Consider the following 144,179-nt stretch of genomic DNA (forward strand, 5'->3'; position numbering starts at 1 on the left):
CAGCAAAGAGTTGATGAACACATATTTTGTATGTTATGTGTATTATACACCATATTCTTAAAATAAAGTAAGCTAGAGAAAAGAAAATGCTATAACAAAACTCATTAGGAAGAGAAAATATGCTTAAAGTACTGTATTGTAAAAAAAATCCACATGTAAGTGGACCCATGTAGTTCTGCAAAATACAAATCCTTGCTATGCAGAGTCAACTGTATACACAACAGAACAATATTCAGCCATGAAAAATAGATCTTGCCATTTGTGACAACTGGAATGGAACTCAAAGACATTATACTAAGTGAAATGAGTCAGACAAAGAAAGATAAAACCAGTTCTTGATACAAAGAACAGATTGGCAGTTGCCAGGGAGGCGAAAATGGGTGAAGGGGGTCAAAATGTAAGAGGAAAAAGATATTAAAAACAAACTTAAAAAAAAAAAAAACTTTCTGAATGCAAGCCCATAATAAAGTTAAAAGGCAAAATAAGAACTGGGTAAACAAAGTTTCTAAATGTTAATTTGTTAAATGTAAGAAGCATTCTTTTTTAAAAAAAATATTCCTTTGAGGGAGAGACAGAGAGGGAGCAAGCAGTGGGGAGGGGCAGAGAAAGTCTTAAGCAGACTCCATGCTGAGTGTGGAGACTGAAGTAGGGCTCGATCTTACGACCCCAAGATCGTGACCTGTGTGGAAACCAAGAGTTGGAAGCTCAACTGGCTGAGACACCCAAGTGCCCCTCTAAGAAGCATTCTTATAAATAAATAATGAAAATTGGAAATAACCTAAATACCAAAATGGGGGATGCTGAAATAAATTATGGGCATCCATAAAACAAAATAAAAATACTTTTAAAAGGAAGTGCTTATGGGATGTCTGGGTGGCTCAGTGGTTGAGCATCTGCCTTTGGCTCAGGTTATGATTCTGGGGTTCTGGGATCAAGTCCTGCATTGGGCTCCCCACAGGGAGTCTGCTTGTCCCTCTGCCTATGTCTCTGTCTCTCTCTCAGTGTCTCTCAAAAATAAACAAACAAACAAATAAATAAAATCTTTTTAAAAAACGGAAGTGCTTAAATAAAAATTTAACCACCGGGCAACTCTAAGGTCTTCAATAGCATAAAGAAAAACATTCGGTGTGCATATAGAATACTTAGAACAGTGTCCAGCCCCGAGGGGTACCGAGGAGGCACTCCATAGATTTTAGGTGATGGCTATCCTCATGTCCTTGTCCTCCCTTCTCCAGTATAATCTAGTCCCTATGATAGCAGTGGGATATGCAGTAAAAATCCAACACTTGTCGGAAACCTGTGCCTTGGAATTGGAGGAAGGGAAGCTGGGCAAACAGCACCCACTCAAAAGGGCAAAGCTAAAGACAGACTCTTAGATAGGTCAACTCTCCCTACCTAAAAACTTTCATCATCTCCCTTCTCCACACCCTCCACTCCACTGCCTTCACTTTGCATGGCCTGGAACTCACCCGTCAGAGATTTCTCTGGGCTAACAAGCATCCTTTCAGAATGCAAACCTTTCCGGAAGGGTTTTCCTTCACAGTCTAAGTCCTTTCTTCCACCAGGATGGTAATTTCATGTGTACTGAGAGCCTGGAGCTTCTAGCATACAAGGAAGTGAAGAAATAGTTTAAGCACAAGGGTAAGCAGACGTGAGTAATTTGCTGCAGTGAGGAGCTGAGAGTGGCTCAGACAAGGATCCCATTACCCAGAGTCTGTGGAGAGGAGGGCAGAAGGGCAAGAAATGCAGAAGGCCAAAGACAAATGTCTTTGATTTCAAAATGTTGCTTAAAACATAGTTCTCTTAAAGGAAAAGATTTCACATGGAAGGAAATGTTGTAATCAAACCATCTTGATTCCTGCCCTTGCTCCTTCTACCCTGTGCCCTCTACCCACTGTCCCCTCCGCCCCATCCTCAGCCCTGGCTGATCCTTAGTTTGAATCCTGCTGTGGGATTTTGATCATCTTTTAGTTACTCAACTTAGCTTCAGAATTTGCCCTGGTCCCCAAGTCAGTTCTTAGATGCTAACTCAACTACCAGTCCTCATGCCTGGATTTCATCTCAGCCATTTATATATTCCTCTTGTCTGAGCCTTTCTAAGCCACTGGCAACCATGGGAGTCTGCTGGGCCAGGTCATCGACCCAATGCTGATGGCCATCTGCTTCTGCCTCTCACCAACCTGTTCAGCTGAGCCTCTGTCCTGGGCATCACTCTGGATGCCTCTCTCTCTGCACACTGACTGGGTGGTTCCTGTCCCAGGACATGGGATGAGGGACATCCTCTTCTTTTCTTCCTTTCTCCTAAGCTAGATGACATCTGCCACCCAGAACCAATGACTCGGGCTGGTTCTCGAAAATACTTTTATTTTAGCTACATTAGAGCTTAGATGAATTTTGCTATTATTATTACCATGACCGGTGAAGTTAACCACTAAGCATAGTATTTCTTTAGGGAAATAATGCAAGTTCCAACCAACCAACTTAAAATGAGCTTTGAGAAGCCATTCATGTTAAATGAACTTTTGAAAAATTCTCTATGCACCTATTTACAAGATTAGGGAGCAAGTAGATATCATCTGATGGGACTTGGTGTTATTTCTGTCCTCACGTAGTGTACAATTAGCATTCGAGCCACATACCAGCTTCACCAACACCAGAAGCTGAAATATAAATACCACTCAAGCGAGGTTATTTAGATCCTCAATCAGATCGACCCAATCTCAGCCAATTATTTTTCTGGCAAAGTTAATTAGAATGTGTCTAAAATGAGTGAGATGTGAAAGGCAACTTTCCATTACTTATTCCTCTAGCCATTGCCTCAAAGCTGGAGTCTTGTCCTTAATTTCACATTACAAGTACCTTCTAGAAAGGATCAGGTCTACATGTAGCCTTTTAAAATTAAAACCAAATTACGTGCCTGATAATTTCAGCTGAAATATTAAATTGGGTAGAAAGTTAATCACAAGTACGTAGGAAGAATTACAAGAGAAAAACAGAAGTTCCAGGGAAGAAGCGACACTGGGAAATGAGCAAGGATTGATCTTACTTCCCTCACTTCAGAGCCTTAAGCTTTTGAATGGCTGCAGCAGAAGTCTGAGAACCTTCTGTGCTGTTAGTTTCCATCCCACATCCGGCTTTTTGTTTGACATCAGGGCACATCACCTAACATCACCCAACCAGAGTGTGTCACCCTCCACGGTCCTCAGACTTGTCACCTGTGAAATGGGAATATGCCTCTTTCGTAGACTGGAGTTTATGGTTCCTATTGTTCTGGCCTTGGAACACTGTTGACAAATAAAGACATGAGAAATTGCTTTCAGGGAAAAAAGCTCATTAGTTATTACTCAAAAAAAGAAAAACAGTGAAAGAGAAAGAAGCCAAAAGCAAGATCAGTGATTCATCCAATCTTGAACTAGAAAGGACAGAGAGCATATGGTAGCCAAGGGCTGCCTCACATGTTTGCTCCAAGAGTCCAACGAGAAGAAGCGAGAGATGACCAAGTACCCACCTTACCCAGCCCGAGTGTGGGTCTCAAGCTCAGCCCCTTTCTTGGCACTTTCTCATTGGAAGAAGAGGTTCTGAATGCTGATTCTGTCTCAAAGCCCAAGACACACTTTAAACATCTGTGTATAGTGTGTAAAGAAGGTAGGTGTTGTTGTGCCCAAGATTGCGAATCCGAGAAACCACCAAGGAGCCGACACCGAAGCAAACACACGAGGGTTTATTTACAAGCTCGAGCTTGGGTCCAAGTGCACCAGACACAGCGGAGCAGGGACTTGGACCCCGAGGTGGGTTTCAGCTTAGTTTTTATAGGCTGGTCTAGGGGATCTTCAGAAGGGGTGGAGGAATTTCTCAAGTTCTGTTTACATTTTGATATGGGGCTTTCAAGGGCGTTGAGCTCTGCTCTTATTCTAATAGGGGCTTCCTGCCCTTGGCTTGGGCTCTGTTCTCATTCTAATAGGGGCTTTCTAGGATGTTAAGCTGCAAACTGTTTTCTTCCTGTAACTGAAGTAAGGTAAAGTTCAGCTCTTATTCACAGGGGCCTGGGATGGCTGCACTTGTGATAACGCTGAACTCAAAAGTGGAATGGCCTGAATTTTCTCGGCCTCCACAGGTGTGTGTGTTTGTGAGTGTGTGTGTGTAGGAGGAGAGGGAGGGGAAGGAGACTCTGGTATGTGTCTCCAGGAAATGTAAAGAAAACAGCAAAGTAGCAAGCATATATGTTTGCTTCCAGAAAATAACTGGGGTACATGTAGGATACACACCTGTGCGCGGGACCCATGGCAGCTCTGCAGGGCTTCGAGAATGTGAGCACCTGGCACCAAGCTGCGCTGGTCTGGAGGGACTTCCCAGAGGAGGAAAACTTTCAACAGATGTAAAAGAGGGTCTTTTAGGGCAGAAGGTCAGGCTGTCTACAAAGCTCCATGGATTCTGGTTATAGGAAGTTCATTTGTTTTCCTTTTTCAAAATTACAAAAACACCTATTACATTAAAAATACTTGAGACAATACATAAATTATTACTGTAAATCTGAATGCATTTTTATAAGGTGGGCCACCTATGAAACCATTATCAAGATAAAGAAATAGAATATTGCAAACCTCCTCCTCTCCACTCGCCAGTCTTTCCTGATTACTTACCATCACCCCAAAGGAGACGGTCTTCTGGCTTCTATCACCAGAGGTTTATTTTGGCTGTTTTTCCACTTATGTATAAACTGAATATTATGGTATTTCCTGTTTTGCGTATGGCTTTTGTCACTCAACCTTATAATCGGTGGGCTCTAATCCACGATGTTGTGGGCAAGAATAATTTAGTTCATTCTCAATATAAAAATGCATCACAATCTCTTTATCCATTTTACTATTGATGGAAATTTGGGGTTGTTTCCAGTTTAGGGCTCTTATGAATACTGTCACAGTGAACATTCTTTTAGATATTTCTTGGTGCACATAGCTGTACATTTCTCTTGATTGTGTGCCTAGGAGTGGAATTTCTGGGTCTCGGGGTTTTAGGAAGATTTCTAAAGAAATCTAGCAAGATACAGTGGACAGAACAAAGCTGAGCTGGACAGAGCAGGTTTTACCCCCTCTCTTGCTGGCCTGAGATCTTGCACAGGATCTGGAGCACTTATCAGAGCAGGCCCTGCAAAGTCACTGTGATTTCTCACCATCCCAAGGAACCCTCTCCTGACCCTGCTTCCTCTTTCAGCTCCTGCTCCATTTTGCTCCCTTGAACTGCATAAAAGAGGTGTCAGCTCACCATCTCCCACACTCTTGACCTCACCCCAATACCACTCCAAGATCACGATGACCCACATTGCCAAATCTCGAGGTTAGTGCCAAGACCACATTCAGAGCAGTCACCCCTCTGCTTAATGTGCCCCCTTCCCAAGGTTTCAGTGGTATCACAGGCTTGCCTGCCCTTCGATTTCTCTGGCTACGCTTTCTCAGATTGTTTTGCTGATTCAATCCTTTCCCCAAACCTGAGGTGTCCCAGAGCCCCTGACTCAGACCTTGGCCTTTTTTCCTTTCTGTCAAGCCTCATGCACTAGATGACCTCTTCCGGGATCATGCTTCCAATAGTATCTCTACGCTGCTGACTGCCAAATATTTGTCTTCCACCCAGAGCTCCTCCCTGACCTCCAGACGCATCAATCAAACTGTTAGCTCCACCCCACCCCTTGGATAGCTTTTGGTCGTCTCAGACTTCATACAACCCAACCTAAAATCCTGACATCTTCTCCCCAAATTAGCAACTCAGTAGGTTTTCCTTTCTCGGTTGATGACAACTGAACTCTTCCAGTTGCTCAGGAAAAAAATCTATGGACTCACTCTCGATACCTCTGTCTTTCTGTCACTCTCCATACCTGGTCCAACTGCAAATGCACCTTGAAAATATATCCAGAATTTGACTGCCTTTCTTTAGCACAATTACCATCATCCTGAAGCAAGCTTCTCACTTGGGTCATTGCAAGAGCCAGCTGTGGTCTCCCTGCTTCTGTCCTTGCCTGCCTAGCCTCCCGCAACACCCAGTCTCATCTGAACACAGGAGGAATGCAATCCTGCGAAATGTGATGTTGTCCAATGAGTCCCATCTCACTCCAAGTAAAGGTAATGTTCTTAAAGTGACTGGAAGGGCTTGCGCCCTCCATACTCCCCCGTAGCCTTTTTGACTTCATCTCACTCCACTCCAGGCACACTGGCTCCTTAAAGAGCATACCAGGTGCTCTCCTGTCTGCAATCCTTTGCACCTCTGGCTAGCTACCTGGATTGCTCTCACACTAGAGAGCCCATGGCTCTTTCCCTCATTGCTTTCACACACACACACACCAACATTTCACACTGTCTTTCCTTGCTTCATTTTTCTCCTAACACTTACTGCTACTGACATTCCATAAATTTTTCTCATTTATTATTTATTATCTGGCTCTCTCCTCTAGGATGTAAGCTCAGTGAAAGAAGGAAGTTTTGTTTGTTTATTCAACACTATCTGTAGGTGGTTACCACCTGGAGGAAGTGGGCTGTGGATGCTAAGTAGACATCTGCAGGCATAGAAGGGGGAAGACACACCCCGCAAGAGCCTCAGGTGAAGGTGGAATGCCTAGAACAGTGCCTCACACAACAAAGTCCCTGCCTAACAAAAATTTATTTAGTGAATGAGTGACGAAATCCATGAATTAATGACTATGAAGAGATAATGTTTTATGGAAGATCCCAGTTCACAGTGAGTGCTCAGAACAGTGTTAGTTTCTTGGTCACTTGGGAGCAACCCTGAGCTTTCCATGCCTGTTGTAACTGTTATTTGTACATTGGGCAGCTCCCAGGGAGCCCTGCTAGGCACCTGCACAGTGTGTGGCAAGTGTCCTGCAGTTTCTGCCTGGCTTCCTGAGTGCCTCTCTCTGATTCTCTGGATCTCTCTAGGAGCAACCCTCCAGAAGTGGCCATTCAAGGAGCAATTGCTCCCACACATCTTAGCTTGCATGTACTTCTCAGCCCCACAGTCGGAATGGATTCTGAAGGTTAGAACAGAGACTGAGACACATGGGGTCTCTGGATGCTTGAGGTAGGGGAAACCATGCCACCGAGAAGAACACACATGGTGGGTCCTAGGAGTCATTTTGCACAGGTCACTTCTCACCAGGGCTTGCCCTGCTCTTGCCCAACCCCAACCCCCAAAGGCAGAGCTTTTGTGCAGCCAATGTCCTCCAAAGCTGAGACATGGCATTTCTCCAACTACCAGAATGTTCCTGCCAGCACCGCACAGGGTTGCTGTGTTCCACTTTCCCTTGAGATTCCTACCTGTAGCGTCTTTCCCTCTATGCCTGTCATGATAGCCCACTACCTCCATGTGGTTACCACCTCCAGATAGTCATGCTCTGGCCATTTTCACTTGCCCTTATGGCACATTACCTACTTACCCTGCTTCTGTCACTAGACTGAACTCCACCAGCTGACCATGCTGATTCATGTTCTCTGACCTTGCATGGTGTGCTTAAAGAATGACAGAAAGGAATAAATAAGATGGATTCCTTTGCGGGCAGTGAGAGCATTAGTTACATATCTGCCAAGGTGGTGAGGAACAAGGCAGAAGGAGTGCAAAACAACTTCACTGGCTCCTTGGAATACACCATTCTACCCTTTGGTAAAATGACAAATGGATTTGCTTGGGCAACACTTTGCCTCCTGTGTTTTCCCACAAAGTCCTTTTCACTGAAACCATGTGGCATCTGGACATCTATCCTAAGAGAAGACATTCTAACCACGGCATTCTGTATTCACGATGCCTGCATGGGGAACAGTTGTTGCAGTAATGAGGGAAATACATGGTGGGGACAGTTCACTGGCAGTGCTGGTAAATATTTATAGAAGTGAACAACTAGCAGAACACACTTGATAGCTGAATTAATACGGAGAGCTGGAATCTCCACATAGCATTAGGTGAGAAGGTGTACTGCTGTCAAGCCACAGTTCAGCCTCCAGCTCCCCAAGGATGTATTTTCCTAAGTGATGCCAACGCAAGAACACCACCTCATCTCTTTTCTTGTTGCCCACTGGGGGTGACCCCACCTGATGCTAGAAAGCCTTCCCACTTTGTCACCATTTCTTGCTGTCAAGAAGTTACCTGTGGCTTTCTTGAATCTGTGGTCCAAGCAAGAAACAAGCCTTAGGGACAACTTGCCTTTCAAAGAAATCACCTGCCTCCCAGGAAATCTTTGTCTTGTGACCCTGCCTATTGGAACATTGGAAATTGGCTTTGGGGAGGCATGGAAGGGCCTGGAAAGGTCTAGATGGCAGATGTGAGTAGCCTTCAGGCAAAGCCTTCTTGGACTGACTGTCAGTGCATGCATTTCACTCTCAGTGGTGCAGAATCAGAAGCCTAGAGCTGCAAGGACTGCACCATCTCTCTAGTCCACTTGGTTGAGCTCCGCCCTCTTCTCCTAGGAGGAAACAGAGGCCCAGGGCTATCCAGGGTATGGCTGAAGGACACAGGCAGTGAAAGAACTGAGATTGGAAACCCACTGTTAGCTCAGTTGGTCAATCTCTGTCCTTGACACAATCTTCATGTGTGACCCAACAGGGGGAGATTGTGTGGGTGCATGCACAGGTGCGCACATGCGTGTGGTATATGTAAATGTGTGTGTGTGTGTGTTGTGCCCAGTGCCTACCCAAACCGAGTCTCTGCTCTCAACTGAGGAAGGGGAGCAGGGCTGGGAGCTTCAGAAACCTACAGACACCCTGCCATTCCTGCAGACATTCTGATTTAATTGGCTTGGCATGGAGCCTGGGCTTTAATGTTTAAAGTATCTCCTAAGGTGATTCTAATGTGCAGTCAGGCCTGAGGACTCCTGGCCCCAAATGACCACTGAGCTTCCATCAATCTGAGCCTTCCAGGGCTATGTGATTCTACAGGGACAAGCTACTATCTGCTGGGCCCAGAGCTTGGCTGGAGGACGGCAGGTCTCCCAGGGTGATTTCAGCATCTCCTTCACCCTCTCCTCCTATCCAGTTCCATTTCCACTAGAGATCTTGTGCTGTCCCCTGGCTCCTCAGAGGCACCTGTACTCCGTGGTGTTTTACTGGGGCCCAACCTTTGTGCAGGCCTCTCCTTTGTCCCTCCCCGGAATGGATGCACTCCATCCTCCAGGGACATTTGGGCTGATCTCTGAGTGATGTAAAGGGCTGAAACTAGCTTGATATGTAATCCTCCTCATCTAACACTCTGTTGCAGATTGAATCGTGCCCCCCTCAAATTCCTATGTTGAAGCCCTAACCCCTCAGGATGTGACCTTATTTGGTGTCTTAGTTCAGGCTACTATAACAAACTAGCACAGACTGGGTAGTTTATGAACAACAGAAATTTATTCTTCACAATTTCAGAAGCTGGAAGTCCATGATCAGTGGGGTCACATAACAGTGAGGTCCCTCCCCCTGGTTCCTAGCCAGCACCTTCTTTCTGTGTTTTCTTGTGGCAGGAGGGTGAGGGAGCTGTGGAGTCTTTAATCAGAGCACCAATCCCATCCTGAGGCCCCTTTCCCTCATGACCTAAGCACCTCCCAAAGGCCCCAACTCTTAATACCACTTTTAGAGGTTAGGATTTCAACATATGAGTTGCAGGGGTGGGGGTGGGGGTGGCACAAATATTCAGACCATAGCATTTGGAGACAAGGTCTTCATAGAGGTCATCAAAATGGGGTCATTAATGTGAGCCCTATACCAACATGTCTGACATCCTTATAAAAAGGGGAATTTGGAAACAGACATATACGTGGGGAGAAGGCCATGTGAAGATGAAGTTGGCCAGGTACAAGCCAGGGAGAGAAGTCTGGGACAGATCCTTCCCCTGAAGCCCTAGAAGGAACCAACCCCGCTAACACCTTGATCTTGGACTTTTAGGCTCCAGAGATGAGACAATAAATCTGTGTTGTCAAAGCCCTGTAGCCTGTGGTATTTTGTTACTACGGCCCTAGAGTAGTCTACTGCCCTTCTATATGGCTAGGTCCATAGAGCCCAGCACAGAAAAATTGCATGTTGTATGTGTTTGGTAATGCTTATTGGAATAATTTGAATTTCCCTTCATATAGAGGCTTCTGCTCCATGACTCAATGGATGGATTTACTCTGTGGTCCTCAGGGACCAGTCACAGTGGCATGATGAAGGAGTAGCCCTCCTCAGCTCCTCACATCACAGGTGGGGGCAGGGACTACTCTACTAGATATTGGCTCTTCCCAGGGGTCCTTTTTGTCCTTGCTGTCAGCATATGACATCACCCCGAGTTATCTCACCACTTGCCCCTGCCTCATTGCTTCGCTACCATCTATTTCCCTTACCTTGTGAAGCTATTGCTGTTTCACAAACTCAGCTGCAGCGACAAGGGGAAAGAAGTGAAGTTGACCAGTTTCACCAACACAGATGTTGGGGTGACTGTGACGGTGGCCAGTGGCATGGTGGCAGAGAATTGCACCAAGAGGGGAGCAATAAGCAGGACAGAATTTATTTACTCTCCAAGGGAGGAGAGGGGCCAGGCATCAAGAGAAATGCTGGCCCGGAGTTTCTGTCAGGCTGGGCCTTTGGAGGGGTTTTGAAATATGTGAGAGGGTTGTAGCTTTGCCCCTGGGAGTCAGGGTGTCAGGAGGGGGGTGACTTTTAGCCAGGTAGAGCCAGAGGTGGCAGGTTTCTCAAGGGGCTCTGTCCAGAGCTTGTCCAGGATGTGGGTTGTGGTCAGGCTAGAGAAGAGTTTGTTTTGTAGTTGGGGTCAACTTTCTGAGAATGTAGAGCACCGTGACCTAGAAAAACAGAGGGCCAAGTGCAGACACCTGGGAGTTTTGTAAGTGTGGCTGGGGGTGGGAGTGGGGGTGTCTTTGTATAGATTCCTTTCATCTATGAAGGGGAAGGGCATGAGCCACGGCCCCTCAGAGACCACCAGGGGGCTGGAGATCACCAGCAGTGGGTCTGCATACACCAGGGAGGTGCTAGGATAGTTCACAGGCCATGGAGGGCAAGGAAGCCGACTTTATCCAAGACTACAATTTCCTGGGAGCCTTGGAAGGTTGGTAAGCATTAGCCGGATGACAAAATCTAAGTGGTCATCAAATTTAACCTCCTGGACTGAGAAGAAGTGTCCCTCTCCCAAGGCCTGTGTGCTCTCTGGGGGCCCGTGTTTGGTGGCGGAGCCCAAAGTCACCTCTAGTACTCAGACTGGCAGTTCACACGGTGTTAGGAGCCCAGGTGAGGTGGGGGATTCCATGTGGGCGCAGGGAGCTCCATCCTCTTCTCTGTCTGCACCTTGCTATTCTAGATCTGGCCAGAAGTCTCCACAAATATATGGCTGGGGCATCACAAACCCATTCTCTCTGTGGGCCAAACAAGGCAGAAAGGCCTTCAGGAGCATCTTGGTCAGCACCACATCCCTGGTGGCGGTTAGTCACCAGCATCCCACAGCTGAGCGGCAATGCCTTAAAGACGCCTCCAATCCACTCGGGCTTTCCTTGGGGTAAAATGATTGCAACTTCCCGAGCAGCAGGTAATGGAACATAATTCCGGCTTAGACTGAACAGGCAGTCCAGAACGTCTCCGTCCCACGTGTTTCTGTTCCTCCACTGGGCTCTCAGTCTGGGACCCCACGAAGCCGCGATGCCTGATGATAAGAAGACACTTGGAGAGTAGAGCGACGCTAGCGCCTTCGTATCCCTCCCGCAGAAATCCCCGTGCCGAGATGCCTTCCCGTTCTTTGTGCCCAGGAATGAAAGAGGACAGATGTTATTATTCCCTGAGAGTCTAACTGGCATATTCAAGGTCATGTTGCAACAGTGGGAAAAAAAATCCACCCTAGTTGCTTCCTTTCATCCTTGAGACAAACCCTCGATGGCCCAGACTTTGACATCAGTGACTGTAAGCCATTCTTCTGTTTTCCCAAATGCCTGGAAAAGGAATTAAACGGGGCATGATCAATAAGGAAGAATGAGGCCGGGCAAGTCAGCCTGATTTCCTACCCCTTCTGTACCTTCCCCCTGAGGTGAATGTCTCCACGGTGGTTTCCCAGCTCATTTCCCTGGTCTGCTAGCCTCGGAGGACCCCAGCCAGGCAAGGGACTTCACTGGGAGACTGCAGAGATTCCAATAGTTCCTTCAGGCCCCGATAAAGGCCCATCGGCCCTTGAGGACACATCCCAGACCACCTGGTGCCTGCTTCCAAGTGCTTGAAATTGCAAGTGGATGAAGGGGAAAGTGTGGCAGGGGAAGAGATCTCGGATGATCTATGCCCAGCAGAGAAGCAGTGGATCACTAACAGGGAGCTGAGAACCAGGTTGCATTCACTTTTAACATCTTGTGGCCAGTTTTTGCTATTTTTAAAATGTAATTTCAGTCATGTCCCTCCTTTGCTCAGAAACCCCTGGTGGACCCAGCCCGTTGCCTACCAGTTATGAGTATAGAGTGTTTTCTGTTTGAAAACAAGAGGCAAGGAATTTTGTGCTGCCTGGGAGGCCACCCCAAGCCTGCAGAAGGTCAAGGACTGTGTATGTTCCTCTTCTCTTGAGGCTCCCTTAGAGGGATGCTTACTCATGCAAATGTCTGTCTCCACCACTGCACTTGCCAGCTCAGGGGGGGAAGAGATTGCCCTGTTTGTATTTCTGTCCCCAGCACCCACTGCCCTGCACCGCCCCAAGTGGGCACTCCCCAAGGCCTGCAGAGATGAATGCGGTGGCTCCTTCCTCTGGTCTTCAAAGCCTGTCATGAGTTAGCCCGAGCTCACTCCCAACCCTGTCCCTTCTTTCAATTCCCTGCACAAACCCTCTGACCCTCCAAGCTGAGCTATTTTATATTCCTTGAACAGGGCGCACTAATTCCCATCTCTGCCCTAATTTACTCGCCTTTCTGCTCCCGGAATTCCTTCCAGGTCTGAAAGCCAAGCTTGTGTGCCCCTCCCCGCCCAGCCCCACACGAAACTGCTGTCCACCCCCTGCCTCGCAGAGCACTTGGAGTAAAAGACGCCAACTCTGCAGAGCCCTCCCGGATTTTCCCAGCACACAAGCCGGTTCATTCTCTTTCTGTGCCAGACGCTGTTTTCCCAGTTGAAGGCCAGGGCCCTTTTGTCCCCACTGCCAGTGGCCTGCATCACATAATTGGTGGGTCCCAAAATTTAGGTCGCCTAAGAGTCACTGAGGAGCACAGGGGGAAAACATCGATTCCACTGCTGTAAGTCCAGGCAGAGGCCTGGGAATCTGAATTCCCTCTGGTATTTTATTTTCATGCAGACAGTCCAGGCTCTTGCTTTGAAAACCAGCACTGCAAGGATTCAATAAGTGTTTCCTGATGGGCAGACTTACAGGACCACACACTGCCCTCCTTTCCCAGCACATGCCCATCAGTCCTGTTTCCATTTCCCAGTCTTATTTTTTTTTAATATTTTTATTTATTTATTCATTCTTGAGAGAGACAGAGAGAGAGTCAGAGACACAGGCAGAGGGAGAAGCAGGTTCCATGCAGGGAGCCTGACCTGGAACTCGATCTTGAGTCTCCAGGATCACGCCCCAGGCTGAAGGCAGGTGCTAAACCACTGAGCCACACGGGCTGCCCAATTTCCCAGTCCTATTGATGCGGCTTTGTTTCAAGGCAGATGTGATGACAGCAGATGCAGGTGAGAGAGCATGAGGCAGGGGTTGGCAGGCTCTCTGGGCCACAGAGGGGCCCAAGCTGGAAGCTGCCCCTCAGTGCCAGTCCTTACCAGGCTCTGTTCTCCTCTTTGGCTCTCTTATTCCCTGGTCCGCCTTTCCCCAGGCTCCTGCACTCAGCCGATGAGGATGCTCACACTTCTCTCGGCTCCACCTCAAATCACCATGGCCACTGCTGGACTGCTTGATCTTCATTTACCTCCCCCTTCCCTCACCCCTAAAGCTGCTTTCTCAGAGCTTGTCTGCAGCAGGCACCCCGATGGGGCAGCTGTGTGCTGCACGAGTGTGCAGGAGTACCAAAGCCAAGGTACTCACTCAACAGTTGGCAGGAGGGGTCTGGTCCCAATAACATCACTATTTTAAAATGATTTCCAGCATGTGGAACTCAGGCTCCTTCCAGTTTTTAGGAGGATGCTCCAAGGCCCTGGGAACTATGAGATGCGGGTCACCAGATCCAGTGGTTCCACCCTCTGTCCATGTCCTGCCAGAGTCATTGCCAGTGTCTGCCCCCCAGAAACTCTCTGCTTCAATATCACCTCCTCCTGAACCTAGGAGTTATGAGCACTGGAATAACACCTTGACAATTCCTGGCCCCCCTCTCTGGGCCCAACTATGACCACCGCCACCCCACCTTACTGTATATGCTTTCCCTTCGTCCTTCCATCCCATGCTGTGGCTTTCCCTAGGCGCATGTGGATAAAACAACCCTGTACTCAGTGAGTCCAATGGTCTCACGGCATTTCTCAAAGGTGAGAGTTACTATGAAAATCTCAGAAAGGATTTTTGGAAACATGAAACCTCTGAATTGAAAAGTACTTAGAGATTGTCTGGTAAGAGCTACTTGTGTTAAAGATAACAGCAAAAGAAAAAACAATAATAATGTTAGTATGTTAGGGTATGCTGTGTTCCAAGCACTGTTCTAAGCCCCTTAGATATATTAACTCAAGCCCAGGTAGCCTTGCTTCACATTATGAGAGGCCTGAGATCACACTCTAATTAGCCAGTTGACCTAATCAAAACTTGTGGCCTTGGCTTATAGGTCCCAACTCTGTCCATTCCCACCCACCTCATTAGATCTACTTGCCTCTGCAAGCCATTCATATGCTGCATTCATCTCTGCTCTTCAGCTCAGTCATATCAGCTTTCTGTAAGTTTCTCATGTGTCTATGTCCCCTCTGGCCACAGGACCTTTGTGCATGCTATTTTTGGCCTAAGGCACTCTTCTCAACCCCTTTTCCTCCAGGAACATCATTTCTCCTTCTGGAGTCTGCTGAGTGTCTTGTCCACAGGAAAGCCTTCCCTACCCTCCAGGCTAGGGCAAACCACCCTCACACAGCCCATAGCAGAGTTACAGTTTCCCATCAGTTGTGATAACTCAATTAATACCAGTTTCTCCCACTCGACCGAGCTGTAGGAAGAGGGAGTACGGTCAGCTTACCCCTGACCTGAAGGGGCTGGCACAATGCTTGGCTCTATGGATATATGTTGAGTAAATAGCTCAATGGCTGGATGAACAGATCTCATGAATTCCAAACTATATTTTCCTGGGATTCTGTGCTTCCCTCCACCCCCTCCATTATAGCTGAGGAAAATAGCCCTAGCAATGGCAAAAGGGCCTGGTATTCCACCTACTGGGTACAGAAAAAACATTTACTGCCTTTCTTTCTGGCTTAAATTTCTCTTTATTCTCTCTGTGAATCTAGAAAAGTATTCACATTTCATTAAATTGATTCAGATTGAATCTAAATGAGGGTTAAATATAATTTTCTGAATGCTCTCAAGCTGTAATTCCTGTGTCTAAATAAAAAATAACAAACAGTTGAATTTGAGGCGATGGGTGAGATTTCATTTAGTAGTTTCAAATCCTCCACATTTGTTACACATAATCAGATCTGCCACAGAAAGTATTTGTGTGCTTCCTGTACTTGGGCTCGCGTTGACCTGGTTTCTCTGCAGAAACACTGTAGACGTTTATGACCTGCTCCCCTTGGGTGGAAAAGGAAGAAAGGGAGGCGCCAGGGATCTGAACACCTAGCAATATCTCCCTAAAATCCCGGGTGGGGAGTGAAGCAGGGCACGGGGCCCTTGGGAATCTGCACAGAGAGGCTCCCATCACTCAAGTCCTTGCTGTGACAGTCACCCGAGCCCATTTGTTTGTGTTTGGTGAAAATCACTCAGTGTAACACGGTTGGGTGCACTCAGATGCCAGCTCTTGGGATGATATTAAATCTCCCTCCTGGATACAAAGTCTCCTGTTAAAAAGCGATCAAAATAATCCTCGGGAACAGGTGGATGATAAATTAATGAACACAATCTTTTCCTTCAAATTGCGCTGGGGATGAAATTAATTACTGGGCAAATGAGTAACAAAGAGGGTTCCCCGCCTCCTGAAGCCTCTGAGCCCTCTGCTGTTTTGTTCTCCCGAAATCTAATTTCCATGAAACACTTCAGGGAAGTGCACATCACCAGCATAAGAATTTCTTAGCAGGCATGCTAATAGGAACGCCGTAACTCCACGGTAGAGACCTCACTCGGCTCTAAAGGCCTGGCACTGACAAGGATGATATTTCAGAGGGGCCCACGGTTGGTTCCCAGACACTGTTAACAACCCCCATCCAGGCTGGATGCCGACTGAGCTGGGGGACTGGGCCCCCCAAAGGTAGGTATAAGTTTTATTTATAGGCATCTACACGGCTAGATATGTACAAATACATAAAATCTTTATTTTCAATAATATAAATTCTAGACCTGCCTGGAATATAAATAAACTTCCCTGGGCCAGCCAGTGTCCTCTGCAGAGTTTGCAAGGTCTAGAACCCTCCGCGGCGTCACTCCTGCAGCTATTTATAGGGTCTGCACACTTCCTTGAAGCTGACTAATGGTGACAGGCCGGGTGACACTCAAGAGCATTGCCCCGCCTCCTAAGCTCCCCCTCTCCGGAGTCTGGGCCTTGTTTCCTTCTCCCCCTCTCCTGGCCCGATCGCAGGAACAGGACAGCTGCTTCTCCTTGGCCGGGGGCAGGTGTAGCCAGGGCCGCTCAGCGCCTTAGAGCGGGGAGGGAAGTAACGTTTGCTGAGCCCTGGCCGGGAGCTGCCCTGTGCTGGGCGGCCTACAATGAGTTCTCTGAACAACCTGTGAGGTCAGCAACTGCCATCTCTGTCTCAGTGTGGAGGCAGAGAAAAATCAAGGCCATTGCACCTCAAGTTTAGCATTAGCACAAGGATAGCAATCTTAGGTCCCTGGGAATAAGAGCTGAACTTTACAGGAAAAACTGCAGATTGTCCTAGGCAGGGAATCCCATATCAGAAAGACAACAAAGCTCAGAATTGCCCTCAGCAGAGAATCCCATATCAGATCTGAAGAAACTCCCCCACCCTTTCCCCCATATTGGAATGGAAAAAAAAAAAAAAAAATTCCTCCACCCCTTCTGAAAATCCCCTAGACCAGCCCATAAAAAACCCAGCTGTAACCCACTTCGGGGTCCAAGTCCCTGCTCTGCTGTATGGAGTATACTTGGACCCAAGCTCGAGCTTGTAAATAAACGCTCATGTACTTGCTTCGGTGTCGGGTCCTTGGTGGTTTCTCGGATTCACAATCTTGGGCACAACATCAGCCATGGGGAAAATGAGGCTCTGAGGTTTTACTTCTCTCCAAGACAAGACTGCTGATACCTGGCTGACAAAAGCCAGATATGCCTGTCCCAGTGGCTCTGCTTTTCTCCCAGCATTTGTTATTGCTGTCCTTACCGCCACTTGATTTTCTTTATCCCTCTTCATTTTCTTTTTTAAAAAAATTTATTTATTTGTGAGACACACAGAATGAGGCAGAGACACAGGCAGAAGGAGAAGCAGGCTTCCTGTGGGGAGCCCCATGGGGGACTCGATCCCGGGACCCTGGGATCATGCCCTGAGCTGAAGGCAGTGGCTCAACCACTCAGCCACCCAGGTTCTCCTATCCCTCTTCATTTTCAATGGTCAGCCAGAGACTGATCTGAGTTTGGGAAGGAAGCAAGGTGTGCTCCAGGGGGCAGGGGCTGGAAAGAAGCGGGCAGGCTCCACCCTCCCAGGCTGCGTGGCCTAGAGGGACACATGGAACCCCTCTTGTTGGAGGAGGTCATTGAGAGGACATGACCGCCCCTTGACGGGACCTAGGCAGTCAGAGCCTCCTCACCCCCTCCCTGATCCTTGGAGTGCCCACTCCGCCTACCGGGCCCAGGGTGGGGGCTGTCCCAAGGTCACAGCCAGGAGACAGCAAGGCATTGTTGAGACCATCCAGACAGTATACGTGACTCAACCCCATTAAGACCACTATACAAATCTTTAGGATTCTGGGAGGCAGGTCTGGAGACCTACCTGTCTTGTGGTATCCAAGACAGGCCTCGGAATTAAGTTCCCTCATGGGCTCATCCTGCCATCTACCCCTCTGGAGTGGCTGTCTCTTTCTCCTTTCCTTGCTCTCCACATCCAGGGACCAGTTTGCAAACCAACACCTCTCCACCACCCTTTCTGTTTCCTCGTTGGTAAAGGGAGACACCAGTGCCCGGGGCTGAACCCTGCTGGCCCTGTGGAAGCCCTCCTTGGCAGCCTCCCCAAGGTGGTGGGAGTCCTGGGTGCTCATCGGCCACTGCCACTTACGAGTCTTCCCATGTCGGACACATCATTTCATCTCTCCAAGCCTGGTCTCATCTGTGAGGTGGGAATCCACGCCTTCCCCACAACTTCATATCTAAAGTAGTGAACACTGGAGGCAATTAATTTAGAATTTGAAAATATAAGTTTCCATACAAATGTAAGCCAGACACCATGTTTAAGGGATCCCACAATTATGAGACTCAAATTTATACCCGTTATGATGGCTATTATAGAAAAGATAAAGGAAATAACAAGCACTGGTGAGGACGGGGTGGGGGGGTACTTGGATCCCTGTGTGCTGTTGGTGGAAATGATGCTCACCGAAATAAACCATAACAAAAGGATGGATGCTGGGCAGCCCGGGTGGCCCAGCGATTTAGCACTGACTTCAGCCCAGGGTGTGATCCTGGAGACCCCAGATCGAGTCCCACGTCGGGCTCCCTGCATGGAGCCTGCTTCCCCCTCTGCCTGTGTCTCTGCCTCTCTGTGTGTGTGTGTGTGTGTGTGTGTGTGTGTGTGTGTCTCATGAATAAATAAAATCTTAAAAAAAAAAAAAAAAAGGATGGATGCTGCACCATACCACTTGCAGGAGGTTCTAGCTCAGAGGTGGAAGGGGCAACTCCCAGTGGCTGCTGGGAGCTGGGGCAGGGGCAGGAGGAGCCCCTGATGCGGAGAGAGCTTCTGTTTTTGGCAATGAAGGGAGTTCTGGAGGTGGATGGTGGGGTGGTTGCACAACACCGTGAAGGTGCTCAATGCCCCTGAACTTCAAAATGGGCTAGATGGTAGCTTTTATGTTATATGCGTTTATCACAATTAAGCATAAAAATTGAAAAGCAAATGATGCAAAGCCCCTGCCCTCCAGGGGCTCGGGTCTCTCCTTGTCTCCTCCTCGAGGTCCCAGTCACCTCTTGGCTCCCCCTTCTCCACCTCTGCCTGCTGCTCTCAGCCAGGCCAGCTCAGCCCCGAGAAGCTCAGCCCTTCAGCAGCACAGTCCTGTCTTATGTGGACCACAGGAAGGCTTTCCGAGGACAGCCCACGGTGGTGGGAGGGAAATGGTGTCAGGGCCTGCCTTCCAGTTCCTGCTCGGCCCCTTCTTTGCTGGTTCCAGCAGCTGAGTCCCCCACCTGTCCAGGTTTTGGGGCTCTCGCGTTGCAACCGGAGGTGATGACAGGTTTAATGCCTGAAAAGTCTCAGAACGGTGCTGGCACACGTGAGCACTCCGTGTTAGCGATTACCACTGTATGTTTGAAAAGCAAGAAAGAAGGAAGGAAGCAGTCCCTTGTTCCAGCTTCCGGGGAGAGGAGGTGAGCCCTGCTGGAAAAGTTCTGCCCACCTTTCCAAAGTCAGCCCCGCAAACCTGCCCCGCTGCTGTGTGACCAGCCCAGTCATCATCTGCGGAGGGTCATCTGCCTCTCCCTGCTGTCCCCCTCCTCGGAAGCACTTCTGCGGGGGAGACCACCTCACCTGGGAAGGACAGGGAGGGAAGCAATCCTCTGCTCTCCGCATCCCATTCATCTTCAGGAGGCTCCAGGATTTGTGACAACCTGCCCCCCTCCCACCTCTCCCCCACCTCACCCACCCCAGAGGAGGCTGAATTGGACTCCAACACGACAGTAGCACAAAGCAGCAAGCATTGACGAGCCCCTATGGATGGTGTTGGCACAGCAAGAGCCTCAGACCTCATCACACAAATATGAAAATTGAAATTCATGCAGAGCTTTACCTCATTGCGGGGTTCCGCGGTTAAATCCAGAAGAAAGCGTTCTACACTGTAAGTTAATAGGAAGGTCAGGGTAAAATGCCAGTGGTTTGAGTGATGGATGTGACCGGCAGAAACCGCGAAGCTGCACACAGTTGAGAGGTAGGGCCTCGAGCATTATTTAAGAGTTGATGGTGCACCCTCGTTCTGGAAGATCCATCCACCTGAGTGAGCAAGTGGCTATTAACCAAAAGCAGACATTTTAGACAGAGAAGCTGAGTACTGGGTCTGGTGACGCAGGTGTGAAGGGGCCCATGGGGGGCAGGGGTGTCTACCCACAGCCTTTGCTGCTGTAAATGGAAAGGAATTAACTCTGTGTTTGGATAGAGATGAATCTGCTCTCATAAATCAGGGCTGGACCAAGGCCTCGGGCCTGGAGTGATCCTACCGCATATCCATCCCAGACAGCCTCCAATAGCCCACGCGTGGACTTAGCAAGGGCCAAACAACCTGGCTTTGGGTGATGGAGGCTGTGACCAGCCTGCTGAGGATAGAGAGTGGAACCCTGTCCCTGGGAATAGAAAGATGGTTTTTCCAAAGCCAGTATACATCCCAGAAAAGAAAGACTCCACATTCCTAGACCACCAGGCTGTGCCCATCAGCCCTATATGCCACTCAGAATCTTCTGGGTTCCACCACTTCCTCCCACTACCTGTCCTCAGGTCCCCATGGCCTATCCAAGCAGGCTGACCAGATCTGCTTCAGGATGAAGAATGAAATGGCCCAGGGAACCCCCCAACACACGTAGACACACAGGGCATTATAATCCCCAGCGGGCAGTCCTGAGGCATTTCCTGACCTTCCCTAGGTGAACCCACGGGTCACAGCATTAGCCACTCAGAGCTGTGGCCAGGTGGATGCACATCCTTCCATGGCATTCCCTTTTTAGCCTTCACTCCTGGTAGTGGCAGCATGGCTTCTCAGGAAAGCCTCTCAGAATTATTGGGACTAGTGACGTGAACCCAGTAAGGCCTCTTGCCCAGTGCTTTTCAATTGACCTTCATCAAGTTTGACTCCCACCATCTCTAATATTGCTTCTGTTACTTTGGGGTGAAATCAATGTATAAGGCGGTCAGTGGAGGTGGGCCATTTTATTGCACTGTCCTGGGCTTTGGACTTCCGGTTAAGACTCCATTGAGAGAGCTAAGTTAAATGAACTCAAAATGTCACCCTTTCAGGATTACCTTCCCACCTCCTGGGAACCAAGCTGGACAAGAACAGACATTCCAAGGGTTTCACCTGCCTCCTGGTGACATGCCCTAAGAATTTTCCAGTGTGTGTGGAGGGAGGGGTGATTCTCAGGTTGGGGAACAGGAGCGTAGCCCAGCTTGTCCCAGACAGCCTGATTAGCCTGGGTCTTCCAGGTCTCTGTCCCTGCTTGATTTCTGGTGCCAACCCATGCTTCTGAGAGAGGCCAGGCATGCTAAAGCTGAGTCACCTTCTCCCTCCAGGTTTCCTGTCCAGAAAGGGCCCTTTTGAGCACTGGAGCTGGAATCATGGAGTGTGCTGGTGGCTCCACTGTGAGACCATTGGCTGCTGAGCCCCCTGTGGGCTTAGCCCAGACAAACCAGGGCAGGGGGTGGCCCCCTCCATCCCTCAGCTGGGATCTTCTCCTGCACACTCACCTCAGCAGGGGACTCGTGGGGAGAAGGCCTGGATCAGTGCTAAGGGAAATTTTAAAAGAAGTTAAAAATATGGCTCTCAAGCAAAATAGAATGAACAGACACCCACAATTTTATTCAGCTCATCAATTAAGGAGGGAGCCAGAAAGTCGGAAATGCTGATTCAAATGGCATTTGAAGTACTGGGATTTATATAGTCCATTGGGAAAGACACACTAAAATAGATTTTTAATGTTTGAGACATATCCAGTTAATGTCCTACAGAGTAATGAATCCTGATTCTTTCCTCTCACTGGACAGGAATCATTTGCATCTCCACTGGACACCTGCAGTGTGACATGGAACTTCACACAATCTGAGCCCTTAATCAACAGTAAATGTCAAAGTCAGACAACAGCCGCATCCTCCTAGAAATATAAAAAAAAAATCTTAGGGTCACCCTATGAAACAAAACTTTCAGATGACATTGGAAAATCACCCAATCATTTTCTTGGCCTTATTTTGAGATTTTGGAGAGGTTTTTTAAATTGCAAACGTATAACTACCCCTGCAAAAACAAGTCAAATCATGCACTCTGCTGTGCCAGCTCTGCAAGATCAGGGACCTTGGTCATGAAGCACTCCTAGGATTTGGAGGAGAGTAGTCACTATGCCAGCAGGACCTCTGCCCTGAGGCTTTATCTTCAGCGAGGTGCATTCGGTCCTCTAGCTTTTTATGTATTTATGTGTCTTGTATTTTTATGTATTTATGTGTCTTGTATCTCTAAGCACATTGCAAACTTTTTGATGGTAGAGTACACAATTTATAAATCCATAGACCTTTAGAAAAATAGGTCCCCTGGGAATTTTTTTTTTTAAGATTTTATTTATTTATTCATGAGAGACACAGAGAGAGAGAGAGAGAGAGAGAGAGAGAGAGATGCGCAGAAATAGGCAGAGAGAGAAGCAGGCTCCATGCAGGGAGCCCGATGCAGGACTGGATCCAGGTCTCCAGTATCATACCTTGGGCTGAAGGCGGTGCTAAACCACTGAGCCACCCGGGCTGCCCGATCCTCTGGGATTTTTAATCCAATGCTCTAATGTTTAGATAGCCTGTACCCCAGCTTTATTAAAGGACTTGCCTCAACCCACTGGCTAGAAGGTGCAGAACCAAGAGAAACAAAAGAGCTCTAGACCTCTGCCCCAGATTCTCCCCAGGCTTCTTCCTCCGTCCCAGGCATGACTTTGAATGCAATATGTATGGGTAGGGTGGAAGGAAGGAAGGAAGGAAGGAAGGAAGGAAGGAAGGAAGGAAGGAAGGAAGGAAGGAAGGGAGAAGGGGAGAAGGGGGAAGGGAGGGGAGAAGGGAGCAGGGAAGGAAGGAAGGAAGGGAGGAAGGAAGGAAGGGGGAAGGCTGATGTCAGTGGATGGGTGAGTGGGTAGGTGGATGGGTAAACAGGGGGGTGAGTAGGTGGATGGAGCAATGGGTAGATGGGTGGTTAGTTGAATAAATGAATGGATTGATAGTAAATATATTTAAATTTAAAGAAGAAAAAAACTTGTGACCAAAACTACAATTATTCTCATTTCTGGGAAAAGAAGACAAAATTAATTAATCCTAACTTTACAAAATTTCTTCTCCACTGTCTTGCTCTTGAATTTTTTGTGTTAAGGATGGGCAGCCTCCAGGGGGATGGAGAGGTGGCAATGCCTTCATTGTTTGCATGGTTCTCGATCCTGGCTGCACGTTGAAATTTCCTGGTACTGGCCTCCACCTGAGGCCAATTGAATCAATTGGCCCCTAGGAATGGGGTCCTGGCATCACATTTGTATTACAGCATCTCACGATAATAATCACTGGCAGTTGCAGTGAGAGGTTAAGTAAGTCCAAGGGTCAAAGGCTGGCTGGGCCTGCCTTTGTTTGACTGGGAAGAGCTGCTGCGCCAGGGGGTTACCGTGACTTAAGAGCTGTGCTCCCCACTTGGGCTCTGAACTAACCAGCCCAATAAAAGTACTTTTCTCCAGGCCACCATGGAAGAGCTGAAGCCGGCAGGCCTTGCTCAGGCTGAGTGAGGAAGCCTCCCTCTTAGGCAAGGATGAGTGGCAGGCTGTTCAATGACTCTTGCTGCAGTCAGCCTCCAAGAGATAGGAGATGGCATTGCTGCCTAAGAAAAATCTGATTTCAAGAGAAAACTGCAGCCCAGCCTATTAGCCCCCTGCTGGAGCCTAGGGCAGAGCCTCAGTGTTGGAGGGGATTGGAGCCCACACTCTACCTAGAGTTTTTCTGTTTAATTTTCTTTTAATTTGTAGTTTTGTCCTTCCAAGATTTCCCAGTGGAGGATCTTTTATCAAGATTTACTACAAAGAGGGGACATATGACCCTGTCCGAATCCTTTGTGCTACCGCTTTGAAGATACCATCCATTACGTGATTTAGCCACTTACAAGGAGCCTTAACAACATGTCCCTAGAAGAGTTAATGGCGGGAAAATGTTTCTTTCTTTGAACACATAAGGTAATCCTTTATTTGGGCAGTTGGAACTTTTTTACTTCCACACCACTTCTTGCTATCCCAGGCCTCTTGGAGAAGAAGCTTCAGTTCTCCTAAACCTCAGTGGCATGAGTTTTCATCTTTCTTTTATTTTTTCTGCATAAGTATTTAGTAGGTATCTATGGGAGACCAGGCACTTGACATATATTGTTTCCTTTAAACTGGGCCAGAGAGCATCCCATGACGTGAACTCCTGCGAGAACGCACACCTGCCATGGTTGGCATTTGACCAGTTTTTACAAGCCTTTAGACCACTCTTGTAGAGCAGCTGCTGGTTCAGAAAAGGAAGCTTGGGAACCACTGCCCCCTCCTCATGGAGCTCCAGGGCCTGGGGCTGTTCCTTTCCCCACCTCCTCATGCTCTTCTCTGTGTTCTAGCTTCTCCAGGCCTCAGTTTGCCCTGCAGGCATCCGGTCTTGCCAGCCTACTCTGAACCACACAGCAGGACCTGGGCTCTGAGTCTCGTGGGGCCAACTCCCACAGAAGGGGAACTGGCTGGCCCTGCCTGGGTCCACCCTGGTCCAATGGGTTCTGGCCACAGGCTGGGCATGGCCTACAAACAGGGATGCCAGGGCAAAGGGTGGGTGAGGGCTGCAGGAGGACAAGGGCTGCCAAACAGATTGAATCATGTGACGTGCCAGGCTCAGTACATGGCACAAAGTCAAGGTTCAGTATCACGTGGTTCTTGTTGGACCAATGTAGTTGGTCCGGGTGTAGCTCAATGACAGAAACAGTGAGTGTCTCATTGGCATTAATTAGGAAACTTGACAACATTTTTCAATCTAAAAATCAATCAACTTTATTAGGTATAATTTATACACAATAAGCTACATTCATTTGAAGTATATGATTTGATGAGCTTTGACACCACTTTGCTCACTTTGATGAGCAAAGATACAGACTGAACTGCATTATTCCAAACGTTCCCTCCTGCCCTGGTACTGTCCACTCTCTCTTTACCCCCTATCTCAGGCAGCCACTAATCTTCTTCTGTCACTAGAGCTTCATTTGAGCTTTCTAGAACTTTATATACATGAATTCATACCATGTGTACTCTTGTGTCTGGCTGCTTTCCCTCAGGCTAATCATTTTGAGATCCATCCATGTTGTGGTATGTGTCAGAATACATTCTTTTTCCTTACTGAGTAATATTATTCCGGAGTACTGACAATGCTCATTTGCTCATTGATTTGTCTCAGTGAACACTCAGCAGGTAAGGTCAGCCCTAGGACGGAGTAGTGAATGGCAGATGCAGTCTGCCTTCATCGGGCTGACCCACCATCGGGCTCATGGAGTGTTAGACATCAAGCACCCAGCTCGCTATTTGATGACCACCATCTTAAGGCTACAAGGAGGCCTTCAGGTATGGGTGTTCTGAGGACCAAAGAAGTAGGCTTGTGGGAGGAACATTTGAGCCAAGGTATGAAGGGGTATCCCCGAGACAAAGATGTCAGAGCAGCACCTGGGTGGATGGACTAGTCTGGCTCAAGTTCTGAGGTGGGGGAGGACTGGAATTATCCAAGTGACAGAAGGGTTTTAAGCAGAGGAGTGGTATCATTACATACTCAGACCTAAGCGGCAGTAGCAGGCATGGGAGACCCACCAGTGAAGGGCCATTGCCATAACACGGGGCAGAGCCAGCAATGGTATAAATTAGCGTCAGGACATAAGGGTAAAGATGGACAGATTTGTGGAGCATTTAGGACACAGAATGTACTTTTGTTTAGGATCCCATAGGTGGGGGATCCCTGGGTGGCTCAGCGGTTTGGCGCCTGCCTTTGGCCCAGGGCGCGATCCTGGAGTCCCAGGATCGAGTCCCACGTCGGGCTCCCGGCATGGACCCTGCTTCTTCTTCTGCCTGTGTCTCTGCCTCTCTCTCTCTCTCTCTCTGTGTCTATCATAAATAAATAAATCTTTAAAAAAAAAAAAAGGATCCCATAGGTGTTGGGGAGACCCCGATGCCTGGAGGAGGCCTGGCTGGCAGTGTTCCCTGGGTTCCCCAACCTTGATGCTGGGCTTCCTCCCTATTCTGGTCAGCTCAGGTGGCCATAGCAAATACCTCAGACAGTGGGGGTTAACCAACAGACATTTATTTCTCATGATTCTAGGGGCTGGGAAGTCCAAGAGCAACGTGCCAGCCAATCTGGTGTCTGGTAAGGGCCTACTTCCTGGTTTGTAGATGGCTACCTTCTCCTTGTAGCCTCACATAGCAAAGGGCAGAGAGAAAAGGAAAGCAAGCTCTCTCTTGTCTTCTTATAAAGACATTGATCCCATCATGAGGGCTCTACCCTCATGACATAATCACCTCCCAAAGGCCTGCCTTGTAATACCATGGACTTCAGGATTTGGGCTTCAATATATGAATTTGGGGGGTAGAGGTGGGGAACGACACATAAACATTTGGTCCATAAAACTCCTTCACCTCTTCTCTTGGATTTCCCAGTTGCTCTGGAAGCCCAACCTCTCTGTGACTGTGGGCCTACATCTACCCCAGGCACCATCATGCCTAGGCACCCAGCCCTTTAGCACCTCCTACAGGAGGCCAGCTCCTGCATCCCAGGTTCCCAGGCTGGAAAGTGAGGCTTTCTGGAAACCCCAGAGTTCTGGATTCACTCTGCAGGGACTCATGATCTGCCTTCCCCTGCAAGTATCAAAAACAGCTCAATGGCTCCAGTGGCTTCCTCTCCACCTAGACCCAAGGCTGCAGCTCTCATGGAAGCTTCACTCCAGACCACAGGGAGTCTCTCCACAACCCTAATGTATGTTCTATCCCCCTGGGTTCTCTCACTCCTGTTCTATTGCCACTAAACCAAGACATTTCCCTCTTGACCTTATCTACCAACGCATCTTCCAGTGTTGCTGCTGTGCCCTGCCCTTGGGATATGTTTGGTTCCATGCCTAGTGCCCCATGGGCAAGTCTTGTTCATTGCTGGCCCTTCCCTGAGCACCAGACCATCGAAGCCTGAGACAGTCTGGAGGAAAGAAGGACAGTGGCCTCTCATTGCCCCCGACAGCAGGGCGCCCTGGCACCAAGCTTATCTGGACCACTGTTGTTGGGTTGGCCTCACCCTCTGACACCCAGCCCTGATCTGGCCCACTGCCCTGGCCAGGTCCAGGTGTTCCTCCATGTCCTTGACCTTTGTCTCATACTGTTTCTTTATCCTGAGGACCACAGACTCCTCTTATAACCAGACTCCTCTTATAACTCCTCTTATAACTTATAACCAAGAGGAATGGCTAGATCAGGGTATTTAACTTGGATGACCCAATCAGAAATCCTTACCTGTGAAGCCCATGTGAGTCCAGGATCATATACACATGGAGCACTCTCAACGATTGGCATACAAGGATTGGATGGGAGTCAAATGTTACTGAAAGACCATATTTCCATGCAGTCTCTTTTTGTCAGCAATTCTACATAATACCCAGCTTCATGATATCCTTTATATGGAATTTCACTTCACAGCTCAAAATTATGTACTTAATTACCTGAAGCTTCATTTGCCATGATTAATGGCTCAGTCCTGCTAAGGTGACACCTATTTAAATAGTCATCTATTTACAGGAAGTTGATGGTGGCTACATGAGGAAGCCAAATCATACCATTTGTTTATAAATCTGATCAAATATGTAAAACATTGGTTTTAACTAAATATCTTAGACAGACCAAAGCCACAGGCCAAGGAAGCCACTTTTCACTGAATACCCCAGAGCCAGATGATCATTAAGGTTCCTCGCAGCCATCCGGCATCATGGTCCCTCTTCAGCCATGAAAGCAGACGCGCATCCTCTCTGTGGAGCACATCCAACCAGGTGCTCTGCTTTTTTGCTCTCTTGCCAGCATGACATTAATGCATTTCTACTTCATTATATTTAATGCTTCTAGTTAAACTGACTTCTTTAAAGAGGAAAGACTAATTTGCATGCGAATGCAAACAGAACAAACATAAGTACATGCTGGAAGAAGGAAGGAAGGAGTTTACTATTTATCAAGACAGCAATAGAGACAGCTCTTTTTCCACATAAAAGTACTGGTATTGGTTCTTCATGTTTATGCAGCACTTAACAATTTGCTAGAGCTGCCACAAACGTGATCTTTTTATATCAAGAGGACTTCTATGATGTGACTTGCATTCCTGTGCTAAGTGGAAGAGTCTTAGCCAGGGAATCAGAGGACCCGCTCATGCCTCCCCAGGCTCCAAACCAAGCCCCCGTTCAAGTCCTTGCAAGCTTTTTCCACGCTGTGCATCCAGAAACAAATCCTTGTTTCTCATTCCCACCTCCCATGGGGAAAGAGGCTAGTGAAGCATGAGTAATTTACTTGCTATGTTTTGTGAGAAGGGGATTAGGACCTGGATTGTGGCCTCATTACTTTGGATCCCAAAGAGGCTAGTGCTCAAGCATAATGTGAAGCCTGGGGTTGTGTTACTTGACACGTATGCCAGGCTTGCCAGAACCTGAGACTTTTTAAAAATAGGAAGAAAATATTATTTTTTCTGGTCACCATTTAGAAAAAAACAATTTGCCACTGACTTCACTAAACATGCCATCACTGAGCTAAAAACAAACATAAAATGTTTGGATTTTTTTTAAAGATTTTATTTATTTATGAAAGACACAGAGAGAGGCAGAGACACAGGCAGAGGGAGAAGCAGGCTCCCGCAAGGAATCCGATGTGGGACTCGATCCCTGGGCCCCGGGATCACGACCTGAGCTGAAGGCAGACGCTCAACCACTGAGCTGCCCAGGTGCCCCAGAAATGTTTGGATTCTGATGAAGGATTCCTCCCAAATGAGGATGCAACCAGATACTGCACATAGAGTGGTAAGGTCTGGGATGCTCAAGCTAGAGGGGACCACAGAGACCACCTTGCCCGATGTTCCCATTTGATAGATGGGCACATTGAAGCCCAGACACTGGAATGGCTACCTGAGGTCAGGTGCTCTGGCAAGTATGGCAGAGCCTGGGCTAGACTCCAGGCCTCCTGACTCCCAGGCCTGTGTCCTTCCACCACCTCTGCTTCTCAGATGGGACACGTGCCCCAGGAGTCAGGAGGTGGTGACCTCAGGGTTGTGCAGAGCCCAGGCCACACATGCCACACCATCTGGAGCATCAGTTCTACAGACACGTTTTAGGGAAAACAAATATCAAAGCAAAACACATTGGCATCTGCTGAATAGAATGAAAATTTCGCATGAACTTTAAAATTAGCACAAAGTTCTACACATAAACTTTGGCCACATGGTAGGCTAGTGTTGGTGGGAGCCCCAGGCCCAACCACGTTGGGATGGAGATACTTGGCCAGGGTGACGGGGCAGTGAAGGTGGAGACAGGCTGCACTCAAACATTCTCCATCAACACACAACCCCTGGCACCCTTGGGATGGAAGAACATGCTTTGTTTAGCAGATGCTTCCTGCTAGTTCGAGAAGACTTGAGAAAGTGGGTAAAGAAAGTCTGATCCCTCCCTGAAGTACCTCTGAGGTAGAGTTTCTGTTTCTCTCCACTGGCGTCACAGCACCCAACTGAGAAAGGGGTGCTCTCGAGGAAGGGGCTGCCCTGAAGGAGCAGAGCAGCAGCCACGGGGCTGAGCCCGATACGGGCCTGTCCACAGCTGGCCTGGTTATGAGGCTGCTCCTGGCCCCAGGGCCTGGTGGCAGAAACTGTTTCCTCCCTCCTCACAGAGAGCTCCTGAGGGGGCAGGCGGCTCCTCTCACAGAGGGGAGAAAGAACTTACTTGCTCTGTTGGAAGAAATGTTTGAGGAAAGTTAGCATGTCCCAGGCAAGGGAGCAAGGCTGTGTTTTCCAGTTAAGTGCCTTAAAAAACTCTGCACATCACATCCATCATCAGTGTGAAGGTCCAACTTTTCTTTCATATCGCACTGCTGATGGGTTTACTTATTTAAACAAACACCATAAGGCTCTGGCTAACACAGTGAGAGAACCTGTGTGTAAGGGAAGAAAATCTCTGTATGAGGAGGAGGCAAATGACAGGGCGGAAAAAGGAAGAGGTGATAGCAGGGAGCTCCATGCTTGTTGTTACACCTGGGACCTAGGAAATATGGGACACAGGATGCCGAGAGTCTCCCTGTGGGGACCTCCCAGGGCAGAGACAGGCCCTGACCCTTAGAATGACTGCTCTGTATTTTTACAACCTCTAGGACATCTTTTCCTGGAAAAGTTTTCCTCTACTCTTGAGGAGAGGCCCATGCTACTGAGCTTTAATGTTACTAACCAGAGTTTTTAAGGAGTAGATTGTGTGCTCCCTCTTCCTGGAGCCACTTTCACCACCCTCAACACCTGGCCCTCACTTCCTCAGGTGTTTACACAGCTGACATTCTCAGCAAGGCCTCCTGTAACCATCCTCTTGCAAATCAATCCCCTTTCCTGGCATTCTTCTATCTTCTGTATGTGCTTTATTTATCTATTGAGCAGTAATCACTGCTTATTTCTCTATATTTACTTATCTATAGTTTGAATTTTTTGCCTTTCTGCAATAGCATGCATGCTTTGAAAGCAGCAATTGTGGTCTTGTTTTCTTTACTGGATTCCCATAAAACTGAGCCCACCACATAGACTCTATTTAGAAACTTCCATTTTCTAAAGTACCTTCCTGTACAGAACACCTAAAGATGATGGGGAAAATATTTAAAGCATCCTTTTGATTACAGCAGTAAGCACAAATCTGGGAACATTGGAATCTGTGTTTTTTGATCCCTGATGGCTGAGAACAAAGTCAGTAGATTAAATGTAAAGAGAAGGGGCCATAGCCAGACGTCTGGTCAGGCTGGGAGGTCAGGAACTGTCATTTCTGAAGGGTGACAGCTCAGGTGAACTGGAAATAGGTGAACTGGAAAAAGCCCATCCTGCAGAGGAATGTGGAAGAGATCATTGTCTGCTTGTGCCTTGGTTCTGAGGAAGCAGGAAAAAAAAAAAAAAAACATGCCTCCTGAAAATTCCTAGCTACTAGCCAGCACTTACAGATCTGGAGTCCAAGTTCCCATTGTACGAATAGCCTTAAAATTGCCAAAAAATAAAAATAAAAAAAATAAAAAATGTAGTGACCCCAGATTGTGTGTGTGTTACTTTAGAATATAACACAATATGTTAATTATACTTCAATAACAAAAGAATTCAATGGGGTTCTATTTACTAAGAATGACTAATCAAAAACAAAATAGAAAAAATCATACTCATAATAAAAAGAAAAAAATTAAATAAATGAAACCAAAGACCTAGAGACGAAAAATCAAGTTTTAATTCAGTGAGTTGCATGAGAATCTGCAGTTCCAGTTTCTACCCTGCTCCATTTCTTTTTTAAAAGGTTTTTTTTTTTAAGGTTTTATTTATTTATTTGAGAGAGAGAGAGAGAGAATGAGTGGAAGGAGGGGCAGAAGAAGAAGGAGAAGCAGACTTCCCTGCTGAGCATGGAGCCCAACTTGGAGCTTGATCCCAGAACTCCAGGATCATGACCTGAGCCCAAGGCAGACACTTAACTGACTGAGCCACCCAGGCACCCCCGCCTGACTCCATTTCTAATAAAAACTTAACTGCATTGTATTAAAGCAAGATGGGTATAACCACATTGTTTTAAGTAATACTTTTAAGGTTCAGGAAATCTAATATCAGTATATATAGTGCATTTATGTAGCTATTTACACTTTACGGAGAACTTTCACATACATTATTTCATTTATCTCATAAAATAGGCTAATTCTTTAAGCAATCATTTAAAATTAGAATTTAAAGGAATTTAGGAAGAAAAAAATGCTTAAGTCACTAAATATATGAGTAAACAAGCCACTGTGAGACAATCAGCAAAAGCTACAGACTACAAAATAAGTACTACAAAAACAAGTAGGACAATCTTCAAGTATAGAAAAGAAACTAAGTATATTATGTTTAAAGAAATAAAAAAGAATGTCAGACAAATACAGAACCACAGTACAAGAGGTCATAAAATCACTAGGCAGATCCTGAAAGGACCAAACAGAACTTTTAGAAAGGAAAAATAGAATTGATATTATCAACTCAAAGCATGAGCTAAATAGCATGTAAGATACAGCCAAGGAGAGAATTAGTGAAGGGGAAGATGGATATTAAGAAATGACACACTAAACTATAGAGAAAGAGAGAGAGAAACAAAGATGGAAAATATGAAAAGGAAGTATCAAAAGAAATAAAGGATGAAGAAAGAAGATCCAAAATACATCTTTTTAGAATACTGGGAAGACATCACAGAAACAGTGGAGACAAGCTACTATTTGTAAAAATAATGACCAAGAATTTTCCAGAACTGATGAAAGATACCAATCTTCAGAGTCCTTAGATTCAGCAATACCAAGGAATCTGCACACCCAGACAAACTACAAAACCCTAAAACATGCCCTCCCTCTGTTCCAAAGATATTAAAAGTTCCTAGACAGGAAGATGGGGACACCTGGGTGGCTCAGGGGTTGAGCGTCTACCTTTGGCTCAGGGCATGATCCTGGACTACTGGGATTGAGTCCTGCATCAGGTTCCCTGCATGGAGCCTGTTTCTCCCTCTGCCTGTGCCTGTGTCTCTGCCTCTCTCTGTGTGTGTCTCTTGTGAATAAATAAATAAAATATTTTTAAAAAATAGAGAAAGACGGGAAGATGTATTACTGACAAGGAAGTAATAATTCAATGGAATCAACAATAATAGTATCCAGAAAATAACAGAACAATACTTTCAATGTCCTAAGAGAAAATATCTATTATACGGACTGAATAGGCTAGTAACAAATGAAGCCAAATATCAGTGTCTTACTACACAAAGATTTTTTTCATGCTTACTGCAAATATCCTACAAATCAGATAACCCTCTAAGGCAACCTACCACTATCCAGGGACTCACAAATCTAGGCTTCCTACATCTTGTGGCTCCACCATCTCAGCACATAGATTGCAGAACCAACAAAGAAGGGGAGGAGAAAACCAGAGTCATGCTGGATATTCTCATTGCCTCAGCCCAGAAATGACGCATGATTTCTGTTCACAATATATTGGCCAGAACTAGTCGCACAGCCCCACCCAATTAAAAAGGAGGATGTACAGGTATGTGTATGTGTGTTGGGAGAAGAATCATAAATATTCAGGGAGCTTTACCTCCTGCCACTCTTTCAAGAACAAAAGCAAAGTAAAAACATTTTCAGATAAACCAAAGCTGATAGAATCTGTTACCAACAGATTTTCACTAAAGGAACTTCCTAAAAAGGATGTAATTTAGGAATTGGGGATAATCTTCCCAAAATTTCTCAGATACAAAAAGGAATGGTAGACAAATGAATGGCAGATCTGGAAAAAAAAATCCAAATAATTGTTAACTGTATAAAACAATAGCAATGGTGCCTAATCTGTGAGGTTAAAAAAAAGCTCAAGTTGGAACCTGAATCCTGGATACATGTAATGTAATCCTGCAGGGGTATGATTGATGTTACAATGTTTTATGTGTTTTATAAAAGTTTCCTTTTAGAATTTTAGAGGTGTTTGTTAAGTTGAAAATAGACACTAAAATATCTGGGATAACTACTAAAATAATACAGCTAAAATTCATAATTTTCAGGGAGTAGAACATGTGACTTTTGGTCTCAGGGTTGTGAGTTTGAGCTCCATGTTGGGTGTAGAGATTACTTAAAAAAATCTTTTTTAAAAATTAAAAAATAAAGTAACATGCATAACTTCCAAACTGTTGGGGGCGGCGGGGGGAGGGGTTGGGATATAATCAATCCAACAGAAGGCAAGAAAAAATGGGGTTGGGGGTGGGCAGACAAGAAAGATAAAATAGGTAGTACAAAATAAGATAGTATAAATGAATAAAAATATATCAGCAATCAAAACAAATGTAAATAACCAAACTCAAACTAATAGACAAAGATGATCAGATCCTGTTTATTTAGATCCCGTGATATTCTATCTGTGAGAGCTATATCTGATCGTAACAGTGGCCTATGTGCCAAGCACTGTTCTGAGTACACTAGAAATGTTAATTCATTTACTCCTCTCAGAAGCCCAATGAGACAGACACAATTTTGATAAGAAAACTAAGTCACTAAGAAGTTAAATAGCTTGGTAATCTAACTTGAGTGGCAGAGTGGTGACTTGAACCCAGGCAAACTCCTTCTGGAGTCTATACTTTTTACCTCCATATTATACCCCCTCTTAGAGAGGGCCCTAGAAGGCAGGAAAGCAAAATAACAGAGAAAGATATATCAGTTAAATATTAACCAAAAGAAAGCTGGCATAATGACATATTAGACTTTCAGGAAAAAAGTATTCTTGAAGATAAAAAAAATAAAGTCCAATTCATTAGAAGCTTTAATAGTTTCAGACTTGTTTGTCCTTCATAACATCATTTTAAAATCCACAGAGTAAAAATTGACAGACCTACAGAGAAAGGTTGACAAATACACCAACAGAGTGGGACACTTAACTTACCTCTCTCAGTAGACAGAAAATCAATAAGGATGTAGAATATTTGAACAAGTTTAATCTGCAGGAGACATATGGAACACATGACCCAACAACCAAAGAATACGCATGCTTTTCCATGTATACATGGAACATTCATAAAAATCGATGTCATAGTAGACCATAAAACATCACTGAACAAAGCTCAAAGAATCCACATCCAAACCACAGTTCCTGACCACAATGCAATTACCTTAGAAATCAATAATAGTTCATAGCTAAAAATAGTAGCTTGATCAGAGGATAACAGCTCGGAGGAAGGATGTGTGAGGTTAAACCAAGAAGTAGAGCTGGGCAAGAGAAAGGAGGAGGGATTCTATAGATGTTTCTAATATCGGCAAAGAAGGAGTTGAAGACATCACCAAAGTTTATTGCTCAGGCAACCCGAGGTTGGCACAGCCATTAATCAAGAGCAAGGGAGAGCTGAAACAGAAGAGGTTTGAGGGGAGAAGATAAAGTATTGTCAGGACTGCAAGGAGACGAGGCGGGATGAAGGTTTGAAAACAGAACATCAGCACTGACTTCAGTGAGCAATTTCATTAGTGAACAGAGCAGAGAGGTCTGAATCCAGGCCGCAACGGTTTGAAGAATGAATAAGAGGGGAGGCAAGCAAGTCAGAAAGTGTGGATCTCTCTTCTAAAAAATGTAATAAGGAAAGAAAAGAGGATACCAAAGGAAGAAAGGATTCACTGTCTGTTTTTGCATATAGTTTTGAATGGGAAGGACAAATGGGAAGACCAAAGGAGGATGGTTGTGAGCATAGCCCCCAGAGGGGGTCCAGGATCACCTCCAAAGCTTTCCTGCCATCCCTGCTGCTCACAGTCCACTCTGCCCTTAAACTCGTGAGTGGCTGTGGGGCTGGAGGGGTATAGCCATCCGTCCTCCACCATTACCATATTCCATTGCCAACCTCCTCCCCTTCAACGGACCTCTGCCATTTCTAGGTCTCAGCTCCTGGGGTCATGACAACACTCGTGACAACAGCTCCCCTGTTTCAGGTGCCACTGGGCTCCGCTGCAAGGGTAAGGGAAGCTCCAGAGTGAGCTGGGGTGCAGTAGGACACTGTGCAGAGAGACAGGGGCTCCACTGTGTCCCTGGGAACACACACTTCTCTTTCTGACCCCCACTGATTGATCATTTTAAAAACTACTACAATATTGAATGGATTGCAGTGGGGTGGGGCAAGAAAAACTCATGTTAATGTGTGCAGGCAATTTGAAAATGGCATTGTGTCCTAGCCAACTATAACGTAGAGCTAAAACTAAGGCCGCATCTATTGGATTTCCTCTTTTGTAGTAGCAGGATGTTAGGAACATTACGGTGGAGGATAATGAAAATACAGTGCAGGAGAAGAGCCTAAAATTGTTATAATTACCATTGTAATTGTTAGTCAACCCCTTAACACAGAAACACAATGGAGCCAAATTATGTTACCTTAAAGTGGTGATCGGATTCTTTTCCCACTTCTTTGTGCTGTCATCTCCCTTCCCATGCCCCTGTTCTGTGTGCCCCACTCCCCCCTCTCCCCTCAGTCTCCTGAGCTTGCCTGGGATCTCTCCACACTGCCTGCCAAACACCTACCTTCCTCCTCTGAGCCTCTCGTGGCCTTGCCTTTGTGAAGGCTTGCTCACAGCCTGTTTTAATGATTTTATTCTTATTAAAATTTAATATATGTACATGGTACATGTTTTATAACATACATTCATTGTAGAAAAGCAAAAGAAAGAAAAGAGGAAATCACTTGTAATCCTCACCACCCAGAGATATTCGCTGCGGGTTAACACTTTCATGTATATAATTTCTTCTTTCTATGTGCACTTTGTATGTGTATATATAAAAAACTTAATTAATCAGCTGGCGCCTGAATTGCTCGTAATGGCTTTGCTGGGAAAGATCCTTGGATAGATACTTGAAGTAGGTAACAGTTGGGAGAGTCCCATCCCACCACCCCACCCCTGGGAGTCAAAGGAGAAGCTGCTATAAATATCCCAGGGCAGGGAATGCACTGCTCCCAGAGTGGGAGGGAGAGGGAAGGAGAAACAAAGAGAAGGAAGAGCAGAATGGCCCAAGGCTACACACTGTGTGACTTCTTCATGACCTCTCCAAATCCTCTATAAAGTTTGTTGAATTCCAAAAATCTGGTGTGAGTAACTCTTGTGTTGTGGAAATCAAAGAGGGGCCCAGGTACACATCAGTAAACAGTGGCTAAGGTAGCCCCTGAGAAACATGGAGCCCCAGAAGCAAAGATCTGAAGGATGTTAAGACCCTGCCCCAGTCTTCACCCCAGAAATTGGCAGCTATCTCAGAGGCAGGATTAAGGGACTGACTCATGACAACTTCACCCAGCATTCAACAGATGGGGAAGCTACCTGCCAGCTTCCCATACACACACACAACACACTTTTTTTTTTCCTGTGAACACCAGGATCATAACACTTAAAATTTACAAATGATTACAATTGCGATGATTAGCTCTGCTTCATCTATGCATACATGCTTGTGATCCAAGCAAGCTGTCCCCTGTGAGCAGCAACACTGGACTGGAGAAATGACCATGCCAGCCAAAACTGTGCAAATGATCCTAATAACCAATGAGAAAATCATGATTGTTTTGTGACTTTTTAAAAATTTTATGAAAACATTGAGAGCTCTTTTGCTGTTGGCTATAAATATATAGGGAAACGAAAAACTGGTAAAAACTTGTATTTATTTAGCACGTCGTAACTTAAAACATTTGAAACACTGACAGGGTGTTTTATTTCTTTGTAACAAACCTAGGAAGAGGAGTATGAACAGCCACTTATTATGCCACTTCTGTGTGAAACTGTGAGTCATAGAACTTAACCAAACTGAGAGCATCTTTTTGATGCCTTGGCAAAGTGTCATATTCCTTTCTTGGTTTGGATCAAGTCCCAATAGTTTATCTTTTGTGCTTTCAAGGTCATGAAATAACTCTGAGAGTTCCTTTCCTGTGAGGCTTCTGCTGGTGTCTCTTCCTTGTTGACATGCATTGGTACCACAGACCCAGGCCTGCTCTAACGTCCCTCTGTTTTGGCCTTTACAGATCTCCTAATCTTCATGTGCAATCTTCATTTCAGTCTTCAATTTCACTTTTGCTTCTTCGCTGCACTTTCATCTTGTTGGCCAATTCCCTCTTTCAACCACCCGTTTTGGTAAAATGGCACATGGGGTTCATCGCTACGCGACAAGAAGGCAGTGTGGCTGCACCTCTGCTGGGTGTAAACAGAATTGCTGGGTAACAGATGCATGGTGACCAGCTGCCCACAGACTTTGAAAGACGGGGTGGCATCATTGGTCGCTTGTCATGATATGGTTCTGGCATTTACTTCATAACTAGCAGTTGAAGAATTACTCTGTACAGTGACTCGTAATTGATACATGTGGTAACTGGAAGATGAGCCTTGTTGTTGAGGGGCTTGCCTTATTTCAATAAACTGCGTGAATGGAAGTCATGCGTGTTAGAACTATGAGAAGTGAGGACTGTCTATACGATGTGTTGCCTGTGCTTAGGGTAGAAGCAGTAAAATTTAATTTAGAATTCTTGTTCATTTCTCACTTGGGAGTTTCCTCTTATCTCTAGTTTCTATTTTTTTCCTCCCCATTTTGGTTTTTCTCTCTTATTTAGGGTAGTCTGATCTTTCCCCCCACCTTCCCTTCCTTAGGTTTGTCTTCTTGTCTTTGTTTTGGACACCTGAGAAATCAAGTTCCAGGGAGTGGGCAGACAGGCAGATGGAACCCTACCGCCTAAGGAACCAAACACACTGGACTTGTTCCCTGTGGGATGAAATATGGGAGGCTAACTCCCTAAATTAAAGGCACAAAATGGTGTCCAATCCAAGAATGAGACTCTTTCCAGCTATCACCACCGTCTTTCGATTTGTAGAAGAACACAGTGAAAAGGTGCCATTTGTCATTCTGCCGAGGAGTGAGTATGAAGCTGGCAAGGAGAGACACAGAGGACTTGAGGGGCTTAGAAAACATACTACATGGCAGGAAATGGGGACAGCAAATGCAAACTCTTAATTCGTGTCTGGGGAGTGAGGAAACAGGGAGAGTGAGGGGTTCTTTAAGACAAGCCCTCTCTTTGTGCCATGAACTCATTTTGTAGTTATTCTGAGCACCTAGTCCTTTGGATGGAGGAGGCATTCCTCCAGAATTGGTTCCAAAGAGAAAGGACTCCCAGTTTGAACGCACCTGGTGATAGAAGCCCGGGTTATTCTCATTTCTTCAGGATGGGCGTGCTGTGCCATCATCTTTTATAAAATAAAGTAAATTACCCCCAACTGACCCTCCAGAAGGGTAGCCAGTTAGCAATCTTAAAGGCTCTTGGGAGAAAACAAGTCATTTGATTTATAGAGTATAGGGCCAAGCAGGTGAGGAGTGGAGCCAAATGTGTTTCTCTGAAGCCCGATCAATCTCATAAACTCCTGATATGCGCTGAAACAATGAGGCTGGAGGCAGAAGGTGTTTGTTTTGCTCTGATAATAGGCTACCCCAGCAAACCATTCGGCGCCTGCTTCAGGGAGCTGGTGGATCAGAGGCAGAAGCCTGAAGTACTGGGAGGAATTCAAAAAGATTTGAAGAGGAAAACAAAAGCTCCTCATGCATTAAATCCCAGCAGCAATCTGACTTGGGCTTCTTATAATTCTGCCTTCACCTGCTTCCAATGATCTCCTTCCTAGGGGAAAAAAGGAATCAGAGACAGCTGATGCCCTGTGAAGTCATTCTAAATGTAAAACCCACAGACAGAAGACTTTATACTATTTACAAGAGAGACTGCCCCCAAAGCACTCTGCAGTTTGCTTAATAGCTACTCTCCTGACCCCTCGTTTAGATGTCCTGAGCCGGGAGGGAGGGGCCTATGACGATGGTCGCAGTAAAATAATCCTCCAGTCCTTGAGATTTGGGGGCATTGGGCAGGAAGCACCTTTGGCAACATAGCCTCCTTCTAGGAGTTCAGAAGTCATTTTCTGCAATTAAAAAAAAAAAAAAAAGTGAGAGGGAACAGTCTGACCAAAAAAAAGCCATCTGCTTAATAAATTTCTTTATATGAAAAAATTGCAAAGGCACAGCCATTAAGTCATACTCAAAAGGCTCCATCTTTGTTTAAATAAGATTAAATAAAATTGATTAGATTATAGGCGATCATAAATATGTTGACTGCATGTATATGGAGACTCCAAGTGTCTGGAGACATCTAACTTTCTCAATTGCTTAAAGGTCATGGTTCTTAGTGGTCCATAGACCAACACCATCAGTGGGGGATCTTTTTTTTTAAGATTTTATTTATTCATGAGAGACAGAGTAGAGAGAGACAGACATAAGCAGAGGGAGAAGCAGGCCCCAAGCAGGGAGCCTGCCCTGGGACTGGATCTCGTGTCTCCAGGATCACACCCTGGGCCGAGGCAGCGCTAAACCACTGAGCCACCCAGGCTGCCCAGTGGGGGATCTTATTAAGAATGCAGAATCCTTAACTTTACCCCTGGAAGCAGTGAACCAGTATGCAGGGAAATGGCATCCCAGGAATCCACATTTTAACTACTGTTCTACTCACTCAGTACTGACATCTGCTGCTTTAGAGGAATCTTTGAGAGCTGTGGCCATGGCCAGTGCTAGGGACACTGCCAGGAAACCCACTATTTAGATCTGGACCAGTTTCATTACTTGTTGCTTTAGCAACATCTTCCTTGTATACAAAGTTGTAACAACAGCCTTTGAGCCTTCGATATGCTTTCTAGTTATTTATAGGTCAAATATGCTTCCCTTAAGATGATGAGCCTGTCACCCACATGCCCAGCAGGCTGTGGCTTCTCATGCTGGAGGAATAAATGTGAATGGGACTGGACAATTATCCCCAGAAACCAGACGCTTGTGCTCAACTCTGTCAAGAGACTCTTGTCCTGGGGCACCTGGGTGGCTCAGCGGTCGAGCATCTGCCATTGACTCAGGGCATGATCATGGGGTCCAGGAATTGTGTCTCACATTGAGCTCCCTGCAGGGAGCCAGCTTCTCCCTCTGCCTATGTCTCTGCCTCTCTCTGTGTCTCTCTCATGAATAAATAAACAAAATCTTTAAAAAGAGAGAGAGAGAAAGAGAGACGCTTGTCCTGGTGGTAGGGTGATCAGTAGTTCCATTTTTCCCAGGGCTACAGGGTTTCCCAAGCCAGAGGACTTTCAGTTTTAAAACCAGGGAAGTCCCAGGCAAACTGGGAGTTGGTCACCCTACATGATGGTACTATCACACTCTAGCAAATTGCACCAGAGACTGAGAAACCACTGTCCCAATTTATTTATTCTATACTGAGAAATATAATTGCCAAACATGTGTTGATTAGTCAACTCAATCTTTCAATGGAAAAGTCTACTTCAGATTTCAGTTACAAGTATCGGAAACCACCCACACATCGGACCAAGGGGCCATAAATTTGGAGATTCCCACAAATCCCCTTCAGTTTTGAGAATTCATTAGAATGACTCACAGAACTCAGGAATGCACTACAGTTGTGGTTTTATTACAAACCCAGAAACAGCCAAATGGAAGAGATATAGGGTAAGATACAGGGGATGGCAGGCACCGAGTTTCCATGCCCTCTCGTGGAATCCAGTGTGCCACCCTCCCAGCACATCGATGTATTCACCAGCCAGGAAGCTCTTTTAGCTTTATTGTTGCAGTGTTTCTGTTAAAATATCATTATATATGATTGGTTAAATCACTTGCCAAGTGACTGAGCTCAATCTCCAGCCCTTCTCCCAGGAATTGGGGTGTGACTGATACTTCTAACCCTGTAGTCACATAGTTGGTTCTTCAGGGACCAGCCCCCAACCCTCATTAGTGGGGAGGCCAAGACTGGGCCAAGACTCACCTCATTAGCATAAACTCAAGTGCTTTTGAAAGGGGCTTGTTGTAAATAACAACAGATACTTCTATCAGTCAGAAGATTCCAAGGTTTTAGTAGCTCTGTGCCAGGAACCCAGGACAAAGACCAAATAGACTTTTATTATACCACACACACGTGACAGGACAGGGAGAGATTTGCTGAGGGGACAAGAGCACTCCTGTCGGCCAATGAGGGCATCCTCTTCCAACACAGCTGGGGAAGAGGGTTCAACATTCATCACACTTTGATGCTTCTCTGACTCAGTTACTATATTGCACATCCTGGTGTTGATAAGATTTAACAATCTCCATCATGGCAGCTTGGAAGCAAAGCCTCTTGTTGCACACCTTCCAGGAGCCTCTTTGCATGTAGCAAAGTGGGACCCTGCCCTCTATGCACCACTGAGGTCCCAGCAGGGAGGACACCTCAGCCTCAACAGCAACACTCTCAGAAAGACACTCTCAGAACATCTCTGAGGGTTGGGGAATTTTCTGCAGCTAGATGATGTCATTCATTTCTCTCTCTTCCTCAAATCCTAGAAGTGCATCCTATTTAGAGCCAGCATTTCCCTGACCTCACCTTGACCTTTCTCAAGACAGTTTTTCAAATTGTAGTATTATTTTTAATTGAGAAAAATTGGAAAATGAACACAAGGTTAAATAAGGAAATTTATTGTGAGGAAATACCAAATATGGCATCCTGCAGCCACAGGAAGTGATGTTTAACTTTTAATGACATGGGAGAGTATTCACAATATTACGTGAAGTCACATATGTACAAAAAAGGCCACAAAGAAATGCGCTCATATGTGAATAGCTGTTATCACTAGGGTGATGGAATGAGACTTATTTCTCATTTTCTTCTCTAGGCTTTCCTTTCTCTTCTATTTTTTTCCTACAATGATCATGCACAATTTTTACAACCAGGAAAAAACATATTGATATATTAGGTAATCTAGGCCATACAAGAACATGTGTTCTGACTTGGCCTTGGCCTTGCCCTGCTAACATGATTTTACCTCTGCTCTTTGGGCTCCTGGCTTCCTTCTGGAGCCTCTCCCAGGATGATCTCATGTGAATGTCCATTCCTGAGGTCAGGCTCTTTCCCCATCATTCCCCATCACAAGCCCGACATTGTGTGCTTGCTCACATCCCTGCCCCCATCCCCACAACATTTGGCAAACCTTCCTCAGAATCTGTTTCCACTAAATTCTGCCACACAAGGAAGCACTGTCAGGAGGAAATTAGAAAAGTAGGGAGGCAAATAAGTTAGTCAACAAAAATCCATTGCATATCATGATAGACTCATCAGTACGTATATGAGTAGATCATCTCGTGCCACCAGAGAGCAGTCACCACTGATCAACAGTGCCTTCCCAGGCCTGAAGGCCATAAGGAACCCATTTCCAAGATGACCTTATTTTCACAGGCAATTTTCCTCCTTAATCAATTCAAGATTATGTTCAACAAGCACTTATTGAGCATCTATTGTGTACCAGGTCCTGGGGATGGAAAGAAATAATCCCATTCAATATAATGACAGAGGACGTAGTAAATGTGTGTTGAAAATAGGCTTACCTAAATCTATCCACGTGGCCAGAGACAAAAGAAAAAAAAAAACTGGGCAGCACGGGTGGCTCAGCGGTTTAGCACCGCCTGCAGCCCAGGGCCTGATCCTGGAGACCTGGGATTGAGTCCCATGTTGGGCTCCCTGCATGGAGCCTGCTTCTCCCTCTGCCTGTGTCTCTGCATCTCTCCCTCTCTCTCTCTCTCTCTCTCTCTCTCATGAATAAATAAAACCTTTTGTAAAAAAGATAAAAAAACTAAAAATTAAATATCTTCATTATCTGATAATCTAAACTTACACAGATTGTTCAACTAATTCTCACCAAGCCAGGGTGATGACCCCTGTGGTCTTCCCCACTTCCCTTCCAGGCAGTCCTTCCAGGCCTCTTTCTTCTGGCTAACTCCATGCATCAAAGTTCAGAAGACCCAGCTCTTCTCAGCCCAAGTAACTTCTTAGGGTCCTTGTCAAGATCACATACCTGAAGACAGCTTTTTAATGTTCAATGACAATCTGTTCTCCCAAGCCTTCATTTCTTTAAGTCAGTGATTCTCAGCACCCCCCAGAGGATGCTTGCCATGTCTGAAGATCATTTTTGTCATCACAACTCGGGGAGAGTATGCTGCTTGCATGTAGTGGGTAGAGACCAGGGATGCTGCTAAACATCCTACAATGCATAAGACAGGCCCCATAACAAAGAATAGTCCAGCCCCAAGTGTCAAAAATGCCACTATTGAGAAATCTACTCCAAGTGAAGCATCCCAAGATGACTTTCTGGGTATTCCCTGACTTTGGTTCTCCCTCACCATTCCTATAAATTCACTTTACTGTTTTAAATTCCCTGAACATATGTAGCCTAGAGCTCAGTACCATGCCCCACAGTCACTGTGATGTGTGCTGAGTACAGCCCTCTGCCACATGGGTGGCAACAGCCAATCCCTTGGGCTCCAAGGCTGAGCCCAAGTCCATCGTGCACTCTGTCACTCATGAAATGTGGGACTTTGGGTGTGGCAATTAGCTTTAGTTTTCCTGTCTTTGAAATTGTTACAAGTAGCAAGAAACAGTGAAAAAACATGAACTAGCACCCACATCTTTGGAGGTATTGGGAAGATTTATGCTACAATCCATGTGAGGTACTTAAGGCAAGGTGTCACAGTGATGAGCTCAGGAAATGCCAGCTGATGATAATAATGCTGTAAGCTACCTTAAGGTTTTAAACTCCCCTTTTAGGAGCTGTTTCTAAAACCAATTATCTTTATGAGATTTTGGAAAGCTAAATTGAAATCTTTTAACTGGAAAACTTAGTTCTTGCCCATGAGCCCAGGGAAGAGGGGCAAAGGGGGAGCAAGCAGCAGAACCACCAAATAGGGGTACTGGTTCAAACAAATGAGCAATAGTAACTGGGATTTTTTGGTTATATTTTTAAGTTTAAATTAGAATTTCAGACAAATTTCTGTATTGATTAATGTACTTGTGGTTTGCTTTTTGCCAAATCAGTTTGGGCGCACTATCCGCAACTTGAGTTTGAGCATCATGAAGAGGTCCGGTTTCCAGGCCAGTGAACAGGAAGCTGCTTCCATGGCATCTTCTGCTTAGCTGAGAGGTATTTGCATGGTGAAGACTGGGGTTGTAAGGCTTTCGGCCCATGTTTGTGCCTCTCAAGAAGCACCTGTTTTTCTCCATCTATTCGTTCAACAATTTTATTGAGTGCCTGATATGTGTCACATCTTGCCTTCACTTCTTACCCTGCCAACCACCTGGTGAGAGTTGTTCCCTCTTAAAAACTTTTATTTATTTATTTTTTAAATATTTTTATTTATTTATTTAGGATAGTCACAGAGAGAGAGAGAGAGAGAGGCAGAGACACAGGCAGAGGGAGAAGCAGGCTCCATGCACCGGGAGCCCGACGTGGGATTCGATCCCGGGTCTCCAGGATCGCGCCCTGGGCCAAAGGCAGGCGCCAAACCGCTGCGCCACCCAGGGATCCCTCTCTTAAAAACTTTTAGATCATTCATACAATAAAAATTCATTTTCCTAAGCCAAGAGAGAAAAGGTAAACAAGAAAAGATGTAGAATGCCCTTTGCTACAATAATCCTTTATATATAGTGATTTACAGCTTACAAAGCATCTTTCCTCCCATTATCTCATTCTACCTATTTTCCTGGAGTCCCCTCTGACTGCCAAGGGGAGCTGCCTAGAGGGTGGATACATACCCTCATTACCACCTTTATTATTACTCATACCCAGTAAATAACCATCCCATTCTTGAAGTCAATAACCTTGCAGCTGGGCCAGTGAGGAAAATTTCAAGGGTTGGAATAACCTCTCTTTTACTTAGTCACTGAAGAAATAATGCTCTGCTGGTCCCTCCAACTCGAAACTGCAACAAGTAAGATGCCCCGTGGCTGCTGCCCAGTAGGCAAGTGCTCCAGCTTTGCAGGACTTTCAGAGGGAAATGTTGGCCTATATGTAAAGCCAAGTGGGAACAAGCACAGTGGATGTCCAAGACAGCCTGAGTCCCCAACTTCCTATGTTAGAAAACAGACTGGCTTCAAAAGTAAGTGGGAGGCTCAGCATGCAACGGGGGTAGGGTTGAACCACACAGCTGCTGTGGCCAGGATGGGCAGCAGCAGAGCAAAGACCCATGCTCAGGAATTCCTGACTCTGAGAGGACCCTCGTAAATAGGAGGACCATGAGTTAACCCTGTTTGTTAGAATGTAGTATAGGTATAGACACCATGAACTGGAGTCAGGTGTCAGAGAGAGTGATTTTTATGGGATCATGTGCCTCCTAAGTGCTTTTAGACTATGGTCTCCTTAAAGCAAGATCTCCTTTACATCTCCCACAAAGGCTTGTGCAGTGTCTCACCCACAGCAGGTGCTCAGTAATAGCTGCTAGATTCAGATCAGCCTCCTCTTCCACAGTCCTACTCCCCTTTCCTCCCTCTCTCCTAGTCCAGAGGGCTCTCATCCCTGACTGTGGGTCATCCCAGAAGACATATGGGATGAAAAAGAAAGAAAGAAGACAAAGAAATAAGAAATGGGTTAAGAGAGCAAGAGAACTGTCATAGCTTAGCCATACTCCTTCATGGCACGGGTAGCTGGACAGAAACAGGGCATTTAAGGGCAACCAGCACCTGAAGAGCCAGGACAAATGTTATCTCAGAGGAGCCTGGTACCCACAAAATGTTTGCTCCAGGGCAGATGCTCAGGCAGCTCAGGCGCTGCAGGGGCTGAGAGATGCCATAGTCTGTCTAAATCAGAAGTGGCAGTGCCAAAGCAACCCGTCAGGGTGGCAGGCCCAAGTGGAGGCCCAGGCAGTGAAAGACACTTGAGCAGCAGAAAGGCAGGGATCGCAGTTGCAGGAGCTCAGTCCAGAGGGTGAAGCCCCAGAGGAGGGCCTGGACCCCATCACACAGGCTGGAGTTGGGGGAGAACTGCAGTTGCAGGATGGTAAGGAAAGGAGGTCCTGGTTCTAAGACCAAGTACAGCCTTGACCCAAAGGGAGGGGAAGCAGCACCTTCCCAGAGAGTGGCTGAATAGGGAGCCTCTGCAGAGGAACATTTCTCAGCCCTCTCAGGGTTTTCTCTTATGGGCTCCTTCCCATGGTGGAAAGAGTGTTTCTTCTGGTGAAAGGTAGATGGTAGAAAGGTAGATGGTGAAAGGTAGAAAGGTCAGATGTCCATTCAGGTGGGCAGAGCCCAAAAGCCCAGTGCTCTCTCTGCATGCTCCCTGCTCCACTATTTGGGGAGGAGCCTTGATTAGTTCAGCAACTGGCTGGGCAAGTGTCCACTTTTCTTTCTCCACAGGAGGCCAGAGACAGCAGGAAACCCCTTATTGGCCTCGGGCCCAGGCTGAGCCCCCAGAGCCTGCTTCACTGGAGAGTGCCCATGAAGCTGCTCTCCTTGTGCCTATTTCTCAGCTGGCAGGAGCGCCCACAGGGAGGTGGAAAACGCAGCAGCCAGTCGGGGCTGTGCCAGAGAACCAGAAGGCTTTGCCCCAAGTCTGTGCATCTGGTCCCGAGTGTGGCTGGCTGCCAACATTCAGACCTGGGACAGGATGTATCAGATGCCTGGTCTAGAGAAGTATTTAAGGATGAGCCCTCTTCGGTGATGGGGGAGGATGGGAAATGGTGCAGAGGACATAGATTACACTCTCTCTGTGGGGATTGGTCCCCACCTCTGGTGTCAGCAGCTGTGAGGAACTGAAGACAGCAGAGACAAATGGAGTAAGTCAGGAGAGGAAGAGTAGGGGAGGAGCCAACAGTTTATGGGGATGGTGGAGGAAGTGGCAGAGAAGAGAAGGCACCTCTCCCACCTACCATCTCTGTGTGGGCTGCCTGAGCAAAGGCCCATTTCTTCCAGGGTCCCTGGAGAGGCTGGGGGAGCAGAGAGCATTTGTCTCTCCTCTGTGAATGCTGCCACAACCTCCTCCTCACTCTGAAGTGCTAGGCCATTGCAGGACCTTGTTGGAGGACAGATGGAGCGGCTAATAAATTGACTGAAGTTGGAGTTTTTCTATTATGGCATGGGACTGAATATTCTAATTTTTGAACCAGGACTGTGTTTGTGACTTAAAGTGACAAGAGGACTTTTTCTTATTCACATATTAGCAGAAAATTCATGGGATAGCCCAAGTTTTTATTCCGCCACTGAATAAATTCTAAAAGGACAATAGAATTCAAATATGAAGGCACCTCCAGATTATATCATAAGATAATTTTTTATTCAATGTCCCTTTATGATTATGTAGTTGGTCTTTGCCTGGAGTTGGAAGAGAGTTTCTTTTCTTATTATTTGGGTTGGTACATTTTGAGGGAAGAGTGGGGATGAATGCAAGGTAGAGGCTCTTGGAGGTAATAGGAAGGTCCATTTTGTTTCATAGGTCTCGAAAAAATGTCTAGTTGTGCTTCATTTAAAAAGAAAACACATTAAAAAAAAAAAAAGAAAACACATTGAGAAAGCTACCTCTTAGGGGCCATGTAAGCTTTATTCAGAACGTCTAAGAGGTGGGAGCTAAATTAGTCCCATTCAATAGAAAGAAGCCCAGACACCATGAGTGACCATCTAAAGAGGTCAGTCCATCTTAAGGAAGCCACCACTAAGAAAGGGAGTAAAAGCAACCCTAGCTATGCCCAGATGTCAGTCCTCAAATGTGAGCACTAACAGGGTGGCTGGGCTGGGAGGGGGTTGGGGGGAAAGGTTGTTCTGCCCTGATACAGAGCAGCTTTTCTCTGTGACCACTGGGGGTCAGCTCAGTCCTCATACCATGGAGAGGACCAATCCTAGCAAACCCACCAGGCTGATTCGGAGTCCAGTCCAACTTACCCAAAATGCAACAAACCAGACATTTCATAGGCCATTAAGACCTCCTCTAGGCCCTCCAGCCAGCAGTCTGAGTGGCCTCCAGGGTCATTGGCAGTCTGAGTGGCCTCCAGGGTCAGGCCAGCTCAAGTGCACGGGGTCCCAGAGTCCTGGGCTTCTAGTTCTTCAGCTCAGCAGAGCAACTTCTTGCAGTCAGTCACCTCTCCACTGCTACATTAAGCAGAAACACAAAGGCTCACTGAAACTTCAAATTGTTGATTTTAGACTTCTTAGCCACAACTCTATTCTCCAAGTGTAGCCAAAGGGGGAGCCAGAAAAATCTTCTTATTGGGAAACCAGATGCCTTCTAGGGAAAGCCTGAGGCCAGATCAGACTTGACGCTACAGTGGAATGCCACAGGAACCATGAAACCTAGAATTGGGCTCCCTGCAGGGATTTGAGGGAGGAAAATAGAGATTTCAAGAGTCCTATGTGGCCTGCAGCAGGGGTGGCAGATGAAGGAGGGCACACAGTTCTTTAGAAACCGTGAGACAGAAAGCTTAGAAAGTTGCACATCAAAGAGGGAACTGGTTCAATCTTGTGATACAGTGGGAGGACCTAAAACCAATCCTCATCCCCTCAGTCTCTCTCTTCAGTGTTAATATATGTACATTGTTTTATTTTTTATTTTATTTTTAAAAAGATTTTTATTTATTTATTCACAAGAGACACACACACAGAGAGAGAGAGAGAGAGGCAGAGACACAGGCAGAGGGAGAAGCAAGCTCCATGCAGGGAGCCTGACATGGGACTTGATCCCGGGTCTCCAGGATCAGGCCTTGGGCTGAAGGCGGTGCTAAACCACTGAGCCACCGGGGCTGCCCATGTACATTGTTTTAAAAGTCAAATGGTACCAAATGGCTAATTATAAAAAGCAATAGTGCCCTACCCTTCATCATCTCCCCAGACCCTCCTCTGAGGCAAGCCCTCTCAGATCATCTAGCTTTCCCCCTTATTTTTAACCTTTTCATTTCTGAATAACATGCATATAGTGCTAAATCCTAATTCATCCACTTTAGACACGGCTGACTTCCTGCTGAGGGAGAGAAGGATTTAGTACTCCTGCTCCACCTTCCACCCCAACTGCTACCCATCTCCCAACAGTTATATCACAATTCTTAAGTCAATAAGCGTGCTTACAAATACTATGACTGTGAATACGATTCTTTATTGAGTCAAAAAGTCCATTGTGACCCCACCTCCTTTCTTCTATGATCCTTTGTTTCTTCCAGGAGTTAATCATTGCTTTATTTTTTCATTTGTCAAATTTTCTATCTTCTAATGGTTACTTCTCACCCTCCAAAAGAATTAAAAATCAATAGCATTGTTTATATATATTCAAATACAGAGATGCCATTTGGGCTCCTGCCAGAGAATTCCTCCCACAGAGTGCCAAGCCTCTGTGCCTGTCTGGAGGTTGAATATTACCCCGAGATGTCCCTTAGCCATTCCCTGTGTTGAATCATTTGTTATCTAGGTGCCATCTTTCTCCTTCTTGATTAATTTCCTTCTTTTGCTGAAGCATATCTTCCTAAGGAAAGTACATTGGAGGTAAAATATTTGAGTTTTTGATTTTCTGAAAATGTCTTTCTCTTACCCTTGCTCTTGATTAATAGTTTGCCTGAGGGTAGAATTGTGGCTCAAAGTCATTGTCCCTCAGAATATTAAAGGCATTGTAGCATTATCTTCTATCTTTCAGTTTTGCTATTAAGAAGTTCAATGCTGTTCTGATTTAAAACCCTTTATATATCAACACACATGCTCACTCACACACCTTATGCATACATCATACCTAGAATCTTTTAGAAGTTTTCTCCTAACTCCTGGTAATTCTAAATGATGGTGTGACACTTTTTAAAAAAGATTTATTTATTTATTTTGGGGGGAAGGAGAAAAAGGAGAGGGGGAAAAAGAGATCTCAAGCAGACTTCCTACTAAACACAGAGGCCAGACACAGGGCTCTATCCCACAATCCTGAGATCATGACCTGAGCCAAAACGAAGAGTTGGATGGTCAACTGACTGAGCCACCCAGGTGCCCCAATGTGATGCTTTTTAGAAATTCATTATTATGGGCACTCTGTGTCTCTTTTTAACTTAATGCTTCTCTCCCTCAGTCTTGAATATCGTGGCTTTGATAATTTCCTCTTCACCAATTTTTCTGTGCAGATCTCTCTATATATAGTGTCTCTTCATCAGACATTGAAACCTAGACTGTGTTTCTAAATCTCTCTTTTTCTACTGGCCATGGTTCTGTTTTGTTGTCCAATTCCAGTTCCTTGGAATCTTCTCTCAACTTTATATTCCAATCCTGTTAATGAAGCTTTTACATTTTTTTTCTATTTTTCATATCCTGGTTTTAATTTCCAAGAGGTCTCTCATATTCCCTGAAGATATTAAGAGGTTTTGTTTTTGTTTTCTTAGTTTTCTGCCTCCTGCATTATCTATGCTTCCTCTGGCCTCCTTTTTCCTCTTTATTTTTTTATCTCTCTCTTTCATATTGAATACTTCCCTCAAATACTGACCACAAGTTGTATATGTGTAGAAGGACTTGGCCACTCTCCACAAAATGGCTGGTGACAGCTTATATTTTCAACAGAGGGAGCCCCAAGTGTCAACACCAATCTATTTCAAGAGAGGTCTTTTCCTCTATTCTCCTATCTAGAGATTGCAGGGGGAGCAGAATGCAAGTCTGCCTTCCAGCATTCAAGAATGACCTGAGTGAGGTTCCACCATTTATCTGCTTTCTTCCTATCATCCTGCCAATCCCTACTCTCTCTGGTGTCCCTAGTCAGCTTTTCCAAAGTATAAACCAACTATCTGTTCCCAGGTGGAGGGGGAGACACTAGACTCAGATGTGACAGCAGGTGCGGGGATTTAACTACACATGTGCAGATTTCATTAAATCCCCAGTCCATAACTCACCCCCATTTTCTAGGAGACTTTGTACTTTCTAAGTCCTGAGGTTTTTTCAGGACTTGGGCAGATCATTTTGTTTCTTTTATGTATAAGTGATCTTATAAGTGTGCTAACTTCTTAAACTCTGCCTTAGACACTCACACTAAGGATCCTTCTATTCTAGTTAGGCAGTAACTGCCATAGTTTCCCTTCAGAAAAAATTTGTTGACATTTCTTATCAGCTATTATCTTTTCCCAGCCTCTTTTTTTCTTGCAGGTTATAGGTTTTTTTTTTTTTTTTTTTTTGCTTTTTTTTTTTAATTTTTATTTATTTATGATAGTCACAGAGAGAGAGAGACAGAGACAGAGGCAGAGGGAGAAGCAGGCTCCATGCACTGGGAGCCTGATGTGGGATTTGATCCCGGGTCTCCAGGATCACGCCCTGGGCCAAAGGCAGACGCCAAACCGCTGTGCCACCCAGGGATCCCTTTTTTTGCTTTTCTTTTAGAGTTTTGGGATGGTGAGAAAATTGACTCTGGACAATCTGCCTTGTCTTCCTACTCTTTCCTGAGAATCAGTCAAAGCTCTGCCATTTATTAACAATGGGATCTAAGGCAAGTTCTTTGCCACTCCAAGCCTCAGTTCCTCCATCTGTAAAATTATGAAGCTAATGTCTGTCCTACACCAGTCACAGTCCTCTTCTGGTGATTAAATGAGATAACGTGCAAAAAGTACTTGCAATACTAAAGAATCCACTAAAAAACTATTATAACTAATAAACAAGTTCTGCAAAGTTGCAGGATACAAGCCAATACACAAAATCTATTATATTTCTATATATACCAGTAACAAGCAACTCAAAAATAAAATTAAGAAAACAAAATATCATTTATAATTGTATGAAAAAGAAAAAATTAGGAATAAATTTAATAAAAAGAGGAGCAAAACTTGTCCACTACAAACTACAAGCCATTGGAAGAGATGATCTAAATATATGGAAGGGTGCACCATGGTCATGGGTTGGAATCATTGATCTCCAGATTCAAAACAATCTATCAAAATCCCAACTGGATTTTTGTGGAAAATGACAAACTGATCCTAAAATGTATATGGAAATGCAAGGGATTCAGAATAGCCAAAAATGATAGTGAAAAAGAACACAGTAGAAGAACTCAAACTTTCTGACTTCAAATTTTACTATAACACTACCATAACTAGACTGTGGGATGAACATAATCATATACATCAATGGAATAGAAGTGAGTCTAAAAAATAGACCTTTACATTTATGGTCAATTGATTTTTGGCAAGGGTACCAAGACCATTCAATGTGAAAAAATAAACTTTTCAACTATGCAGGGACAGCTATATATTCACATGCAAAAGAAAGAAGTTGTACTTCCGTTTCACACAATATACAGAAACTAACTCAAAATGGATTATCGACCTAAATGTAAGAGCTAAAACCATAAAATTCTTGGATGAAAACAAATGAGTAAATCTTTGTGACTTTGGGTAAGGCAATAGTTTCTTAGATATGACACCAAGAACACAAGCAAAAAAGGGAACAAGGGATAAGTTGGACTTTATGAAGATTAAAAACGTTGTACTGCAAGAAACAATCATCAAGAAAGTAAAAAGACGACACATAGCCTGGGAGAAATTATTTGCAAGTCTATAAGGGACATATATCCAGAATATAAAAAAGAACTATTACAACTCAATAATAAAAAGACAAATAACCGAATAAAAAATGGGCAAAGAATCTGAATAGAGTGTTCTCCAAAAAGAGATTTGCAAATGACCAATAAGCATATGAAAAAATACTCAACATCATTAGTCATTAGAGAAATACAAATAAAAAGCACAATAGATAGCACTTTATACCCAGCAGAATGGCTGTGATAAAAATATATATTTGGTCTTCATCCTGAGTTCTTGACATAGGGTTCCTAAAATCTTTGGTATTTCCCAAATGATGAGTGAGCTTCTTATGACCACACCTGAGTGTTTGCTGATCCGTTGACTCTGTGTGGACCTCTAGATAGCCTCAGGATGGGGGCTAGTTCCCAGAGGAGCCAACCACAAGATTAGAGGGTTAGAACTGTTAACATCCATCCTGGTCCTCTAGGGAGGGGAAAGGGAGATTGAGTTCAATCACCAATGGCCAACGATTTAATCAGATGTGGGTATTCAATGGAACTTTGATAAGCACTGAAACAAAGAAGCTAAGAGAACTTCTGGGATGGTGAACACATTGACATGCTGGGGGTATGGCATGCCTGGAGAGAGCATGAAGGCACTGTGATCTTATTTCCATACTTTTGTCTATCCATCTCCTCCATTTTTGGCTGCCCCTAAATTGTATTTTTTTTTTATTTTTTAAATTAAATTTAATTTTTTAAAAGATTTTATTTATTTATTCATGAGAGACACAGAAAGAGAGGCAGAGACACAGGTGGAGGGAGGAGAAGCAGGCCCCATGCAAGGAGCCCAATGCAGGATTCGATCCCGGGAATCTGGGATCAGTCCCTGAGCCAAAGGCAGACGCTCAACCGCTGAGCCCCACAAGCGACCCAGTTGTATTTTTTTTTTTTAAATAAAAATGTGATCATAACTCCAGAGCTTTCCTGAGTTTTGTGAATCATTCTAGCCCATTACTGAACCTAAGATGATAAGCCCTGAATGTGTAGTCAGTTGGGCAGAAGTTCGGGTAGCCTGGGGACCCTATTTGCATCTGGTGGGATGCACCAGGGTCAGTTTTGTGGGACTGAGCCCTTGAATCTGTGGGGTCTACACTAACCCCAGGTAGAGAGTGTCAGAATCGAGTGGAATTATAAGGCATCTGGTTGATGTCAGAAAACTGAAGAACTGGTTGTTATTTGGAAAACCAAACAAGGCTATAATGTTCTTAAAGGCAATAATAAGTGTTGGTGAGGATGTGGAGAAATTGGAACACTTGTACATTGCTGGTAAGAATGTAAAATGGGACAGCCACTTGGAAAAACATTTTTGTTTTTCCTCAAAATGTAAACTGTACAGTTACTGTATGATCCAGCAATTCCACTTCTAGGGATATATCCAAGAGAAATGAAAACATGTATCTATAAAAAACTTGTACATGAATGTTCACAGCAGCATTATTCATAATAGCCAAAAAGTAGAAAACCCAAATGCTTATCAACTGATGTGGACAAGTCAAATGTGATCTATTCATTCAGTGGAGTATTCAGCAATGAAAGGGAGTGGAGATGAGCACCTGGGTGGCTCAGGGGTTGATTGTCCCGCTTTAGCTCAGGTTGTGATCCAGAGTCCTGGGATCAAATCCCACATCAGGCTCTCTGCAGGGAGCCTTCTTCTACCTCTGCCTGTGTCTCTGCCTCTCTCTCTGTCTCTCATGAATAAATAAATAAAATCTTTAAAAAAGGGGGGGAGCAGAGAGCTGATACACGTTATAACATGGAGAACCTTGAAAACATTATGCGCTTATGTGAAAAAAGCCTGTCACAAAAGACCCTATGCAACATGGTATGGTATCATTTATATGCAACATCCATAAAAGGCAAATCTGTTAAAGACAGAAAGTAGACTACTGGTGACCTAAGTCTGGGGATGAAGGTTAGGGATGGGTAATGGGAAGTGGCAGCTAATAGGCATGGAGTTTCTTTTGGGGGTGAAAACAATGTTCTAAAATTAGGTTGTGGTTATGGTTGCACAACCCTGAGAATATATGAAAACTACTGAACTGTACTTTAAGTGGGTGAGTTGTATGGTTATATGAATTATACATCAACAAAACTGTGATTACAAAGTAGTTTGCAAACTATGAAATTAAGTACAAAAGCTAAGCTTTAACTTAATATTACTAGTAAAACAGAGTAACAGAATATAAACATTAGAAATCATTTCGATCACTATTCTTAAGTATTTTTTGACAAGTATTTCTCAGCTACTCTACATATAGGTTGGTGTTCAGAAATATAATTCCACAGATGAAACCAGTGTTTCCTTAGGAAGCTGCCTCATACAATGTGGAGCTGCTTAAAATCAGAGAGCTGTGACTGGGGACAAATAACGTATGGGATCACCTGTGGATGTGACCCCCCACATCAGGTCCTGTTTGAACCAAACTGACGTCGTTAATGGTCCAAGCAAACTCCCTACTGAGTGGAACAGTGTGCTTCACATCTCGGAAACCAAAGGCTCAAGTTTCAAATAAAAATGCTGTTCACAAAGTCACTTGATATTAAACTTTCAGCTCAATTTCCTGAAGAATCATCAGACCCACAAAATGGTGAAAGTAATCATTCTTCTAGAGTCACAGCAATAACTGGCTGAAAGTGCGTGCTGTTTCTAAATTCACTAGTATGAGCCCAGAAGCATCTTGCAATAGCACACCTACTTGATGATGAAAATTTGATTATAAGCTCAAAGTAGGTGTGGGCTCAGGAAAAAAGTGGTCCAAGGTGTGCTCTGGGCATCGGCAGGGCAGCAGTCACATAAGAAATGCAGGAAAGTGATACAAGAAAATGGCCCTTCCTTCACCATCCTGAGATCATCACCGATAACATTTGTAATACATACTTCCGGTTATGTATGTATGTGTGTGGAAAGTATGTCATACTGTAAATACAGTTCCACAGCCTGTATCAGTTACTTAGCAGTATGTTATAGAAATCTATTGATATCATTTAAAATGAGTTTGGTGTGTTCCATTGAATCATGATACTTTCATTTCACCAATCTCCTCTGGTTGGATATTTAAAATTGAAGTTGGGTTTGGTTGTTTCCTAGGATAGACAAGTCTTCAGTGGGAACGTTGTCTGTGGAACATCTCAATATTCATGCTCCTGATGGTCCCTGGTCTCTTTTGGTAGCTGTTTTTTCCCCCTTAGGGAGAAGGGTACAATTCTTCTTATAATTCTTAGCTATAGTAACATTTTGTGCTAGAATCAGACATAGAAACCGGGCTACTGAGTGGTTAGGAACTCAGGCAAGAGGTCTGAGAAATAGGCACAGAATAGCATTTACTGAGAGCAGAGTATGTTCCAGACACTTTCTGAAGATAGTATCCTAAGCCCTCACTTAATAGGAGAGTAAACTGAGGCCCAGAGTACATAGTGGGGCTCATCTTTGTATCTGACACTAAAGCTTAGAGAAGGAATGAAGGTTGTAGGACACTCAGGCAGCTCGGGAAGGAAGAAAACCCAAGGCCCAAGGGGGTAAAGGTGGCCCTAGGATTTGCCTGGGAATACTTGGCCACCGGCACTCCTGAAAGCACAGGAGCCTCAGCCCCCTCCAACACTCAAGGGTAGGCCCCCACAAAGTATTCACGTGTGCATAGGTTTTGGGAAAATGTGTCAAACTAAGATAACTTTTGCTCTTTTTCTTAAGAGGGGTCCCCATAGTTTTCTGCTTCAAGTCCCGCAAGCTTTATAGAGTTACTGGTATCAAAATATTTTACCCAATGGTGAGCAGGGCTATGAAGCCCATGGGAACTGGGGGAGTGACAGGAGAGGTCCTTTTGTGGAGGCATTGTGTTCAAACTCTGCTTATTCACATCACAGTCTGTATACCTCAATGAAGGGGTGCTGCTAAGATTCAGGTTTGGCTTTTATAGATTCTCATTGCTGCTCACACCTGGATATAAGGACAGACTGCACATGCCTTTGAAAAGAGGCCAAAATGCCACCACATCACATTTCCCAAAGGGAATTAGGCTCCTGCTCCTAAAATCTTGGTAAATTATAACAGAGAAAAAGAATGAGAAGAAATATTTTTTAAATGTCCCATTACCAAAAGTTTTGGCTCTTGGTTGGTTGATGCTTACAGGTAAAGTTGATCCAGGGGGCCAGCCCTAGAGGGCTGTTCAGTCTAGACAGCAGACATCTCAATGATTCTCTTTAATTGGCCATGAAAAAGTTGCCCTTTTAACTTCCTGTAGCAGGGGACTGTCATAGATTGTTCAAGAAAAGATTTAGCTGTGGTTGGGAAAGATTTCTGAGTTCAAATAAAAGTAATTATAATCGACCCCTTTGAAAACTCAGAAGTTTTATTATTTTTTTAACCAATATGCTTTCCCTATATTTTTGGTCTGTTTGCTTTAGTTACCTCTGACATAATTATACCTACCTGCCCACCCCCGTTTCAGCCCATATACCTGTTTGGCAAAGCAGTACGGTTTGGTGTTCAATACCCCTCTTCAGACAAGGCTTTTGCCCCTTGGTTTGCAGTTTGTAGCCAAGTCAGTGCTTCTTGAGGATCACAGAGGCAGAGTGCTTCTGCTTTAACGCCATAACAATGGTGTTTGTGAAAAAATGGAAGTCAGAGTTCTTAGCTGTAGGGAGACTGTTACTCTGGCAGTTCAAGAATACCTTTGGGTATGCACAAGTAAGACAAAGATCTCATTGTCCCTGTGCTCTTGTGGGACCTGGTGCCTGGACATAAGTCAGGTAGCTGCACAGTGTGAAGGCACAGCCTTGGCGGGTCAGGGTCCTGGACTAGCCTGCAAATGGCAGTGGGCTGGGCACCCACTACAGAGCCCAGAAGTGAGTCCAGATTGGCAGAGGTAGAACCACATGGCCAGGGAGCCCACGTGTGGTCCTGGTGGTAGCAGTGGATGATGCAACATGGGATAATGGCATACCCACCATGGACCAAGAAAGGAACCATGGATTCCAGGGTGGGGTTGATCTGACTGGCCCATTCTGTAGGACCAGCTAAGTAAGGATTCCCTGTAGCAATGCAGACAAGCAAACGAAAGCTCGAGGTGGTAACAGCCAGCATGTTGGAGCTGAGATTCAAACCAGCTCTGTGTGTAACAACAGAATAAAAGAGAGTAAGCATGGCTAAGAGGGTTATTTAAAAGGAAGCTGGGAAGACATTGAGGAGGTGCGGCGTGTCTTCTGTCCCAAATTCTTGGAATTTTTGCTGAACTCAGCTAAATGCCAAAGCATCTACTATATGATAAAATGAACATAAATGGACTTTCTGCCTAACACTAGCCCTAGCAACCAATCACACATAGATGAGGCCAACTGCAGCTACACCAGCACCAATCACACATTTCGTTCAAAACAACTTATGTAAATTCCCTCTTTCCTCTTTAAAAACTCCAACCTCCTTTGTCTCTTTAGAGCATGTTTTTGAGTTCTCTGGAATCTGAGTCTCTTGGATTGCAATCCCTAAGACTCCCCCAAAACAGACATCTTATATGTTGCGGCTTGCCCTTTGGTCTTTCATTGGTTGACTCGTGATTCCAAAGCTGAACCACGCTGCCACCTCCTCCAGCAACAAATGGCAATACTCTCATTGAGGCCTCAGGCTTGACATGCATGAAGCAATGAGAAAATATTAAGGCTCACAGATGACTGGGGTTTGGGGAAGAGAGAGCTGTGGGGTTGAAGTGGTTGTCGAAAGTATCATTTGTGAGGGTCTGAGTGTGCAGGAAAGAATGCCTTTCTCCATGGCTGGCAGTTGCAGGGGCCACAGACACAGTGTGAACGTACAAGCACCAGCAGAATGTGTTGGGTTTGGTCTTTGTTGACAAGAAAAATGCCAAGGAGGGGCGAAGATTTTCAGACTGCGTATTTGCTGCCTAGGGGCGCCTCAACAAAGTGCCACACATCGGAAGAGGGGCTTCAACAACAAACATTTATTGTTTCCCAGTTCTGGAAGCTGGCAGTCCAAGATCAAAGTGTCAGCAGGGTTGGCTCCTTCTGAGTCCTCTCTCCTTGGCATGTAGGTGGCCGTCTTCTCCCTGTGTCCTCATGTGGTCCTCCCTCTGTGTGTGTCTGTGTCCCAATCTCCTCTTACTGTAAGAATACCAGTCCTATTAGATTAGGGCTTATCCTATTTTAACTTAAACACCGTTTAAGTACCCTAGCTCCAAATATAGTTATATTCCGAGGTGCGAGGGGTTAGGACTGCAGCATGTGAATCAGGCAGGGGGACACAATTCAGCCATAATACTCTGACAGAGGACAGATGGGTTCTGTTAGTGGCTGGTGAGGGCACCACGTAGTGGTCACTATCGAGGGGGATTGCCAAGGGCTGGAGCGTGTGGTTAAGCCTATCTTGCCAGGTCTCCTACCACAGGTATTTGGAGCTGCACCAGGTATCCTGAGCTCATGTGACTGTGTGGGACCACTCTTCAGGAAGGCCTCATCCTAAAGGCAAAACACAGAGTTGGTGGTGTTCCAAACTCCAGATCTCACCCAGGCCCCGACACACTCATCACTCTCGTGGATTCCACCTTTGCAGACTCCAGAATGGTGGCAGAGAAGTGACACAGTGTTGCCCTCAGAAGATGGAATGTGGAGCCTTCTAGCTGGGCAGGTGGCAGGATTTCCTGGGAGAGTTAGGTTTTCAGGCAGGAAGGAGGAAGCCATTGCTTCCCAGATCTCTGGCCTATTAGGTGCTCTCATTCCCGTTCCCTCCCTTGATCCTTAGCACAGCCTGAAGAACCAGCTTTGACCGCTTTTATTTACAGATGGGCAATGAAAGCTAAGCAAAGAGAACCTGCCTGAGGCCACCCAGCTTGCACAGACCAGGGCTAAACAATTAAGCTTTAACTGGCCTGGCTACAAAGCTCATGTCTGTCCATTTTATCACAGCTAATTAGAGCAAAACTCGAAAGGACTCTATCAAAACTGATTTTTAGAACTTCCTCCCTCTCTTCCCCAAATACTGTCACCCATTACCCTGAGCTGCTCATCCTACGCATCGACCCACCCTTGGCAGTACCTTTGCACCCTGTGCATGCTATCCCCTCTGTCTGCCCCACCCCATTCAACTAAGGTATCACCCGCTGTGTGAGGCTTCCCACACTCTCGGTTTCCCTGTCCTCTTGCAGCACCGAGTTCAAACTTCTCTGGTGGAACCGATGACATTTTAATGAACTCTTCACCTACATCATCCTTGTTAGTTTGGCAGAGACTGGTATGGTATGGAGCTTTGGTCATCTCTGCCACCAGAGGGTAGCCCAGTGGTTGGCATATAGGAGGAACTCAAAGAGAGAGAGGAAATATAGTTTTAGACTTCCTGTCTAGTTTGATCCATAGCCTTTCATGTCACCTGGCCTCCCAGCCTTCCTGGAGAATTCTAAGCAGCCCCATCAGAGGCCCACGATTGGCCCATAGCTCCAGATCTGCCTTCCACCTTCTATCTCATGCTTGCCTTGCTTTTGGTATCTCACCTTCCTGCTGCCCTGCCCCAATGCCCTCCACCTCTACCAGAAGAAATTATTTCAGGTTCACAGATGTCACGATTTGAGGCCTCTGAAGGAAATGTCCTTTCACAAGCTAACTTCAAACAACAATCTCCCTGCTAGGGAAGCAATGAGACCATCCCCATCTGTGAGGTGTCCAACACAAAAATAGCACTGTTTATTGCTTTCGATTCATATTTAGCTTTTAAAAAACATATCTGTTTTAAAACAACCCATTTAAAAATGGGCAGAGGATCTGAATAGATATTTTTTTCCACAGAAGACATACAGATGGCCAACAGACCAGAAAAGGTCTAAGCATCTTTAAGAAAAGATGCTCAACATCACTAATTATTAGGGAAATGCAAGTCAAATCCACAATGAGCTATCACTTTACATCTGTTAAAAGGGCTAATACCAAAAAGTCAAGAAATCACAAATGTTGGTGAGGATGTGCAGAAAAAGGGACTCTCATGCACTGCTGGTGGGAATGTAATTTGGTGCACCCACTGTGGAAAACAGTATGGTGGTTACTCAGACAATTAAGAATAGAACTACCATATGATCCAACTATTCTGCTTCTGGTATTTACCTGAAGAAAATAAAAACAGGGATGTGTGGGTGGCTCAGTCAGTTAGATATCTGCCTTCTGCTTAAGTGATGACCTTAGGGTCCTTGGATCGAGCCCTGCATTGGGCTCCTTGTTCTCCCTTTCCTTCAGCCTCTCCCCCTGCTCATGCTCGCTCTCGTTATTTCTCTCTCTCTCTCTCTCTCTCTCATTGTCTCTCTTTCCCTCAAATAAATAAAATATTTAAAACCCCATTAAACAAAAATGTACATGCACCCTATATTCATTGCAGCATTAATCACAATAGCCAAAGTGACCAAAGTATCCATCAAATGGATGAATAGATAATGAATGGAATACACACACACACACACACACACACACACACACACACTGGAATATTACTCAGCCATGTAAAAAGAATGAGATCTTGCCATTTGTGACAACACAGATGAACATAGAGGGTATTATGCTCAGTGAAATAAGTCAGAAAGAGAAAGACAAATACCATATGGTGTCACTCATATGTGGAATCTAAAAAAAATGAAAACAAATGAACAAAGAATACAACAACAAACTCATTGATGCAGAGAACAGATTGATGGTTACCAAAGAGGAAAGGAGGAAGATGATAGGGCAAAATGAGTGAAGGGGTCAATTGTCTGGTAATGGATGGTAACTAGAATTTTGATGGGTGATCACTTTGTAGTGTATACAGATGTCAAATTATAATATTGCATACCTGAAACTTATACAATGTTATATACCAATATTTCCTTTAAAAAAAAAAAAAGATGAGGACTGCCTACTGAAGCTCAGCCCCAAATCACCAATCCACAGAATTGCGGGCGAAATAAATGGGGGCATTTTACTCTATTAATAAATAAAAACTTGCCTATTGAAGAGGATAGATCTGTTAAGTGTTTTTATCACAGTAACATTAAAAAAAAAAAAAACAAAAAAAACCTTGTCCTAATTTTCTAAATTTTCTGTAGAGGGTATGCATTGCTTTGCAATGAAATATAACATAATACAAAATTATTTTTTAAATCTCAAAATAAGATTATTTTAATAGGTATCTCTTACAGATATTAAAACTTACAGATGTTAAATGAGACCTCATATCACATTAGAATCTAAACAAGCCAAACAAAATTTATACTCCTGTGACTGCACTTCAGATCTAGAAGTAGCAGGGTTAAAGAACTTAAAAGGTTATATGATTCATGTGCCCTTTTTCATCCATTTTCCAACATTTCACTAGCTGCACAGAGGATGAAGGGAAGGTAAATGTCTCTATTTAACCATATTTCTGGGACAGCCAGCCTTGCTTCTAGGGCTTATACTGACTGGCCCTGGCAGCCTCGGTGTGGCAGTGTCCACTGCTGTGAACTTCTTAAGAACACCATTTGGCATCTCTTGACTTTTTCTATCCCCTGCAGAGCCCAGTCTTGATCCTCCATCTCCTGGCGTCTTGGAGTGGGATCCCTGACCCAGCCAACATCTCCCAGGTATAGAGTATAGCAAGATAGCTGAAGCCCTGCTATGTTGTATGATTTTCACCCCATCCAGGGGAGATATATCCTGCCCACACCAAACTCATCTAGCCTTGCTGCCACATGACCTGCTCGCACTCCGCAATCTTTCTCCCCAGCTAGGAATCTGTTCCTGGGGAGGGGACACTGCAAAGCACTGCACCTTAGGACATGTTATATTTTCTTTATTAGGGTGCCCCCATGGACTGAGCTGCCTTGGGCTTGCACACTTTTAGAAACCACCCTGCCATCTCCCCTTCTGACAAGAAGGGCCAACCTTGAGAAGCAATTCTCTCAGAGGCCTCCTCCATTGGCTCAATGGAAGAAAGGGAATCATCTCTTAGGCTGGACACCACACTTTATACAAGGGCACAAACCACAGGGACTCTTTCCCTGTCTCTCTTGCCTCAGCCTCTCCTACAGCCTGGAGAGAGAGGTCTGGGAAGAGGGAAAGCCAGTTCTGCTGCAGGCCCAGGTTGCTGGCAATCCCCAGCAGCTCTCTCTGAAGTATGGGGAACCAAGCACTGCTCATCATTAGCTCTAGAGATTTGGCCCCAATTCCAGAACAAGAGAAAAGGGCCCAGTCTGCTATCTTCAGGAGAAGGAACTGCTTGCTGCTGTCTGGAGGTGGGGAGGGGTAGGAGGGATGCCCAGTGAGGGATTCTGGGAAAACATGGGGGAGCATGAAGTCCCTAAATGTCCTAATCAGAGCAAGGATGAGAAGTGGTCTCAACAGGAAGAAGGCTGGTGCCAGAGGGGAGTAAAATGCAATTCCCTATTTTGTCTAGAGCCACATAAGGAGTATTTTTGGGTGTCCTGCATCTTCTTTTTGTGTTCCTGTATGAGAAGTGGCCTGTCTCACAGAGGATTCACAGACAAAGAGAGTCCTGTCCTTCACAGATGAGGACAGTGCTGCTGAAGGACCTGATTCCGAGACAAGGGCCCATCCTCAGCAGGAAGAGCAAATAGATGGTTCAAAAGGAGGAGGCTCAAGCTCAAGCCATCTGACTCCTTGGCCACCCCCACTTAGCCCCATGGATGGGGTACTGTCCAGAAAGATTGTAAGTTGCTTCGAAAGTACAAGATGTGTATTAATAACCCTGTACAGCTCTCTGGTGCTATCTAAATGCTAAGTAGAACAGAAATTACTCTGGAGTATTCTCTCACCTGAATGATCTTCCAGATAAAAATGTTTTTGATAAGTCATCAACACAACTTTTAAAATAAAGCAGCCTCAGCCTGTGTAGTTCCGATACAAGACACAATGCATTGAACCAAAGGTTAAACTCCAATTGATTAAGGTCTTTCTTTGCCTTTTTCCTCCTCTAGATCCTTTGTATCGTGTTGAATCCAAGATTAGCTCCTGCATCACTTTCATTGTAGCAGTTGCTGTTCTGTTGTTGTTGGCACTCGCATTTCTCCCCCAGGTGAGGAGACCAGAATTAGAACTTTATATATGTTACTTGGAACACCAACTAAGGTGATTAAGAGAAAACTCTCATCCAGACAAGCCATCTCTCTCTCAGAATAAATTTGGGGTCTGGAAAGGTTTCAGTTTGGTTTCCGGTTATTTCATTTTGTCTAAATGCAAGGAAGGGTCTTGTTACCCCCGACTTGCCAGCTTTTAGTAATGTGTATAGCGTCATCCTTTGTATCTAAGATGGCTGGATGCATTGGGCTTGGAGGGATTGACATTCTGCTTACTGTCTTGCAGTGCACCCCTCATGTCCCATCTTCCTTGCAAGCAGGAGTCTGCACAGCATCATTTGTGCCCTGGACTTGCTGGTGCTCTCTACCCACCATTTGTCCTGGCAACTGTGCACCTCTCTCCTTTCCCATCATTAACGCTCCCATCTTCCACCGCACATTCCCTGTGTCCTCGGTCCTCTTCCCATGTGCTTGCATGTTGGAGGTCTCACTGTTGCCATGACTTCCAGGTGTGACTTCCCTCTTGCTCTCTCAATACCTCAACCTGGGTCTGACATCTTGAGCATCTCCATAGTCCTACAACCATGTCAGATACTTCGTGGTCAAAATGAGGTTTCCTTCTTATCTCCTTTATTTCATTCAGCTCTCCCTCCTTAAATTCTATCTTGAATGGTAGTGCCTTTAAAATTCATAAGCTTAGGAGGGAATTTGAAATACCTCAGTGAGTCTTGCTGATGATCTTGTATCTCCAAATTGAAGGTGTGGTTAGAAGAAATACTACTCAAGGCCTAAATCTGACCCTCAAGAAAAACTGACTACATGATGTGGTCCTCTAATTTTTGGACAAAATAACGCTTTTATTGTTTTTATAAAGTAAGCATTGGCTCATTATTAAAAATTCAAGCAATAAAGAAAAGGAGAACAAAGAAAATAAAGTAATCCCTAGTAATAATCAATGTTAACATTTGGTGACATTCACCCCAAACATCTCTTTGCCTATACAGCTGGCCCTTGAACAACACAAGGGGGTTAGGGGTGCCAACCCCTGTGCAGTGAAAAATCTGTACTATATACTGTATTCTTACAATAAAGTCAGTCATAAGGAAGAGAAAATACATTTACAGTTCTGTATTGTATTTATTGAAAAAAAATCTGCGTCTAAGTGGACCCATGTAATTCACACCCACATTGTTCAAGGGTCCACTGCATATAAAAAGACAGCTTGATGAATGGATAAGTAGATACGTGGATAGATGGTTAGAAAATGCTGCTCCCAAAATGTAAGTTCTTTAAATATCTCATCACATTTAAGAAAAAAGGCTACAAAAATCATTTAAAAACCTGGACTCATTTCTTTAAAGTACATGTTTCAGCTTCAGACAATATTGATTACATGCTATGAGAGACAAAATATCCAATATTCTTAAGCCTTCCTCCAGTGTCCTCTTGTCTCTACCTCCCAATATTTGTTCTGTGCATTATTATTACTTTTAGAGGGCTCCTGACATTCATGTTCTGCTGCGCAATTACGCCTCTGCCAGTGGCTTAATCTTAGTTCTACAGTTAAACAAATTCAGCATTAGTGTTTGTTTGGTGACCATGGTTTTCCCGTTTCTAAGTTATTCATTTTGATTCACCTCTCAAGCAGTTAAATTTTATCACTGGGAAGTTTTTATCAAGGAGCTTATGGGAGTCACATGCTCTAAATTATTTGCTTGTGAATGTTCACTTGTTGTCTTTATATTTAAATGACCACTGGGGCCAAATTATATTCTTCAGGAGCTTTTCTCTTCAGAATTCTATGGCTATTGCTCCATTTCCTCTGTGTGCTCTTGTTTTTAAAAATGAGTATATATTCTTTTTAATTTACCCAAAGGATACATAGAGATTCAAAGGGGCACATGCACCCCAATGTTTATAGCAGCAATGTCCACAATAGCCAAACTATGGAAAGAGCCCAGATGTCCATCAACAGATGTATGGAAAAAGAAGGCGTGGTATATATATGCAATGGAATACTACTCAGCTAGCAAAAAGAATGAAATCTTGCCACTTGCAATGATGTGGATGGAACTAGAGGGTATTAGGCTAAATGAAGTAAGTCAGTCAGAAAAAGACAAATATCATATGACTTCACTCATATGTGGAATTTAAGAAATAAAACAGAATAACATAGGGGAAGAGAAGGAAAAATAAAATAAGATGAAAACAAAGAGGAAGTAAACCCTTTACTCTAAGAAACAAATTGAGGGTCACTGAAGGGGTGGTGGATGGAGGGGATAGGGTAACTGGGTGATGGGCATTAAGGAGGGCACTTGACGTAATGAGCACTGGGTGTTGTATGCAACTGATGAATCACTAAATTCTATCCCTGAAATTGATATTATTAAATAAATAAATAAATGTATACATTCTTACTAAATTCACCTGTAATTTGAAACACTCATGGGGAATATGCTGATTTAAAGATTATAATTTCTTCCATATTGGATTCTTTTCTGTATTTTGAATGCAGCATAATGTTTCTCTTTTTCACTCGTGTGGTGGTAGGGAGGGAGAGCTTGAGCAAGGTTGGGGAACAGGGAGAAATTTTGCAGTTACCAGGACAGTTTCTTTCCATCTTGTTCATATTTAACATAGTTCTAGATAAATATTGTATTTTTTGGACACACTAAGAGTGACTTTTCCATAGTACACATCAGTTTGTTTCTTGTTAGAATTTCAGGTGTGAGTATAGCTTTCTACCCCTTTTTCTGAAGCCTGAGGGAATGAGAGTGGCAAAACCAGGAGGTTGCTACTAGGGGACCAGAACACAACTGTCTTTCTTCTGAGAGCTCATGAAATGCCCTCTATTAAATGCCTGCTTCCTTAAGCTAGAGATATGTCCCATTTTAGTAAGCTTCTGCTCATTCTGACACAGCCCAGATCCCTGGGAAGTCTTTGAGTTCTTGCAGTTGAATCCTATTTTACACTTGTCCAATGAGAGGAAAGTTACGCACTTCAGACGTGGATCCTACATCTTTTCAGCCATATCTTCATGCACTCAACAAACACTTGCTAGGCATTTACTCTGTAAAAAGACTTCAACTGGCATGACAGAGAGCTCTCTGTTTCACCACTGCCTCAGACCCCTAACTTCCTATCCTTTTTCCCCCTACCTTCCCCTCCTCGTGGACCCCAACTAACCAACAAACTGCAGAGTTTGTAAAAACGGTTCTTGAAAGTGCTGTTCTTAACAGGTACCAGGATGGGGCCACATCCACAATCCTTTCATGCAAAGATGCACGAAAACTGGGACACATTTCACACCAATAATAGACCAAAACCTTTACTTGACCCAAACCACCAGGACATGCCACCTGTCTTTCCTTCGCCCTGCAGAACTAAAACCCTGCTTTGACTGGGAAGTGACCTGATTTTCAGGTGCTCCCTGACATGCATCTGCTGAATGACACCTTCAATCTCTACTTGAGTCCGTTCCGTTGTTTCCTTCAGATGACCTAATAGAAGTCATAATGCCAGACCCGAGGCATGCAAAGGTGGGTAAGACACACTCCAAGGTAAGGAAGACAAATATCAGTGCATAGATATAATACGAAATATAGAGATGATTCTTTCTCTTTTTTTAAAAGTTGATATATGAATAAGCCAAATAATCAGGAAAAAGTGACATCTTCTCAAAAGAATTTCCACAAACTCACAAACCCCAAAGGGCAGAGCATCAGAGACAAGATATGGGATATAGCCGGGATCTGCGCCAGATGCTAGGCTATCTGTATACTATGGTTCCAGCAACCTTGTGTCTAAGTAAGTTCTCCATAAGTGCTCTTGAGTTTTGTAAGTGTGTATTTTCTTATCACTGGGACAGAAAATATGGTTCCTATTTCTGTCACACACCAAACATGCTAAGAGATTGCTTCTCTGTGAAATACCACTTCTCTCCAAGCTGTCTCTACTGAAGTGCCCCCAGAAGGGCAGTGTGTGAGCCTCTGCCAATCACCACACTAACAGGGGGGAGGGCTGCCAAAGCAATATATGCCACCATGCCCCTTGCAGAAATCATATATTAAGCAAAAGAACAAGACAATGAAAAATTCTCCTAAATCCCTTGAGGTATCCCAGCAGTTTATTTATGGGTTGACTGATTTGTTTTGATGGGTAGCTCAGCCCAGTTGTTGCTCACTTAATCTGACACTGCTGAGGTCTGTGAAAGGGAGAGATTGGCTCACGAGAGAAGCATGGTCCAATTGTGTCTGTGTTGCCATTGATCTCAAAAGCCAGATGCCCTGAACAGGTTTAGAGGCACAGTTGCTTTGGGCAAGGGAACAGAATGTGATTTTCCCGTAGAGCAAGAAAATAAGCAAAATTTTACCCAAACCAACTCTCAACAAGCTCATAATAGAAGGTGCTGTAATTGCTGAAAGAGAGGCTTAGAATTCAATGGTGCAACTAATCACTGCTCCAGCAGAGAGGATATGGCAGCAAATGCTGCCGGCCCGATTCCTTTCCATGCAAGAAAATGGCAGCCATCCTAGAAATAGTCAGAATAGCTGTACTCACTAATCTGCTACTGCTGGTTACCAGATCGGCTGAAAGAAGACTTAAACACATGAGTAGAATTAGGACCAGTTGGTGGTTAGAGGTCACTTGGCTTCCTTTCAAAGCTAAGCAAGAGGCCACTGCCATACCTTCCAAAGGCCATATAACTCCACTAATGGGAGCTCCCTTCTGGAACAACATGAGACTCCACCCAGAAGAGCCTTCGAGGTTCCTGCAAATGGCTTCCTAATGTCATATCCCTGGGCAATAGCTTGCAAAATATTATTTATGGTGACAAATGGGGTGGGAAGGAGGGCAAATGGACTTCTCCAACTGGGCCTGTGTAATGGGGCTTCTACATAGATTTTCAACCCCAAGAGAGGCCTTCTAGCTCCTCAATTCACCCTCCCAGAAGGTCCAGTCATGGAGGCAAGGCCCACTGACTAACTTGCAAAGGGGCGGGGGTGGACTTGTGAACATAAGGAGGGCTTGCTGGAATCCTGTTAACATGGAGACTAGAGGGTCCAAGGGTCCACATCCCCTTGGCCCTATGATCTTGGACAGCAATATGTGAGGCATTAACATTTTTGAGTCTGGGGCCCCCTAGACTATTTGTGAGGAGGTACTGCATTCTGCTTTGTGACTCCTTGAGATCAGCATCTGTGGCAGAAAGGAGAGGAGAAACGTGATATGCTTGGTGTGGAAGGATGACCATCACATCTTTGGATGGAGATATTTGTTGCTCTCTTCATGAGTTTTAGGGTGGGAGCGAGCAGTAGTGGAATCTAGCTTGAAAATCTGTCAGTAAGCTCAGAGATGTACTAATGTTTTCTTGCCTCTTGACAGAAGATCCCTTTTATAGGCACCATTCAAAGTGCATTCTCTTAGACCTCTCTTGGTTTTCTTACCTTCTTCTGTGCTGTCAAACATTACTGTGTGCTTAATTTTGTAGGAGACACCAGAAAAGTATAATGTATCATCCTTGTTCTTGATCTTCTTACAATCTGGTTTGAGAATCAAGAGGATAATACAAGTTAACATGTGACTGAATGATTGGTCAATTTCAGGATTCAGACTTAAGTGTCACCAAATATTAGAAAAGGAAGAGATCATCAGAAATCTGACTGGTGAAATCTGATCATCATAATAGTGCTAAGATTTGAGATAAGCATCCATTTACTGAGCCCTGTCCATGTGCCATAGACTCTACTGAATGCAATGTAATTTTCAAAATTTAAATCCTCACAACGCCATTTGGGAATAACATTATCCTCATCTTAAAGATAAGAATATTGAGGCTCTTAGGTTTACCCAACTTGGCTAAGATAGGTCTTGGTTAGATAAGAGAGAAGGTGGTCATTGCTAATAGGCAAACTTCTGAGCACTGTACCTTCGCACACAGACATGTGTGCATACATGCATGCATGTGCTTGCACGCATACATGCATGCACACACACACACACACACATACACTCAGGGGTCAACGGCACTAGCCTAGTGAGTGAGTGCATGTGTGGAGCTCAGTGGCATTGGGTTAGGATATGGTATCTTGTTAGAGAGAATCAGAGCCAGAGAGCTAATGTACAGCTGAAGCCACCTGGGAAGTGTCCAAGGATGAACTAGAAAATGAAGGTCAGTTCATAAGCATCTTCATACCCAATGTGTAAAAAACAGGAGGGGAGACAGAAACTGGATCTAAGCCAACATGAAACCAGAGAACACCAGAATGAAGCGGGAGTGAGGTCATGAGTAAAAAAGTCTCCAGTGAAGCTCTTTAAATAGAGCTAAAGGGGCAGATGCTGACCATGATGAGTCAATGGATGTAGTCTCTCTGTCTTGGACTTGAAGATAGACAGCTGAAGTGGACCCGACAGAGACAAAGACATGGAAGCAAAAGTGGACCTGGCAGTACACAGAATGGCCTCACTGAGGCAAAGTGCAGGCCCACAGAACATGGGGGACATACAGTTGAAGGCAAAGCCAGATTAGGAGCTTGGATTCAAAGCATAGTATAGGAAGCCAGTGGAGAGAAATGTGTTTTTGGCTTTTCAGCTTCTAACAATTCATTCTGGACCTATATTTTTGACAGAGTAACCAACCCTTAAATGTGTAAACATTGTTAATACTTTCAGAATTAAGTTTGCTTTGCAATTTGATCAGTGAACATGAGGAAGATCGTTTATCGGCGTCAAAACGCAATTTCCCTGTGACTTACCTCTGTAAGTATTAGAGATAGACAAGACTTTATATTCAGATGAGACTTCCACAGCTAATCTTCTGTCACTCTAAAAGTAATTTACTCTCAAGTGGATAAAACTACATATGTTTTTGGATAGGAATTTAAATCGTCAAAGTCTCTTCTTGTGTAGTCACTCAAAAACTGGTCATTTCTACTTCCATGATGTGGTCTTTACTTTAATGACCATCTGCCACAGATTTCCCCCAACACCCTGGGCCACTTTCCACATAAGTGTACTCAACACAAGAATATAGAAAATATTTAAATGATATTCTAACCTGTCTGGGATGACAAATCCCTGAAAAACAGGACCATGTCTCTCGCCCAAATTAGCCGGCATTGCTAAAAGCTATCTTTTGCTTCTGATGAGTCAAAAATCTGTTCTAGGTTCCCTTGTAGACTATTCAAGGATATTGACATTTGCACCTTCCATCAGGACACTTTGGAAGGGCGTATAGTCTTGTGACAGATGTCTGCGCAGCCTTACCAAAGGAAGAAATACTGCTTTGCTTCTTTCTCCACCAAGAAGAACATGGAAATTAGGCTTCATGATTGGTTCAGATTCAGCTTGTCATTCAAACAGACCACTAACAAAAGGCTTTATGGCCCAGTGCTTCTATAGCGTCTACCTCCCTAAAGTTCTTTCTTCTCTTCGGAGCATTTCCTAAAATATAGGCTTTTCATAAATCCCCTATTTTCTCACCACTTCTTCATATTTTCATTCTGTCCAGTCAGACTTTTGGCCATGATTCAATTCAGCGTAATCCCACAAAACTCACTGGTGACCTGGGGTCACCATGTCAATGTGTTGTTTCCCTCCTCTTCCTCTCTCTCGTCCTCCCCTCTCCTCCTCCTCCTCCTTCCTGATTTCTCTGCACCACTTGTCACTTTTCACTGCCTTCTTCATGTAGCTCCTTTCTCTCTGCTTCCCATACCTTCTGCTCCCCTTGTTTCTCCTTGGGTCTTCTTGATCATACCATCTTGGGTTACTTTATTGATCTCCCTCCCTCTCCTGTCCCCATAGTAGAGATATTGCCCCCAAGGTATCTCCTTGTCCTTTTTCTCTTCTTACCACAATACCAGTCTCTGGGTGATGTATTCTTGCCAATGTCTACAGTTAATTCTTTCCATGAGGATATCTCCTAAGTCAATACCATTCACTCTCTTTAATCTTGTCGGCTTCATATTTCCTGACTGGCATATATCTCTACCTGGATTGCCTTTGGAACCTCAAACTCATGACATTCAGCTTGGTCCTGGCTGCTAGATATGCTGGGAGCTCACCTTTGGAGGAGGGGCCCTTCTGCAGCAACCATGGAGTGAGGGCTGGGAATACTGGTTAGACCAGCTTGGGCAGATGCCTCTCCTCGGGAGGAACAGATAATCCTAAATCAAATCAAAAGCAGCAGAGAAAACTCAAGTCTGATCCAGACCTGCATTCATAGCCCAGAAAGTTCTGATGTAGCAGATCAACATTCAGTCCATCCAGGTCCTAAACCAGAGAAAATCATTTGGGATGAAGTGAAGGATGCTAAAAGCAAAGTCCAGTTCAGTGTGTAAAGGGATGGAAAGAAACCCCTCAAGTACAGGACACCACAGAGAGCCTGGGCCAAAGAGCCACGGGTATTATAAGCATGGTGGGTGAATTCAAAGAGACCGAAGGAGAAAAAAAAAGAGAGAGAGAGACCGAAGGTCGCTATTCACATAAGAACCCAGCACCCAGACTCTGGGAGGGCAGCAGGTCAATTCTGGATGCTACTCACTTGAAGGAGCAGCTTCAAGTGGATCAGCCTATTACTGAATTTCATTGTCCCAGAGCCCGGGGAGGGCTAAGCCTGCAGGAAGCAGACCTCACTTAGCAGCTCAATTGGCAAGGTCTGACGGAATCCCCCTTCTAAAATGAAACTCATTTTCAGAGTCACCCCCACACCAGTCTGCCTCCAGATTTTCCTTTCTCTAATGAAGGCCTGGAAAGTCATACCCTTGACCCCATGGGTTGTCAAGTCCTGTTGGTTGTTAATACTCCACTTCATTCCAAAGAGGATTTGAAGTAACTTGCAAAGGTGACTACATTATAACCAGACTTAAAAACAAGTAAGTTAGGGGACACCTGGGTGACTCAGTCGGTTAAGCCTCTGACTTTGGCTCAGGTTGTGATCTCAGGATTCTGGGATCCAGCCCCACATAGGGCTCCATGCTTAATGAGGAATCTGCTGGGGGTTCTCTCTTTCTCTCCCTCTGAACCTTCCCCCTGCTTGTTCTCTCTCTCTCTCTCTCTCTCTCTCCTTCTCAACTCTGAAATAAATAAATAAAATGTAAAAAAAAACCCAAGTAAGTTAGGATGGGGGGGGTAGAAAATGAGGGAGAGAAAAATAAGATAAAGCCAGAAATATGTGCACATTCAAAACATGTGCACCATGATGCCCCTCATGGAATGATCTGTAAGTTAGGTTTGGCGATCTTGGCATCTAACATAAAGAGGAAGCCATGCTCAGTGTCATTAATCACAATGACTCAAAGATAAAAACAAAGAATCACTCAAGAGAAGTACAGCGATGCCTGGTACCAAGACTTAAGAAAATAAATGCCCAGTAAAATTTCAGACTGAGAGCCTGGGATGACATGGGAAAGAATGGAAAGATCATAAGGCTACTTCTCATGTCCCTCGGGTGGGGGGCGGGGGGGCATAGCATGGCCAGAACACTGTTTGATAGGAGTTTATTCTATTGTAGATTCTTTCTTTAAACTGTCACTTGCTTCTACCTTCGCTTTTCATGACTTTCTTCCTCAAACCACCCACACAATCTCCCCCAAGACTGTCCTGCACCAGCAGCAGTAACCCCCTAATCCACGGCACACTACCTGTCTCCATGTCACAAACCTGACCCCAGAAGACACACCCTCCACCTCACACCTTCACAGGCCCTCCACTCCTGCTACATGGATCATTTGCTTTCCCCCCAGATGCCCACGCTTTCTGACTTCACACATTTATTCTCTGTAATGGTTGATTTTGTGTGTCAATGTGGCTGGGCCATGGTGCCCAGATGGTTGGTCATTCTTCTGGATGTGCCTGTTGAAGTAGCTTTTGGATAAGATTTACATTTAAATCAGGTCACTTTAAAAAAAATAAAAATAAATCAGGTCACTTTGACTAAAGTGAACTGATCTTCACACAGTGGGGAGGCCTCATCCAATCAGCTGAAGGTCTTCAGAAAAAGACTGATGTTTCCCACCCCTCCTACTGAAGAAAGACCCAAACTGCAATTCATCCTTGGGTCTCCAACCTTGTTGGTTTGCTCCACAGATTTCAGCCTTGCTCACACCCCAGTGCATGAGTTAATTCCTTAAAATCAATTCTCTCCCTGTCTTTTCCTCCACATCCATGCATACGTCCTACTGGTCCTGTTTCTCTGCAGAACCCAGACTAACACACTCTCCTGTCTTTTCTTTCTCCGGACTTCTTCCACCATTCCTGTTCATCAAACTCTGATCTATGTTTCAAGAGCTTTCCTGTGGGGTACTCTCGATTCCTTGTGACACATGTGTGACCAGCCCCATCTCCTTTCATGGGATGTCCTGTGCTTCTCTCTGAGCTGAGTTGCAGTCATGCTCTGCCTGTCTAAAACTCATCAATTTCTGGCTCCTGCCTGTGATGGAGCATCAGCCCCATGAAGGCAGAGATTCTTGGCCTATAGTTAGGCACCCAGTAAATATGCAAAGATACTCAGAGAATTTTCCCAGCAAGAACTAATTCAAAATGTATCTTCCCAGAACATACACCAACTATATCAGCCCCAAATCCACATTTTGTGAAGGAAATGTAGAGCAAGACAGGCTACGTTCATGTAGTGTTTCAGTCATAAAAATGAATAAAGGACCTAGACATTTCTGATGTCTTTTTCTGTAGCACTGGGTCATTACAGATGGGGGCAAATCAGCATTTCTTGTTTTGCTAATGAATAAAAATCCATGTGGTGAGACAAAGAAAAGCTGGGACACCCAGCAGTTAACTGCTCCCAGTGGGGAGCCTGGTCAAGGTCCTAGTGCATTAAGCGACCTAGTGGCCTGTGACCACCCAGGAGGGACATCAGGAGTCACCTGGCAGCTTGTCTGGCTGTGCAAACCACATGCCAATCTTCCCGCTGGAAGAAGGGGAGCCAAGACAACGTGCAGTCGTGCAAATCCCCGCCTGGCAGCCAAGTTGCAGCCTGGGGGCTGGCAGATGGAGACTGGTGGATTCCTCGCAGCTGCAAGCTCGCTCAAAAGCTCCTTTTGAAGCAATGACTCTGGCACCTCACGGGAGTGCATGGCCTGCCACTGAGGGCATAAAATTAATAATGCATACTTAGCATTTAGGTACCACTGTCGGGTTGGCCAAATCAGTAGCACTTGAATTTTCTATTTCTTCCAGGGGTTGCTTCCCAGAGAGATTTATTGTTGAGCTGCTGATAATGAAGCCAGCACTAAAGAGAACTGGCAAGGCATGAGTCACCCTCCTGTAAGGGGTTTAGAACAAAACCCAGCCAGAGTTTAGCCCCAAAGATACAATCAACACTGCAACCATCAGCCAATAGGGGAGGGGCAGGAGGCTGGCCAGTCTGGTCCTGCTGCCTCTGATCCAGCCTGCATTTTTTTATTTTTGTTTTTTGTTTTTTTCAATCTGAAGATGAAGGGAGTGAGCCATAGCATCCTTAGGTCCCTTTCAGGTCAAACAGCCTCCATCATGGGCACTTCTCGAGGCTGAAGAATGGAAGATTCAGGCAGAGTCCATCGTCTCCAGGGTACTGTTTTTCATTCCTGCCTCGCTGACCAACCTCAACAGAGAGGCTGCTGCTTCCTTCATAGGCTCTGAGTGCCTGAGACCAGTCAGATGGGGTCCTTGAGAGGAGCATGTATAAATCTAGTAGGGACAGGCGGGTCTATACCCTCTCATTTGCTGTCAGGCCGGTAACAAACAAAAGTGAACCAGTGGCTTCTGGATGCTGGTCCTGTGGGTGGATGTGGTTTATTCTTCATTCAGGTCACTGCTGCACGGCTCGGCCCCTCCTGCCCAGCACAGACAGGTCGTGACCAGAGACGAATGGCATTCGGGTTCTTGACAGTGGAGACCCTCTGCAATGCCCGGTCTTTCCCCAGGGGGTATGGTCACACCTAGCGCTCTGCACTAGCAGACGTGTGGCTTCCACCCCCTCCCAGATTCCAGGTGGCAATGTGGAGCAGCCCATCTCTGGGAGGATAAGCCTCCGCAGCACATGTGAACACACCAAGTAGAAGGTCAGTGGAGGTGCTCCCTCCGCCCCTTCCCCATCAGCTGCAGGGAGGGGTGATTACTACACGACACCCGTTGTCCCCGATAAGCCCCCACGATGTCAGGGCCACCAAGGTGCCCACCTGGAGGAGGGCATCACCAGGGCTCCCTCTGACCACAGGACCACGGTGTGCTGGGGCCGTCGGGCCAAGCTCTCGGAGAAGAGACTAGAGTGAAAGTGTGTTCACGGGGACATCTGGGAGGTTCCTTGAACGAGACAGACCAAGGAGCAAAACCACATTGCCCGCCCTTCGCCCCCTCCTCCCTGGAGCGCCGATGGAGTGCGGGTGGTCTGCAGCGCACGGGGACCGCAGGGTGACCTGAAGCATGGGTGCTCCCTGCCAGAGGCGGGGCTGAAGGTGGGAGATGCCTGCGGCCCTGACGTTGTGGGGCACCCGCAGCACCCACCTCCTCCTACCCCTGAGCTTCAGTGAGAGGAAAAGCAACTTCTATTTGAGAAGATTCACAATTGATTTGAGTCTCCTCTTAAATATTGTCAAATGCACTCTGCGGGGAGAGCCGGCCGCCTCTGCTGTGAGCCGGGGCAGGTTTGGGCTGTGATCTGAGGGCCCACCTTGACCCAGCAGCTGGGGGGGGGGGCGCTGGGGGGGCTCCTGCTCTGCTCCGCTCTGGGGCCCCACCACAGGCCACATCCTGCTCTCTGCTGCTCCACCGCCCCCTTCCCCTTCCCCCCTTCCCCCCACTTCCCCTCCTTCCCAGGGGAGCAGATGCTGAGCTAGGTTGGCACCTGGCGTTTGTGATGGGTTTTCGGTTTTTACCAGGGGGGATGAGGGAAGCTCTGTGGGTCCCCTTGTACAGGCGCTAGAGTCAGAGCTGGAACCTGGGTGGAAGAGGCACAAAGCTTGGGCACACAGTAAGGGGGCGGTACACCGCAATAGATGAAACAGATAAATAAAGAACAGAGGCCCTTTCAAAAAAAAAAAAAAAAAACGACGCTGCAAATGCCAGGAGGTAAAGATTGTTACCATGGCGATGCAGGGCTTGGGGCTGGGACAGCAGGAGGGCCGGCAGTGAACACTCGGCAGTGAACACTTGTTGGAAATGAAATGCAAAGAGGGGGTGCCCGGCAGAGGTTTCCAGCAAGCTGTGGGACCCCAGTTCTCTTCTCTCCCACCTCTGCCTTCCGAGTCGGATGAAGACCCTCGAAGGCCAGCAGGTGCAGGACGCGGGACCTGGTCCCTCCAGGCCCTTCAGCGAGTACAGCAGGGCTTTTGTTTGTTTGGAAAAGGCGCGCAGGCGGCTGGGGGATCCCCCGTGCCCTCCCACCGGCTCGCCTCCCCGATTGCTCTCTTCTGAGTCCACTGTTTGGAATCAGGCTTCCCTCCCTCTGCTGTGGCGCTGGGAAAAGGAGTCTCACTCTTCCTGCCTTCCTCTTTATCTTCCCGTTTTATTTGGTGCCAGAGTCCCTAACTGCAGAAGGCCAGGGTCCCTAACTGCAGAAGGCCGGGTGACAGGAGTGAAAACTTGCACACCAGAAAATGCGGCACTCCACCCCTGGAACTGCTTTGAGTTGGCTCTGGTGCCCCCGCTCCTGTTCATGGTTGGGAGTCAGGAAAGGCAGGACCCAGGGAAGAGGACTCAAGTTCATCAGAGAAGGGAGCTCAGTCTGGTTACTTTCAAACTGTCTTTCTCAGGGTCACGGTTTCTTAGAAGTTAAGGCTCCATTTTTAGGGTTTGTCCCTCACCCTCTCCCTAGCTCCTATGAGAGAGTATTAGAGTAAATGGCCAGGTCTGGGGGTTGGTGAGGACTGGCCTTGGGCCCACTGTGTGTTCCCAGGACCCGAGGCCTCCTCAGGAACATTCCTTGGGCTCCATCACTAGGCACCCCAGTAGCACTTGCTATCAGTCAGCTCTGGCCTGTCGCTCACAGAGTTGGCACCTGGGCTGGAGGCCCCACTCACTGACTACCCTATTTCTGCCACCTCTCAACATTAGCCATGTACCTTAGCCAGCCCCAGCTTAGGCCATCACCCCACAACCTCTGCTATGGAGTCACCTTGCACCTTGCCACCGCAGCTCTCCCCAGCTCACTTCAGTTTCTTTCCAATCACAAATAAGCAGTTCTCCTGCCCTAACACACCATCCCGTCATTTATTTTTTGCCATGACCTCTCCATGTTGCAGTAGGATGCAATGATGTTGCTGAGTCCCATGGAAAGAAACAGTGGGGAAGGCCCTCCTTTGGCCTCTCTGAGATGTCTACCATTAGCCACAATCTCCCCTGGTTAATGGTCTCAGAGGGAGGAGTCAGGACCCTCACACTGGATCATCATGACCCTTTTGCTCCAAGTCAGAGGACTTCCTGCCCTTCCTGTCTGCAGGGTGGGGAGGGATTTACTCTCCATCACTGTTGCCTTCTTCCCTACCTTAGGGACCTCCGTGGTGTGAATGGTACCAACCCCTTCATTCTCTCTGGAATTTCTTGTGGCTTAGTCTAGATAGTGGAATGAGCACAATGAATGAAGTCATGTATAGATCACAAAGCATTTTAAAATTGTTGATAATTTTCTTTGAAGTAACATTGAGTCACAATTATAACACCTATGAATTAAAGGATATGTCAATTAGAGATCAATACTATTATTGATCAATACTATTAATCCTTTGAATATTTTATAAACTAGAAATTTTTATAAGCAAATTCCTATGTAAGTATATTTACAGACCTAGGTACCTTTTATAAGACACCAAAATTCTACTGCTCTAAACAAGCTGGCAGGGCATATCAGTCAGGAATTTAGTTGCCTCTAATAGAAACCTAATTAAAGGGATTTCAAAATTAGTGCTAATTCGCACAGTCTGAATCTGGGAAGTCCAGGGTTGGAGGAGCTGCTCAAAAAATCTGTTGGAGACAAAGTGTCATTCTAACTTCCTCTTTCATCATCCCCAGAATGTTGGCATTCATCCTTAGGTTTGTTGCCTCTTAGTACAAGGTGGCTGCAGCACCTCCAGACCTCACACCCACACTTTGGCCAGAAATATGAAGGAAGAACAAAAAAGGAAGGGGAGACATCAGAGTCAGGAAAGTAAATCTTGCTAGAAACTCTCAAAATTTTTTTTACAAAACCAAACATTTTCATTTGGTTCATCACAGCCTGAGTCTGGAAACCGCCTACAGAGAATCATCCTACAGTGGTGGGGACTGACAACTGACAATTCTGATGCTCTCTATGTCAGAAAAGGGGCCATACTTACAGAGTATGTAAGTATTCACAGCTCAGAGTAACAGGAGGGAAAAAAGGGGGCCCAAGGGGGAGAGTTAAGATCTTCCTGGTGTTTCTCTAAGTACAAAAAACCCACAAGCCCCACGGGAAGTGAGGAACTCTGGGCTGGGCCATTGGACAGAACTGTATTAAATAACTATTCCTAACTAAAGGAATTCTGAGAAAGCAAGTATTTTTAGCTCCCACACTGGTCATAACTAGGGTTTATATAGTTATAAAAGGAGGGGGGAGGGTAGGTGGAGGAATGGGAATCAATATTGGGTAGACAGCTGACAATGTCTACCAGGCATGGGATTAGGGCAAGATATGTAATCTTTCTGGGCCTCAGTTTCTTCAGTTACCAGATGACTATTGAACTAGATATGAAAATCCCAAAATTCTTCACCCAAGAGTTCCTAATAGTAGAGGATAGCCAACTCCTTACCCCATTCCCATTTCAGAGAGAAAACCCACAGAGGACCACAAAATTCCATTGAGGCCTCGTAATTCATCTTGAAAACACAGGAGGTTTTTTTTTATTCCAGGAATTATGTTAACATAATTATAAAATACAAAAATGCTTTTTTAATCTACATGTACGGTTGTTAGATGTTTGTCCCATGACTTTGCACACACCACCTCCTCAGGGCATGGGCACCCAACTTTGAGAAACTCTTCTCTTCAACGCTAAGTATGACAGGATTTTCCAGTTTCCACCATGGAAGGACTTGTGAGCCAGGCATTTGGAGATCAGTGTGAAACTGGAGAGAGTAGTTGGCTGGTCCTGCTGAGGTCTGAACGAGAGCTTCCTTTTAAAAAATACACCATTTGGTCTCTGTGGATGTACGCCAATATATGCAGCTGTCCTCCGCGTCCTAGAACTTGGATCTCTGCCTCATAAACACTCATAGCTTTGGCTGATGCTCTATTGGTTGGAGACTTCTTGATTTAATGTTGCAAATAGTGATGGCCCTATTCACCGGATGATGTAGGAGGGCCTGTTGCTTCTTTCCCAAGGTCCAAGAGCAACAGCTGAGAGAGAGACCTTTTCAGGGGTCCTCAAGACCCATGTCAGAGAAGCAAATCTGAAGCAGCAGCTTCTACTTACTTGGTTCCATCCTTCTTATCCACACACCCTGGAAGAATTGCTACAGAGGGACCTCCAGGCAGGAGGGAAGGGAATGTGCCCCACCCCACCTGCATTCCTTCTCCTCTGAAGGAATCAAGTGAAGTTCATTGTGCTTGGTCGTTTCTCCCCAAGGTTAAGAGTTTTCTGAATACCCATTTTGTGTACTAGTGATGATAAGAAACCATTGATTTTGAGAAGAGAAGTGTCAATAAACATTCCTCTAAACTGTGTTGCAGAGAACATCCTGGAGATGCTGAGAAGACAGTGGGGTGGGGTGGGGTGGAAAGTACCCTGTGGAGAGACGCCCCATCCTGTGGAACTCCTCAGGAAGATTCTCAATGCCTATCTTCATGCTAAAGGCTCTGGGAAATTCTGGAGAGAGGAGCCCTATTTAACTTCAGGAAGCCCAGGAGTTCCACAACTCATATGAATGTGGAACTCTTTTTTATCACTCACCTAACCTATCGCTAACCACTGAAGGCATGTGTTTCGTGGAAGAGAGCTTTAGGAGACATGGCTCAGTCTGGCTGGACTTCAGTGGACTCTCATCCATAGTCACACGTGTTCTGCAAGCTCCCATGAGGCCTTCTCTACTGTCTAGGATATGAAAGGAGAAGCCACAGGTTGTCTATTTTATTCTCAGCCAATGTTCTCTGCTCCTAAGTGCCTTGGATCAGCTCTCACTTATTTTGTCCCATCTACAAAGCAAGGATGGCAATCCTTACTACACAAAAACATTGAGGCAGTTACTGGTAAAGGGCTTAAAGAAGGAAATGCTGATGGTTTATCCAAAGGACATATGGCATGTTGGTCCAGACAGGTCTTATTTCACTTCACTGTGCTCTGGCTTGGATTGGGATTGAAATGTAGAATGTTAAAATTTACAAAGACTTGGTTTTAGGTTAAGCTTGTTGATTAGCAGCGAAAAGGGGAAAGAGCAGAAAAAGGAACAGGAAGGAAATGAATTGAAAAGAGAAGTAACTAAGTGGAAGATGAAAGGAAGGAAGGGCTGGGGTGGGTGCTTCTCAAAGACTTTAGTCTCCCAGACACAGTAGAATGTTGGCGATGAACACGCCAGGTTACCCACTCCTCCCTTCTCCGCCACAGCACATTAAATACATGTGGGTTTTAATGTTTTTTAAAAAAAACAAAAACCAAGAAGGAGCTGAAGATAATATCAGATGCTGCTCGTTATGTCAGTGAAGATTTCCCCCATGTAATCCGATCTAATCAGATTGGATGAAGGATGCCCTAGAAGCGCCAATATGGTGCTTGGCAGGGGGGTGCACACAGATGCAACATGCATGCAGGGGGCTGTGCACAGATCCAACATGTGTGCAGGGGGTGCACGCAGATGCAACATGCATGCAGGGGGGTGCACACAGATGCAACATGCATGCAGGGGGTGCACAGAGATGCAACATGCATGCAGGGGGGTGCACAGAGATGCAGTATGCAGGGGGGTGTGCACAGGTGCAGCATGTGCACAGGGGGTGCACATGGGTGCAGCATGCATGCAGGGAGGTATGCACAGATGCCACATGCATCTCAATCCAGGGTGCGGGCAAGAAGAAGCCACCAGGAAGTAAAGGAGGAAAGGATAAGGCTGGCCAGGTGACTGCCCATAGGAACCCCTTTTCCTTTTTCCTGATTTTGGGGGAAAGAGAATAAGAAGCTCTATTTCGTGAAATTTAAGATTGCCATTTACCTCTGAGCCATTCCAAATCATCTTAAAGGGAAAAGGTCAGGGATAAATAAGTAATAAACACAAAGAACAAAAGGAAGATGGCATGGGAAAGCATTGGATACTAGGTCAGAAGATCGGGGCTCAAACTCGAATCCTTGGTAGCTGAGTCTTTATGTGCCTGGGATGCCTGCACTTCCCAGAGCCTCAATTTCTACATCTACGAGATGAGGGTAATGGTGTGTTTCTCACAGGATTGTGAAAAGCAGTTGCGATCCCGCAGGCGCACAGTAAGTGGGGTCAGATTTCTTGTCACCTCCTTGCTCACCAGATTGAGCTGAGGAAGCTGGAACGAGGTTTAAAACACCGCAGCCTACCAGGAGTCGTTTACATCATTTCAAATCACTCACGGCAACTCCATCGTGCTGCTAAAGACTATAATCATCTCAATGCTTTTTCTGCTTTTAAACATAAATATTTTAGAATAGGGAACATTACCAGCAGCCAGTTCTTTAAAACCTCCCACATGAGGAATGCAGCTAGTAAAAGAGGTTTGATAACGCACAAATTTGTGTTAAAAACATTGAAATATAATGAAGTTACCGACAGCTTCCTAATCTTTCATGCTATCTGGGCTTCTGATTGTACTACTTTCTTTTAGTTTTGCTCAATGACAGGCTTATAAAAAGAAAAAAAAAACCTACATTTTAAAAGATAACCGAGGGTAGCATTTTGATGTATTTCCTTTTAATCGAGAACCAAAGGAGATGCCACCGCTGTCCCCATGGAACCAGGCTCCACCCTTCCCCAGTCCTGGGAACAACCCTGCCCATCTGAGATCAGGTAAATGGGCACACCCAATGGGAGGTCTCCTTGGCTTTTTCCAGTGAGTCTTGGTCCTGGCTGAAACTCTACCATTTGGTCCCTGCCTTCCCTTTCTGATGATAATTTTCTTCCTGCCCTGTTCTCCCACTCTGTGGGCCATTTCTCTTCCTGTCTGTCATCTTTCCCCATCTGACCTGCTCCAAGGAAGGCCCCCTGCTTTCCATCCTCCTCCCGCCTTTCAGGCCAAGTCATAAGGTTGGTCTTTGGTGTCAACTGGCCCATCCAGACACCAATTAGTAGAATAGGCATAATAACTCATATATAAATTAAATATTAAAAAGGAAGCAGGTGTCCAGCATGATGTCTGACCAAATGGCTGCTTAATAGTGGTTGATATTAATATTTATATTAATAATAATATAATAATAATAATAATAATAATAATAATAACTCAGCCTGGCACCCTGGGCATATCCTGACCCTAACATGGACAAGGCCATCCCAGACACTCAGAACACCTGTAGACTGATCAAGGCAGAGAACTTTCCTAGGACTATCAGGAAACAACATTAAAGGATGCCAAGCCTTTGGCTTGGAAGGAGGCTGCAAGGTAGAAAGGCAACTCCAGGCATGATCAGAACTAAGGAGCCAGCAAGCTCAGACTGATGGATTGAAGGTGATGTGGTCCCTTCCTCCAGAGAACCACACTGCTTTTTCTTGGTCCTCCCCCAGTCTTTCTCTTTCCACCCTCTTCCCTCCCTTTCTTTGACCTATCTTCCCTTTTTCCTTTCTAAAGGCTAAGCAGTGGCAAGATTAATTAGATTCACTGAAAGTCATCTACAAATCTGAATGGAAACTCTGGAGATGTGCCCTTACAAAAAAAGAAAAAAGTAACAGAAGAGATAAAAGAGAGAAAGCTGGGGCTTTTAAAATGTACCCACTGAAGCCAGGAAATAACACTAGAATTAGATAAAAGCATTATCTGAGGCCATGGCCTTTAGTTACCACCAATATACAGGTGATTCATGAGTTTTCCTCTCTAGCCTCTCCTCTGAGCTCAGGCCTGTCCCCTGGCTGACATCTGACACCTCTACAATCTCAAAATGACATGTCTAAAGGTAACATTTTGCTCTTTCACCCCAAACTTTCACCTCAATCCTCTTCTGGGTTTCCATTCTCAATTCATCCTCCTGGACACACCAGAAATCTGAAAGTGGTTTCAGATTTCAATGCCCCTCGCCCCTGCCTCTGGCTACCACAAACCAATTCTCTGTATCTATGAACTTGTTGCCTTTTATTCCACATATAAGTGAGATCACATAGTATTTGTCTTTCTCTGTCACATAGGTGTTTCCTCTTTGTTGTCACAAAGGACAAGATTTCATTTTAAGACCATTTTAATTTTATTCTTTTTTTGTTTTGTTTTGTTTTTTTGTTTTTGTTTTTTCATTTTCATTTTATTCTAATAACAATTTCTTCTTATTATCCAGAAGATAAAGACCAAAATCCCTAACAGGGCCTGGGGAGTCCAGTCCCTGTGGGAAACAGACCCCAACTACCTGGCCTTACCTATTACCATGTCCCTTATTTTATGTCCCCTCAACACACTGGCTTCTTTCACCCCCTCTAACCAGATGCATCCCCTCCTTCCCAGGTGGGGCTTTAGTGCTGCAGCTTCCTCCACCCAGGAAAGGGTTCTCCCACCCTCCCACTCACAGCTGTGCTTACTCTTCCCTTCCATCTCAGCCCCATCCCTCTCCTCAGGGAAGCTTCCTCTGTCCACCTCCTGGACTCCATGAATTACCTCCTTCTATCTCCCTGTACTTCATTCCATAACCAAACACATTAGTAATTCTCCATTTTATTTGAGTGTTTTTAATTAATATCCATCTCATTGGGCTCTAGACTCCTTGAGGACAGAGATCGTGCCCTCTCTTTTCCTGCTCTGCCTTATATTCCTAGCACTTGGCACAGGCTGCCACAGGACAATATTAATGGCAGGTATTACCAAAAGGGTTGTATAGCCTTGGGAAGATGCCTGTAGCTCTGTACCCTTGCCTAGTTTCTCCCTCCCAGGAGACTGTAATTATAAAAGATGTGCAGGTCTGTTGTTAATGTTTGCCTGCACAAAAGTTCACATAATGAACCTGAACCTTTTAAATATATTGTTCTTGATGTCTGCATCAAATGTTTTGACTACATATATTTGAGCCTTATCAATATTTCTAAGTACCAACAGTGTACCAGAATTGTCCAAGGTATAAAGATTATGATTTGTGCCTAGGAAACTTACAGTTGTGTAAACCGATATTAATCCCAATTGAACCAAATAACAATATTTAGGTCTTCTGAGGTGCATACACTCATTTATCATCTACCTCTCATTTTACAGTCCCAACGTGGAGAAGCAGTCTCGATTATCTCTACAGGCAGAGAGAACTGGAAGCAAATAAATGTGGCATCACTTGCCCAAGGGCAGAGTCAGAAACAGAAGAGGGAATGATAATCATAATAACTTGCATTTGTGAAGTGCTTTTCCCACTGAAAAATCCTGAGCTCTTAGCAATGCACAATCTAATTCATCATTACAATAATGCTATGAGGTTAAACAAGAAGTGTTGATATCTTAGTAGGGAAAAGTTTTAAAATATAGCTGTGTAGCTAACTTCATAACCATGTGGTTAGATTGGATTTAAAAATCATGTTTTGCATTACACTCAAATATGGATTATTAGGAACTCAGTGAGAGTTCCAAGGCAGAGAAAATTAGTCAGGGCTTTCCCCACTCTATCTCTGGCTTCCTGTGTCCCGAGTTTAAACCAGAGCAAAAGACACAGGGTAGGCATTTAAGGGAATGCATGTGAATGTGGACTCAGTCAAACATAAGTCCTCTCTACACTCAGCACTAGGACCTTAGACAAGAAACTTAACCTCGAATGAGCCTCTTTTCTCATTAGTAGAATAGGTATAATAACTCAACTACATATATAAATTAAATATTAAAAAGGAAGCAGGTGTCCAGCATGATGTCTGACCAAATGGCTGCTTAATAGTGGTTGATATTAATATTTATATCTATCAGTAACAATAAATGGTTTTTGCAGTTTTTTTAAAAGTTGTAAACAAATGGTCAAGTTAACCTGGCAAGAAGTTCTGAAGATCAGGCATTTGCATGGAGTTCAGGTAAAAAGTGCAGAGGAGTCAGTTGAGACTTATTAGCAGGCTCCATCCTCCCATGGGGTCCCAAATTCTCATTTAAGGGCATCGCTCTTCTCCATTCCATTTCCAATGGAACTCACATATGGTGGATCTGTGGGTAAAGATGAAGAGGCCTTTCCCTGGGTTGGACCCTCAGGGAGAGGAAACCAATGTGGAGAGAGACAGCACCTAGAATTTCTCAAATCAATCCAAAGCAAGAACAAGGCAAGTTCTAACCTTGGGGATCTGCCAGAGATGTCCCAGAGGGAATATTCCTGGGGAGTAATGACTGAAGAAATATGAAATTGAAGAAAAATACTTTTCTGAGAACACCAAAACCAAACCTTCCCTGGGAGATAGTCAGGAAACTTCCACACCACCCAAGATGTAGCACACTGTCTGAAACTCCACCTGTCAGGGGAACTCCTATTAGGCAAACAGAATGCCTTCTTTAAAACACTGAAGCCGGAGGAGGAGGGGCAAGGTGGCGGAAGAGTAGGGTCCCCAAATCACCTGTCCCCACCAAATTACCGAGATAACCTTCAAATCATCCTGAAAATCTATGAATTCGGCCTGAGATTTAAAGAGAGGCCAGCTGGAACGCTACAGTGAGAAGAGTTCGCGCTTCTACCAAGGTAGGAAGACGGGGGGGGGGGGAAAGAAATAAAGAAACAAAGGCCTCCAAGGGGGAGGGGCCCCGCCAGGAGCCGGGCTGAGGCCGGGGCGAGTGTCCCCAGGACAGGAGAGCCCCGTCCCGGAGACGCAGGAGCTGCACCGACCTTCCCGGGGGAAAGGGGCTCGCGGGGAGTTGGAGCAGGACCCAGGAGGGCGGGGATGCCCTCGGGCTCCGGGGACACTAACAGACACCTGCGCCCCGGGAGAGTGCGCCGAGCTCCCTAAGGGCTGCAGCGCGCACGGCGGGACCCGGAGCAGCTTGGGGGGCTCGGGGGCGGCTCCGCGGAGGGGGGCGGGGCGGGAGCAGCTCGGAGGGGCTCGGGAACCGCTCCGCGGAGGGGGCTGCGGGGTGGGAGCAGCTCGGGGGGCTCGGGGGCGGCTCCGCGGAGGGGGCTGCGGAGCGGGAGCAGCTCGGGGGTGGGGGTCGGGGGTGGCTCCGCAGAGGGGGCTGCGGGGCGGGAGCAGCTCGGGGGGGGCTGGGGGCGGCTCCGCGGAGGGGGCTGCGGGGCGGGAGCAGCTCGGGGGGCTGGGGGCGGCTCGCGGAGGGGGCTGCGGGGCGGGGGCAGCTCGGAGGGGCTCGGGGGCGACTCCGCGGAGGGGGCTGCGGCCCGGGAGCGCGAATCCAGCAGCGCAGGCTCCGGAGCACAGGGCGCCGGGACACAGCCCAGGATCCCGCCTCCCCCGGGACAGGCAGAGGCCGGGAGGGCCCAGGACAGCGAGGACGCTCCTGCCCCAGCTGAGCAGATCAGCGGCCCCGCCCCGGAGCCTCCAGGCCCTGCAGACCGAGAGCTCCGGAGTTCCTGCGGGGGCTGACTCCAGGGCTCCAGAGCTGGCCCCGCCACTGGGGTTGTTCCTCCAGGGGCCTCACGGGGTAAACAACCCCCACTGAGCCCTGCACCAGGAGGGGGCAGAGCAGCTCCCCCGAGTGCTAACACCTGAAAATCAGCACAACAGGCCCCTCCCCTAGAAGACCAGCTAGACGGACAAGTTCCAGGAGAAGCCAAGGGACTTAAAGTATACAGAATCAGAAGATACTCCCCCGTGGTTTTTTGTTTTGTTTTGTTTTGTTTTGTTTTGCTTTTTGATTTGTTTGCTTCCCCCACCCTTTATTTCCCTTTCTTTTTCTTTCTCTTTTTCTTCTTCTTTTTTCTTTTTTTCTTCTTTTTTTTTCTCTTTCTTTTTTCTTTCCTTCTTTCTCTCCTCTCTTTTTCTCCTTTTCCCAATACAACTTGCTTTTTGGCCACTCTGCACTGGGCAAAATGACTAGAAGGAAAACCTCACCTCAAAAGAAAGAATCAGAAACAGTCCTCTCTCCCACAGAGTTATAAAATCTGGATTACAATTCAATGTCAGAAAGCCAATTCAGAAGCACTATTATACAGCTACTGGTGGCTCTAGAAAAAAGCATAAAGGACTCAAGAGACTTCATGACTGCAGAATTTAGAGCTAATCAGGCAGAAATTAAAAATCAATTGAATGAGATGCAATCCAAACTAGAAGTCCTAACAACGAGGGTTAACGAGGTGGAAGAATGAGTGAGTGACATAGAAGACAAGTTGATGGCAAAGAGGGAAACTGAGGAAAAAAGAGACAAACAATTAAAAGACCATGAAGATAGATTAAGGGAAATAAACGACAGCCTGAGGAAGAAAAACCTACGTTTAATTGGTGTTCCCGAGGGCGCCGAAAGGGACAGAGGGCCAGAATATGTATTTGAACAAATTGTAGCTGAAAACTTTCCTAATCTGGGAAGGGAAACAGGCATTCAGATCCAGGAAATAGAGAGATCCCCCCCCTAAAATCAATAAAAACCGTTCAACACCTCGACATTTAATAGTGAAGCTCCTTAAAGCAGCAAGAGACGAGAAATCCCTGACTTTTATGGGGAGGAGTATTAGGGTAACAGCAGACCTCTCCACAAACTACCAAAACTGGAACAGGAAGAAATAGAAAACCTGAACAGGCCAATAACCAGGGAGGAAATTGAAGCAGTCATCAAAAACTTCCCAAGACACAAAAGTCCAGGGCCAGATGGCTTCCCAGGGGAATTCTATCAAACGTTTAAAGAAGAAACCATACCTATTCTACTAAAGCTGTTTGGAAAGATAGAAAGAGATGGAGTACTTACAAATTCGTTCTATGAGGCCAGCATCATCTTAATTCCAAAACCAGACAAAGACCCCACCAAAAAGAATTACAGACCAATATCCCTGATGAACATGGATGCAAAAATTCTCAACAAGATACTGTCCAATAGGATCCAATAGTACATTAAGAAAATTATTCACCATGACCAAGTAGGATTTATCCCCGGACATAAGGCCAGTTCAACACTCGTCAAACAATCAATGTGATTCATCATATCAGCAAAAGAAAAACCAAGAACCATATGATCCTCTCATTAGATACAGAGAAAGCATTTGACAAAATACAGCATCCATTCCTGATCAAAACTCTTCAGAGTGTAGGGATAGAGGGAACATTCCTCAACATCTTAAAAGCCCTCTACGAAAAGCCCACAGCAAGTATCATTCTCAATGGGGAAGCACTGGGAGCCTTTCCCCTAAGATCAGGAACAAGACAGGGATGTCCACTCTCACCACTGCTATTCAACATAGTACTGGAAGTCATAGCCTCAGCAATCAGACAACAAAAAGACATTAAAGGCATTCAAGTTGGCAAAGAAGAAGTCAAACTCTCCCTCTTCGCCGATGACATGATACTCTACATAGAAAACCCAAAAGTCTCCACCCCAAGATTGCTAGAACTCATACAGCAATTCGGTAGCATGACAGGATACAAAATCAATGCCCAGAAATCGGTGGCATTTCTATACACTAACAATGAGACTGAAGAGAGAGATTAAGGAGTCAATCCCATTTACAATTGCACCCAAAAGCATAAGATACCTAGGAATAAACCTAACCAAAGAGGTAAAGGATCTATACCCTCAAAACTATAGAACACTTCTGAAAGAAATTGAGGAAGACACAAAGAGATGGAAAAACATTCCATGCTCATGGATTGGCAGAATTAATATTGTGAAAATGTCAATGTTACCTAGGGAAATATACACGTTTAATGCAATCCCTATCAAAATACCATGGACTTTCTTCAGAGAGTTAAAACAAATTATTTTAAGATTTGTGTGGAATCAGAAAAGACCCCGAATAGCCAGGGGAATTTTAAAAAAGAAAACCATATCTGGGGGCATCACAATGCCAGTTTTCAGGTTGTACTACAAAGCTGTGGTCATCAAGACAGTGTGGTACTGGCACAAAAACAGATGCATAGATCAGTGGAACAGAATAAAGAACCCAGAAGTGGACCCTGAACTTTATGGTCAACTAATATTCGATAAAGGAGGAAAGACTATCCACTGGAAGAAAGACAGTCTCTTCAATAAATGGTGCTGGGAAAATTGGACATCCACATGCAGAAGAATGAAACTAGACCACCCTCTTGCACCATACACAAAGATAAACTCAAAATGGATGAAAGATCTAAATGTGAGACAAGATTCCATCAAAATCCTAGAGGAGAACACAGGCAACACCCTTTTTGAACTCAGCCACAGTAACTTCTTGCAAGATACATCCACGAAGGCAAAAGAAACAAAAGCAAAAATGAACTATTGGGACTTCATCAAGATAAGAAGCTTCTGCACAGCAAAGGATACAGTCAACAAAACTAAAAGACAACCTACAGAATGGGAGAGGATATTTGCAAATGACGTATCAGATAAAGGGCTAGTTTCCAAGATCTATAAAGAACTTATGAAACTCAACACCAAAGAAACAAACAATCCAATCATGAAATGGGCAAAAGACATGAAGAGAAATCTCACAGAGGAAGACATGGACATGGCCAACATGCACATGAGAAAATGCTCTGCATCACTTGCCATCAGGGAAATACAAATCAAAACCACAATGAGATACCACCTCACACCAGTGAGAATGGGAAAAATTAACAAGGCAGGAAACAACAAATGTTGGAGAGGATGTGGAGAAAGGGGAACCCTCTTACACTGTTGGTGGGAATGTGAACTGGTGCAGCCACTCTGGAAAACTGTGTGGAGGTTCCTCAAAGAGTTAAAAATAGACCTGCCCTACGACCCAGCAATTGAACTGCTGGGGATTTATCCCAAAGATACAGATGCAGTGAAATGGCAGGACACCTGCACCCCAATGTTTATAGCAGCCATGTCCACAATAGCCAAACTGTGTAAGGAGCCTCGGTGTCCATCGAAAGATGAATGGACAAAGAAGATGTGGTCTATGTATACAATGGAATATTATTCAGCCATTAGAAACGACAAATACCCACCATTTGCTTCAACGTGGTTGGAACTGGAGGGTATTATGCTGAGTGAAGTAAATCAATCGAAGAAGGACAAACATTATATGTTCTCATTCATTTGGGGAATATAAATAATAGTGAAAGAGAATATAAGGGAAGGGAGAAGAAATGTGTGGGAAATATCAGAAAGGAAGACAGAACATAAAGACTCCTAACTCTGGGAAATGAACTAGGGGTGGTGGAAGGGGAGGAGGGAGGGGGGTGGGGGTGAATGGGTGACGGACACTGAGAGGGGCACTTGGGATGAGCACTGGGTGTTATTCTGTATGTTGGTAAATTGAACACCAATAAAAAATAAATTTATTAAAATAAATAAATAAAATTTTAAAAAGGAGAAGAAAAAACAACAACAACAACAAAAAAAAAAAAAAACACTGAAGCCGGGGCACCTGGCTCAGTCGGTAAAGTGTCTGCCTTTGGCTCAGGTCATGATCCCAGGATCCTGGGATGTAGCCTTTTGTTCGGCTCCCTGCTCAGCGGGGAACCTGCTTCTCCCTCTCCCTCTGCTGCTCTCTTTCTCTCATAAATAAATAAATAAATAAATAAATAAATAAATAAATAAATTCTTAAAAAAAAATAAAAACAAAACACTAAAGCCTTTGGCAAGCAGAAGTAGGCACTCTACTGTTTACTGCTTACTGCCAAATAGTTCAATCCTATGCTTTTGTCCTAATATATTGCTGAGAATGGAAGTTTCAGGGAATCAATTACAGGAGAGAGAATCACTTTGGAAGTTATGGCACCATTTGGTGGGAGTCCATGGAGCCCATAAACCATGGACATAAAGGAGGGTGTCAGTGAAAGCCCAGGACGCTGCACCATGGACCAGAAACTCCTCAGAGTGTAAAATACTTTTCATATATAATTTAAGCTGGAAATTGTTTTCTTCTAGAGCAATTAAAGAAGAAATAAGACAAAGAAATAAAAAGCATCCAAATTAGAAAGCACGAAGGAAAATGATCTCTGTCTCTGCAGATGACATGATCTTATATGCAGAAAACCCTGAAGATTATACACCAAACACACACACACACACACGCACACACATGCACACTCAAATTGTTAGAATAAATGAATTCAGCGAAGTTGTAGGATACCAAATCAACACATAAAAATCATTTGCATACGGGATCCCTGAGTGGCTCAGTGGTTTAGTGCCTGCCTTTGGCCCAGGGTGTGATCCTGGAGTCCCCGGATCGAGTCCCACATCAGGCTCCAAAACATGGAACCTTTTTCTCCCTTTGCCTGTGTCTCTGCCTCTCTCTCTCTGTCTCTCTCATGAATAAATAAAATCTTTTAAAAAAATCATTTGCATTCTTATGTATTAACAATGAACCATTAGAAAAGGAAATTAAGAAAACAATTCCATTTCCTGTTGTATCAAAAAAAAAAAAAAGAAACTACTTAAGGATAAACTTAACCAAAGAGGCAAAAGAGTTGTACACTGAAAACCATAAAATGTTGTGGCAAGAAATTAAAGAAGATACAAATTAATGGAAAAATATCCAGTATTCACAGATTGGAAGACTTAATATTGTTAAAATGGCAGTACTAAATAAAGTGATCTATAAGTTCAGTGCAATCACTATCAATATTCCAATGACAATTCCTACAGAAATAGATAAATCCATACTAAAATGTGTATGAAATCTCAAGGGACAAAACAGTCTTAAAAAAGAAGGGAGTCACCTGAGTGATTCAGTTGATTAAGCATCCAACTCTTGATTTCGGCTCAAGTCATGATCTCAGGATGATGAGATCAAATCCTGTGTAGGGCACCACGATGGGCATGGAGCCTGTTTAAGATTCTCTCTCTCTCTCCCTCTGCCCCTGGCCGTCCCCCATCTCTGTCTCTTAAAAAAAAAAAAAAAAAAAAAAAAAAGAAGGAAGTTGAAAGTCTCATACTCCAAAACTTATTACAAAGCTACACCAGTCAAAATAGAATGGTTCTGGCATAAAGATTGACTTACAAAAAAATGAAATGGTCCAGAAATAAACTCTCACATAAATGGTCAAATGATTTTCAAGAATGCCAAGACCATTTGCTGAGGAAGGTCAGTCTACAGCAGATGGTGCAGGGAAAACTGGATATCCACATGCAAACAAATGAAGCAAAACCCAAAACTTACAGCATACACAAAAATTGATTGAAAATGTATCATAAATGTAAATACAAGAGCTAAAAACCATAAAATTCTTTGAGAAAAGACAGGGGAAAAGCTTGTGACCTTGAATTTAATTTCTTGAATATGGTACCAAAAGCACAGGCAATAAAGGAAAAAAATAAATTGGACTACATCAAATTTTAAGACTTCTATCCATTGAAGGACCGAGTTAATAAAGAAGAATGGTGACACTCTCAATGGGAGAAAATATTTTCAAATCATATATCTGGTAAAGAGTTAATTATCAGAATATACAAAGAACTCCTGCAACTCAAGAACAAAATAGAATAACCTGATTAAAAAATGAACAGAAGATTCCTCCAAAGAAGATAAATGAATGGTCAATAAGCATGTGAAAAGGTACTCAATGTCACCAATCACTAGGGGAATGTAAATTAAAATTGAAATATTAGTAAAAGGAAAGAGAAAATGAAAGAAAGAAAATAATAAGTGTTGGTGAAGATGTGAGAAAATTGGAGCCCATGTGCCCTGCTGGTAACAATGTAAAATGGGGCAGCCCTTGTGGAAAACAGTCTGGTGGTTTTCTGAAAAGCTAAACCTATAATTACAATATGATCCAGAAATTCCATTTCTGTGTATACAACCAAAAGATATGAAAGTAATAATTTCAACAGATATTTTTACACACACATTCATAGCAGCATTATTCATGATAGCCAACATGTGGAACAACCCCAGTGTCGATGGGGATAAACAAAATGTGGCATAGGCAGACAATGGAATACCATCTGGTCTTAAATGTTGACACTTGCTACCACATGGATGAATCTTCAAGACATTATGCAAAGTGAAATAAGCCAGTCACAAAAGGACAAATACCACTTAAGTGCACTTATATGAGGTACCCAGAAAGTCAAATTCATAGAAACAGAAAATAGAAGGATGATTGTGAGGAGCTAGAGGAATGGGGGTTTGGAGAACTACTGTTTAATGGCTACAGAGTTTCAATTTCAGATGATAAAAACAAATTCTTGAAATAGATAGTGGTAGTAGTTACACGACATTATGGATAAACTTAATACCAATAAATTATAACTTAAAATGGTAAACTTTAGGGGCACCTGGGTGGTTCAGTGGTTGAGCATCTGCCTCAGGTCATGATCTTGGGGTGCTGGAATCCAGTCCCACATCAGGTTCCTCGCAGGAGGCCTGCTTCTCCCTCTGCCTATGTCTGCCCCTCTCTCTTTGTCTCTCATGAATAAATAAATAAAATCTTTAAAAAATAAAATAAAATGGTAAATTTTATGTTACGTATATTTTATCATAACGAAAAAAATTTTTAATGAAACATTTAGGTGTAAATCTAACAAAACATGTAAAAGACTTGTATATTGAAAACAACACAATGCTGATGAAAGGAATTTTTAAAGGATCTAAATATAGAGAGAAGTATACTATGTTCGTGGGTTAGAAGAATCAACCCGGTAAAGATGTCAATTCTCCCCCAAATTAACATACACATTTATCATAATTCCTATCAAAATCCCTGCAAGAATTTTTGTAAATATAAAGTTACTCTAAACTTTATATAGAAAGGCAAATAAACTTGAAGAACCAACACAATTTTGAAGAAGAATAAAGTTGGAGGAATCAGTCTACCCAATTTCAAGACTTATAATAGAGCTACATACAGTAATCAAGATTCTGTGGTATTGGCTGAAGCACAGACCTACAGATCAATAAACCAAAATAAAGAACTCAGAAATAAACCCATACAAATAGACCCAACTGATTTTTGACAAAGGTGCAAAAGCAATTCAGTTAGGAAGGATAGCCTGTTCAACAAATGGTGCTGGAACATTTGGACATATTAGCATTTGGACTACCAAGGGAAAAAAAAAGAACCATGATCTAAGTCTCATACCTTATATAAAAATTAACTCAAAATGGATCGCAGACTTAAAAGTAAAAAATAAAACCATAGGAGAAAATCATCAGGATCTAGGGCTAGGCAAAGAGTTCTTAGACTTCACTTTAAGAGCATGATCCATACACAGAAAAAAATATATACCTTTTTAAAATTTTTCATCAAAATTAAAAACTTTTGCTCTGTGAAAGACCATGTTAAGAGGGTGAAAAGACAGGCTACAGCCTGAGAGAAAATATTTGCAAACCATACATCTGATCAAAAAACCTAGTATCGGGCAGCCTGAGTGGCTCAGCAGTTTAGCGCTGCCTTCAGCCCAGGGCCTGATCCTGGAGACCCGGGATCGAGTCCGTGTCGGGCTCCCTGCATGGAGCCTGCTTCTCCCTCTGCCTGTGTCTCTGCCTCTCTCTCTCTCTCTCCCCCTCTCTTATGAATAAATAAATAAAATATTTTTTAAAAACTTAGTATCTAGACTATATAAAGAACTTAATAGTAAAAAATACACAAACCAATTAGAAGTGGTCAAAGCATATGAAGACACATTTTACCAAAGAGAATATATAGGCAGCAAATAAGCCCAAGAAAAGATATTCAACATCACCAGCAATTAGAGAAGTGCAAATTAAAACCATAATGTGGTATCACGCCACATGGATTAGAATGACTTTTTTAAAAAGTGATAACAAATGCTAGTGAAGATGTGGAGAAACTGTCACTCATGCATTGCTGGTGGTAATGTAAGATGGCACAGCTACTCTGGAAAACAGTTTGGAGGGATCCCTGGGTGGCACAGCGGTTTGGCGCCTGCCTTTGGCCCAGGGCACGATCCTGGAGACCCGGGATCAAATCCCATGTCCAGCTCCCAGTGCATGGAGCCTGCTTCTCCCTCTGCCTATGTCTCTGCCTCTCTCTCTCTCTCTCTCTCTCTCTCTCTCTCTCTCTGTGTGTGTGTGTGACTATCATAAATAAATAAAAAAAAAAGAAAAGAAAACAGTTTGGACACCTGTCAGCATTCCAATGAGAAAAAAAGTTGTAATTGGATACGTGTTAGTGGACAGGCTGAGTTCTGCTGTGGTAACAAACCATATGTAAACGTCAGTGCTTACCCAACAAAACAGGCTGTGTTCATGGGACAGACTCACTGAGGGAGGCTGACAGAGGCTCTGTGTCGACACATGCTCTCCCATTCACCAAGGCAGGACAATGAGAACTCACGAACTATACTAATTCTACAAGTTTCTGCCCTGAAGTGGCCCACGGTGCTTCTGCTCCCATTGACACCCATCTTCTGACAGGGAGGGTCTCCACCATTTGGGCATTTGAGTCAAAAGAAAGAATGCTTCCTTGCAAAAGGCGGAGGAAGCTGTTTTGTATCTGAAACCACAGATAGTATAGAATCCTACGCAAACGATGTTTTTTCCTATACATTCATCCTATAATAGAATTAAATTTATAAATTAGGCACCATAAGAGATTAGCAACAATAATTAATAAAATAGAATAATTACAACAATAAGCTATAACAAAAGTCATGTGAATGTGGTCTCTCTCTCAAAACATCTTATTGTCCTGTATTTCTCATCTTGTGATGATGTGAGATGATAAAATGCCTACACAATGAGATGAAGTGAGGTGAGTGACATAGGTGTTATAGCGTTAGGCTTCTACTGACCGACTGTATATCAGAAGGAGGATCATCTTCTAAAACACAGTCACCCGGGGTAACTGAAACCACAGAAAGTGAAAGAGTGGATGAGAGGGGACTAGTGTCTTACTCAAACTTATCTTGAATAAAAAAATGAAAGAGACCTGGGAAGAATACTTTTGCTTAATCCTTGTCAGATATTTCTGAGTTCCTAGCTCCCAGCTTTATACAACAAGCAATAAGTTAATTAGGGCCTGGCAAAGAGAAGGGAGTCCTCTCTGATCAGCATCCTCAAAGACAGTCTGCATTCAAACACAGCAAAAGCAAAAGAAAAGCAGTAAGCTTTCTGCAAAACAACTATCCTGGCACCACATGCAATCATGCTTAGAAAGCAGTTTTTGATGAAGTCAATGATTAAAAAAAAAAAAATAGCAGTAGAGGATTTTACTATATGGCTGCACATAAGCAGACTAGCAGTGTCTTAAATCTGGAGGTGCCCGGGTGGTGCAGTTGGTTGCACAATCCAAGTCTTGGTTTCAGATCAGGTCGTGATCTTGGAGTTGTGGTACTGGCCCCAGTCGAGTTCTGTGCTCAGTGGGCAGTCTGCTTAAGGCTCTTCCTCTCCCTCTGCCCACCCCCCACTCACTCTCTCAAATAAATAAATCTTTTTTAAAAAATTGAATCCAGTTGAATAGGGTACTAGTTTCATCTCGGTCATACAATAAAAATAACATTCATGGGGACTCCTCACCCCCTGAAGGATGCTGGCCCTGCCGGTCACTGTGGTTAAAGGAGCAGCTGCTCTGCCGCCAGGGTACCTCTCACTCTTTTGGCCATCGCTGAGAAGCCCAAGTGGGCACCCACCTGATAACAGCAATTCTTTAGGCTGTCCTTTGACCCAGGACTTGATAAAAGAAAGAGAGAGAGAGAGAGAAACAGGTTGTATCCACTCACATGTCTCAGGAATCTGAATTAAGAAATGCTTATGGGGAAAGAAGCAATTAGCAGAGGAAGTAAAACCCAAAAGGTCATGATCACAAAAGATACTGGGCTGCCACAGTAGGCCATGAGAACACCAAAGTTACTAGCAAATGAAAGTCTGGAGCAGATGGGCAGAGGTGGGTAGGGGTACCAAGGGAAGATCCTAGAACTCTGAAGGAAACACAGCAGCCTAACAATCAACCCGTAGCCTCATGCCCTCCTTCCACCTCTAGCAGCTTATCATCGCATTTTCCTAAACAAAGACAGTTCTCTCCCTAAGAGGAATTCTGGTACCAGCTGTTAATGTGTCTCTTTCTTACCCTACTACAAATTAAAGCACAGCCTACTCTATGCCTCTAAGTCCATCAAAGGAATTAGAAATCTGCTGTTCCAACTACAAAACAAAACAAAACAAAAAGCCTACCAAATCAATAGTCAAGGTCAATTCAGCATGATCCCAGTTCCCAGTGGCCCCATCAGACAGAATGATGGCCTCTGTAATACACAGAAAGGTCTCGGTCAGTTGTGGCCACGTGCTGACAACTTCCATATCAGCAGAGCATTAGGACTTCGCTGGTCTCAGATCTGTGCCCCCAATGAGCCCCATTAACTTTGACACCACACACACACACCAGCAAGGACAAAACATGCCTCCTGCCAGCTTCGTCCAAGTCACAACCTCCCTGGGCCTCAGTGTTCTCATCAGCAAAACAATGGACTTGGGCTAGAATAGAATAGCTGATCTGAACGAGACACCAGAGAGCCCTAGCATTTCTGTGCAGGGAGCTTGGAAGCTTGCACAGGGGACGAGAGAGACCAGGGCTGAGTGCCAGCCCTACCTGTACTCCTATCTCTAACAGAAGCAGTTCAACTTTGACCCCATCTTCACACTGGGCTACGTGTTCAGAATGCAATGAAAGAAATGTTCCCATCACTGAAAGTGCTTGAAAATCATCAGTCTAGCTGTTCTCCAAATTCCCACCAGCAGCTTTTATTTGTCTACAGCAACGCACCTGTTATTCTAAGAGCAACTGTTTCTCTAACAGTTAGAAGACCCATATGACTTCAAGTCAAAGTGTACATCCGGGGGGATCCGATCCAGGAGCTGATAGGTTGTGGAAGGGATTTCAGGGCTGGGGTGATGCATATCCAGGTCCACAGTAGCCTGTGACCTGCATGGTCCTTCTGCTAAGAGGAGGACCCAGCCTGTAACTGGGGAAGGGGTGCCACGTGGGATGGGGCTAGTCTTCCTCCGTAGACTAACTCCCTTGCTGTCTCTCCGTATTTATTCCCTTCTTCTTCTTCAGTAACAGAATCCCATTGTGTAACTCAGCCAGTGCTGCTCAGAATAAAAGACATTTCCCAGCGCCCTTGCAGCCATTTGTGAACAGATGATTACATTCTAGACCATGAGATTTAAGCAGAAGTGTTGTCTGGGACTTCTGGGCAAGCTTTTCAACAAGAAGACAGTGTCTAATGCTCAGCAGCCACGGAGACCTCTGCTAGAATGACCGAACAGGAGAGTGGGAGCCTGGGTCCCCGGTGACCTCGGAGACCATAGTGGGCTGGACTTCACTGCTAGATTCTCTCTCTGTGTGTGAGAGACATAAACTTTCATCTTGTTTAAACCACTGTTGAGTTTGAGATCACATTCAGTTTGACCCAATCTGACAAATAATTAACGCCCTGAAGTAGCATCCCGTAGTAACAAGAGAAGCTGCAATGTAATAATTATTGGAGGAGGTCAGATGGCAGGTAATAACAACACAGATTGTAAACTGAGAAGTTGATGGGCCTTGTCATGCAGAGGCATGATGCTTAGTTAAACTGTCACTGATGATTCCTTGGATGAGAGATTGCAAGCTGAGGTCTGTGAGTAGGATTGACCGAGGGGCGCCTGGGGTGGCTTAGTCAGTTTAAGCATCAGCCTTCGGCTCAGGTCATGATCCTGGAGTCCCAGGATAGAGCCCCACATTGGGCTCCTCACTCAGCAGGGAGTCTGCTTCTCCCTCTACCCCTCCCCACTCTCTTTCTCTCTCACATAAATATATAAAATCTTAAAAAAAAAAAAAAAAAAAAAAGAAGGATTGGCAGTGAGAATTCAGTTGGCAGGTGGTGACTGCAGTGTCTCCGTAATGGGTCAACTTGCCCAGGCCCAACTGCTCTTCCCAGAATGCCTTGGCCCTGGTTTTCCATTAGGGTGGGACACAAGAGAGATTCCTGGAAGACTTGGAGGGAGCCAGAAGCAGCAGCCATCCGTGGCTCGCACACACCATCGCTGAGCCATTGACTCACCTCCTTGGTACGAAGCAGCAGCTGGATCTGAATCTACTCCACTGCCCCCCATCTCCTCCTTCAGAGCTAGACCTCTAACTTCACAGCGATGCCATCCACGTAGGGCTCTTACTTGTGAGTGCCCTGCTCTTGATGAATGCTCTGCTGTCACCATCCTGAAATTCATTTTTGAACAAGGGGCCCTGCATCTTCACTTTGGCCTGGCTCCAAAAAGGTATATAGGCAGTCCTGCTTCGTGATTCTGCACCTCTTGCTAGACCCTGATGCAGTCTTCTTGTTTCCCTTTTAACAAAGTCCTATGAGAGAGAGCAAGTGAGAGAGCTCACACAAAGTGATCCAGCTCCAGGTAGAGAAGAGAAGACAGCAAAGCCTGCAGCCCCCGCTCTTGCACCCCTAACAAAGCATGACAACGGGTAGCCAGAACGCAGCCATTTCGAGGAAATGAGATGGTGATCTGCACATGGAAGTCGTGACCTGCTGGCCAAACAGTTAGCCTCATAGCCACATGCCCTGTTTAGATGGCCTCCCACCCAAGACATCAAGATGGAGGAAAGAGCAGTCAACTTTAGGAGTCTTCAGGCTGAAGCACTACGTGCAGGCAAGATCCTTGACTGGTGATTCCCATGAAAAACCAATTGAAAGAAGATAAGCTAAAAAGGTACTAACTTTTTCAGGAAAATGTCCTTCTGAAGAAATCCCAACCTGGCTAGCAACAGCCATGCAGGCTAACTCCTAGAACTGCTGTGTGTTTTCCACTCTCCTCTTTTCTGACGCTCACTGGATTTATGTTTTTCCCTTTTCTCCTCTGCCAATACAAGTTTGACAAGGCCAGACATTTGTTTTTTAGTTTGCAGGCCACATCTCCAGCTGCCAGAGCAGACTGAACAGCATTCCGAGTCCCAGTACATCTGCAGAACTGCACTCCTCCAGGAGAGCCATGCGCACTGCAAATAGGGTGAGGCCCAGGGGCATTCAGCTAGCTCTCCAAGATCCAGTGTCCCTTTTCTTCTTGGGAACAAAATCCCAATGTTGGCAGAGCATACTAAGCCCAGAATAGAAGATCGTGTTTGGCAGCTTTCTAGTGGTGAAGCAGGGTCATATGACTTAAATTCTGGCCAAGACTCTGTGAGCAGAAAGATTGTAAAGGACTTCAGGGGACTCTCATTAGAAGCTATAGGGGATGTGCCCATCTTTCCCTCCTTCCTGCTGACTGGAATGGAATGTGGTATCCAAGGCTTATGTAGCCGTTTTGGATCATGAAGGCACATACTAGGTTGGTAGAATGGCTAAGTAGGAATATAGGTCCTTGGGGACTGTGAAACCACCTTACTAGACCTGAACTCCAGACCTCTCTCATATGAAAGGAAATTAAGTCTTCAGCTTATTAAATTACTGTTAATTGGGGTCTTCTTTCACCAGCAGCCTAGCCTCCTAGCTAATACGGTCCAGGGGCCCAGAGTTCTAGCTATCCAACAGAATCCAAGTTTAGCTGGAGTATCTAAGCACATCACCAGACTACATTGCCTACCTCCCTTGCAATTAGAGATGATCATGGGTAACAGAACTCTAGCCAAGAAAATGTGAGTGCTTTTGGGACTTGGTAGTGATTCCTTCATCCTCTCTGTCATCTGCTTCGAGCTGGATGTTGACAAAGATAATGCCCAAAATGATGGTGGAATCCAAACTAAAAGGAGCCAGAGTCCCTGCATCGCTGTATGGAGCAAGACTCCCTAACAACCAGAAACAACCACTAGGTCTAATTGTGTGAGAGAGAAATAACATTCTAACGTGCTTGGCCTATTATCCATTGGGAACCTCTTTATTAAAGGAGTTTGCCTTCCCTATTACAGGCCTAAAGGGAAAAGGCTAAGAAGCACAATATAGAGAGTGTTGGGCCCCAGCTGTGGGAAATTCAGTTCTGAGTCCTGATTCTAGCAGAGGGATTTGGAAGAGGAGCACTGATCAGGAAACCTAACCCAAAATCCTGTTGTGCAGACAAGACAATCTGCCTGCCTGCTGGGGGAAACTTACAGCCAAACAGACTCTTAAATAATTATGATTCATGCCATGTTCACTGAGCAGCAGCATAATTCAGACTGCACTTGGAGACTCTCTGATGTAGGGGCTGCTTGGCTGGCAGGGACCCTGGGCACTGGGCAGAGCCCAGTGTTGAAAAGTGAGAGAGCCTCAGGGAGCTGGAGACTGATCATGCAGACTTCATCTGGGAGGTAAGCTAGAAGCAACCTGTACCGACAGGCAGGACCCTAGAGTTCTTGCTAGGAATGTGCTAACTGTATGAGCACCAAACATGGTCAACAAGCCAAATCAGTTTGGAAACCATTGTACTTACAACATTTCAATTTAGAAACTTTTATAGCTCCAACAAAAATTTAGTATAGTGATTAGTCTCCAAACCAGTTACTGCCATTCAAATTCTGACCCTGTGACTTACCAGAAGCTAAGCCAACTAGGCCAGGTCACTTCTCTAAGCTTCAGTTTACTCATCCATAAAATGGAGATCATTAACATGCCTTCCTCAGAAGCCTGTAGGATTAAGGGAAGTAATGCATACAAAACACTAGCATGGGGGCACCTGGGTGGCTCAGTCCGTTAAATGCTTTTGACTCAGGTCATGATCCCGGGGTACTAGAATCAAGCCCAGTGTCTGGCTCCCTGCTCAGCGGGGAGTCTGCTTCTCCCTTTGCCCCTCCACCTGCTCATGCACAATCTCTCTCTCTCTCTCAAATAAATAAATAAAATATTTACAAAAACCAAAACACTAGCATGGACCCTAGTATATGGTAAGCACTCAAAAGCTGCTACCTATTGATATTAAGGCCATAGTGTTAATGACTATGACTAGTATACTCTAACTACAGCAAAAACACATCAACTCCACTGCCACTGCCATTGGATGGCATTAACATTGCTTATATAATCTCATTTTGGATGAAGAGACCTATTAACAACCATTGGAACCCAGTCTTTTATAAGCAGTCTATTTCGCACATACATACACAATAATATTTCAGATAAATATGCATGCAACTGTGCTTAGTAAACTGCAGGTCCTTTAAAAATCTGAGTGGACTTATGATCACTTAGTGTTATATTATCACTTCAATCAGTTTTCATTCACTTATCCAGCAGATATCTGTGAAGGACCCACTAGGTGCCAGGTACTGGACTAGGCTCTGGGAATGATGGAGAAGGAGATGGCAGGGTTCTCACCCTTCCAGAACTTGCATTCCAGTGAGAGTATCAAAAAGGCCCACTATTGTTGTAAGAGGTCAGCAGCATTCTTGGACAATGTGTAGTAGTCCTGATGTTCAGAAAGTCAAAATCCTTGGGGTTATGTAAATTCTTTCCCCTTTTTGTGATCCTCTTCCCATCAGACACTGTCTAGTAATGGTTACTTGGTTCCTAAGGCCATATTTAATATCACTTTCTTTGCTTGAATCTAAATATAGATTCTTCTTCCAAGGTCCTCACAAGTCCTGGTACAAGGAAAACTTACCTCTGAAATTCTCCAGTGGTTCACCTTTCCCTACTGATACTTGCTTAATTGGGAAATACCTCTTCTTCTGAAAAAGAAATTGAGATTTTCCAGAGACGTCTCTATACTCTGTTGGATCTATAACTCTCATTTTCCACATTCTCTTCCTTTAAGACAGGCAGACTTCTGGGGCTATCAGCACATCCTAAGGTTATTGAGCACAGGGCCCAATAATCCACGGACTGGAAGAAACCAGAAGGAAGCAAGCCTATGAATAGAAAAGGATTTTTCAACTTTCAAAGCCAAGCAAATCTGGAACTAGCTACAGTAGGTGACATTGTACCCTGGTGACCAAGAACCAGGTCAACAAGTTAGCCAATGCCAGTATCAGATGGAGAGTGGACATGGATGAACTTAGTGGTCTTTTAACCCTGAGATGACTTCTGCATAGCAGGTGGAGAGAGGAGGGATGCAGATTCTCACAGAGCCAATCTGGAAAGTACAACTGATGGAAGCTAAAGGGTTAATGATGCTTTGCTTTGTGAAAGCACAGTTAAGTGCTGACCCTTCACAGGTCAACAGGTAACTGACTATCTTCAGGATAGATCCTTTCTGTTTGTTAGCCCATGGCAAAGCCTGGAAGGCAGAGAGCTCACATCGATCCCGCTCTTCTGGGAACTCTTCACATCCCTCCTTCCCAATCTCTAGAATCAGTACCACTAATTACCTTCACTGTGATGATTGACTCTGTGTGTGTGTGTGTGTGTGTGTGTGTGTGTGTGTGTGTGTGACAGAGAGAGAGAGAAAGAGAGAGAGAGAGAGAGATGGATAAACATCCACCTAATCTCTCAATTGACCCTGAATAATTAAATGATTCAGAATCCACAAGGAACTAACTCATTCTATTCTGAATTCTCACTACAGAGCCCACTGCTTGGCACCATATTGCTGCTCTATAAATGCTGAGCCTCAGGTGGCTCTCTAAAATATCTACCATATCTACTCCTCCTCCCTTACAGGTTGGGGTGTGGGTTGGCAGGTTCTGGAAGCTCACAGCACCTGACCCACCTTATCAGGAGTGACAGCCTGAGGACCCCTCCTCTGTCTGCTAACTGGGTAAAGCCCTGGTCCTTATCAGCTGTAGCCAGGTGGTCCTGGGCTGGGCTCCCATGCTCTGGAAAAATGCAGCATCATAAAGCAATCACACTGTTTATAATTCAGACATCCCTGTTGTGCCTACATTTAAATTACTGTGTTATAACCAACTTGCATCATCTTGTTATGATTTAAAGCCTACCAACTTCAACTAATTAAAAAAACAATCTGGTGAGCTGAGGGGAGAAGTCTTTCTACATGGTTCATATTTGTATGGTGGGCCCAAATTTATGTTTTCTTGGTAATGCTCAAGGACATCCCAAGAATCTGTGCTGTCCCAGAGTCCAGAGGAGTAGTTACCGGACACTTTAGGTCACTAATGAGCAGTTAGACGTGAGAGAAACGAAGGTCATTTCTCTAGTCACCAAGCATTTCCTCATGTACTTTGTGTGCACCAAGCACAGTGCATCCCCAGCACCATGCAGAACGGGTAGTCCTAAGACTGGACCTATCTCTCCAGGAGCTTCTAGACTAGCTCAAGAGAAAAAAAAACACAGATGCAATGACATAAGTAAAGTACTGGATTGCGTGGTAATGACAACAAATGAAATAAAAACGGAACCATTAAAAACAGTGCTTCATGGGGCGATGTGAGAGGAAAGTGTTCGCCTACATCACACCATTCTTAGTCGCAGAGGTATCATTCCAACTCACATCTATTTGGCAAGCGGGCAATAGAAGTTCAATACTGTTGAATCACTATATTTCACACCTGAAACTAATATAACACTGGATTTTAACTAACTGGAATTAAAGTGAAAACTTAAATAAAATTTAAAAAGTAAAAAATTTCAAAAATAAGACAAAATATCAAACGAAAAATCACACAGCTCCTGGATTCAAATCCAGGTCCTCCAGCTCTAAGATCTCTGTCCTTTCCATCATGCCATATTTCACAGACATGTTAGAAATTTACGTAGTTGCTCTTCATTCTATTTGAGGTGGGGGACAGAGTTTCAGCCTTCTTTGATAGGACAGTTCCATTTATGGAATCCACATTTATTGATCACAAGAGTGGGCAAAGCTAGACTTGTCCACTTTGTGAGCCAATATCTTCATCCACTGCAAACCACACAGTTCCTGCTACTTCATCTCCCTCATCTCCACTCTCGGAGATGTCCTGAGGAAGCAGCCCCTTTGTAACTTCAGATCTTCTCAATTTTCTTTTCCCTGAAAGGACACTTTCATGGGTTGGACAAGTATTAGGTTCCATCCTGTGTGTTCCACTTAGCCAACAACCATATTTCTGTTCTCTGCCTCAGTTCTGATTGCTGTTCTGTCCCTTAGTCTACCAAACGACGTTTAGATTACCAGAGGCAAGTGCTCTGTACACTCCGCAGTGGAATGGAATACTTGAAGTGGGTGGATTCATTTGGATCTGTCTGAAAATGGTATGAATCTGTTTTTAAAATCTATGGTTGAGAGCTTCCCATTTTTTTACCCAAATTTTTCACCTTGTGACAGCCAAAACTTTTCTATGCATTCAGAGTTTAAATAGGGACTCTAATCAAAACTGTTGTTGCTCTACAGTCTTTCAACTGATTAACTTTTACAAAAGCTTATATCCAACGGGCAATTCAAGATGTTGTGTTGGCATTAGCTCAGTGTCTGAGGCTGTCTCCTTTTCCCTTATGTGTGCAATAAAGACTTTTATGCTGCATGTTCAGAAGGGGAAAAAATAAATTACCCATAATAGGAAATTAAGAGGAACTGCCATGGAATTGCCATCATAAATTAGATAGGCCGTCAGGAAAATATGATGGAATGGGCTGCTATGGAAAAGCTTATTTCTCTGGGTGCATTTATTTTTCATGAGTTTTTATTATTCAGTAGCTTTAGATTCGATCAATGTGCCTCCATCTGTCATAGATGGCCAGGGTTTTTTCCAGGGAAGAGTTGGGGGAGGCTGCCCACCCATACTCTGCCTGAAATCATGAAGGGATTTGTAGAGGAATGTTTTAAGAAACCAAAAAAGCCTATGCTTCCAAGGAGTTAGTGCAAAGGCATTTTAATGAACTTCCCAACAAGCCAAGAGGAAATTTAGAAACTTATTGAACTGAAACATGAAGTCTGTTAATACAATAACTTCAGTTAGAACTTTTCACCCAAGATGTGCCAGGTACTTTAGACTTAAGGATTATTCTAGGTACCTTTTTCTAGATTATTTCAGGTCCTTTAGAATTTAAATACCACCAACAGAGTGCTAAACCAACAGCTGAAAAAATCCTGCCAGGCCAAAAAAACATCCTTGAGAGAACCCCACTCCCCTTCACAACTCCAGCCTTGTGCCTCAAAGCCTAGAGGAGTAAGGGGATGAGGGGTCTTCTCTCCTTGACCTTGGCTAGATTCACTTTGTATTTTCCTGTCTCTGAAAAAGATTGTGCTGCCTTGGGAGACATGGCCACCATTGCTGGTCTCAGTAAGATGCTACCTCACCAGGACTGGATATCCAACACTCAGGATGGCTTCTTCATCTTGTCCTTTTTTTTTTTTTCTTCTTCATCCTGTCTTACAGAATATCTATCTTCCCAGGTTGTAAAGTACTGAAAGCAAAAGGCTGAAGATGCAAAAATGGGTTACCAGAGCATGACAACTCTTCCCCCTCTTATGAAAGTTGACTGACTTACTGAGCTCATGGGGATGGTTGTTCCTGGGTGACCCAACACACTGATTTTCATAGAGTTGTTTTCTTTCTACAGGGCATTGCATTTGGTGTTTTTGGAACAAAAATGGTAACATTGCCACCGCCTTTGAAGGACTTTGGTACAGAAGAAAATTTTAGATAAAATCCCAGGTTTTGATAAAAAGAGGAAAGCAGCACAAAACAAACAAAAGAGAAATTTTGCAGTTCTCCCCTCTTCCTCCTCACATCTTACTTCTCTCTAACCCACTCCTGGCACTGTGTGAAAGCCTGGAAGACTTCTTTGATGACACAAGGCAGGTTAACAAAGCCAAAGACCTGGCTTCAGAAACAGGAGACTTGAGGCCTGGTTCTGACTGCACCCATTGCGGGCCTCCTATTCCTGGCAAGTCATACAACAGCCCTTGGCCTTCTCAGAGTGGTTCTTTCTGCAATTCTGGTTTTTGTGAGTTTTTCTGTGAGGTTTTAATGTTCCTTATACATATCTGTCAAACCCACCCTTGTGTTGGGCCCTGTGTAACAGAAGGAGGATCACACTTAGTCCCTCATTCATTCATTCATCCAACAAATAGTAATCATAATAATTTTTGGTAGAAAAAAAAAGATAAGAAAAAGAAAGACAACTGTTATTATAATCCTATAAAGAAAAGGTACAGTAGTATCAGTCGGGATTCACAATCACAAAGTATCCACCAAGTTTTATTTTAAAAGAAAGGAATTTCTTTGAGGATGTGAGGGGCTTATAGATATTCTACAGCCAGGAATAGGCCCAGCCACCCAGAGGGCTGCTCTAGTAAAGCCTCCCCACTCTCCCCAGCAGCAACCACCCCATCCTGGATCCTACCCAAACAGTTCACACAGAAGGACCATGGGTCAGACACCAAGAGCTGCCTTGGAACAGGCAGGTCTTACACAGACCCACCTGCCCAACAGTGGTTAATCCCATGGCCAATAAATAAATAGACAAATGTGCATGAAAACTTCTTTGGAAAATCTTTTATCAAGAGCTGGTTACCAATTTTCTTTGGAATTCAATTGGGAATACAATAAACTTGTCACAGTCTATATATTTGTAAAAATTACTATAAAAACATATTCATTGTTAAGAAAAATATCAAACAGTACAGTATGAAGTTAAAAAAAAAACAGCCTATTCCTCATCCCACTCATTTCCACTCCCACTGTTAACAGTTTTGTCTGTATTATTTCACACATTTTCATGAATATACCTATATATAATATAAACATATTTTTATACCATGCTGTTTTAAAAATTACTTTATTCACTTAACAATATATCATGAAAATATTTTATGTCAGTAAGTACAGATATACATTATTTTAAAAATATTCTATTATGAAAAATTTCAAGAAAAAAAACATGAAAACAAAGAGAATAGTATATTGAAACAAAATGATAAGCCTAAATTCAATACAATCAATCCCAATTCATCAACATCACCACTTATTATCCCATCCCTGTAATATTTTGAAGCAAACACCAGGTATCACATCATTTCATCTGTAACTATGTCAGTAGGTATCTCAAGAGCCAGTTGGTAAAGTGACAGATAAGGTCTCTGTCATAACTACTCAAATCTGCCACTGGAGTGAGTGCACAACGGCCATAGACAATACACAAATAAATAAACTTTATTTACACAACATCCCATGGGCCATACTTGGCCCACAGGCCATGGTTTGCAAACCCCTGCTCTAAGAGATACAAAAGTTGTTCTTTGATGCACATCTTTTCTCTTTTCTACTAAAAGAAATTAATAAAGAGCTCTTTTCTTTAATATCATCGGATCTAAAAATGTTAATCATTTCTTAATATTATCAAAGCTAAGCAGTTCATTTTTCCTTGGTTGTCTGATACAGTCTTAGTTTATTTATTTTTATGTACAGCTTACTTAAATCAGAATCAAAAACAAGACTCATATTCTAAGATATTGCTTGTTATATCTTCTTAGTCTCTTTTAACCTACAATTTATTCCCCATCTCCTTTTCCTCCTTTAATATTTGCTGAAGAAACAGTCTTAATTATCTTGTAAAGATCTCCAGTTTGGATTTTGTTGATTATATCTCTGTGGTAACATGGAGCATGTTCTTCTGTCCCTTGTATTTCTTATAAATTAGTACTAAGATTTAAAGTCTTGATCAGGTTTCAGTTAATTTTTTTCCTCTTTGCCAGAACTACTTCTTCAGGAGGCACATGATTCTAATGGTTTCCTTCTCTGTGATGTTATCAGCCACTGACAGTCATTGCCTGATGATATCTGAAGTTTGCTATTTCTTCTTCATTTATCAGTTAAATTCCTTTAAAGAGAAAATTTCCTTTGTCTACTATTTGGTTATTCTGAAATGAAAATCATACAATAAACCTCAAATTGACTTCTGATGCTTTCCTTTAATTTACTTGTTTTCAAATAATGAAATGGCTCCCTGAAACCTTCCAAAGACATCCAATGAAGGGTTCTTTCTTTTTGATATCATTATGAACCTATAGATTTAAGCATTGCAACTATTATCCTTATTGATGCTGAAATTGTCCCACCTTTGACCAATGAGAACTTGTTCAAGTTGGGTCTTCTGCTTTAGACATCATTTTAGTATTATTTCATGGCATCTTTTCTTTCTGGTATGACAAAATTTCTAGGCTCATTTGCACCCCAGACCTGGAAGCAATCATTTCTCCAAAGAGTCATGGTTCCTTCTAGAGGCTAGTGACATTTACAGAACATCATCTAGAATGTAGGAGTGCTTACTGCTACTGGGATGGTCTTTGTGTCTAGTGTTTTGGATGGATAGAGCTAAAAATATGTTTTGTTTTGTTAAGGATAAAATACATTATGAGATCAAACTGATATTTCCAATTCAAATTTAGGGCTACAGGGTTTTTACATAACATCATCAATTTTACATTTGTTTTTCTTTTCAACCATGCCAAAAAATTTCAATTCTCAAAACCACAGCATAATTACTTTTCCTATAATAATATACACAAAAATCTTCAAATAATAATATCAACCTTACTCTCCACAATATGATTACTGAAAACAGTTTAGTATCTTAGGGTTTTTTATTTGGTTGGTGGTTTGGTTTGGTTTATATCCTTAGAGCATATCCCCAGAAGGGATATACAGTTAAATTATTCTGTATTAAAGGTAATTAAAATAGTTCCTTCTCAGAAGTATGTCCCATCTAGGAACAGGTTCATTTGTTTTGTTTTACTTTTAATTTTCAGTGATTCATTTTTTCACTTATTTAGCTTTGTTTTAGAATTCTTCATAATGTTTATATGATTCCAAAGTAAATATACAAAATAAGATATATTAATTCTAATTTCTATGTTCTCTCACTATTGCCTCCCTCCCCTTAGACAACAATTTTGAATGCTTATCCTTCCATTTTTTTCTTTAAAAGATTTTATTTATTTTAGACAGAGAGAAAAAGAGAGCAGGAGCAGAGGGAGGAGCAGAGGGAGATGGAAAATCAGACTCCTTGTTGAGCACGGAGCTCAATGCAGGGCTCAATCTCACAGCCCTGAGATCATGATCTGAGCCAAAATCAAGAGTTGTTTAACATACTGAGCCACCCAGGTGCCCCTCCTTCCATTTTTTTAAAGTATAAGCAAACATGTATATATTTTGTATTTCTTATTTTCTTATTGGATGGCCTTCGGCATACATCTACAAGGAGGATATAGTAGTCAGTGTTCCCCCAAATTTGATCATGAAACCTTTTTCCAAAGGAGTATCCCAAAGGGTAAATACTAGGCAAAACTCATTTGAGAAATGCTGATACAATTCATAGAAAAGAAAAATAATCTACAGATGCTCAATAAATATACATCAGCTGAAAAGTTTTTCTTCTTCACAAAGTAAAGGGGTCTCTTTGTTTTTCATTAAATAAAGTCTCTTCCTTAATTCATCAATCCTCTTCAAGAATATGATTTCCATGACTCTTTTTCTAAGAACACCCCATGGAATTGTGACTGACAGTTTGTAAATGTGATTGCAAAGTCCTACAACATTGCAATTTCTCAACTTCTCAACACAGCACCTTGGCTCTCCACTGACATTTTTTCTCCTCAATGCCAGTCACCTCTGAATAAGGTTACTTTCTGGCATTGAGCTGCCCTCAATCACAAATGATCACAAAATAATCCAGGAAGACATTTTCCCATTGTTATACCTCTATTCTCATCTTCTTCAGTGTCATTAAGTCACATGAAAGTCCAATGTTCTCTCCTTGCTCACAGGTCCAAGTGCACATCCTGCTCTGAAGAAGCCCTGTGGTGGGCCTGTTTGTCAGAGTACTTATTCTTTGTCCAGAGGACTCCTCTTTTGTACTCCCTTTATCTGTAGTTGAAAGAATTCTGTCTTTGCTCCAAGCACCAGTGGTGGTTAGTGTTTGGACAGAAAATAGGAAGATTTGACTCCTCACTGGTGATACATCAAGAGGAAATTAATAAAGGATTCTGAGCAGCACTCGGTCGACCTGAATTCTTGAATTCTTGCTGAGACAGAGCTTTTAGGAACCCTGATGAAGAGATCAACCCTGCTCTATGTTTCTACTGAGCTCTTCAATACAGCACTAAGGCAAGTTGGCTAATATAACAACCCAGCATGAATGAGTACAAAGCTAGAATTGTGTCCCTGGAGAGCTCACTAGGATGGAGATGAGTATTTCATGAAAAAGGCCAGATCACTGCAGAGGCAAAAGGTTCATCTAAATCAGTGTTTGTAGTTGCCGATGTGTCAGCCAGCAAAGTGAGGTTTTCATTTTGCTTTGACTCTACCTGTTTTCCTTCAGGGCTGCTCTTGTTCCTATGTCTGAACCTTTCCTTCTTGGAGGCCTTCAGTCGCCTAATCCTGAGGTATACTTTCTATACACAATCTAGGCAGCCTGCCAAGGGAATGTAATTTTTGTACCCAATGTCCTATCACCTCTTACTCACACTTTCCTTATTCCTCTACCTGCCATCTGGTCCTGAAGGACAGTTGCTTTCTCACTGGTGCCCCTGTTCATGTGCCTGAGATGGAATTATATAGCTTCACATCAGGATACATCAACTAGGAACTAGGATCCTTAACTGGTGTTTTTCAACACCTGTATCAGAATCACCATAGGGTGCCTATTGAAATATAAATTATGAGGTCCCATCCTAGACCTTCTGAGTCAAGATCTCTTGTGGGAGGCCTAGAATCTGCCCTTTTAACACTCAAATACTTCTCTTTGCATTAGAAGTTAAGAACCACTGACCCAACCCTTCCTATTTGTAGATCTGACTGCTGGGCATCACCTCAGCTTATCTGTTCCTCTCCAAAGCCTTTTATACATGTGCAGAGTAGCCCCATCTGCCTCACATCTATAGGCTCATACTATTAAATACATTGCTGTAAAATTTACCCCAAATGCTCCCAAACAGCCCCATGAACGTAACGTATCATATTTCTAGAGGTTTTTTTTAATTCTCATCAAAAGAGACTTCTACTTATAAAAATAAAAAAACAAGAGTCCCAAATTGGTTTCTCCCATTAAAAAAAGAAAAGAGAACTGAACAAACTGCTTTAAAACCTTGGAAATGGTACAAATTAGTTCTTTTTTTATTTTATTTTATTTATGTATCTATTGAGAGAGAGAGAGAGAGAGAGAGAATGGCTGGGACACAGGCAGAGGGAGAAGCAGGCTCCATGCAGGGAACCTGACATGGGACTCGATCCCCGGATCTCCAGGATCACACCCCAGGCTGTAGGCGGTGCTAAACCGCTGCGCCACCGGGGCTGCCCTACAAATTAGTTCTAGTATAAAAACTCTAGACCTAATCTACAAGAGTTTTTTTTTTCTACAAGAGTTTAAAAGCAATATTTGAAAAGGCCAAACTGATTACAAGTATTTGACTACCTGTCAGATTAAACTCCAACACACTTTAAAGGGATAAAATAATATTTAGCATTCAACAATGAAAAAATGCAATGTACTAAATCTAGTAAAAAAAATTATTAGATTTCCAAGAAGCAGAAAAAATGTGATACATAACCAATAGAAAAATAAGTCAATAGAAAACAATCCAGAAATAATAGAGAAAATGGAATAATAAAACAAAAAACATTAAAGCAGACATTATAAATGTGTGATAACTCAAAGATTTAAAGGAAAAAATGGATATAATGAGGAGAGAAGTGAAAGGTCTAAAAGAGAAGCAAATGAGAAACATAACATCTAAAATGAAAATTTTACTGAGTGGAATTTTCAGATTAAACATCCTAGAAAAAAAAAAAGAGTAAGGAACTTAAAATCAAAATGAAGCACAAAAAGAAAAAAAAATGATTTTAAACATGAAAAGAACCTTAGTGGTCTGTGGAACATTATCATGTAGTATAGTATAAATATAATTAGACTGTAAGTATAATTAAAACCTAAAGAAGAAAAGGAGCATTGAGAAAAAAATATTTGAAGAAATAATGCCTGAGGGAGATTTTTGGGAACATGTCAAAGTAGGAGGATCCTAAGCTTACCTTCCCCCATGGGGAAACCTAGATAACAGCCACATCAGTGAAACTAACCCAGAAAGTGACCAGAAGACAAGCAGAACAGACTTTCCATTGTTAATTGGAGAGAGGAGGCCACATCATGAAAGGTAGGAGGGGCAGAAACATGATCAGGAGCTAAACTCCTGGTGAGACTAACCACAAATGGGAGGGACACCACAAGCACAGAGAAGAGAAGTAGACCCCACACCAGGCACTCCAGACACAGACCTGCTCTGGGAAGACAAATCCCCATAGCACTTGGCTTCAAAAGCCAGTGGGGCTTAATTTTGTAAGTTTTTACAATCAGCAGGGCTTAACTCTGGGTACTTTAAAAATCAGCAGGCTTAGTTCTGGGAGATCTGGGGGACAGGGTCAATAGGAAACTGAGCTCCTGCCTTTAGGGACACAGCACAACAAACAACTCTGAGGAGATACAGCATAGAAGCAGTGGTTTGAGAAGTACCTGGGATATACATGAAGAAGACTTATTTATTAACCTTAGAATGTATGCTGGAGGGGCAAGAATCTTTAGGAGACTTCCTCAAGAACAAAATCTCTGGAAGGTGCCATTTCTCTTCCCTCCCTCAGCCTGACTAGCCAGACACTTGCAGGAATAAGCACAAACACCTCATACCTAGCTTTCTAACACCATACACCCTGCCCTGTGTTCTCTCATGTATCTACCCCATCCAACCCACGTTACTCAGCAATCATCCTTCCAAAGTGGCTCCTGCCATGTCACATCCAGAAAGCAGCCACAGCAGGGACCTAAGCCATTCCATGTCACATCCAGAAAGCAGCTATGGCAGGGACCAGAGCCATTTCAAAGTGACTTCTGCCCTGGGGAGAGGGAAATATGACCCCCACACACACACACACCAGTTCAACTGCAGCACCAGTAGACAGATGATCTAACTGCTAGTCATGCTCACCAACAAAAAGGTCTCAGGGGGCAGCACAGAAAGAAGGCTCTACAATTTGGTGTGATTGCAGCCCCAACAAATAGGTGGAGAACAGGCATCTGGTCTGGATGCAGACACTGCCCAACCACCAGCCCATAGTGGCTTCAGATTGGGCCTTTAGCAGAACAGGGACCAAACCCTGCCCACAATAGGCAAAGTGGGCCATTACAACCAAGTGAACTAAAGGCATATGCAGCTCAGCCACAATAATAGGGTGCACACAAACCACATAGGAGACACTCCTGAAGTTCTTGGTTCTGGTAAACAGGGGGCATTATGCTATAAGGTACCACCACAGGACCTCTTCTTCATAAGGTTACTACTTTCAAGATCAGAATATGTAGCAATTTTACTTAATGCATTAAAACAAACCCAGAGAGTAAGAGAAAATGGATAAATAGGTCCCAAATGAAAAACAAACAAACAAACAAACACCAAAGCAGTAGCAAGAGAATTAATCAAAATGAAAATAAGCAATATTCCTGATAAAGAATTCAAAATAATGGTCATAGAGATACCAGTGAGTACTGGACTTGGGAAGAGTGGATGAGCTCAGTGGGACCTCCAACAAAGAGATAGAAAATATAAAAAAGAACCAATCAGAGATAAAGAACTCAATAGCCAAAGTTAAAAATCCACTAGAGGAAATCAACAGCAGATTAGAGGAGGAAGAAGAATGGACCAGTGACCTGGAAGACAGAGTAATGGAAAGCAACTAGCTGAACAACAAAACAAAACAAAAACAAAAAAACAAAATAAGAATAGGCTAAGGGATTTGGTGACATCATCACATCATCAAACATAATAACATTTGCATTATAGGGATCCCAGGAAAAGAGAGAGAAAAAGAGGCAGAATATCTGTTTGAAGGAATAATAGGTGACAATTTTTCTAATCTGGAAAAGGAAACAGACATTCAGATCCAGGATCCACAGAGAGTTCTCAGCAAAACAACCCCAAAGAGGTCCACTTTGAGACATAATAATTAAAATGGCAAAAAATAGTGATAAGAGAGAATTTTAATAGCAGCAAGAGAAAAGAAAATGGTTACATACAAGGGAAACCTCATGAGGCTATCAGCTGATTTTTCAGTAGAAATTTTGCAGGCCAGAAGAAAGTGGCATGATAAGTGCTGAAGAAAAAAAACCTGCAACCAAGAATACTCTACCCAGCAAGAATGTCATTCATGATAGAAGGAAAGATAAAGAGTTTCCCAAACAAACAAAGTAAAGGAGTTCACCACTAAACCATCCTACAAGAAATGTTAAAGAGAGTTCTTTGAGTGAAAATAAAAGGCCATAATCAGGAGTAAGAAAATTATGAAAGGAAAAAATTTCACAGGTAAATATAAACATAATAAAAGCAGTAGATCAATCACTTAAAAATCAATGCAGAAGTTAAAGCATAAAGCAATAAGATCAACTATATCTCGAAAAATCAGTCAAGGGTGAGGGGTGCCTGGGTGGCTCAGTCAGTTGAGCATCAAACTCTTGATTTTGGCTCAAATCATGATCTTAGGGTTGTGAGATTAAGCCTTGCATCAGGCCCTGTGCTCAGTGGAGAGTGCTTCTCTCCCTCTCTCTCTGCCCTTCCCCCTCCTCTCTCTCTGTCTCTGTCTCTCTCTCAGATAAAGAAATAAATCTTTTTTAAAAATCAGCTAAGGGATTCACAAAATCAAAGATGAACAGTATGACATCATATACATGAAACATGGTAGGGGAGTAAAATATTAGTGCTTTTCAAATGGGTTTAAACTTAAGTGACTGTCAACAATATAGACTACCATATGAAGAAGATGTTACATAAGAACCTAATAGTAAACACAAATAAAAAACCTGTAATAAATAGATATGCAAAAAATAAATACAAAGGAATCCAAGCATATCACTAAGGAAAGACTTCAAAGCACAAGGAAAGAGAACAAGAGAAGAAAGGAACATAGCAGAACTACAAAAACAACTATAAAACAAGTTACAAAATGACAATAACTATATACCTATCAATAATCGCTATGGATGGTGCCGGTCCGCTCTCTCCCAGTCCGGACGTTATTATGCTTTTCGTTCTGGAATAGGAGGGTCGGGGGCCGAGGCTTTTTCGCCTTTCCTTCCTCCGCATGGCTTCCACAGCTATGGACCTTAACAGCCTCTGCCGCCTCTGCGGAGCTGCATGGCCACTACCTCGGCTCTAGGACGTGCGCTCCTCTACCAGAAGCCCTTCGGACGGACGGAGGCAATTAACAAACACTGCAATGGAAAGCAAGTGCTGTGGCCGCCCTGTGTTCTGCTCCTGGTCAACAATGTATAGACACCGTATTCATTGCCTTAAGTTCAAGTCGAATCCTACTGGTAAAATATTCGGCCAATGAAGAAAACAAGTATGATTATCTTCCAACTACCGTGAATGTGTGCTCAGAATTGGTGAAGCTAGTTTTCTGTGTGCTTGTGTCATTCTGGGTTGTAAAGAAAGAAGATCATCAAAGTAGAAACTTGAGATGTGCTTCCTGGAAGGAATTCTGTAATTTCATGAAGTGGTCCATTCCTGCCTTTCTTTATTTCCTGGATAATTTGATTGTCTTCTATGTCATTTCCTACCTTCAGCCTCGTTAGTTTCTCTTTGCCTTCAGTGGTCTTCCTGAGGTTTGACTAGAATCATCGGAATCATTTGAATACTGAATTACCACCCTGCTTGTCGCATTTTCTCGCTATTAAATGTTGCTGAAGAAAGCTGTGCTGTTTTGCAGGACTTGCCCCCTAGCAATGAGTGTGAAGTCATCTCTCGTTGTTTAACCTTAGTCAGTTTGCCTGTTTCCTAGCAGTCCTGTGGTCACCAACCTCTGTTAACTTCAGCATTCAGGACTTCCAAACAGGTGTCCACAATGAACTCAGAAAATCGTATACTCCTTGTACTACTATTTCCTATATCTACTTTCATGCGATATATGCATTCTGTTTGCATGACTTTTTTCCTGTTAGTCCTGTCATTTAAGCAGCAAGGTCTTTAGGGGTAGAAAATACATTCTCCCAGCTTTAAATGCTGTCTATAACTGATAATACTAGGGATGTTTCTTATCTCTCTTGGCATCCTCCATGCCAATTGAGAAGTCATTAGTAATCAGAATTAAAATTTGGTCTTCCTTTTTTCAGTACTACCGTGTGTTTTCCCCCTAATGTTTTATAAAATGAAAATTCCTGTTGCCATTGTTGCCAAAAAAAAAATAATAATAATCGCTATGGATGTAAATGGACTGAGTGCTCCAACTAAAAGACATAGGGTGACTGAATGGACAAAAAGGCAAGACTCATCTCTATTCTGTCTACTAAGAGACTCATTTCAGACTGAAAGACATAAGGAGGTTGAGAGTGAAGGGATAGAAAAATGTTTGCCATGCAAATGGTAGCAATACTTGTATTTAATAAGATAGATTTTAAAACAGACTATAACAAGAGACAAAAAAGAACACTACATGATGATAAAAGGAACAATCCAACAAGAGGATATAATACTTGTAAATATTTATGCACCCAGCATGGGAGCACCTAATACATAAAGCAACTAATAACAGACATAAAGGAAGAAATGAACAATAGTAGGAAATGTTAACACTTCACTTACATCAATGGACAGATCAAACAAAATCAACAAGGAAACAGTGGCTTCGAGTGACACATTGGACCAGATGGATCTAACAATATATTCAGAATATTTCAACCAAAAACAGTGCTGAAGTGCCACATTTTTAAGTGCACATGGAACATCATCTAGAATAGATCATGTTAAGCCATGAAACAAATCTCAATAAATTCAAAAAGACTGAAATCATATTATGCATCTTTTCTGACCACATACTATGAAACTAGAAATCAAACACAAGAAAAAAAATCTGTTAAGAACACAAATGCATGGAGGCTAAATAACATGCCACCAAACAATGAATGGGCCAATCAAGAAATCAAAGAGGAAATGAAAAATACATGAAAACAAATGAAAATTAAAACACAATGATCCAAAATCTTTAGGATGCAGCAAAAGCTGTTCTAAGAGGAAAGATTATAGCAATATAGACCTACCTCATGAAACAAGAAAATATCAAATAAACAACATAACCTTACACCTAAAGGAGCTGGATAAAGAAGAACAAACAAAGTCTGAAGCCAGTAGAAGGAAGGAAATAATAAAGATTACAACTGAAATAAATGAAAGAGACACTAAAAATAAAGAAAAATAGAACAGTTCAGTGAGTCCAGGAGCTGGTTCTTCTAAAAGATCAACAAAATTGATAAACCTTTATCCAGATTTATCAAAAAAAAAAAGAAAGAAAGAAAGAAAAAAGAAAGGAAGGAAGAGAAGACTCAAATAAAGTCAGAAATGAAGGAGGAGAAATAATAATACAGAAATACAAATAATTATGAGAGAATGTTATTAAAAATTAATATGCCAACAAATTAGACAATATAGAAGACATGGACAATTTCCTGGAAACATATAGCCTCCCAAAACAAACAGGAAGAAATAGAAAATTCGAACAGACTAATAACTAGTAATGAAATCAAATCAGTAATCAAAACATTCCCAAACAACAAAAGTCTAGGACAAGATGGCTTCACAGGTGAATTCTGTCAAGCATTTAAAGAAGAGTTAATGCTTATTCTTCTCAAACTGTTCCAAAAAATTAAAGAGAAAGGAAAGCTTCCAAATTCATTCTACAAGGCCAGTATTATCTTGATGCCAATACCAGATAAAGACATTATGCAAAAGGAATACGACAGCCTAATATTTCTGATGAATATAGATGCAAAATCCTAAACAAAATACTAGCAAACTGAATCCAACAATGTATTTAAAAAAAATCATTCACCCTGATCCAGTGGAATTTATTCCAGGGATTCAAGGATGGTTTAGTATTCACAAATCAATCAACATGATACATTGCATTAATAAGAGAAAGGATAAAAACCATATGATCATCTCAATAGATGTAGAAAAAGTATTTGACAAAGTACAACATCCATTTATAAAAACCCTCAGCAAAGTAGATTTATAAGGAATGTCAACATAATAAAGGCCATATAAAAAGCCCACAGCTAACATCATACTCCATGGTGAAAAACTGAAAGCTTTCCCTCTAAGATCAGGAACAAGGCAAGGATGTCCACTCTCACCACTTTTATTCAGCATAGTACTGGAAGTCTTAGCCATAGCAATCAGACAAAAGAAAAGAAAAAAATAGAGAAAGAGACAGAGGGAAGAAAGAGAGAGAAAGAAAGAGAGAGACAGAAGGGAAGGAAAGAAGGAAGGAAGGGCATCCAAATTGGTAAGAATGAAGTTAAATTTTCACTATTTGCAGATGATAGGATATTGCATATAGAAAACTCTAATAACTCCACCAAAAAAACTATTAGAACTGACCAATGATTTCAGGAAACTTACAGGAAACTTACAACTTACAGTACAGATACAAAATTAAAATACATAAATCAATTGCATTTCTATACACTAATAATGAAGTAGCAGAAAGAGAAATTCAGAAAACAATTCCATTTACAACTGTACCAAAAAGAATAAGATACCTAGGAATAAACTTAATCAGGGAGGTGAATGACCTGTACTCTGGAAACTATAAAACACTGATAAGAGAAATTGAAGACAACACAAAACAAACGAAAAGCTATTCCATGCTTATGTATTGGAAAAACCAATACTGTTGGGATGCCTGGGTGGCTCAGTGGTTGAGGATCTGCCTTTGGCTCACGGGATTGAGTCCCACATTGGGCTCCATGCTTACATAGTCAATTAATCTATGACAAAGCAGGCAAGAATATACAATAGTGAAATGACAGTCTCTCCAACAAATGGCACTGGGAAAACTGGACAGCTACATTCAAAAGAATGAAACTAGATCACTATCTTAACATCATACACAAAATAAACTCAAAATGGATTGAAGACCTAAACGTGAGACCTGAAATCATAAAACTCCTAGAAGACAACATATACAATAATTTCTTTGACGTTAGCTATAGCAACCTATTTTTCTAGATATGTCTCCTCTGGCAAGGAAAACAAAAGCAAAATTAAACTATTGGGACTACACCTAAATAAAAAGCTTTTACACAGTGAAGAAAACCATCAACAAAACAAAAAGGCAATCTACTGAATGGATGAAGATATTTGCAAATGATATAACCAGTAAGGGAGTGATATAAAAAAATACATAAAGAACTAACACAACTCAACACTATAGAAACAAACAATCCAATTTAAAAATGGGCAGAGGACCTGAATAGACATTTTTCCACAGAAGACATATAGATGGGGATCCCTGGGTGGCGCAGCGGTTTGGCGCCTGCCTTTGGCCCAGGGCACGATCCTGGAGACCTGGGATCGAATCCCACATCGGGCTCCCGGTGCATGGAGCCTGCTTCTCCTTCTGCCTGTGTCTCTGCCTCTCTCTCTCTCTCTCTGTGTGACTATCATATATAAATAAAAATTAAAAAAAAAAGAAGACATATAGATGGCCAGAAGACACATGGAAATATGCTCAACATCACTCATCATCAGGGGAATGCAAATTAAAACCTCAATGAGATATCACTTTACATCTGTCAGAATGGCTGGAATAAAGAAGACAAGAGATTACAAGTGTTGGCAAGGATGTGGAGATAAGGGAACCCTCATGCACTGTTGGTGGGAGAACAAACTTGTGCAGCCACCATGGAAAATAGTTTGGAGGTTCTTTTAAAAATTTAAGATAGATAGATAGATAGATAGAGATAGATAGATAGATAGATAGATAGATAGATAGATAGATAGATAGATGATTGATTTACCAGATTTACCATATGACCCAGTAATTCCACTACTGGGGTATTTGCCCAAAGAAAATGTAAATACTAATTCAAAAATATACATGCACCCCTGTTTATTGCAGCATTCTTTACAGCCAAGATATGGAAGCCACCCAAGTGTTCATCAATACACAAATGGATGTGCATACATGTACATACATATATACATCTCATATATATCTGAGAATATTACTCAACCATAAAAAAGAATAAAATCTTATCATTTGCAATGACCTAAAGAATATAATGCTATGAAATAAGTCAGGCAGAGAAAGACAAATATCATATGATTTCATATATATGTACAATTTAAGAAACAAAAGGAATGAACAAACAAAAAAACCCCAAACAAACCAAAATATGGACTCTTAAATACACAGAACAGATTGGTAGTTGGCAGAGTGGGGGGTGAGTGGGAGGATGGCTAAAAAAGATAAAAGGGATTAAGAGTATGCTTATCATGATAAGCACTGAAATATGTATAGACTCATTGGATCATTTATTGTACATCTGAAACTAATATAACACTGTATGTTCATTATACTTGAATTAAAAGAAAAGAATGCCTGAAATGTTTCTAAAATTAATGAAAACTTTAAACCCACAGACCCAAGAAGCTTAATAAACCCCAATCAACACAGTAAACATAATGAAAACCACACCAAGGTACATTATAACCAAATTGAAAAACTGTGATAAAGATAAAAATTGTAAAAGTACCCAGAAAAAAAGGCATGCTACAAACAAAGGAATAAAGATATTAATTACACAAACTTCTTGACAGAAATTATGGAAGCCTAGAGACAATAGAGTAATATATTTTAAGTGCTGAAAAGAATAAAGGAAAACTATCAACTAGAATTTTAAGCCCAATGCAAAAATAAAGGTGAAATAAAGACTTTCAAATGAACAAAAGCTGGAAGAATTTCTCAACAGGCAGACGTACTATAAGAAGTGTAATTTTTTATGAAGTTCTTTAGGCAGAAGGAAACCAATGGAACTTGGATCTACACAAAAGAATGAAAAAATGCCAGCAATGGCAATATATAGGTAAACATAAGGCATTTTTCTTACTTTTAAATTTCTTTAAAAAGAATTGACCATTTAAAGTAAAATAGCAACAATAAATTATGGAAGTTCAACATACATAAAAGTAAAATCCATTAAAACAGCATAAAGAATAGAAATGGGAAATGAATTATAAAAAAAATTATAAAAAAATTATAAAAAAAGAAATGGGAAATGGAAGTATACTATTGTTGGTTTCTTACACTATACTTGAAGTAGTATAATATTATTTGTAAGTAAACTTTGATATGTTAAAAATGCATATTTAATACCTTATCCACAATTTAAACTAAAACAGAAATATCTAACAATCAATATCTAACATGCAATCCTAGAAATAAAACCAGTTAATCCAAAGAAAGCAAGAAAGTGGGAAAAGAACAATATGGGATAAAAAGAAAACAAATAGCAACATAGTATACTTAATTCCAACAATATCAATAATTATATTACATAATCTAAATGCTACTATCAAAAGACAGCTATTGCCAGACTAGATTTTTAAAAATCATATTTTATATGCAGTCCATAAGATATTCATATTAAAATATAAAAAGACTAGTAGGTTAGAAGTAAAAGAATGGGAAAATATGAACCATACAAACACGCCCCCTCATCCCGCCCCCCCCCCCCCCCCCAAAAAGCTGGTGAGCTAACATGGCTAAATTACTATCAGAAGAGTACATCTCAGAACTAATTACACCAGGAAGTGGCACCTGGGTGGCACAGTTGATTAAAGATTCTGACTCTTGATTTTGGCTCAGGTCATGATCTCAGGGCCCTGGGATTGAGCCCCACATTGGGCTTCATGCTCAGCATAGAGTCTGCTTGTCCCTCTCTCTCTGCTCCTCCCCCTCTTCTCTCTCTCTCTCAAATAAATAAATAAAATCTTTAAATAACACATACATACATACACCAGGAATAAAGAGGGATATTTTATGTTGATAGAGGGGGTAATTCATCAGGAAGAGATAACAATTCTAAATATATAAGCACCTAAAAACAAAGCTTCAAAAAACAAAAAGCAAAACCAACAAAATTTAAATGAGAAATAGGAAACCCCACAATTATCATTGAAGATTCCTTAACTCTTCCCTCAGTAATTGATAGAACAAATAAGCAAAAATTTAGTAGAGATATATGAAACTTAAACAATACATAAAATAGGATGTTCACTAGGACTGTTGTTTTGGAATTGGCACTAGTGTCTATACCTGAAAACAACAGGCTCTAAGTATCTCATATTCTAAAGAAATTTGCAAAAATTAGAGCCGGTGCTGCCTTATTAAAAAACAACCAAATTAGCCCTCCTCCTCCCTACCATTGTTCTAGCTAACATCTACCTACCTCATCACTAGCCCACAAGAGAAAACAATTATTGAGGGGGGAAACGAAGGTTGTATGTCTCTGGCCTTGGGAGGAGTCTGAGGTTCACATTTAAGCAACTTCCTCTAACACAAAGCCCAATTTTTGGAGGAGGCCCCAAGAAAATCCCTTGTAGAGCCTGAGAAAGAAAGACTACCATCTCTCCCTTGTCTGAATCCTTGCTAAGCTGAAAACTCTGAGCAAGCCCACAGCGGTGCAGCCACCAGAATGGAGAATAATAAAATTATTGAGAAAGTTTGATCTTTAGCCCTGGTGGTTGTGTAGCACTTGTGAATTTGATAATGGCGTTTTCTTCTCCTCTGGAAATTACTGGGGGCAAAAAGTCTTAGGAGTAGCTAAAGGCAGAGGGAGAAGAAAAATCTGTGACAGTGGTCAAGATGCAGATTCTTAGCATCCTGAGGCAACTGTGAGTTGGAAGAGAGAAACCCAGTCCCCATGGCCCCACAGGCAAGGAGCCCAGAAGATAGAGGAAACAATGATATGGATGCCAAGATTATGTCCTTATACCAAGAAAGGCCACTCTCAAGTCAGCATCAGGAGATCTCTGCCTCTCTTTCTCTTTCAGTCTCAACACCACAGGAACTGGTAATTGAGAATGGGCGGGAGTTGAGAGACTAAGGATTCTAAAATCAGGCCTCTAAATAAACCTTCCAAGTGCTACAGTGAGGAAACTGAAGGATAAGCCCACACCCTTACCCTCTTAAGTGAGGCCTCTGGGCTCTGCTGGGGCTGGGGAAAGGAATTTTAAATTCAAATTGAAATCAGATCTAAGCCTGGAGTTTCAATAACTGAGAGTCACTGGAAACCTATGGGATTGGCCAAAAATGTTGCTAATGTAAAAGGGGCGGGGGGATTGACAGCACAGTTATTGGAAAGACATTAGACTGTCTCATGTTAATATCCCACTGAGTTCCTAGTGCTGAACAAAACCAGATTGAGTATTACTGTGTATCCAAAGAGTGCACGTATTTGTCAATTTTAATGGCTTTTCATCATATTGATATGTATTACATTATATTTATAGGCAATGATGTACTTAATAATGTACCTATTATTGAACATTTGGGTTATTTCCATTTTTTTCCTCTTAGGAAAAGGGTTACTATAAACTTCTTGGTATAAATTGCTCTTTTTCTTCTTAGCTATTTCCTTAGGTATATGCCCCAGGACTCCCTTCCTGTGTAAATCCCAGACTCACTTCTTTCCCTATTACTCTATTGTGGCATCCCATCAGTACACCACATGTATATGAGTTGACTTTCTTTCTGTTATAGGTGACAGCCTGCAATTCAGACTGGCTTGTACACAAAAAAGAACTTACTGGCTTACATAACTCAAAGTCCAAGGATAGAGCTGGTAACAGGTCATTCAATCCAAAGGCTCAGAGGACACCATTCAGTCATTTCTCTAATTCCTTTGTTCTGCCTTTTTCTAAGAGTCGATTTCATCCTCCAGCTGACATGCCCCAAGAAATCAGTAGAAGGAAAGATAACTTTCCCAGAAGCCCTAGCAAATATCTTTATTCATCTCATTGGCTCCACATGAGTTATGTGCCATCTCTGAACCAATCACATTGGGTAAGCCAGGTAAAATACAATGACAGACCTAAAGTAAGTATGGCTGGTCAATTCATTCATGGGGTATAAATGAGGAAAAGATGTCTCCTAAGGAAGATTTGGACTACTGTCCTCAGAAAATGGAATTATGGGATTCTGAGTACCAAACAATATATGTTCACTACACCCATGAATATGTCTCTTTCTCCCTCTCGGACTGTAAATGCTGAGGGTAAGGATTATATGGACATCACCAGTTCATTCACCACACCCAGAATTGTGCCATTTATCAAAGAAGGTAAATTTTTAGTGACCATTTATTGAATAAACAAATTCCCCAAAACATAATAACCAGATTAGAGGAAATAAACTTTTTTAAAAAGATTTCATTTATTTATTTGACAGAGAGAGAGCACGTGTGCACGCATAAGCGAGGGGAGAAGGAGAAGCAGGCTCCTCGCTGAGCAGAGAACCCAACTTGGGGTTTAATCCCAGACCCTAGGATCATGACTTGAGCCAACAGCAGATGCTTAACTGACTGAGCCATCCAGGCACCTTGGAAATAAACTTTTAAAAAGATTTTATTAGAAAAGTCTCAAATACACAAGCTAAACTTACACCTAGAGGAGCTGGAGAAAGAACAGTAAATAAAGCCTAAACCAAGCAGGAGAAGAGAAATAATAAAGATTAGAGCAGAAATCAATGAAATGGAAACCAAAAGAACAGTAGAACATATCAATGAAACTAGAAGCCATTTCTTTGAAAGAATTAATAAGATTTATAAGCCCCTAGCCAGACTTATCAAAAAGAAAAGAGAAAGGACCCAATGTAATCATGAATGAAAGAGGAGAGATCATGACCAATATGAAGGAAATACAAAAAATTTTAAGAACATGTTATGAGCAACTATATGCCAATAAATTAGGCAATCTGGAAAAAATGGATGCATTCCTGGAAACTTATAAACTACCAAAACTGAAACAGGAAGAAATAGAAAACCTGAACAGACTCATAACCAGCAAGGAAATTGAAGCAGTAATCAAAAATCTCCCAACAAGCAAGAATCCAGGGCCAGATGACTTTCCACGGGAATTTTACCAAACATTTAAAGAACTAATACCTATTCTTCTGAAGCTGTTTCAGAAAATAGAAATTGAAGGGAAATTTCTCAAACTCATTCTGAGGCCAGCATTACCTCCCAAAACCAGAAAAAGACCCCATCAAAAAGGAGAATTACAGACCAATATCCCTGATGAACATGGATGCCAAAATTCTCACCCAGATACTAGCCAATAGGATCCAATAGTACATTAAAAGGATTATTCATCATGACCAAGTGCGATTTATATTCCTGGGCTGCAAGGGTATTTCAACATTCACAATATATGATACATAAAAGAAAGAACAAGAACCACACGATCCTCTCAATTGAGGATCATGCAGAAAATGCAGAAAAAGCATTTGACAAAATATAGCACTTTCTTTTTTTTTTTTTTTTTTTTTTTTAATATAGCACTTTCTTGATTAAAACTCTCTACAGTGTAGAGATAGAGGGGACATATCTCAATATCATGAAAGCCTTATATGAGAAGCCCATGGTGAAAACTGACAGTTTTTCCCCTAAGGTCAGGAACATGACAGGGATGTCCTCTCTCACCACTGTTGTTCAACATAGTACTATAGATCCTAGCCTCAGCAATCAGACAACGAAAAGAAATAAAAGGCATTCAAGTTGGCCAAGAAGAAGTCAAACTCTCACTCTTCGCAGATGACATGATACTTTATGTGGAAAACCCAACACCCTAAAATTGCTAGAACTCATTCAGGAATTCAGCAACATGGCAGAATATAAAATCGATGTGCAGAAGCCAGTTGCATTTCTAAACCTAACAATGAGACATAAGAAAGAGAAATTAAGGAATTGATCCCATTTACAATTGCACCAAAACCCATGAGACACCTAGGAATAAACCTAACCAAAGAGGTAAAGGGTCTATACTCCAAAAACTACAGAACACTTATGAAAGAAATTGAGGAAGATACAAAGAAATAGAAAAACATTACATGCTCATGAATTGGAAGAATACATATTGTTAAAATGTCTATGCTACCCAGAGCAGTCTACACATTCAATGCAATCCCTATCAAACACCATCAACATTTTTCACAGAGCTGGAACAAATAATCCTAAAATTTGTATAGAACCAGAAAAGACCCTTAATAGCCAGAGGAATGTTGAAAAAGAAAAACAAATCTGGTGGCATCACAATGCCATACTTCAAGCTGTATTAAAGAATTGTAATCACCAAGACAGTATGGTACTAGTATAAAAACAAATACACAGATCAATGGAACAGAAGAGAGAACCCAGAAATGGAACCTCAACTCTGGTCAATTGATCTTCAACAAAGCAGGAAAGAATATCCAGTGGAAAAAGGACAGTCTCCTCAATACATGGTACTAGGAAAATTGGACAATCACATACAGAAGAATGAAACTGGACCATTTTCTTGCACCATACACAAAGATAAATTCAAAATGGGTGAAAGATCTAAATGTGAGACAGGAGTACATCAAAATCCTAGAGGAGAACCTAGAGAGCACCTCTTTGACCTTGGCCACAGCAGCTTCTTGCTAGACACATCTCCCAAAGGCAAGTGAAACAAAAGCAAAAATGAACTATTGGGACTTCATCAAGATAAAAAGCTTCTGCACAGCAAAGGAAACAGTCAACAAAACTGAAAGGTAACCTACAGAATAGGAGAAGATATTTGCAAATGACGTATCAGATAAAAGACCAGTACAAGTTACAGAACTTATCAAACTCAACCCCAAAAAACAAATAATCCAGTCAAGAAATGGGCAGAAGACATGAGCAGATATTTCTCCAAAGAAGACATATAAACGGCCAACAGACATGTGAAAAAATGCTCCACATTACTTGACATCAGGGAATTACAAATCAAAACCACAATAAGATACCACCTCACATTGGTCAGAATGGCTAAAATTAAGTCAGGAAACAACAGATGTTGGTGAGGATGTGGAGAAAGGGGAATCCTCTTACACTGTTGGTGGGGATGCAAGCTGATGCAGCCACTCTGGAAAACCATATGGAGATTCCTCAAGAAGTTAAAAATAGAGCCGCCCTATGACCCAGGAATTGCACTACTAGGGATTTACCCCAAAGATACAAATGTAGTGACCCAAAGGGGCACATGCACCCCAATGTTTATAGCAGCAATGTTCATAATAGTAAACTATGGAAAGAGCTGAGATGTCTTTTGACAGGTGAATAGATAAAGAAGATGTGGTGTGTGTGTATATGTGTGTGTGTGTAATGGAATATTACTCAGCCATCAGAAAGGATGAATACTTACCATTTACATTGACGTGGATGGAATTGGAGGATATTATGCTGAGCAAAATAAGTCAATCAGGGAAAGACAATTATCATATGGTTTCCCTTATATGTGGAGTATAAGAAACAGGGCAAGAGGACCATAGGGAAAGTCATCAGAGAGGGAAAAAAAACCATGAGAGACTCTTAACTATAGGAAACAAACTAAGGGTTGCTGGAGGGGTTTGGATGGGGGGATAGGGTAATTGGGTGATGGGCATTAAGGAGGGCACATGATGACAAGCACGGGGTGTTATATGCAATTGATAAATTATTGAACACTACATCTGAAACTAATGATGTTGGCTAATTGGATTTAGATTTTAAAATATCTTTAAAAAATATAGCTTTTTACATGTTGCCAGATTTTCTCCAGAAAAAAATATCAATTTATAATAAAATCGTAATAAAAGAATAGTATAATGGTAATGTATAGTAGGATAGCTATTTCCTCAAAAATATTACCAACATTGAGTTTTGTCATTTTGATTCATTCCTGGTAATACAGTAAGTCTTCAGCAGATTTTTTAAGCTGCTTTATTTTAGATTAATTTAGTCATTAACAAAGTTGATCATTTGCCCAGCACTAAAATATTATATATAAATTTAGCTTATACATTTTTAAAGGACATTCAGTAAGATTTTATTTTCTTTTTTAAAAAAGATTTCTTTATTTATTTGAAACAGAGAGAAAGTGTGTGGGATTGGGGGGAGGGGCAGATGGAGAGGGAAAGAATTCTCAGACTCTGCTGAGTATGGGCCAACATGGGGCTTGATCCCACAAACATGAGATCATGACTTGAGCCAAGATCAAGAGTCAGACGCTTAATCAACTGAGCCACCCAGGCACCCCTCAGCAAGTTTTTATAAATCCCTTTTCTTGGACAGCCCAGGTGGCTCAGCAGTTTAGTGCCACCTTCCGCCCAGGGTGTGATCCTGGAGACCTGGGATCGAGTTCCACATTAGGCTCCCTGCATGGAGCCTGCTTCTCCCTCTGCCTGTGTCTCTGCCTCTCTCTGTGTGTATCTCTCATGAATAAATAAATAAAATCTTTTAAAAAATCCTTTTTCTCATATTACATATTCCAGTATATTTTCACAGTGATCAGCCTATGAGGATTCTTTTAATTGTAGTAAAATACACATAATATACAATTTACCATCTTAACTATTTTTAAGTGTAAGTTTGGTGGTGTTAAGTACATTCACATTGTTATGAAGACAATCTCCAAGAACTCTTTTCAACTTGCAAAACTAAAAAATTTTCAAAGATTTTATATATTTATTCATGAGAGACAGAGAAAGAGGCAGAGACATAGGCAGAGGGAGAAGCAGGCTCCATGTTGGGGGGCCCAATGTGGGACTGAATCCTGGGACTCCAGGATCACACCCTGAGCTGAAGGCAGACGCTCAACCACTGCACCACTCAAGCATCCCAATAAAACTAAAATTTTTATACCCATTAAACCATTCTCTATTCCTCCTTTCACTCAGCATCCTCAACCTCTATCCCTATGAACTTGACTACCCTAGGTACCTTATATTAGTGGAATCATATTGTATTTGTCTTTTGTGACTGGCTTATTTCTCTCTGCAATATGTCCTCAAGGTTCATTAATGTTGTAGCCTGTATTAGGCCAAGTAATATCCATTGTATGTGTATATTACATTTTGTTTATTTATTCATCCATCGGTGGACACCTGGGGCATTTTCACCTTTTGGCTATTGTAAATAATGCTGCTATGAACATGGGTGTACAAATATCTATTCAGGACCCTGTTTGCCATGGTGGCTACACCATTTCTCATTTCTACCAACAGTGCATAAGGGTTCCAATTTCTCCACATCCTTGCCTACACTTGTTGTTTTCTGGGTTTGTTTTATTTTACAGCTTTTACTGTAACCATCCTAATGGATATGATCTGAGTATTTGGTATCCCACAAAGAATATGTGGAGCACAAGGTGGGTAGTGATGTGTTAAAGGTATCGAGGGACTTTCTGCCAAGAAAGCAAACAATGACAGTCTTTCCCTGGCAGGCAGTTTTGTTCCCTCTCCCATGTCTACATGTGAATTTTGAAAAAAGAAACATCCCAGTTCTTGTTCTCAAGAACTAAAAATCTCTGAAGAAGTATGGGTTGTTTCCTATTGGAATTATATTCCTGGTGTCATTGCCAGGAAACCAGACATTTTCTGGAGATAAGAAAGAATACCACCTCTTAACATATGTGAGAGTAGCAAAGAGAGAATAATGGGAAAAAGAAAGTAAATCAGAGGATAAATTATGGGAAATATTATATATTTCAAGGGATACATTTGGCATGTAGGAGAAAGGAAGAGCAAAAGTAAAGAAACCAAGCTTCCTACGAACAGCTGGCTACAAATCCTTCACAGGCCACCACCAATCAGGACAGCAGAAATATCAGCAGAAATATCTTGAGAAAAGAATATATTCTCTATATCAGAGAATAATGGATTTATTTATTCATTCATTCATTCATTCATTCATTCATTCACTGAGCTTGTTCTAGATGTCAGGCATTGTTCAAGACACTGAAGATTACACCATTGAATAAAACAGACAAATCAGCCCTTCACAAAGCTTTCATCATGATGGTAGGAGACTGATAATTAAGTAAATATACAGCATTACAGATGGTGAGCTCTATGGAGAATGATACAGGGCAAGGATCAGGGGATGGCACATGTTCTTATTTTATATGGAAAGATGAGGAAAGGATCCTCTATTACAGTGACATTTGAACATAGATCTGAAGGAAAAGAGAGGATGAAAGGGAGTGAGCCATGCAGATATCTGGGGAGGGAAATCCAGGCAGAAGAAAGAGAATATGCAAAAGCCCTGGGGCGGAAACAAGCCTAAACATTTTGGAGGGATAGTAAGGAGACCAGTGTGGCTTGGAAAGATGGATGAGGGGAAAGTGATATGAGCAGGAGGGTGCCAAATCGTATTAGGGACTTGGGCTCTTATTCTGACTGAACTGGCAAGATATTAGGGAGTTGGAATGGGGAAGAGTGTGACCTGATTTATGTTGTTAAAATATCATTTAATCAGAGTATTTGGGCAAGAAGATTAGACTGTCTACTGCTGGATTAGAAGCACAAAAAGCAGTTAGGAGGTGATTGCCATAATCCAGGACAGATGGTCGTAGCTGGGACAAGGGTGCAAGAGGTGGCAGTGGAAGGAAACTAAGAGCTCAGATACATTTTGAAGGTTGAGCTGTCAACACTGGGTGATGGTTTGGATGTGCAGTATGAGAGAAAGAGAGGGTTCAAGGATGCGTCTGGACTTCTGCCTAAGCAACTGTAGGACTGGATTACCATTTACTGAGAGGAGGAACAGATGTGGTGAGGAAAACTGGGAGCTGGCTAGAGGTGTAGCAGTTGAGTAGGCCCCTCGGGGGAAGGTCAGGGCTAGAAAGGCAGCCCAAGCCATTGCCCAGCCACCTCTGACCTCAGACTGTGAAGTGTTGCCAGCAATCTGCATGAGAAAGATCGGAGGCTACAGCATAACTCACAGCCCTCACATTTATATAGTATAGGTATCTATAACATAGGCTTGCATAAGTTCAAAACTTAGAACTTGGTAACAATTATATGCATGTTATATATAATATAACAACATATTCTCAAGTAATATCCTCCAGTAAAAACTAGATTTACTATGCGATCCATATCTTGCCTACCTCTTCCCCCCTTCTCCTTGATCTCCATTTATATCATCTTCCTGTTGGCTCCTTAAATCCTCCATGCTTCCTTTCACCACAGGGCCTTTGTACATGCTTTACTCTCCACCCAGAGCTTCATGCCCTTATTCACTCCCCAGGAAACTCCTCCTGCTCATCTTTCAGATCTCAGTTCCTACATCTCTCCCTTGGGAAGCCTTACCCACAGCCTCAGCTTATGCCAGGTCTCTGTGCTCCTGGCCATCCCAGAAGGGCCAATCCCTCTTACCAGTGGTAGTTTTATATTTATTTCAGTAATTACTTGATTGATATCCCTCTCACTCATTAGAATATAAGCATAATATAGGATTTTATTCACAACAGTTTCTCCAGGAAATTGCCTGTTTCTGGCACAGATACTCAATTATTGTTGAATCAGCGAATAAATAGGAAGAAATTCAGACATAAGATTTTCCTTTAATTGTTTGAGAAATACCAAGAACAAATGTGTTGCTAAGGTTTAAGTCCTTTACTTTAATACTAATAATCTCTGAAAACTATGCTAAAATAAAAATATGAAATATTTTAATTGATTTATGTGTTATAAGAGGATTATATTTCCAAAAAGATAAAACATTGTAAAACTGCTCCTTACGTCAGGCCTTTTTGACTTGATATTTGATGACATTTTCAGCATTCTGTACATATTTTTAAATTTTGTCCTTTTTCTTTCACAGTTGAATACATTCTCAACTAGCTTGACTCTAAGAAACATCCAACTGAGACTAAAGTTTCCACCATCAGCATACCTAAAGATTTGCATCATTGTTTCAATCAAATTGAGTTTATTAGATCTAGACTCCTCTTTAAGAGTCTGAACAAACTGGTGGTTGCTAAAGGGGAGGTCGATGGGGGAATGGGCAATATAGACAAAGGAACAAACTTCCAGTTACAAAATAAATAAGTCACGGAGATGAAAAATATAGCATACAGAATACAGTCTGTAATATTATAATAATGTGTAGTGACAGATAATGACTATACTTATAGTGAGCACTAAGTAATGTATAAAATTGCTAAATCTCTATGTTAAATCACCTGAAGCTAATATTACATTATATGTCAGCTGTACTTCAATAACACATTTTTTAAAAAGACCTATCCTCTTTATCACTATTACTGACTTTTATTTTCCTTTAATTTTTATAAAATAATAAGGAAAAATTCAATGAAATATTTAAATATATACACTATTGTATAGACATTAATGGTGACAGGGCCCCATTACTGCTGGCTTCCAGGCCAGGTCCCATTGAACTGCAGAACAAAATGCTCACCTATCATGGAGCATCAATGTAAGAGGAAAAGATAAAACTTACTAGTTTTTTTAAAGATTGTATTCTTCAAAGATTGCAAATATTTTCATTATATAGCAATTCCATAGTTTATGTGACTACCTAAAAAAATTTTTGACTATAGTTGACACACAATATTGCGTTAGTTTCAGGTGTATAATATAGTGATTCAACACCTCTATATGTTATGCTATGTTCACCGCAGGTGTAGCTACCATCTGTCACCATATAGCACTATTATAATATCATTAAATGTATTCTCTATTCTTTTTTATTCCCATGATTTATTCATTCCATAACTGGAAGTCTATACCTCCCACTCCCTTTCACTCATTTTGCCCGTCTCTCACCCTCTCCCATCTGACAACCATAAGTTTGTTCTCTGGATTTATAGGTCTGACTCTGATTTAAAAACAAACAGATTGTTAAGAACAAGAGAATTAAATATATGTAAGTTGGATAAAATTTCATAAGTAATAAGAAAAGATACTAATAATCTGGTGGTGGAGAAAGAAGTATACAAGAATAAGTTTAAAACAAAGACCACAATAAAGTGCCATGATATGGGACCCCAACAGTGATTTGAAGAAAGTGATTCTAAGCTAATTGATCATAAAAAGTGACTTGGATTATGTGGAATTTAAACAAGGTCATAGAAAAAAAGTTGACAAGGCAAGAGCAGAAAGAGATCAACCCAGGAGTGACATCTTGGAAGAAAGGAGAATAGGAACCTCCAGAAATCTTTCTACCTATACAATGATTAAACTGGCTGAAACTGACTGAAGTAACTACTCTGGAACTCTGTATCCAGTCAAACACTTGGAACATTCAGGAAAAATCTTGATGAAGAAGCCAGTAAATTTCAGTGAATTTTAGCTTCCTTGCATGGTAGAGATTACCAGCTAGTATGGCAAGGCTCTGTGCAGTTGGCTGGCCTGCATTTCTTGGATGGCTGGTTGGAACTATGGTGAGCAATTACACCTTGTCTTTCAAATATCAAGGCTGTGGGTTCTGAGTGCTGATTGCTGCTATTGAGAATTCAGGGGCTGGCAGCCATTGTTTCAATTCTCATGGGTTGGAGTGGCTTCCAGGGAACTTAAAGACATTCCTCAACTGATACAAAAAACGCATTTGACAAACTTCAACACCCTTTCATGATAAAATAACACTAACAAACCAGTAAAAGAAGGAAACTTCCTCAATATAAAAAAGGCCACATATGAAAAACTCTCACCTAACATTGATATTCAATCAATTTATATTCAGTCAAAGACTGAAAGCTTCTCCCCTAAGATCAAGAACAAGACAAGAATGCCCACTTCTCAACTACTATTCAGCATATTACTGAAAGTTCTAGTCAGAGTAAATAGGCAAGTAAAAGAAATTAAAAGCATCTAAATTGGAAAGGAAGAAGTAAAATTATCTCTGTTCATAGATGACATGATCTCACATGCAGAAAGCCCTAAAGACTCCACCAAAAAAAAAAAAAAAAGAAAAGAAATTGTTAGAGCCAATAAATGAATGCAGTAAACTTTCAGTATGCAAAATCAACACTCAAAAATTAATTACATTTCTACAATTAGCAATGAACAACTCAAAAAGGAAACCAAGAAACAATTCCATTTACAATATCATCAAAAAGAATCAAATACTTAGGAATAAATTTAAGCAAGAAAGCAAAAGACTTGGACACTGAAAGCCTCAAAACATTTCCATAAGGAATTTTTTTAAACTTAAATAAATGGAAAACTGTCTAATGGTCACAGATCAGAAGACTTAATACTGTTAATATAACAATACTAGTGATCTACAGATTCAGTGCAACCCCTATCAAAATTCTAATGGCATTTTTTTTTTGCAGAAAAGAAAAACCCATTCCAAAATTCATATGTAATCACAAATAACACTGAATAGCTAAATCAATCTTTAAAAAGAAGAACAAAGTTGGAGAACTTTCACTTCTTGATCTCAAAAATAAGTACAAAACAACACTAACCTAAACAGAATGGTACTGGTATAAGGGTAGATATATAGACCAATTGACTAGAATAGAGAACTCAGAAATAAACTCTCACATATATGGTCAATTGATGGCCAATGAGATTGCCAAGACCACTATTGGGTATTTAACCAAATAAAATTAAAACGCAACTTGAAAATATATACCCCCCCCTATATTTATTGCAGAATTATTTTTAATAGCCAATATATGGAAGCAACCTAAGTGTACAGCATAGACGAATGGATAAAGAAGATGTGATATATATATATATATATAAATGTATCTATATCTATATCTATATATACACAAAGGAATTTAACTTACCTGTAAAAGGAATGAGATCTTGCCATCTACATCAACATGGATGGACCTAGAAGGTATTATGCTAAGTGAAAAAACTCAGAGAAAGACAAATACCTCAGGATTTCACTTACATGTGGAAACTAGAAGCCAAAACAAATAAACAAACAAACAAAGCAGAAACTGACCCCCAAATACAGAGAACAAATTGGTGGTTGCCAGAAGGGAGGGGGATAGAGGGATGGGTAAAATGAGTGAAGGGGAGTGGGAGGTACAGCTTTCCAGTTGTGGAATGGATAAGTCACAGGGACAAAAGGTACAGCATAGGGAATATAGTCAATGGTATTGTAATAGTGTTGTATGGTGACAGATGGTATATTTGTGGTGAGCACAGCATACATATAGAGTTGTAAAATCACTATGTTGTATACCTGAGACTAATGTAACACTGTGCATAAACTATACTTCAATTTAAAAAAATAATAAGATTGCCAAGACTAGTCAATGGGGACTAGTCTTTTCAAATAATGGAGATGGGAAAACAGGATATCCACATGCAAAACAATCTAGTTGGACTCACACCTCGTACTATACAAAACTAACTCAAAATGAGTCAAAGACCTAATTTTAAAAGATAAAACTCTTAGAGGAACACATGGAAGAAAAGCTTCATGACATTGGATTTGGTAATAATTTCTGGATATGACACCAAAAGTACAGGCAACAAAAGAAAAAATTGATAAGTTAGACTTTGTCAAAATTTTAAAAATTTGTGAATCAAAAGATGCTATCAACAGAGTGACAGGACAGTGTACAGAATGGAAGAAAACATTTCAAATCACGTATCTGATACGTGGTTAATATGTAGAATTTATAAAGATCTTCTAAAACTCAACTACAACAACAACAATAAACCTAATTCAAAATGGGCAAAGGGATTTGGAAAAACATTTCTCAAAAAAAGACATACATGTGGCCAATGAGCACATGAAAAGATGTCAACATCCTTAGTTGTTAGAGAAATACGAATCCAAATCACAGTAACACACCATTTCACACCGATGAGGATGGCTATTATGGAAAATCAGAAAAGAACAAGTGCTGGTGAGGATGTGAAGAAACTGGAACTCTTGTGCGCTGCTGTGGGAATGTGAAATGCCGCAGCTGCTGGGGAACACAGTGTGGAGGCTGCTCAAAAAGTTAAACATAGAAGTACCATACGATCCAGCAATTCCACTGCTAGGTAGATGCCCAAAAGAACAGAAAGCAGGCATTCAAATAGATACTTATACACCAATGTTTAGAACAGCATTATTTGCAATAGCCAAAAAGTGGAAATAATCCAAATGTCCATCAACAGATGAATGGATAAAGAAAATGTGGCATAGCCATACAATGGAATTATCTAACCATAAAAAGAAATAAAATTCTGATGCATACTACAACATGGATAAACCCTAAAAATGTTATGTGAGACAAAATTAGCCAGACATAAAAGGATAAATACAGTAGGATTCCACTTATATGAGATATACAGAAGAGGTAAATAAAGTAGGATGGAAGTAATCTAAGGTTGCCAGGAATGGGAATGGAGAGTTATTGTTTAATGGATACAGAGTCTCTATTTGGGATGATGAAAATCCCTGGAAAAGACACATGGTGATGGTTACAAAAACATTCTGAATGAACTTCATGCTACTGAATTGTTCAATTAAAATGGTTAAAATAGTAAATGTTACATTTTGTATTTTACCACCATATGTAAATAAAATAAAATACATAAAATAAGGGTACCGACCCAGGGAGAAGGCTGAAGGATGATGCTTCTTGCTAGCACTGTGAAGAGCACATAAGTTTGGATATTCCCCTGAGAGCCAGGAGCAGTGCCATGCTTGGCAGAGGGAGAGTTGCGGTAGGGACCTGTGGAGGTAGCCAGCTGGCTGGACCTACAGTCAGGAAGAGGTATCTGAGCCTGCCTAGAGCATCAGGACCAGGACAGGAAATCAGGTACATCACCAAAATGTAGGCTCTAGGACAGCAGACACCTTCTTGCATTCATCATTTTATCACTAGGCCCTGACACAAAACCAATACCTGACATAGGTATTTGTTGGATGGATGGATGAATCAATCAATAGTGAAATCACACTCAAATGATATCATAATGTATGACATCAGAATGTATCTGCATGTATCAGGGTCCCTGGAGGGCTTATCAAAATACACGTTCCTGTGCCCAGTGGTCCTTTCAATAGACTGGGCCTAAGAATTTGCATTTCTTACAAGTTCCCAGGTTATGCGGATGCTGGTAGTCTGGGACCACTCGTTGAGAACCACTGATTTAGAAGAAACAATTTCCATAATTGAAAGACTAGCTCCTTGCTCAAATTTCTCTGTAAATATATTAACCCCTAGATGATTATAAAAAAGCCCAGGCTGATGAAACCAAAACATGATTGAGATTGAATCTCTTGCTACCCTGAATGGGGGATATTGAAAGCTAAATCAATTAGATTTAAGAAAAAGAAATACGGTTTTTCTTGTGTGTGATTGTTAAAATTTTACTCAATAAAACAGGTGAAGAAACCAATTCATGAAGAAGGCAAATCCTCAGCAAGACCCCAAATGGGCAAAAAGAGAGGTGGATTGAAATTCTGAGTGTTCTGCTCACTAGCTATGTGACTTTAGTGAAATATCCAACCTCTTTGGGTTTCAAATACTGTACCTATAAAACAGAGATGATTGTAGCAAACTCATGGGGCTTATCATAAAAATAAAGTAAAATATAGGAGAAACTTTCTTGCCCAATTTCTACTTTAACAACTTTAACCATCTCTCTTCCTGACCTAAGCCTATTATGTGAGGCCAGCAACAGGTTCACAGCCCACTTTCCTGTCCCATCCTACCCTTCTGCTCCCACCAACGGAGTGAAAGACATTCCAAAATCAGGTGCATCTACTATCAAACCTGTTTGCTAATTGTGTTTCATATTGTAACTATGTAATTTAACTAAAGATTACTTAAATCCATGAAATATGAGTGCAAAAATATATAGTATTGTTTCTGTGAAAAATACCTTGAATGCATTGGAAAGTCTCCATAAAGGTAATGGCTAAAATAAATCAGTATCAGATTACATGCACAGGAGACATCTTGTAGAAGAGTAGGCAGGAATAGTAAAAATCTAGAAAGATTCCGCTCAACAGCTCCCACATACCTTTCAGTGTTTGCTCTACTTTAAAGAATCCTAACCTGGAAGCCTTAGATAATGGATCACAGATGTGGTTTATGCAAGAATAATCCTCTGGAATACAGTCAGGCATCGTCCTCAAAGAAGGGATCTCAGCCATAAATCAATAGTTTGGCAAAGAAATGTACAGATTTGTGTTTTAAGTTAAAGTAGAAGTTTAAGGTCTGAATACAACACTTTGTATTATTCCCTGCTTCCACTGACCTTTTAACAGACCAAAATACCAATCGTAGTCACATCCGATAAGAAGTGCTCACAGCGCTTGGCACTCACTAAATGTTCCTTCTCCCACTACCACCCGCTACCACCTTGAAAGGTCGATCTGGTTTCACATCCAAATGCCATTCCTGTTCTTTAACATTTCCAGTAAGTACACACTACTGAAGTGTCTTCACGTTGCACTAAACCAGTGCTATTTGCAGAGAACATTTGAGGCCCGGGACATTTCAATTTTACACATTCCAGGAGCCTTACCTCCATCAGTCCGCAGAATCCAGGGAGGCCTAGGGAAGGTGCTGATGCAGACCAATCATGAATAGTCATGCAACTCTTAATAATAACAACACCTAGCCTTTACACAGCACTCTAATGAGGATGAGCCCTTCAAAGATGTAGGTTAATCTCCTGGCCCCCTTTTGAGCTGGATCAGTGTTATTGTTTTTCACTTAGAAGGTTGAGAAGTAGAACACAGAAAGGTTAATTGACTTGCTTAAGTTGGTACTACAAGTCAATAGAGGAGACAGAGTGAGACCTCAGGCTGCCCAGGTTGTCAGCTGTCTGCCCTGGTCTTGGGTTTTTTGCTTTGGTTCCTTTCCCAAAAGCTTATGTGTGTTTTCTGACCTTACAGTAACACATTTATATAAAGTGTGTGTGCGTGCTCCTGTGCGCATGTGCATATGCATCTATGTATATGTGTCTTTCCTCCTTCACGAGAAAGCCTGGAGAGGAAACAATGTGCACGATGCTTCCTCAAGCTTCATTTTCTGCAGTCCCTCAGCTGATTGGGAAAAGCTCAGACCTCCTCCAGCCTTTCTGCATTCACTGATAACTGCATTCTCAGAGAAAGAAGCAGATGCCAGGGCCACTGCAAGCATCTTCCCAGGCCACCTGCAGCAATGAGGAACAGCCCAAACTAGGGGAAGGACTGTGCCTACAGACAAGCTCTCCAGAAGGCCTGGCTATCTTGCCCCCAAGCAATTCCTAGAATTCGGGATAGTTAGGCCCACCTATATTTAAAACATCCTATTGTGTGAAAATAGGACTCCTTGGTGCCAGTGAACATCTCTACCCACTCTGCCCATGCCATAGTTCTGATGCTTAGAAGGGCTGGTTATAAACTGTGACAGTGTCATGTAAGTTATTTGCATGATCTGAAGGCGCTTTTTTTTTGGAGGAACTTATGCAAACATCAGCTCAGCCTGAGGAGCAACAGGTTGGCCATAGACAGAAAAATCAGGCAAGACTGATGGGATCCTATTGTCTCTTCCAGGGCCAACCCTGTAAACCTCTGGGAACAACATTCATTCACCCACAAATGTCTATCAAGCAACTACTGTGCACCAAGAAGCAGTGTAGCCTCTGGCACTTAGGAAGAAACTTCCACTAACCAGAAGAAGTAGGAAGAAGGAGGCAGGAATAGCCTAGTAAAATGAATGAAGAGGAGATTGAAGGTGACACACGGCCTTGGTACAGGCCTCAGGCTGGTAAACCTCTGAGTGCTGTCCCAGGACTCTAGACACGTCCAATGCCACTTTATCTTACTCCTGTGTTACCTGCTCCCAAACTTTAGAGGCCCTCTGAGGGTGATGATCTTGCCCCACAAAGGTGACAGGTCTCTCTGTCATCCAGAACCAGCAGGAACTTAACAAAATCTCTCATTTTGGTCTTGGTAGAGCAGGTAATTGGGAAGGAACTTCAACTACTTTGTTTCTCAATTAACTCTGATTTTACCTCTGATTTTCTAAGCCACGTGTGGGCCTAGGAACCCCTCGGGTGATCATTCTGTACTCATAGCTTGAGATGGCTTTAAAGTAAACCATATCGCTATTAGCAAAGCAACAAGAGATAAGGGACTCCTTGTACACCATCGGTGGGAATGCAGACTGGTGCAGCCACTGTGGAGGTTGCTCAAAGATTTAAAAATAGAGCTACCATATGATTATATGCACTTCCAGCAATTCCACTTCTGAATATTTATCCAAAGGAAATGAAATCACTATCTTAAAGAGACATCTGTGCCCCTGTGCACTGCAGCATTATTCATAACAGCTAAGACATGGAAGCAAACTAAATGGATAAAGGAAACATGATGTTAAAGATTTTGTTTGTTTGTTTGTTTGTTTGAGAGAGAGAGAGAGAGAGAGAGAGAGAGAGCAAGCACATGAGCAGAGGGAAAGTGCCAAGGGAGAGGGAGAAGGACAAGCAGACTCCGTGCTGAGTGTGGAGCCCCGCACAGGGCTTGACCCCAGGACACTGAGATCATGATCTGAGCCAAAATCAAGAGTCAGATAATCAACCAACTCAGCCACCCAGGCACCCCAAGAAAATATGATTATACACATATGACTTTTTATAAAAATATAATTTATCTATATGTATATATACATATACACATAACACACACATATGTATGTATATACACAACCATAATAAGGAATGCAATTGTGCCATTTGCAACAACATGGATGGACCTTGAGGGCATTATGTTAAGTGAAATAAATCAGGCCGGGAAAGACAAAAATACTGTCTCATCTCACTCATATGTGGAATCTAAAAAAGCTGAACTCATAGGAGCAGAGAGCAGAATGGTGGTTGCCAGGGGGTAGGGGCTGAAGGAAATGGGGAGATCCTGGCCATAGGGTGCAAACTTCCAGTTCTAAGATGGATAAGTTCTGGAGATCTCCTGTACGGCATAGTGACTATAGTTAACAATGCTATATTGTACACTTGAAAGTTGCTAAGAGAGTAGATCTTAAGTGTTTCACCACACACACATACACACACACACAAGGTAGTCATGTGAGATGACTAACACTGTGAAAATAATTTCACAATTTACATATATATCAAATCATTACATTTTATACCTTAAGCTTACACAATGTTATGTGTCAATTATAACTCAATAAAGCTAGAAAAAAAGAGTATGCCGTATCACAGGAATGCTAACATTTATAAATGCATCCTCCCTTAACTCTTTAAAAATACCATATGAAGGCAGCATTGTGAAGTTGAAGAAACGCTGAGAGTTCTTAGGTTTAAGGAGACCTGGAATCTCAGCTTTGTTTACAAATCAGTTTGGGGCCAGTTGCTTCATGACACACACATCCCTCAGTTTATTCATTTTACCCCCATACTTCAGGTGTGCCCTTCTGAAGGCATGTTGAACCTGTTGGTTTCTGGGCCCCTGCTCTTCAGGAAAATTAAGGGTAGTTCCTTCATTTCCTACCTCTATAAAACCATTAGAATCAATTTGCTTTAGTATGTTGCCAGATGCATTTTGTATACTCTGCTCTGGACAGAAAGGTAGCAGTTGGAAAGGTGGCAGGTAAACACCACACTAATCATCTCTTGTTCATTTAAAGGAGGCAACAGCCCTGTGATGGAGGCCATGGTGCCCCCTCCCCCAGTCCCAACTGCAGCCCCAAGTGGGAGGTTCAGGAGGTTGGCTGTGACCCCACCTGAGCTCCTCCTTGAACCGCCCTTGCCTGAAGAAAGTGCCAAGGCACCCAGGTTACACATCCCTATTGGGGACAGCCTGATCCAGTAGGAGTACGATGGCCCAGTCCCTTAGCCTCATTTTAGAACAATTCAGAGAACTGAGTTGTAGTCCCTGTGGGATGTACCAAGGCCTCTGGTAGAACTGCATCACAGCCCAGCTTTCCCTTCTGCTCCTTTATTGCCTCACACCTGCTATTCCCCAGAGCACTCCCCCAGTTGACCCGTTGCATGCGGTCTCCATCTCAGAGTCTGTCTCTTGGCAAAAAAACCTAAGACAGCTACCCACCCACACCCAAAACAGGCCTGCGTTAAGCAAGGCTTGGTTCAAACATTTTGGAGTGACAGACAACTGGCATACTTCCACCCACACCTTTCAATGAAAGGATGACGAACTACTTTCTGTGCTCAGGTTGGTGTGTGTGTGTGTGTGTGTGTGTGTGTGTGTGTGTGTTTTTAAAGAAATTTTTTTTATTATTTATTTATGATAGGCACACAGT

At 43.0% G+C, this 144,179-nt stretch overlaps 3 long non-coding RNA genes across 6 annotated transcripts; 1 reads left to right on the forward strand and 2 right to left on the reverse strand.

Annotated features, from left to right (window-relative positions):
* Positions 1 to 21,772: 21,772 nt before the first annotated feature.
* On the reverse strand, positions 21,773 to 34,788 carry LOC144312174 (uncharacterized). The gene is made up of 2 exons (XR_013377603.1): positions 34,668 to 34,788; positions 21,773 to 22,090 (listed from the first exon to the last, which is right to left on the reverse strand). It is a non-coding gene; the product is annotated as an uncharacterized LOC144312174 (long non-coding RNA).
* Positions 34,789 to 34,824: 36 nt separating this feature from the next.
* Positions 34,825 to 85,934, forward strand: LOC144312175 (uncharacterized). 4 transcript variants are annotated; one of them, XR_013377604.1, is made up of 9 exons: positions 34,825 to 35,722; positions 44,659 to 44,764; positions 62,641 to 62,709; positions 63,522 to 63,794; positions 64,063 to 64,160; positions 67,543 to 67,700; positions 79,366 to 79,473; positions 83,052 to 83,130; positions 85,505 to 85,931. It is a non-coding gene; the product is annotated as an uncharacterized LOC144312175 (long non-coding RNA). The 4 variants fall into 4 exon arrangements; XR_013377607.1 differs by lacking the exon at positions 44,659 to 44,764 and having other exon boundaries at positions 85,505 to 85,934; XR_013377605.1 differs by lacking the exons at positions 79,366 to 79,473; positions 83,052 to 83,130; positions 85,505 to 85,931 and adding exons at positions 76,140 to 76,217; positions 76,373 to 76,709.
* Positions 59,062 to 69,810, reverse strand: LOC144312176 (uncharacterized). The gene is made up of 2 exons (XR_013377608.1): positions 69,609 to 69,810; positions 59,062 to 59,236 (listed from the first exon to the last, which is right to left on the reverse strand). It is a non-coding gene; the product is annotated as an uncharacterized LOC144312176 (long non-coding RNA).
* Positions 85,935 to 144,179: the final 58,245 nt, after the last annotated feature.

Source organism: Canis aureus, chromosome 4 (assembly GCF_053574225.1).
Source record: "Canis aureus isolate CA01 chromosome 4, VMU_Caureus_v.1.0, whole genome shotgun sequence".
NCBI lineage: Eukaryota > Metazoa > Chordata > Mammalia > Carnivora > Canidae > Canis > Canis aureus.